Genomic DNA, 115,064 nt, shown 5'->3' with positions numbered 1-115,064 from the left:
CATGGTCAAAACTGCATGAAATTGGAAGTGTAGGATCAGTATGATACCCTCTGAATGCACGCCAAGTTTCGTGGAATTCCGTTCATGGGGGGCCATACAATAAATTAATTTATGTTACTGTACACCAACTGGCCTGTAGGTGGCCGGACACAGTTTTCTGTGAATATCTCGAGAACCGTAGGGTTTAGGAGGACCACCTTTTTTTGTATGTTGGTCTTAAGGGTCATGTCAACCCATCCCATTACCACTCAATTCATGTATAGCGCCACCTAGTTAAAAATGAAAAAAAAAAAATTAGGTGTTGTAATCACAATATCTCTGGCTGACATGGTCAAAACTGCACGAAATTCAAAAGGGTAGGATCATTATGACACCCTCTGAATGCATGCCAAGTTTCGTGGATTTTCGTTCATGGGGGACCATACAATAAATGAATTTATGTGTACATTTAGTGACCATACACCAACAGAGTTTTCTGTGAATATCTTGAGAACCGTAGGGGCTAGGATGACCAATTTTTTGCATATGTTTGCCTCCAGGGGTCATGTTAACCCATTCCATATCCACATATGTGCATAAACAGATGTATTTTACATGTGAAATCTATGAACTAATCATGTTTTGGTTAGTACTTGGATAAGAAACCTCCTTGGAAGAGTAGGTTCCTGCTGGAAGTAGAACATCAATCCCAATGTCCTATTGCAGTGACAGGGACACTGTACTGCAGATGTTTTCCTTTGCATGAATGTTAAATTGAGGTCCTGACTCACCATGGTTGTTAAAGATCCCATGGCACTTACTTAAAGAGTAGGTGGTTCCCTGATTTGCTTTATTTATGTACACATACATAAAGACACACACACATGAAAACGCACACACACACAAAGACACGTTAACACACACACACTACACATGCACACACACACATACATGCACACACACGACACGCACAAACACGCACACAAACACATAAACACACATACACACACACAACACGCACAAACACGCACACAAACACATAAACACACATACACACACACACACACATGCACCCATACAAACACACCTACATACACAAACATACAGTAAGCACACGAACACACACACACACACACACACACAAAAAAACACACACACAAAACACATATACACAAAAACAACCACACACTCTGCACACACTCAATTACAAACACACAAAAAAGGAACAAAGTAGGAAATGAACACAATTTGACAAGCGTGACTTATTTTTGTGTAAAAAAAAATGTGCTGGACTGGGTGGCAGTCATATTTTGTACATCTAGTTGTGTCTCTGTTGTGTCCAACAGGCCACTCACAACAAGTGTTTTGTCGTGACAAATACTAAAGAATACACTTTAATTCACAGTGATTGTGCTAAACCACATCCGATCACTCATCAACTCTTAACCTGTAAATATTCTTTTTTTCAAAATAAACATGTGGAAGTTATTATTGTGTCTCTTTGTACAGTACTCAATCTGACTGATTGACATTTCTTAGTCAGTGGAAAGAGTTTATGTTTGTGCAATATGCCATCTGGCTCAGATGGGTTTAGAATCAACCTCAGTATACACAAAATATAATGGACATACATTAGCATATGTGAAGTAATGGGTGTATTTTTCAAATCACTGTATTATTATATTGATCAATAAAGTTCTCTAAATTATGCTAAAAACTCAAACCATCAGGGGCGGAGCTGAACAGACAGCATCACGGTGAGGTCAGGATAAAGTGTTTGAGAGTAAACAACTGAATCCAAGCAGACCTGCATATCACATGAACTCCACAATGTGCTCTACCATGATGAATGTGGTAACATTGCTAATGTTTTCAACCTTCTTGGGTAAGAACATTTTTATATTTTGCTGTAGTATTAGACAGCAGCCTTTATTAAGAAAATAGAATATAAATGAGTAAGAGCAACAGACAATATGCATACTGATATTTGTGCAAAACTCTCTCATTAAAGGTAAGAGTGTTGGAAACTCTATTACTCCAGTCACTACAGTCAAGCATGCAATAGAAGGAGAACATGTTGAGCTCTCCTGCAAGTACGATGGAACAGACTACAGTCTGCACTGGTATCACCAGTTCTCTTACTCAGTACCACGGTTTCTCATTCTGGAATATCGAGGCTACATAACCAATGCAACTCCTCCTGTTCCTGGGTTATCAATCAAACATGACAAGACAGCAAAGCAAGTTTCTCTGGAGATCTCATCTGCTGAAGTCTCAGACTCTGCTGTATACTACTGTGCCCTGCAGCCCACAGTGTCAGGAAACCCAGCTGCACTCAACAAAAACCCCCACAGCTAAGATCTTGAATAACAGAGTGCAATAACACCTAATTAAATATCATATTAACAATTGTTCTCAGTAAATCACAGTTGTCTGTCATAGAAAGCATACTATAGCTACCTATCGATATGAATGATCAAGTAGATGCTGTTATGTACATGTAGACAGTCAATTTTTGCAATTAATGTGTCAGTCATGGTATGATTTCTGAGGAGGAGCTTCCTTGTCCTGAAATGATCGTTGGTACATGTACACAGATGTCAGTGTGAGTCTGAGTTGGGATCAGCTGCCCAAGCTGCACTCTTTCCTGTGTTGTGAACTTTGCTGAGTTAATCATGCTTCTCTATGCAGTGCTATTCCATACCGGATCAGTGTTTGCATATTTACAGTAACATGTTTCATACACGTGTTTCAACACTGCATTTCGGTTGTTGCTTTTACCTTACCAAAAGCCTATGCCAGTTATATATCCACCAGCTGCCTACATGTACCTACAGCCTACTTCCAAAACTCCAAAGCTGCTGTCAGATTTGGTTCCGAGGACACAAGTTGCCTATTATGTATCAACAACACTCGATAACAGTTTATGTGATGTGTTAATCAATTAAATTCCCAGCAATTTGACAACAGCCCATTGTAATGTATATAACATTAGCATAACATTAGAACAGATTTGTTTGGAATGTCTGTATCCTGTTTTGTTATAGGCCCAATGATAATAGTTATATTTATATATATAAATGGCATGCCTTCTCTTTTGGCAATGGCAAGTCAAGGAGGATAAAATAGACTACAATGCAAAAAGTGCACAGTGCACAGATTAGATGAATTGCGCCGTGACCACCGGTTCACTTTTGATGGGTTGGAGTTTGTTTGGAGTGTTATGTACAACAATACAATACTGAGTCATCGATCTGAGTTTGTTTAGAAGGCTGAAAGAGACCACGTGTGAAAACACCCTGAGTCAAAGTAAAGTGTTTATGTGTTAGTGCACGACTAGCACCATCTGGCTCATATGGACCACAGTATAGTGTTAACATTAGCCCATTCATGTTTACAGAAATTATAACATGCATAGCATGTGTTTATGTATCTGCAGTGCTCTTTTAATACTCAATTATGGTTTCAGTTGAAATATATTATATAATTCAGTTAAATGATTAAGACATACGCTGGTAAAGCCATAAATGAATGATATACCACCTCCAGTGGATGGGGCGGTGTCAGGAAATTTGTGTGTGTAAAGAAGCTGTTGAGATGCTTGCAATCACTCTGTCAGTACAGGCCAGTCATGATGGTACTGGGTGTATTCCTGCTCTTGTCTCTCTTAATAGGTAAGATCTTTGAGTATTACCATTTTTATTTATAACCATAAGGAAGTATATAATCTAGGTGTTACATAATACAGTATGCACAGTTAAGTATATAATCAAATTATCTACAGTAGTTATCTCAAATCATCTAGACTCACAGAAGCATATACAGTATCAGAAATATCCATCTTCACATGCTCTTCATCTCTTTGTTCATCATTCACAGGAGAATCTGTTGGAAATGCCATAACATCATCTCATTCTTCACTTGTCGTCATTAAGGGAGAAACTGTCACTTTCTCTTGTAACTACAGCAGTAGTGATGTCAATAGTTTACAGTGGTATCGGCAGTATCCCAACTCCATCCCACAGTTCCTCTACTACATACTTGAAAGTAAGACCATTTCAGACCCAGTTCCCCGTCTGACTCCCTCCATAAAGACAGAGGAAAAGCGCGTGTTTCTGGAGCTCTCCTCTGCAGAGGCGTCTGACTCTGCTGTGTACTACTGCGCCCTGGTGCCCACAGTGACAGGAACTCAGACTCTGCTGTACAAAAACCTCTCAGATGTGCAGGAGGAGGGAGATTCAACATGTCCCCTTCACAGACAGTACATCCATTTTTACACTCTGGTTATTAATCCAGTCTGTTCTGTATCATGTGAATACTGTATACTGTGAATGAAATTCATTTCATTTTAAATATCTTTAGATGGAATATGCATATAATACATATAATAAAATGAACATAAATTGGTATCTGTCAATGTATCTGCAGTGCTCCTTTTATCCCCAATTATGATTCCAGTTGAAATATATTAGGTAGAATTAATTTTAAATGAGTAAAGCATCAGCCAGTAGTCATTAATTGATATCATTAAAACACTTTTACGCAACAATAACCACCTCCAGTGGATGGGGTGGAGTCAGGAAATGTATGTGTGAGTAAAGAAGGTGTCGAGATGCTTGCAGTCACTCTGTCAGTGCAGGCCAGTCATGATGGTACTACGTGCATTCCTGCTCTTGTCTCTCTTAATAGGTAAGATCTTTGTAGATGTTGTATATAATAGGCGTAATATTATAATGCATGTATAGTTAAGTATATAAACAAGGTATAGTATAGTATATTATAGTATAGTATAGTATAGTATAGTATGGACCCTTTCAAGAGAGTTCCATTATCAGCATCATAGTTGGCCCCACAAGACTTCCTTTTTAACATTCCATATGTTATTTTAATGCAGAGGAAGTAGATTGGGGCCCAAATAGAACGTTCAAGCATTGTTTTTGTTTTTATTGATGAAAGGGTCTATAGTATAGTATACTATAGTATAGTACAGTATAGTGTATTATAAGAATGATATCTACAGTCCATCATACAGTAGCATGTTTCAGTGATGTCCAGATGAATTTGTGTTTGTTTGAATTTTACCTCCATTTAAAAGGACTGGCATCTTCACATGCTCTTCATCTCTTTGTTCATCATTCACAGGAGAATCTGTTGGGGATACCATAACACCGTCGCATTCTTCACTGGTCGTCATAGAGGGAGAAAGTGCCACTTTCTCCTGTAACTACAGTGGTAGTGTCACTAACTTGCAGTGGTATCGGCAGTACCCCAACTCCATCCCAGAGTTCCTCTACCTCATATATGAGCATGGTTCCCCTTCAGGCTCAGTTCCCCGTCTGACTCCCTCTATAAAGACAGAGGAAAAGCGCGTGTTTCTGGAGCTCTCCTCTGCAGAGGCATCTGACTCTGCTGTGTACTACTGCGCCCTGGTGCCCACAGTGACAGGAACTCAGACTCTGCTGTACAAAAACCTCTCAGATGTGCAGGAGGAGGGAGATTCAACATGTCCCCTTCACAGACAGTACATCCATTTATACGCTCTGACTATTAATCCAGTCTGCTGATACAGATTTGAATTCATCAACATTTTACTGATCTGTATTTATCATGTGAATTATAAAACTCTTAAAGAAATGCATTTATTTTTACATAGCTTCAAATAAAGTATGCACATGTAATACATAAATAAAATAATATATATATATATACACAATTAAAAAAAATAATATATATATATACACAATTACAAATATATATATTTTGGAAATTGATTTAGAAAATGAGCTTTAACACATAATTTAATGTGTATGTATATATCAAGTTATATGCATTATATTATATATTTATATACTGTACATATGACACTGTCATTAGAAAGTCACTAGAAAGAAATTCCCACTACACTCCATTATAGACAGAATACCAGATTGTTTTTTTTTACATTAGATTACATTATATGCTTACATAATTGTGCAAGGGTTGTGCAAGGGTTCTCCAATATTTTATCAGCCTTTTAAACTGGTATCAGATTAGTAAACAGAATGTGTCTTTGAAACATTGGATGAATGGTTGCTGATAATTGGCAATGAAGATATTGCATTAAAGATCAACCATTTCTTTCTACAACAGTCATTTACAACATTAATGATGAAAACAAGGACATTTCTAAGTGACTCCAAACTTTTGAATGGTAGTGTATGTATATTTGAAATGCATAGCCAAAAATTTAACTGAATATCACCATTCATGGTTGCCAATCCCTGTAAGCATCCCTTTTCTCATAACAATACTCTAATGATTAGAGTCTAATTTAATGTATGACATGTCATGTCACCCTGATACCAGAAGGAGGCGCTCAATGCTGTAGATTAAGACCATGAAACCCAGAGGAAGTTACACTAGATCCACCCCTCATGCTCCACTGTATGTGTCAGCTGTCAGTCTTTGTCTTGAAGAAACAAATACAGAATGGTTTTCCACTGTGCTATGATAATTTAAATTATGACCGTTATCCTTTACATATATGACTTGATATTTTCCAACTAGTACAGAATGCATGCTTGTTGTGTGTTTAAACTTGTGTGTGTGTGTGTCTCTCTCTCTCTCTCTCTCTCTGGGTGTACTACAGCCCTTATTTGGTGGACGGAGGTGCAAATTCCTTTCTTTAGTTATTGTCCGCGTCCGCGATTCACATTAACTGTAGGCTACTACTGCCAGTGCATTGTAAACTATATTTTCCCCAAGTTCTGTGGCATCGTCACATTTGAGTCTTACGTTTTGCCTGCATGCATGCGCGATTGAGTGCGCGTCTTAATGTAACATGCAAGAACCGTTTATAAAAGGCCTATAAACAGGTTAATTTCTGACATTACTACTACTGTAGCAAATGAATGCATTACTTATGTTGTAAGTACAGTGTACATTTTAGGACATCCTCACCTGTCAGAGTCAGATCAAAAGGCATCAGGTCTCAGGAAAACCGCTGTCAAGTTCACGGAATTACACAGTCATGTCTCAGACATCAGATAAAAAAGGAGTCAGGTCTCAGGAAAACCGCTGTCAGAAAAAGTGGAGTCAGATGAAAAGTTGTCAGATGAAAAGTTATCAGAGTCAGGTTTTAGAAATCAGATTAAAAGGAGTCAGGTCTCAGGAAAAGCGGAGTCAGACTAAAAGGTCTCAGATAAAAAGTTATCAAAGTCAGGTTTCAGACATCAGATAAAAAGGGGTCAGGTTTCAGGAGAACAGCTATTTCTGTTAACTGGTAAAACAAGCAAACTTATTATATATATTATATAGTGATTGTCATCTGCTTCCTGAATTTTTGGTCAACGATACCCGGGACACCGAAACACCGGGGCACAAGAAATGTGGTGGGTATGTAGCCCCACTAGACTTTTACGGAAAAATTTCATTTGGTCCCCGGGGCCACTCCCCCAACCCCCCCGCGCTGGGCCCCCCGAACCCCAAAAAATGCAGTTTTTCCTAAATAACTACCTGAACCGTGGCACCGAGGATGAAGATTTTTTTATGGTATGTTGGTCTCAAGGGCCCACATCAACCTAGCCCACAATCACTCATTTGTAATTTGCACCCCCCGGTAAAAAATTAAAATGCAATATCATTCTGCTTTAATCGCCCCTCTCTTCAGTTAAGATGTTCAGAACTGCACCAAATTTTATGTGTATGATTAACCTGACATTCTCTGGGGGTATGCCAAGTTTTGTAAAATTTCATCCATGGGGGGTCTAAAAAATGAAGTTATGTGTACATTTAGTGACTGTACACTCATTGGCCTGTAGATGGTGGTGCACACATATACACACGCACACACACACAGGCACGCACATACTATCGGTATCGGCAATTAGAACGGCCGATACATAATTACAAATTCAGTAGGATTAAAGGAAAACCAAATATTCATCATTATTATTTGCCTGCTTTTCCAGTATTGGCGTTACGTAGTCGTTTGTCCACCAGATGGCGCATCGTTGCAGTAAGACGTAATTTTGTTGGAAGTTAATATAAAGTGGGTTGGAAAGACAAGCTTCCTACAAGGACAACACTGTAGTTTACTGCAGAGAACGTCTAATAAGGGTAGGATGATTTCACATGAAATGTAATTACCATTTCTTCTTGAAGCCGAAATAAATCTGAGAATGTTTATCAGACATGCTTGGTTTTTACTGCAGGTACGTTAATCTTATACAAGTTACGTATATCAATAGCCTACGACCTAGGTAAAATAATGTTAGGCCTACCGTTAGCATTGGTTGAGTGATGGAGGCCAATTTGATTAGGCTATTGGTGTATTTGTAGAAAACCATAAATGCGTTTACCAAGCAAATTGATATCAGCGCTGTAATTGTATCTTTCGACTGTCATCTCATTCTTTTCTGACACTAGCCTACAGGAGCTAAGTGAGTTAGCCACAACATGTTCGCTAACCTGATGGTTTTCTAATGGAAAATATAGGCCTACCTGAAAGACCTGTCTATGAAGCATCCTAAACAGGCTGGGACATTTCTGCTTGCTAAATTAGACTACATACATTCGTCAAAGTGAATCATTTGTGTCAACTCGTCACAATGTAGATTTATTAACGCACCCGTGATGATCTACATCTCCATTTAAACCAAATGTTTTAGAGCGAGACGTATTGTATGCAGGGCAGGGCTGTACCTGTTGCACGTGCTACAAAAATCATTCTGTGCGATGGATGATTTACCAACGTTACGTCTGATACAGTTTTGCCTATGGCTATATCCATGCGTGAGACTGAGACGCTTGTTTGTTTGTTTGAAGTGCGTGTTTAGGGTGTGAGAGGTGAATCGGTGTGCTTTGATTCCAGCTTGGTAGTCTATGTGATTTAAAAGCACGTATGTGTGTGAAGTATCCAAACAATGATAACACTTTCATTATGGCTGCTTTAGCCACAGACCTTCAGCTAGGCTACTGTACAGTGGGTCCCATTTAGAAGTGGCCACTTCATTCATGCTTTCTTTGATTCACGCAGCTGGGTGAAATGTATTACAACTTTTCGCCAAGAGGTGACAGCCTAAGTCCGCTTGATACTGTAAGCCAGATGTTTTCAACCAGTGGTCCGAGGACATTGCTGGTGGTCCCTGATCATGGATTCAGTAGTTGCAATGTGGAAATCAGTAGTTTTCCCACAAACAATAACTGACGCAGCTCACAACTTAGCCCGTTAAAATGTGAACAGTCTAGCGTCGCATTTCATGAAGGCCCTTTTGGACATGTCAGTTATTTGTACCACTGGTTAGATGTAAAACTGCATTTCGTTTTAGACTATTGGTATTTAATTTGTGCATCGACAATAAAGTTGAATATCATATGAACTAAAGATGACTGAAATCTTGCAAATGTAGAAGAAGAAACATTCACAAAAATCCATGGCATGACCTCTCTTCTTGATAGCTGTTGAAAACTGCATGGGAATGACAGGGATTGTTTTGTTTGTAAATTAATAAATAAATAAATACATGTAAAACTGATACCTTCTGCTTTCCCCAAAAACAATGTAGCCTACAGGTGTACATGACCTTTCATCAGTCCAGTTGCAATGGATGAACTGTGATGAACTGCCCTACTTGTGATTGTTTAGAGATTTTAAAGGTTTTATAACAATGCTACAAATTGTTTGGCTAGTGCTACAAATCTATTCACCTTTGCAGCGCCAGTAGGCTACTTGCTGTGCGGCCAGCACACACACACACACACACACACACACAGGCATGCCAAACAAGCATACACAAAATTTTCAAGAGTGGGGGATGGAGTAGAAGATGGATACAAATTGATTAGGGTGATTTATGTTCGCGGACCGGATGTACAGGACTGAGCGGCAGTCATATTTTGTTTAAGATATGATAGGCTACGAAATAGGCCTAGTTGTTTTCTGCCAGCTAGTTCACTCGTTTAGACTAAAGCAAAACCACGTTGCCATGGATTCTACAAACAAACTCTTTTTAGCTTTAATGTCATTACACCATTACAAACATGGCTTTGAAATGTTTTGTTGGCCGATATCAATGATCTATGTATCTAAAAGGCAAGAAGCGTCTGTGTGTCCTAATGTCTGTGGCACGCATATCTCGCTGACTGTTTGTCAGACTGACCTAAGATTTTGTATGTGGCTCGCGTGTGGCACAAAGGTGTGCAATCTCGATTTTGAAATGCATATTTCAAAATATGCTTATTTACGGTTATTTCAGGGGATCGTTTCAGGGGAGCTCCACCCCATGTCTATTGTGTGGCTAGGTCTCACTTTGATGATAGACAGTCACCGAGAAACACGCTTTGGATTCCGCTTACGCTTTGGTAAATAATATCAATATTGGCAGACGGTAAAAGTAAAATGATGACATCAAAATTTGTCAGTCAACCTTATGAGTGCAGTTATCATTTCAAACTGAGGGGGCATAATTGTACTATAAGACTGCCCGTTTCTCACTCATCAGTGCATCCATGGCAATGTCCCCCCTACCTACTCACCCCACTAAACCCCACTAAACATGGTCCCTCTGTTCTACTCACTCAAAGTGCCTCCACACCCCCAGGACAAGACTTAGAACAAAGAGCCTTCTGTTCTGCTGCCCCTCGTCTGTGGAATGCCCTCTCTGACACTCTGACGGACTGTCACTGCCTATGGACAGTTTCAAACGGAGACTTAAAACATTTATTTTTAGCAAAATATATGACTTTAACCTGGCTAGCTGTTGTTTAATCCTGGTGGCTGTTGCCTCTTATGATACTTAATGTGTTTTTCCTTCTTTCACTGTTTTTAATGTTGCTTTTACCCTGTAACACTTAGATTGGCTGAGAATGTACAGTATAACTGAGTTAATCTGCTCTGCAGGTTGGTCTATAAAAGTGTCCGTTGACGTCTTTGAATATAAGGCTTGTTGTGCTGCACTTTCTGCTGTTCTCATTGTGAACTGTGGGGGGCGCAAATGTAATGTCAAAACCTGCTAAATGAAGCTCCAATGCACCATATGTGTGTGTCAGAATGTTATATAAGAACTGAAGGAGACAGACAGAGTCCAAAGTGAGCTGCATTATCACTGGTAGTAACCACAGTTCAACCATGGAATATTGCATCAGAGTATTCATACTAGTTGCTTATTTCAGTGGTAAGAGATATCTTAAAATGCAATATATACTGTAATGTTTCACACAATTTCTGTATTTGTTTTTAAATATTCTTTTTGTATTTCATGTGGATCTATTGTCTTCACAGTGTGCTCTGCAAAGGGGGACTTCATTACTCAACCTAAAGATGAGACGGGTCTGGAGGGCAGCATGGTGACACTCAGCTGCCAGTATGAGACCACTGCATTAGCATCTCAACAGTATCTTTTCTGGTACCAGCAGAAACCAAACGGATTCCCAAAATATATTCTACAGAAACCAGCTTTAGGACAAGACAATGGCCCAGATTTTAAGAGGAGATTCAATGCTACACTCAACACAGACACAAAAGCTGTTAATCTGACGATCCAGGATCTGCAAGTCTCTGACTCTGCTGTGTACTACTGTGCTCTGCAGCCCACAGTGACAGCTGCAGACTCAGCTCTCATACAAAAACAATCATAGTCAAGAGACACCTGGAAATGGTAATAATACAAATGTGGAAAACATCATTTAATTGATTTTAGTTAAAAAATATTCAGAGAAAATGCACATAATAGTGTTGTGTTTGTAATGTTTTAAAGACAAATATACTTGCCTGATACATTCCCTACTTTCTGATGTGAACACCTACTGTAAAGCGGAGAGGGCAATAAACACTAACCAACCACCAAGATTGTTACATCTGGCACACATAAAAAATATTACTACAAATAATTCTGTGAGTGGCTCAAAGAAATAGCAAACAACATAACAACAACAATGTATTCGTTCCGTGGAGAAAACTGATGACCTAAGTGAGAAATGAATAAATAGAATGTAACTTCTGACAATTCTGAACCATCAATTAAAAGTAAGTGACATTTCTATTGGTCTGACTGACCAGCGGCCACCAGTCACTCCATTTTACTCGTAGCTCTACGCCCACATTGCCCCTTATCCACAGGGAGTGTCAGTGGAGATCGTTTGTGAGCATAATATGCATCCCATCCCTTTTGGACCATGGCCAGCTACCAAGCCACACATTTTATTCTCATTCCTACCATAAATTATAAAGTTGGTTATAGATGGGTGTCCTTTACACAGATACAAACACAGTGCAATGTGTGTCTAACACAAAGCTCATGAAAAACACTATAGGATATACACATCACACTGGGAAATGGTATTTCAACAGTCATAACAGTACAGTGCTGTGCAGATTGATGGCAAGACCTGCTGATGCATGTGTCACGGTCGGGTCTAGAACCCTGGCCGTCGGAGTGGCAAACTGACTTTTAACCCACTAGGCCACTGAAACTAATGACTCAAGTGCAGAGCAGACAAAGTAAGATTAACTGAGTTTATTTCAGGTTTTAGACACAAAAGCTCAGAAGATCCGAAAAAAAGTCAAAAATAGTCCAAAAAGTTAAATCCAAAAACATCAATCCAAGGCGTAATCCAGAAAATCAAAGTCCAAGAGCCAAGCCAGGGTTCAGATAACGGAGTTCAGTCCGAGGGAAGAAAGGCAAACAAATCCAATAGGAGAATCCAAAGGAGATACCTTAAACAGTCTGGGTCAACACAGAGGTAAAGAATCCACAGGGCAAAAACTTCCACAAATTTCCACAAAGGCTTAGAGCTTGAGACACACAGGGTAATCATGAAGACTTAGCAAAGACACAGACAAAGAGCAGGGTTTAAATACACTGACACAATGAGGAAATGAGACATGTGACCAGAGACAATGAGGAACAGGTTAATTGGATAACAAGAGGATTGGGTAACAAGTGACTAGCTAGGGACAGAACAGAAGTTTTTGGCGACATCTAGTGGCCAAAATAGTTAATGCGTGACAGCATGTGTAACTAGATGTACCGCAGCGGTACAAAATATGACTGCCTCCCAGTCCAGCACATTTTTTCCACAAAAATAAATCACGCCTAACTGTCAAACTGTCTCACTAAATTGCACTATGCACACTCAATTATCACTGGTATCTGCTGGACAACAAGTACCAAAACATGAATAGTTCATAGATTTCACATGTAAAATTAATTTTATACAACCCCATCACCATCTTGCCTGTTCATAATTCTGAGAAATTCTTGAATTGTGTGCATGTGTGCGTGTACATGTTTATGTGTGTGTGTGTGTGTGTGTGTGTGTGTGTGTGTGTGCATGCTTGTGGGTGTGCCTGCGTATGTGCCTGTGTGTGTGCATGTGCATGCATGCGTAAATATGTCTACTGTGTGAGTATGTGTCATACGTATGATTACTGTGATGTGTGTGCGTGTGTATCTGTTTATGCACATGTGTGCATTTGGAATGGGTTAACATGACCCCTGGAGGCAAACATACGCAAAAAATTGGTCATCCTAGGCCCTACGGTTCTCAAGATATTCACAGAAAACTCTGTTGGTGTACGGTCACTATAGTCTAGGTCAATTTTTAAAAGAAATTAACCCTGAAGGCAAATCATGTTAATTTTTGGCATACAACATTTTTTTTTTTTTTTTTTAAATATATATTTTTTGGGCTTTTTATGCCTTTAATGACAGGACAGTGAAGAATGACAGGAAGTGAGTGGGAGAGAGAGTCGGGGCGGTTCAGCTCTCTCAGAGCAGTTCATGTGCTGGGGGCCTTGAATGCTGCGGGCAACATCTTATCAAGAGGCGGCCCACATCCCGGAGAGTGAAGGCTCTAGTTAGCTTCTTCCTAGGCTAACTAGCTAACGTTTTTTAGTTTCTTATAATATATTAATTATTCTGTTAGCCTATACATAATCCTCACATAACAATCTTTACATGCTATTACAGATGTATTACATGGTCCTAAACAAATTGTTATGATATGTTATAGTTTACCTGTTACTGCTGAGCATCATGTGAGGGGAGCGACATAATTCACAAGCACCTACTCAGTGTATAGATAGACGGTGTGGCCTCATTCAGGGTATTTGTGTGTGTAGGCGTAAGGGTAGGGAGGGATGGGCAAACATGTCATCATAGCACACTGGACATCAAAACAATAGGCTGAGGTACAATATTTCATTAGTAGGCAAATCTAGTTGTAACAGTTGTATGCCTTTGGCTTAAGAGTTTCAAGCATTTTCTTCAAATACTAAATAAATAGTAAATAAGATAAATAATATAAATATATAGTTAAAATATGGTAATCAACCTTGCTTCTAAACATGTTTCAAGTAAATTCTTCAGAACGCCATCAACCTGTTTCATGGTCCTCTTTTTTCATGAATTATTCATTATCCGAGACAACAATTGTATGTACATTTCAAGCATTTTCTTTAGTCTTGATCTAAAATCTGAGCATGACATTGAATTCCATTTTGGGGCATTATGGGACATTTTTGAGCCTGGCATACAGAAGATTTGAATTCAGCACCCTTCAAAACTCCTAAAAATGTTGTATGCCAAAAATTAACATGATTTGCTTTCGGGACTTTAAATAAGCACATTTTCCAAAATCCTGCCTAGTCTATAAAGTATCTATCTATCTATCTATCTATCTATCTATCTACCTGTGCACACACCTTGGAAACTAGATGATAATGATGATGGTAGTTGTGAATAGCAGCAACCAAAGTCTGAAGTACCATCACAGAGGCTAGCTAGAGTTTCTTACAGCAGCTTCTTCTACTGTGTAATGTAGTTAGCGTTAGCCTTTTCACAACAGCGACACCTCTGTTCAGGAGAATATTGCAACTAGTGTCGCGACCACCACGCGCGAGTATCAAGGGGGCAGGCGAATTCCCGGAAGTGGAAGAATCAGAATGTAAGCTGGAGGGCCCACTTCTCTGCTAACCCCATAGAAGCCCATTCATTTTAGGATTTTTTTGAAATACCATAACTTTATATAACACATATGTACAAATAAATTATTTTATTGTAAGGCCCCCCATGAACAAAAGTTCACGAAACTTGGCATGCATTCGGAGGGTGTCATAATGATCCTACACTTTCAATTTCGTGCAGTTTTGACCATGTCCATGGTCCATGACCATGAAATAAGTGGTAATGGGATGGGTTGACATGCCCCCTTAAGACCAACATACAAAAAAAGATGGACCTCCTAGGCCCTACGGTTCTCAAGATATTCACAGAAAACTGTCTCCGACCACCTACAGGCCAGTTGGTGTATAGTAACATAAATTAATTTATTGTGTGGCCCCCCATGAGCAGAATTTAACGAAACTTGGCATGCATTCAGAGGGTGTCATAATGATCCTACACTTCCAATTTCGTGCAGTTTTGACTATGTTAGGTCACAGATACCTGCGATTAAAACACCTCATTTTTACTTTTTTGTGTTTAACTAGGTGGCGCTATACATGAAAGGAGTGGTTATGGAATGGGTTGACATGGCCCCTTGAGATCAACATACAAAAAAAAATGGTCCTCCTGGTGGTTCCGATGGTTCCATGCTATCCATGTGGGGTTACATGCCCACCAAGTTTTGTGTACCCCTGACTAAAATCTGACTAAACCTATATGACCGCCACTTCGCTGCGTGGCGGTCATAATAATTGATTACATAAAAAGGTTACTCAAGACACGTGATTTTGATATTTTCATGTCTGGGAAAATTTTGGGATTAAGTCATGTTTTGGATTTGTCCCTGCGTGTTACTCTTCTGATGGCGTGGATGTTATGGAGTAATAAGGTATATGGCCACTGGATGGCAGCATTTCTGAATGTATTCTGCAATTCAGTTCCATTCAATTTTATTTACATAGCATCATACCAATGTATATCTCTCATAGCACTTAAAACAACCCAATGTGAGTTTGAGACACTAAGGTGAGAGGAGGAAATCTTGAGTACAACCATGACTAATAAGGGGAACCTATATCTTCTTGGAGACAGCGTGGTAAAGAGACGAGTTGAACTTTTGTATCAGCATAAGTACATTAGCATATGGTGCAGCATTGGTGCAAGAAATGTAGTATGATGTAGTTTGTTATAAAACAATATGCATCATCATCAAATTATATCAGTTCATATTATCACAACATGAGCAAGAGGTCACTTTAGAGGCCAAATAAAAAAATTAAAAAAAAGAGCAACATTCTCATTTATATTCTGAGTACTCATACAACATTTAATATAATATACAGTGTAAAGACTGCGTTGACATGGTAACATTGATCTTTGTAAAAGTGATATTTGAGGTATTGGTATTACAAAATGAACACAGTTGTGATGATGTACAGAGCTTACTCTGTACACATTGTCTGTTAGTCCACTTAAGGTATTCCTGAGTAGCCCCACCTTAGCAGCTCAGCTGATGCTTGATTTGATGCATCAGCCACTTCTGCAGGAGGAGGAGCTGACAGGATGTGTTCTGAAAAACTTTCCCACCCAGATGAGAATGTGAGTTTGAGCTCAATAAGGGCCTATCGTGATCTTCACTGAGTTCACTATGCTTCACTACTTAGTGCTACTCCTCATGACCATAGCAGGTAGAGATAACATTTTTAAATGTAATTTTCACATAACATTTGGTGTAATAATAAATAATAAGCATACAGTATCTGGGATACAAAATTGAATGAATGTCATACCATACGGCAACATTGCTACATGGTTAATATATTTTAGTTCTTAATAAGGAAAATTCTATTTATTTTTCTTCTCATAGGACTCACTCATGGGAATGATATTACTCCAGACAGGACTGAAGTGTCTGATGTGGAGGGATCCGATTTAACCCTTTCATGCAGCTACTCCTATTTAGGTTCACCCAACATGTTTTGGTATCGACAGCATCCAAAATCAGCTCCTCAGCATCTTATGACCTTTGCCTTTGCCGGGCAGAATCAGACATCAGATGTGGACCCTCGTTTGTTTGGGAGAATGACTAAAAACAAACTCTATCTGGATCTCTCCTCTGCTGAACTTTCAGATTCTGCGCTCTACTTTTGTGCCCTGAGGCCCACAGTGAAGACTAACTAGTTAACTGTCACACAAAAACCTAACAGGAAGTTCTGTCTCTACTGTACTCATAATACTACGCTCCTTCCAAAAACACTACAGTCACAGAGTAATACCAAGTGACACATCTTAAATTATGAAATTTTCCAGACTTCTCCTTTTAATTCTGGTTGAGAGAGGATCATACAGCCACTGGTTTAAGTTTCGTTTCCCATCTACTAAATGGATCAAAATAAGTTCCAAAAATACAACTTATAGATAAACAAATGGAAAACCCAGTTATTTTCAACCAAATCTGCTTTAAGGTTGTATAATGTTTAATTTTACCAATCACTCCAGGGATAGAAGTGTCCTCACATTGCAATGCCACTGCAAACCTTGGTGGGGTGAAATCAGTTCATATCACATCACATGGTAAATAATAATGATGTCTTTTGCCTGAAGAAGACCCAGCAGGGTCGAAACGTTGCCTGTTGTGCATTAAATATATGGGAGTCAAAAGCAGTTTTGCGGACATTATATTGTTTTAATTGAGTAGGTAACAACTTTAGTCCTGCACCTGCCAGAAGGTGGGATGTGCACACAATAACTCTTTGCTGAAAATAATAATGATGTGTCATGCATGGCAAAGAAACTGAGTATATAAAATTATACTCCACCTCTCATTCAAAACCTCCCAGGGATCAAGATAAGTCATGTTTATTCTGATCATTTGGAATTGGTGAGATATCTTTTTGATTAATGGGGTTTGTCAGATGGGCACCCTCACCTGTGAATTTAAGTTCCCAATAGCCTTGCCAGTGGTGCTGTCTAGCATCCCATATCCACCCTCCCTAAACTTACACTTGATCAATACCCAACCCAACAACACCTCAGGATACACCTCCAGCATTACTGAGAGACTTCTTCACAACTATGACCGAAGGTCAGTCGAGTCCTTCAGCTATACTTAAAGGCCCATATTTCATAGAATGTGCTCAAGGTCAAATTCACAGCATTCGGTCCCTTAAAACATGAGAATATTAATAGATTATATAACAACATGGTGATAAACTAGAGTGTTAAATGGGTGAGGTGACCCATATATCTGTAAAAGACATGAGAACAGACTTCCCTGATCTGCTTCCCTTCCAAGTCTTCCATCGATAGTTCGGATCTCTTAGCTGTGTGCAGTATTTTTTTTTTTACTGGTGACAGATACATTTCCTGTGTCTTGTTTCATCTCCAGTGAGCAGACAATCTGATAAACACACACAATAGCACATCAGAAAGAGCACATTACTGACTTGCTGCTGCATCAGACTTATGGAGAAAGCACTTCTTCTGATCCTCTTTATGTCTACAGGTAAACTGTAAAACAAACCAAAGAAATAATTATTCAAGAAATCATTTTTATTCTTTCTGTATTGTTACATGGTACTGTTGGGGTTAGTAGCCATAATTCTAATTTGAATTGTTTGATATTATCCATGGATTTTTTTTTTTTCATTTGTTTTTTTTTTTTATTCATTTTCATTTCAGACATAATGGCTGACAGATTGGATCCCGAGAGACAGACAATCTCTCACTCTCTCTCAAGGGGACTCAGTGAAAATGAAATGCACATTTGTAGCCAGCAGCAGTAACATTTGGATTTACTGGTACAGAAAGCATCCAAATGAAGCTCCACAGTATTTACTGTTGAAAGGGGCTCGATCTTTGACATATGAACATAAATCTGACCAACGGTTTCAGGTTACTACAGAGCACTCATCTACTGAACTCATTATTAATGGCGTGACTTTGGCAGACACAGCTCTCTACTACTGTGCCCTGAGGGTTGTTACCCAGTGATACAAAGTCAGCAAGAAGCTGAACAAAAACTAATTTGTCTTTCATGCCAACAGACATCAAAGACATTTCCTGTTAGTGTTCTCATCACAGTTGCCTGTCATCTGATTTTTGGAGTTGAACACTGACTGTGGTCACACCTGTTACCAGAAATAAATGCTATTAGACTGTAGTAACTCATGGCTGTTACCAGAAATAAAAGCTATTAAACTGTACGGTAACTCATGGTTGTTACCAGAAATAAATGCTATTAAACTGTACAGTAACCCATGGCTGTTACCAGAAATAAATGCTATTAAACTGTACAGTAACTCATACAAATACATATCAATACACTTTAGAAATTATGCTAATACAGAGGAAAGGTGTACTGTACATATACATATGTATCAGGGTATTTTCCACGGTGGCCAATCAACATTACACAACATGGCTGTGAGGTTTTTAAACAGGCAAGGTCCTTCATCTGTACTTTGTTGAATTAGGCCCATGATATCTACAGAATTAGGCCCATGACATCTACAAAATGCTCAACACAGAATGCTTTGTGTGCAAAACTGCACAAAGCAAATGTAATCTTTCGGGAATATTAACATCGGCAAACAGTAAAAGTAAAAAGTTAACATCAAAATGTGTTAGTCTACCTTATGATGCACTTATCATTTCAAACTGAGGGGACATAACTGTATTATAAGACTGCTGGTTTCTCACTCACCAGTGCATCCATGGCAATGCACCCCTTACCTACTCACCCCACTAATCTCAAGATGATCCCTCCATTCTACTCACTCAAAGCGTCTCCACACCCCCAGGACAAGACTTAGAACAATGGGTGATCGGGCCTTCTTCTCTGCTGCCCCTTATGGAATGTCCTCTCTTAAAAACGTAAAACATTAATTTTTTAGCAGACTAAAACCTGGCTAGCTGCTTTTTTAACCCTATAATTGCTGCTGCCTATTATAATATCTTAATGTTTTTTTTTTATTTCTTTCAGTGTTTTTAATGTTTAAATGTCTTTTGCCCTGTAGCACATAGAGATTGGCTGAAAATGTATAACTGAATGAATTTTCTCTGCAGGTTGGTCTGGAAAAGAGTCCATTGATGTCTTTGTTAAGGCTTGTCGCTCTGTACTTTGTGCTGTTCTCATTGTGAACTTAGGGGGGCGCAAATGTAATGTCAAAACCTGCAGAATGAAGCTCCAGTGCACCATATGTGTGTGTCAGAATGTGATATAAGAACTGAAGGAGACAGAGAGAGTCCAAAGTGAGCCAGTCACCACAGTTCAACCATGGAATATCGCATAAAGACATTCATTCTAGCTGTTTATTTCAGTGGTAAGAAATATCCTAAAATGCAGTATAGATAGATAGATAGATAGATAGATAGATACTTTATTGATCCCTAAGGGGAAATTCAAGATACAGTATACTGTAATGTTTAATCATATTTTTCAATCTTTTTGGTATTTCATGTGGCTCTGTTGTCTTCACAGTGTGCTCTGTAAAGGGTGACTCTGTTACTCAACCTAAAGATGAGACGGGTCTTGAAGGCAGCATGGTGACCCTCAGCTGTCAGTATGAGACCACAGCGTCCACTGCTAATCAGTACCTCTTCTGGTACCAGCAGAAAACAAACGGATTCCCAAAATATATTCTACAGAAACCAGCTTTAGGACAAGACAATGGCCCAGATTTTAAGGGGAGATTCAATGCTACACTCAACACAGACACAAAAGCTGTTAATCTGACGATCCAGGATCTGCAAGTCTCTGACTCTGCTGTGTACTACTGTGCCCTGCAGCCCACAGTGACAGCTGCAGACTCAGCTCTCATACAAAAACTGTCTTAGTCAAGAGACACCTGAAAATGGTAATGACACAAATGTGGAAAACATCATTTACACTGAATTGATTTTAGTTAAAACATATTCAGAGAAAATGCACAAATGTACTAGATCCTCGTCTGATGGTGAGGCAGAGAGTGACGGAATCTATGCTTATATTAGTGCTGGCAATGAACAAACATATGTACTGGGCAAAAATGTAAGCAAAAGGAATAATAGTTTGCGATAAAAAGGGAAAAGGGAATAACAATATCACTTTCTCCAGCACCTGTTTTATCCAGCAGGTGAACCAACATGTCACACTGACATTGTAAATGCCTGTTGTTAGCTAGCCTATCTCTAAATAGAGACTGTGAATGCCAGGCACCATCTTTCAGGATATCATCTGTCAGGCAATCTCAGGGTATCACCTCTAATGGCACAAAGAATTTTGCTAACACTTTACTTGAAGGTGTCTACATAAGAGTGACATGACACTGTCATAACACTAACCCTAACTTGTCATAACAAAAACTGAATTACACTTGACAGAAGCGAGTGAAAGAAGTGTTATGTCATGAACAATAATAACTTGTTCATAATGTTTATTACACATTCATGACAACCTGTCTTGTTTCCAGGGGATGAGGTTACACAATTATTGCACAGTATTAAAACATGACACTAGAGGCAGTGAAAGACAGTGAAAGAGAGAGAAAATAAAAACAGCATAATAAGCTACATTGTTTGTTGGCTGTCATCACAGTTCAATTATATGACTATAGCAGAACGATGCTGTCTCTCATTTTAGCAACCCATAGGCAAAATAATTTGCTATAAATCCTAAATGCATGTCTACAGATTACTAATTCTTTGTGCCATTAAAACAAGCAAATTAATTTAATGTTTATTGTCTATGGCTATGTCCATAGTATGTCTATGTCTGTATTTAAAGCATGTCTATGTCTGCATGGGAAAGTAAGAAACGAAATTTCAATTCTTTGTATGACCAGTGCATGTAAAGAAATTGACAATAAAAGCCGACTTGACTTGACTTGACTTGACAAATTGTGTCCATCATTGCTACCCACATTAAAGCTGCAGTTGGAAAGTCTGACAGATTGAGGGGACTTGAGGAGCCAAAATATTCAATGTTTACAACTCTCATGCCCCTCCCCCACTACCACTGAGCACCCTCTCATCGAGTTTGTGCTCTTACATAAAATACAAATTACCTGATAGATTTGTCAAACTGTTGACTTTGGTCTGTCATTTTCTTTTCAAATACATTCATTTTTTGTCCAATATTCAATGGTATAACATAGTGTTTTTATTATTGTTGTTTATTTGACACTGGTACATATCCTGATCAGGCACCTCAATGGCTTCTATATAAAGATGTCCTAAAGGTGTCCCTTACCACTGGTTCAGTACTCTTTGTACTTGTCAACATTACCCACCTCTAACATGCGTTTACTGAACTCATAATTGAAGATTTGGCTCTGGCAGAAACAGCTCTCTATCACTCCTCTACTCCTCTCGTGCTCTTGTAGAAAAAAGATACAGAGTCACTCTTACACAACTGCAGCTTATTTTCCAGAGTCTTCTGGGCAGAACCGGCTTCGTGGGGTCCTATGGGGCCCTAAGCATATGGGCCCTATAACATACTTTGATTTGGGAACCCCCCACCACCTTAGCGCCACCAATAATATTGAATATGATCTATGCTTGATCAATTACACCAGTGGCGATCCTTAGACGTTATTGAATTATGACTTCTATGTCAGTGGGCTATAATGAGGTCATCATGTCATTACCGGGCTAGATTTACCCTGCACTGTTCTCATCTAGCATGAAACAGCAAGTTAAACTCGTTTCCTCATTATCTTCCCCAAGGAACAGGCGGAGTGTCGTATTTGGATGAATTTAATGAAGAAAAGGTAAATCAGCAATAAATACAAATTACACAGGTAAGTGCTACAAATTATAATTTTTCTTTCACAGGTTATGGTAATTTTTTAGCCTTTCAGGTAAATATGTTTCTACTTAACCAAATCACATAATCCCATAGTGTAAAATATCTAAGTTTTCCTTTCATTAGCAAATTGGTAATGATGGTTAAAAGTGATTAGGGGAGAGGCGAGAGACACGTATGGAGCACAGCTAAAGACGCACTGTCACAAGATAAGCAACTCTTTGAACTCACTTTGCCAATGAGTTCAAATAATAGAGGAGTGCAAATGCGTGAAGGCTATGCTAGGTTTTAGTAAAGCATGGTTTAGTGCAGTGGTTCTTAAACGTTTTGTCTGGCGGCCCCCCAAAAAACATGGGCCAAGTCTCGTGACACCCTTCTCTCTAACCGACATAATTTGGTTTTGAAATGTTGTGAGATGGGGATTGGAAGCAAAGGCAGAAAATGTCTTCTCACATAGGTATAGGTCAACATCAAAGGCATTATGTCAATGGGAGCCTTTGACTAAAAACCTTTATAAAAAATCAAATGCAAATCATTTCGCGACCGCTCCAATATTTTTGCCGACCTAAGTTTGAGAACCACTGGTTTAGTGGGATGACTATTCCATACGGTCTCGTAAGCAGCCTCCTTCAAATGCGCCGTTGAATGTCAAAATACCGATGAATTTATTTGATATCGTGCTTTGCGCCGTTAAAGGGAATGACAGATGTCATTCTCATTGGTTTAAATGATGTTAGGCCCAAAACACACCCATGACTGATTAAAAAAAAAATGAGAAACACCTTGTTGCGCCATGCGCTCAACGTTTGATAACGAAAACCCTCCCAGTGTGGACTGGACATCCTACTAAATTTGAATAAGCTTTTGACGAGTGACGATGACTGTCATGATAGGGCCCTGATATTCACATGCCATCAGAAGGACCTGGCGAATGGGTGGGCGTGACCTGGTCTGCCCCGCAGCTTGATGGGAACATTTTTTTTTCAGTTTTATCATTATCCTTATCACCAAAGATATTATGAAGTTCACCAACCCTCTACCAGTCAGAGGAGGAGCTGAACAGACAGCATCATGGTGACATCAGATTTAAGTGAAGGTGAAGAACTGATTCCAAGCAGATCTGCATACCACCCTGCCTCATGAACTACACTATGGACATTACCATGAGGATTCATGTAGCACTGCTACTGTTTTTAGCCTTCTTAGGTAAGAGCAGTTCTACATTTGCAATAGTATTACACAGCAAAATTATTATTATTATTATTATTATTATTATTATTATTATTATTATTTTAAAGAATGAGAATGAAAACAGCAGCATATACACTATTATGCATACTGATATATGCACTCTCATTCATAGCTGTTATATTTACCTATTTCAGGTTACATACATTTTTGTTTCTTTTCCTCTGGCAGGGCTCATCAATGCTGATATGATTACTCCAGATAGTACTGAGGTCTCTCATGTGGAGGGATCTGGTTTAACCCTTTCATGCAGCTACTCCTCCTCAAATCCACAGTCTTGACAGTGGTACAGGGGTATCACCAGCATCCAAACTCAGCTCCTCAGCATCTTCTCAGCATGTTCTCTCCTGGGCCAAATCAGACGTCAGATGTGGACCCTCGTCTGTCATATTCCACAACACTCAACATAACTTCAAAAACAGTTCCTTTGACCATCCAGAGTCTGAAAGTGTTGCACTCTGTTGTCTACACTGCTGTGTATTTCTGTTCCCTGAGCTCCACAGTGTCACTCAACCCTCCGACAAAAACTCTCTACTCACACTTACACCTTAAATGCAAATACTGGCATGCAAGTGCTTTAAATGCCATTTCATTTAAAGGGACACCAGGCAAACCTGATGCTTTTTCTCTACGAAACTCCCCCTCGCTCGGTCTGAAGCTCTTTTCCTTTTCTTTGCGTCTTCCATCAAGGGTTTTCGCTGCTTTTATTTTTCTTATCTATTTGTTTATTCATTCAACATTGTGGGGGCTCATCGTTGTTAACAAATCAATTGATTTGAAGTAATTCACAAAAATGGATTACTGAGCACAAGTGTCAGTAATATATACATCAAACATTCTTTTCACAAATACACAAGCAAATGAGAAGTCTTCCAAATTGTCAACATGTAAGTCTATGATAGCTTCAGCAAAAGTTCTACTAGGAAGTCTCGTAGTGTAGCTTACTCCTCCCATGCTTACACGGAGCCAATCTTAGCGTTGCCTACTTTCGGGAAAGCCCCGCAATCTGATCATTCACTCATTCAATCAGCGCTAGCCTATAGGAATTCAGTGGGCTCTTTAAATATGTACCACCTAACACTGCTTCTGCTTCTCAGTTCGCTGACTTTGACGTCCTAGCTTAGGCTAGCTTTGGCTCTCTGCATTTTTACATTCGCCCCTTCTGCCCTCAGTGGCGTTACTTGTTACAATCCTACCGCGCTCGTTTGCTGCGCTGTTCAGACCCGTGCGTCCTTCAGTCAGGGCCACTGCATGTCGCTTCATCGCTAATCTCTGCCTATCGGAGCCAGTCACGCTCACGCTGTTGCAGCCTTCAATTCACGATAGCATACTGCCGGGTCGCCGTCCTCGCGCAACTCTGTTGCAGGCCCATGTTGTTTTCGACAACAATTTCTCAAGCTTCAGCGTCTGGTCGGTAAGGTTATCGTGCTCTCTTCCCAAGCTCCTCGAGCTGGGCTACACTCTACCCACTGTCATGCAACCTGCTTGCCAACGATATTCGTCGGGCAGCAAACAAACTGACTTGTCTGACACGGTTTAACTTTCACTTAAGCCTCCTTACATAATTCCTGCTGATTTTATAATCCTTGCGATTTGTGCTGTAAATTGCTGGCCTGCACCACGCTGCCGTTGAACCCAACCCTGTATTAAGACCTGTTTAATTGATGTTCTACACTCACTGTGGTTATCTCGATGTCTACCTTGGTTGAGCGTCGTCAAACCAGTTGTCTTTTTGTGTAGCCTCTTAATTTGCCTCGCTGCTCGTTGGGCTGCATAGGCTTTAGGCTAGGCTACTCGTCTGCTGGACCTTCTGTTCAGGTATCACTCCTTGTGCATGGCTGCGGGAAGCCAGTTCATCGTTGCATTCGTTTAATCATCCGGGATTGCGTCCCATACCTTCTGGTAGGAAGTCTACACGGCCTTCCTCGGGTGATTCTCTACATGCACTTGCCGTTGCTCAAACTACTCTCAGCTACCGCTGATCTGTGATGTCCCAGGTATGCCGTGATGTCCCCTACGTTCTCAGCTATCTGGGTTCTCAATTTTGGGGGGTCTTACACCAAAGCTCGAACCAAAATGACGGCACGCCGGCCCATGGTCATCAATTGCCAGTCAAACGGAGCGGTCCATCATCACTGGCAGACTCAAGTCTCCTTCAGGCCAACGCCGCGCCCTTCATGCACTCTCTTTAGACACAACGGGTCTCTGCGTATCCACGTGATTTCAGCCCATCTAGTCATGCCATCAGTCACATTGATTGCTGACTCGAATTGCCGTTTTAGCAGGATCCTCTGCAAATGTGTGCTCTAATTTCCATTCTCCTATTTTGCCTTGGCTGTTTTGTTTTTGGCAGATATGCTCACCCGAAGTGATCGCGCCAGGGAGGACGTGCAAGTTCCTTTTACATTCTCCTTCAGTTCGTCGTGCAGTTCGTCAATGGAGAAGCAGTTCCACATATCACACTAACATCTACTTTCTTACAGGGATGGCAGTGCCGGTTCACAGAATCACGCAATCGTGTGGATCATGTTTCCAGTTCATACTGGAGGGGGGTCATCCCTCCGTCTTCACAAATCTCCCGAAGGCCAGCGCTTTCGAGGATATCTCCTCTTGTAGCACGGCTTAAAACTAGCCTTCCTAATCCCAGCACTTATCACCTGTCTAGAACTGACTCTTGACTGTGTAAAACCGGCACTCACTGATGCACTTTTCGTTATTGTGCTCTACCTTGTAAATTGTTTTTAATTGCACTGGCATTGTGGGAGAATTGTTTTAGCTTTAACCTGTTTGCCGTCACGTTGGTCTAGGTTGCCCTAGACGCTGGTTGCCCAGCTCACTGTCCAGGTTGCCTTGGACGCCGGTTGCCCGGCTCATGACGCTCGTCTAGGTTGCCCTAGACGCTGGTTGCCCAGTTTGGTCCAGGTGGCCCTGGATGCCGGTTGCCCGGCCGTCATGTCTGTCTGGGTTGCCCTGGACGCTGGTTGCCCAGCTCGACGCAATTGGATGACACTACATCTGTCATCTGTTTAGATCGCCTCTGGCCCGCTATATCAGCTACACATATATTGGTTCCCCGCGATGCAAGGGGCAAAAGTTACGTGCATCATACTCCTTGCCAGACTCGAGTCTCTCCCTGAGCAAACGCTTCCGTGAGAACTCTGGATTCCCAGGGTACATTGTCAGTCGCTTTGATTAAAAATGTCCTGGCCACATGGAATGTCACGTGAATGCACACCCCTCCACTCACTCAGGGGCCAGTGCTTGGCGCATGACTAATATAATTTCTGCATCCAGTTGGGCGATATGTATTGCTTATTCTCTCCTCATTGCTACCTTTACTCATTGTCTCTCCAGCAGCCAGTTCTAAACTGTACTATCCTGCCACAGTGGTGCAGCTGGTATAGCAAGCTCGCGTTAAGTCATTCTCAGAGCTCCTCTGCACTCTGAGATGCATAAGCACCATGGTGGTACCCCAGCACTCATCTGTTCGTTGTCTCGTCATATTTCAGTAACATATGTTTCTTCCTCCTGTCACATACAGGCATGAATTGTCCTGAAGTCCTTTGTCTACGTCGCAAGGTCATGCTTCCCTTGCATTACTGATGCTGCTCATCTTATTTTGGGGGGCTTTCCAAGAGCAGGTGCTAAGGTGTAGCTCACACGCATCCATCTTGGCCTTGGGTCTGCAGCTCAATGCATTCATCTCACTCTAGCCGCCGCAGGTGAGCTATCGAACCAGAACACACATCTGGCTTCACAAGCACTAGTCTTCTACAAAACTAGTCATAATGCTTATCTATCCTAAATATTAAACCACATGACTTCGATGCGAATATACTCAAGCACCCATATCAACTAACTCATTGCTCTGGTCCCAAGCATCTGCAACCACAAGCTCTATTCCCCTGCATTGATCCTGAGTACATCATGTTTAACCTTTTAACCCTAACCATGTTTTGCTTCCCTGGTCCCCGTTCACTACCTTAAACTACGGCTCACACTTTACCTGATTTTCAGCAGCCATCTAGCTAACGTGCTGCTTAAATGTAACCTCTCTTCAAAGAGGTTCACTTCTCACTCATTCCGCATCGGCGCAGCCAAGACTGCCAGCCAAAAAGGGCTATCCACGTCATCCATCAGGATGCATCAAACTAACTCCTCTTGACATTTTCGATGCTCAGAAGTTGCTCTCCCATGTTAACTCAGGTACCTCTTTTACCTTCACAAATCCTGGTGGCGGTGGTTAAATTCTGGCATTCGCCTTGCACTAATCGCTGAAACATATTGGGGCCCAGCATGCCGGTAGCTTGTGGTGATTTAGTCTCAGCCATGGGCATGCTGCCCTTTTCACTGGTTGCCCAGCTCGTTCGACGCTTATGGTTCAGGTCACTTCTCGCCGGTCGCCCGGCTCGTGATGCACGTCTAGGTTGCCCTAGACACTGGTTGCCCAGTTTGGTCCAGGTTGCCCTGGATGCCGGTCACCCGGCCATCACATCGGTCTAGGTTGCCCTATACGCTGGTTGACCAGCTCATGGTTCAGGTCTCACCGTACGCCGGTTGCCCGGCTCGTGACGCTCGTCTAGGTTGCCCTAGACACTGGTTACCCAGTTCGGTCCAGGTTGCCCTGGATGCCGGTCGCCCGGCCGTCACGTTGGTCTAGGTTGCCCTAGACGCTGGTTGCCCAGCTCACTGTCCAGGTTGCCTTGGACGCCGGTTGCCCGGCTCATGACGCTCGTCTAGGTTGCCCTAGACGCTGGTTGCCCAGTTTGGTCCAGGTGGCCCTGGATGCCGGTTGCCCGGCCGTCATGTCTGTCTAGGTTGCCCTAGACGCTGGTTGCCCAGCTCATGGTTCAGGTCGCGTCGTACGCCGGTTGCCCGGCTCGTGACACTCGTCTAGGTTGCCCTAGACGCTGGTTGCCCAGTTCGGTCCAGGTTGCCCTGGATGCCGGTCGCCCGGCCGTCACGTTGGTCTAGGTTGCCCTAGACGCTGGTTGCCCAGCTAATGGTCCAGGTTGCCTTGGACGCCGGTAGCCCGGCACGTCTCGTGGTCTAGGTTGCCCTAGACGCTGGTTGCCCAGCTCGCATAAGCACTAAAGTCCAGGTTGCTCTGGATGCCGGTGGCCTGGCTCGTCACGATGTACTAGCTTGCTAGTCACTGGGCGCCCAGATCGTGAAGTGCTTATGGTCCAGGTTGCCCTGGACGCCGGTTGCCCGGCCGCCACATTGGTCTAGGTTGCCCTAGACGCTGGTTGCCCAGCTCGTCAAGCTTCTAAATCCCACTAAAGCGAAAGCATGCTGCGGGCCCCACTACAACCCTAGGTTAATGGTTAACACCTAGCTACTTTAAAATTCTGTCGGGGTTGCCTTGGACGCCGGTTGCCCGGCTCATGACGCTCGTCTAGGTTGCCCTAGACGCTGGTTGCCCACGTTGGCACAACGTCTTCACCCCGGCCCAGTCATGCTATTTAATTCATCTTGTATGTATACTAATGTCTCTGCTCCTCTCAGAACCAGATTACTGAGTCACCGCCCTGGCGGGCATCACTCATCCTTTTGGGGGTAGGCTCCCCGCCCCTGCCTTCATCCATCGGCAGGAGACGAGATCCTCTCATCGCTGGACGGATCCGAGACGGGGCCTACGCCAAAGACTGTTACCTATTCAGGACTCTATCATGCTTGCATCCAAGCCGTTCCTTTACTAATTAAATTGTTAACTGATTCTATTCTGTCTACTGAGTCTTTCTGGTAGAAATGATAGCTTCAGCGAAAGTTCTACTAGGAAGTCTCGTAGTGTAGCTTACTCCTCCCATGCTTACACGGAGCCAATCTTAGCGTTGCCTACTTTCGGGAAAGCCCCGCAATCTGATCATTCACTCATTCAATCAGCGCTAGCCTATAGGAATTCAGTGGGCTCTTTAAATATGTACCACCTAACACTGCTTCTGCTTCTCAGTACGCTGACTTTGACGTCCCCTCCACCTCCCCTCCAGCCACCTCTGCCAGCAGTCCACGTCCATCGGGCACGGTATGCCTACCACATCTTCCTTCAGCCACCGCCACCAGTTGGTCCCCGTCTCGTCGAGGGGGGTAGGCTCCCCGCCCCTGCCTTCATCCATCGGCAGGAGACGAGATCCTCTCATCGCTGGACGGATCCGAGACGGGGCCTACGCCAAAGACTGTTACCTATTCAGGACTCTATCATGCTTGCATCCAAGCCGTTCCTTTACTAATTAAATTGTTAACTGATTCTATTCTGTCTACTGAGTCTTTCTGGTAGAACTTTGGATACATTTGTAACACATCAGAGTGCAGAGTGATTGGTTCAATTATGATCACTGTCAGTATAAGAGCTCTCCAATCAGCATCCTCTGCTGCTGACTCTGCTACTGGATGTGGGCATTGACTGGAGGAGGAGCATAGAAGACACATTTTGTCTCCTCAGTCGGGTTGTAGGCCTTGCAACATGTTTGAAGGGTTCAGTTCAAGCTGTATTTGTTTTTTGGAGATGACGTTAACAATGCTACTCTACAGAGTTCTTTGGCTCAACATCCTAACAGGTATCATATAAATGGGCAGATATTGCAGGTGTGAGGGAGTACCGTCACTACAGTTGAGTATGCACTCTGACTACCTTACCAACGGGCCTGGCTCTTTGGCGATGCAATTAAGCTGCAAGTTGAGTGCCTGCATGGAGACTTAGATTCAGGACCGGGTGGTGTCACTGCTCTCTCCATTTGCTACAACAGGGTTCTGCATTCTGATGCATGAAGAATCAACTTATTTAAGAACATTCCATATTATGTTATTGAATAATATTTGAAATTATTTCAAACATTTCAAATATATTTTAAGGTGTTTGCACAGGACAGAAAATTAGTCCAGACAGAACTGAAGTTTCGCCAGAGGAAGGATCTAATGTAACCTTGTCCTGTAGCTACTCTTCAGCATACTCTGCAGGGGTATCGCCAGTATCCCAGATCAGCTCCACAGTTCCTCCTGCTCATGCTACACAGCACTGGAGAACCCCAAATATCAAAAGAAGATCCTCACCTGCTTGTGAAACTAAACCAAATGAAAACTCAAGTGTTTCTGGACATCTCCTGTGTTCAAGTCTCTGACTCTGCACTGTACTACTGTGCTCTGAGGCCCACAGTGACACTAAACCACAGACTGCCGTACAAAAACCTGACTGACAGTGAAGGATTTTGCAGCTCTGTTGTCTGAAATGCAGGGACACAGAACACTAATTGAATACAATTATATAATTATATATAACATATATTATTATACAATACGACATACAATTATATATAACAAATAACATATAACATTTATATAATTAAACAAATCTTCAGGGGTTGAATAGAAATTATTCTCTGGAAAGTAGGTTACAGTTTCAAATATGCCATTTAAATATGTAGCCCACCTGTTCAAAGCATTTGAGTAGGATGCCATCAAGTGGATAACATGTGTTATGGCCTTCAAATCTTATGTTATAGTGTCATCAGAGACTTTCTACTGAGGAGACACAGCACTCAAAGAATCTCCCATACAAAAATGTATGGGATTAGTTTGTTAAGCAAACATGGCAGTCGTATTGACAGTCCTACACATATTCCGCCGCTTCCAGGTGAATACATTTGTGTGTTCACGTGATTCGTGAAGCCTTGCACACAGGCATTTCTGCCTGAAAGAGATGCCTGATAAGTGGCCAAAAAGCATTACAATATGGATGCCGAGTGCAGGGACTTGCCTAAAATGACTTTGGTGTCACCACTGTCAGTATCCAAGCTGCACATATAGTCATATCTACAAATAAAGAATTAACTCTTTGATCAACAACATATGCGTGATCACTTCATTCATTTGTCCATTCATCATGTTCATTATCATGTTCATAATAATAATAACACCAAGGTAACCAAAACCCAATAACCTTTATTATAAACCTACAGTATATAATAATTATTTTTTATGACAGATATACAAAAACAAAAACAAAAAAAGCATGCAGATGAATCAAAATGTAGAATGTTCTTTAATTTCTTTCCAGACGAATTTCTGTTTATTCAGAGTCTGGCATCATTCTAGGAGGAGCACTGAGATCTCTGCTCAAGGGTTGTCTTATTTAATACTACTACTACACCTAGTTTTGGTATCAACAGCATACAAAATCAGCTCCTCAGTATCTTATCAGTATTTGGGGCAAAACCAGACCTCAGCTGTAGATCCTCATCTGTCTGCAAGGTAGCAAACTCACAGATTGTTGATATTAAACGAAAACAATGGCAATGCCTATTGCAAATAAATGCATAAACTATGCCTAGGAAAACAATGACATTGTGCTTGATTCCTAATTTCATGTCTCTGAACCTCACAGTGTCAGATGGTGTTCTTTATGAAATTGAAAAAAATGTATATAATTTAAAAAGACGTACTTTGGAAAATAGATTTTATTTTTGTGCAACTACATTTGTGTATCTACATTGTAGATACCGAATAGCATACATCCAAAGACAGGTTTTCAAACCTTGCCTGCCATGAAGCATGACCTTTTAAGATGTTCAGACCAATAAAGCACTTCATTCAAATTCACAAGCGAACATCTATCATACGTTTATTATTATTTATTGTAAAAACTATCCAATGCATACAGTGTGGAACTGTATCAGTAAGGTTTTCACAAAGTCATTTCTGTTTGTATCGGAGCCAGGAGGGAGGAGCTAGAGAGAGAGATGACGTCACAATGCCTACCCATGGGAAACTTGTCTTCACAGGACTGACATTCAAATTGTGTTACTTTAGCAGACCTCACAGTTGCAAACCTCCAAAATGATTTTCTTTCTAGGCATATTACTTATGGACCTCTCAGGTAAACACAATGTTTTGTGGCATGCTGTTGGTCGTTATGAACTTTCAGAATTTAGCACTTCTGTCAAATAATGGAGAAAGAGACATAACAACAGATAAAAATAAAATATTTTTTTCTTTTTAATTGTCTTATTTTACTTTTTATCATTTGTTAATTTGTTTGTTGTCTGTTTTGTCTTGTGTTTATTATTTTTGAAATATATCTGTCATGTCTTGGTGTCACGGGTACGCTGGTGACTACGTTGCTCCGTCTGGTATCTTTTGTTTTGTGTGTTAATGTATTGTATGCCAGGGGGCCTAGTAACGGGGACGCTGGGCAGATGTGCTGCTCCTTTTGGCCTATTTTTGTTTGATTAATGATTTGTTTGCTGTTTAATTTGTTTGTTCGTCTGTCTGTGCTAGGCTTGGCGAGTGACGCCGTTCCAGTCCAGCACATAATTGTTTTTATTAGATTCTTTGTTTAAACTCAGGGCATTGCTGTAAAAGAGTTTAATGCTCAGTCAATTTACCCTAATTAAACAATGTTTGATGATGATGATGATGATGAAATATGACATACCATCTCTTTTCAGGTAACGCCCATGGGAACAAAATCACTCCAAACAGTGTTGAACTCAACATGATTGAGGGACATAATTTAACCCTCTCCTGCAGCATTAGTTACAGCTCTGGAGACTATCTACAGTGGTATCGACAGTACCCAAGATCAGCACCTCAGTTTCTCTTGTTCATCCTTAGTGATAAGACAGAAACATCAAATGTGGATCCTCGATTCTCTGGGAGAATGAATAAGGAGAAAAGTCAAATGTTCCTGGAGCTCACTGCAGCTGAACTCACAGACTCTGCTCTCTACTACTGTGCCATGAGGCCCACAGTGAAGGAAATGGGCTAACTGTTGTACAAAAACTCACATGGCATGACAAGACATGAAATAAAATGCACCATATCTTCATTCACATTCCAATCAGGAGGTATGGATGAATTGTTTAAGCCTACGGAGATTAAAGTCATCAAATGAATACATACAAGTTTATTTATGTTTATTATGATTACATTCATGTTCATGATCCATCAAATTAATTCTCTAACCCCTGTTTACTGAACCTCTGCAGGAGCCAATGAGTCATTCTAAATCATAACATGTAAAACAATGTTTATTTTGTCCAATTGTAGCTCACATTCAGTGTTTTATATTAAATGTATTTGACTGTATGTCACAGAAAACTCAGCTGCACTTGGACTGCAATATCCGTGGGAACCAGGGTGGGGCGACATTTCAACACTACATGTCGATTAGATGTAGATGTTTATTTGTGTCTCAGAGCTGAAAGACATTAGACAGCTCGTGTCATTGCACAAAATAGTCATGACCCTCTGGAGAAATATATTACACATTCTGATTGTTTCTTACTGTGGTAAGTAAACTTTTCCACCCAGCTTCACCTTAGTGATTGATAGTTTAATTTGTTAAATGTTTAGTACTTAAGTTAATAGCTGCCAATCTGGACATTTTTCTTATCTCGTAAAATGTCTGATGTCTTTTGTTTTTTATTTATTTTTTTTACAGTTGACGGAGGGATTTCAGTGGAAATGCATGGATTCCAGTTTCTTCCAGTAGCAGCAACTGGAATCCATGCATTTCCACGGAATTATTTTTGGAATCTGATCCCTTATCATACCTGTTCATTCTTACTCGTTGCTCGACTTATCGTGACTAAATTCAAGATGGCTGCAAACGCTAAACTTCATGAAGATACTGTCTGTAGAAATCGTCTTGTAAGTAAACTACCAGTGCTTTTTCAAAGTTCTCAATGTCTCATTTTAAATGTCAGGGCCCTCGGAAGTCTACCAATGGAGTGTGGAGATACATTGAGCCTCGTAAATGGGGTGTAAAACAGTGATTTATTTGCATGGCTAGCCTGATGCCGAAGCACCACTATTGGTAGCATCGGCTAACTAGCGCCAGATTTTGGAGTGCAGGGGACAAGCCGAGATGGGCTATGAGACATACGTTCACACTCGGTATCATGTTTCAATACACTTTAGGTCAATATCACACCGGAATTCTCCTTTATAGCTCAACTCAACACCACTGTGAAATCTGTCCCTTTAACAATCCAAAATCTGCAAGTGTCTGACTCTGCTCAGATCTAACTGACTACAGTACAGTAAATCATTGTGTAAAATATCTGGTGTTTGGCTGGTTCAGGGTGAGTGCTACCAGAATGGTGTGTCGATTAGAACACAGGAATGAGTCCAGGAATTACTTCTCAATTTTGATCTTTATTGCCATTTGCTTCTTTCCTTGTTGTTTGCTTTCTCAATGTTGGTTTACAATGGATCCATATCGCTGGTATCTACAATCAAACAAAGCCAGCTTTACTGATACAGATTATAATAATAATACTGTACATTCACATAACCACAAAGGAAATCTTTAACCAAGTGAAACATTTAACAGTTATCAAATTAATGTCAATACAAATGATTAAATAAACTTACAAAGTCATAGACGCAGCAAACGCATGCAGCAGGCAGAGGAGCAAGCAGTCAGCACAAAGAGAGACACTAGTGAGGTTAATTGGTAATTATCCTCAGGTGGAGGAAGCTTCAGGAAGTGGGCGTGTCTCCCAGTAGAGTGACAGGAAAGTGACTGGGATTTCCAACACATTGTCTTCATTAACTATTACATATGTCACATACAGTATAAACTAGGTGGTGGGGAGTATAATCAACTTGCCAGTCAGCCTGTTGAAAGTATATTGGCTGAATTTATGCAGAGACTTGCAGTAGACATGAACAACCTTACCAGAAAATATATCCCCTCCACTGTAAAAATCGGCACACTTAGAACATTATAGAGAAATGCAGAGGCAATATTGAGTATTGTATTGTGATAAAAAATTAAATGTAATGAACAGACCTGGTACAATGTCCCCATATCATCTCTGACCGGAATTTATTGGAAATTAGATGATTGCACATTGAAATGTGTCAAAAATAAAAATCCCTAAAATATGACTGTTATTTCCCAACAGTCACAATTGTGAGCGAACATAAAACACTCTTTTTCACCCACATTTTCTTGAAAAAATAATAATTGATTACTTCAAAAGGTTACTCAAGACACATGATTTTGATATTTTCATGTCTGGGAAAAATTTGGGATTAAGTAATGTTTTGGATTTGTCCCTGCGTGTTACTCTTCTGATGGCGTGGATGTTATAGAATAATAATGTACATGACCACTAGATGGCAGCATTTCTGAATGTATTCTGCAATTCAGTTCCATTCAATTTTATTTACACAGCATCATACCAATGTATATCTCTCACAGCACTTAAAACAACCCAATGTGAGTTTGAGACACTAAGGTGAGAGGAAGATATCTTGAGTACAACCATGACTAATAAGGGGGACCTATATCTTCTTGGAGACAACGTGGTAAAGAGACGAGTTGAACTTTTGTATCAGCATAAGTACATTAGCATATGGTGCAGCATTGGTGCAAGAAATGTAGTATGATGTAGTTTGTTATAAAACAATTTGCATCATCATCAAATTATATCAGTTCATATTATCACAACATGAGTTAGAGGTCACTTTAGAGGCCAAATAAAAGAAAAAAAGAAAAAAAGAGCAACATTCTCATTTATATTCTGAGTACTCATACAACATTTTATATAATGTACAGTGTAAAGACTGCATTGACATGGTACCATTGATCTTTGTAAAAGTGATATTTGTTCAAGGAGAATTCCTGTCCGTTTTTGAGGTATTGGTATTAGAAAAAACGAACACATTTGTGATGATGTACAGAGCTTACTCTGTACACATTGTCTGTTAGTCCACTTAAGGTATTCCTGAGTAGCCCCACCTCAGCAGCTCAGCTGATGCTTGATTTGATGCATCAGCCACTTCTGCAGGAGGAGGAGCTGACAGGATGTGTTCTGAAAAACTTTCCCACCCAGATGAGAATGTGAGTTTGAGCTCAATAAGGGCCTATCGTGATCTTCACTGAGTTCACTATGCTTCACTACTTAGTGCTACTCCTCATGACCATAGCAGGTACAGATAACATTTTTAAATGTAATTTTCACATGACATTTGGTGTAATAATAAGCATATCTGGGATACAAAATTTAATGAATGTCATACGGCAACATTGCTACATGGTTAATATATTTTAGTTCTTAATAAGGAAAATTCTATTTATTTTTCTTCTCATAGGACTCACTCATGGGAATGATATTACTCCAGACAGGACTGAAGTGTCTGATGTGGAGGGATCCGATTTAACCCTTTCATGCAGCTACTCTTATTTAGGTTCACCCAACATGTTTTGGTATCGACAGCATCCAAAATCAGCTCCTCAGCATCTTATGACCTTTGTACGACGGTACGACGTGCAAACCGTTATTTCCATAACCGCGAGACAGCACTTCACGATGACGGCAATGATAGTTAACAGACAAGACGCAATCTATCTGAATATCTGCAATCTATCTGAAATAACACCTATTTGAAGCCCATTTTTCATGTAACATATTGTGTATTAGTGTAGGCTACATCGCTTAAACTGTGTAGGCTATGTTTAAACAGTAGGGCCTATTGCGAGTTTAATGTCAGCATAGTCGACACGTCAAGATTAAAGTCGATATTACATTTCAACTTTATTCTCGAAATGTCGAGTTTAATGTTGACATGGCGACTTTAAAGTCAACATGTCGAGTTTAATCTCGTCATGGCAAAAATATTTTTTTCCTTCATGTGTGGCCCTAATACTCCGTCGTATACTCCTCTGCTGAACTTTCAGATTCTGCGCTCTACTTTTGTGCCCTGAGGCCCACAGTGAAGACTAACTAGCTAACTGTCACACAAAAACCTAACAGTAAGTTCTGTCTCTACTGTACTCATAATACTAACGCTCCTTCCAAAAACACTACATAAGTCACAGAGTAATACCAAGTGACACATCATTAAATTATGAAATTTTCCAGACTTCTACTTTTAATTCTGGTTGAGAGAGGATCATACAGCCACTGGTTTAAGTTTCGGTTCCCATCTACTAAATGGATCAAAATAAGTTCCAAAAATACAACTTATAGATAAACAAATGGAAAACCCAGTTATTTTCAACCAAATCTGCTTTAAGCTTGTATAATGTTTAATTTTACCAATCACTCCAGGGATAGAAGTGTCCTCACATTGCAATGCCACTGCAAACCTTGGTGGGGTGAAATCAGTTCATATCACATCACATGGTAAATAATAATGATGTTTTTTGCCTGAAGAAGACCCAGCAGGGTCAAAACATTGCGTGATGTGCATTAAATATATGGGAGTCAAAAGCAGTGTTGCGGACATTATATTGTTTCAATTGAGTATGTTTTCTTTTGTCCTGCACCTGCCAGAAGGTGGGATGTGCACACAATAACTGTTTGCTGAAAATAATAATGATGTGTCATGCATGGCAAAGAAACTGACAATAAAATTATACTCCACCTCTCATTCATAACCTCCCAGGGATCAAGAGAAGTCATGCTTATTCTGATCATTTGGAATTGGTGAGATACTGTATCTTTTTGATTAATGGGGTTTGTCAGATGGGCACCCTCACCTGTCTGTGAATTTAAGTACCCAATAGCCTTGCCAGTGGTGCTGTCTAGCGTCCCATATCCACCCTCCCTAAACTTACACTTGATTAATGGGACACATGTCAATACCCAACCCAACAACACCTCAGGATACACCTCCAGCATTACTGAGAGACGTCTCCACAACTATGACCGAAGGTCAGTCCAGTCCTTCAGCTATACTTAAAGGCCCATATTTCATAGAATGTGCTCAAGGCCAAATTCACAGCATTCGGTCCCTTAAAACATGAGAATATTAATAGATTATATAACAACATGGTGATAAACTAGAGTGCTAAATGGGTGAGGTGGCCCATATATCTGTAAAAGACATGAGAACAGACTTCCCTGATCTGCTTCCCTTCCAAGTCTTGCATCGATAGTTCGGATCTCTTAGCTGTGTGCAGTATTTTACAGGCTATGATATTTTTTTTTTACTGGTGACAGATACATTTCCTGTGTCTCGTTTCATCTCCAGTGAGCAGACAATCTGATAGACACACACAATAGCACATCAGAAAGAGCACATTACTGACTTGCTGCTGCATCAGACTTATGGAGAAAAGACTTCTTCTGATCCTCTTTATGTCTACAGGTTATAATTAATAATTATTCAAGAAATCATTTTTATTCTTTCTGTATTGTTACATGGTACTGTTGGGGTTAGTAGCCATAATTCTAATTTGAATTGTTTGATATTATCCATACATATGGATTTTTTTGTCATTTGTATTTTTTTATTCATTTTCATTTCAGACATAATGGCTGACAGATTGAATCCCGTGAGACAGACAATCTCTCACCATGAAGGGGACTCAGTGAAAATGAAATGCACATTTGTAGCCAGCAGCAGTAACATTTGGATTTACTGGTACAGAAAGCATCCAAATGAAGCTCCTCAGTATTTACTGTTGAAAGGGGCTCGATCTGAGACATATGAACATAAATCTGACCAACGGTTTCAGGTTACTACAGAGCAGTCATCTACTGAACTCATTATTAATGGCCTGACTTTGGCAGACACAGCTCTCTACTACTGTGCCCTGAGGGTTGTTACCCAGTGATACAAAGTCAGCAAAAGCTGAACAAAAACTAATTTGTATTTCATGCCAACAGACATCAAAGACATTTCCTGTTAGTGTTCTGATAACAGTCGCCTGCCAACAGAGGTTTGGAGATGAACACTGACTGTGGTCACACCTGTTACCAGAAATAAATGCTATTAGACTGTAGTAACTCATGGCTGTTACCAGAAATAAATGCTATTAAACTGTACAGTAACCCATGGCTGTTACCAGAAATAAATGCTATTAAACTGTACAGTAACTCATACAAATACATATCAATACACTTTAGAAATTATGCTAATACAGAGGAAAGGTGTGCTGTACATATACATATGTATCAGGGTATTTTCCACGGTGGCCAATCAACATTACACAACATGGCTGTGAGGTTTTCAAACAGGCAAGGTCCTTCATCTGTACTTTGTTGAATTAGGCCCATGATATCTACAGAATTAGGCCCATGACATCTACAAAATGCTCAACACAGAATGCTTTGTGTGCAAAACTGCACAAAGCAAATGTAATCTTTCGGGAATATTAACATCGGCAAACAGTAAAAGTAAAAAGTTAACATCAAAATGTGTTAGTCTACCTTATGATGCACTTATCATTTCAAACTGAGGGGACATAACTGTATTATAAGACTGCTGGTTTCTCACTCACCAGTGCATCCATGGCAATGCACACCTTACCTACTCACCCCACTAATCTCAAGATGATCCCTCCATTCTACTCACTCAAAGCGCCTCCACACCCCCAGGACAAGACTTAGAACAATGGGTGATCGGGCCTTCTTCTCTGCTGCCCCTTATGGAATGTCCTCTCTTAAAAACGTAAAACATAAATTTTTTAGCAGACTAAAACCTGGCTAGCTGCTTTTTTAACCCTATAATTGCTGCTGCCTATTATAATATCTTAATGTTTTTTTTTATTTCTTTCAGTGTTTTTAATGTTTAAATGTCTTTTGCCCTGTAGCACATAGAGATTGGCTGAACATGTATAACTGAATGAATTTTCTCTGCAGGTTGGTCTGGAAAAGAGTCCATTGATGTATTTGATAAGGCTTGTCGCTCTGTACTTTGTGCTGTTCTCATTGTGAACTGAGGGGGGCGCAAATGTAATGCCAAAACCTGCAGAATGAAGCTCCAGTGCACCATATGTGTGTGTCAGAATGTGATATAAGAACTGAAGGAGACAGAGAGAGTCCAAAGTGAGCCAGTCACCACAGTTCAACCATGGAATATTGCATAAAGACATTCATTCTAGCTGTTTATTTCAGTGGTAAGAAATATCCTAAAATACAGTATAAATAGATAGATAGATACTTTATTGATCCCCCAAGGGGAAATTCAAGATACAGTATATACTGTAATGTTTAATCATATTTTTCAATCTTTTTGGTATTTCATGTGGCTCTGTTGTCTTCACAGTGTGCTCTGCAGTGGGGGACTCTGTTACTCAACCTAAAGATGAGACGGGTCTGGAGGGCAGCATGGTGACACTCAGCTGTCAGTATGAGACCATTGCATTAGCAGGCAGCCAGTATCTCTTCTGGTACCAGCAGAAACCAAACAGATTCCCAAAATATATTCTACTGAAAACATCTCTTAGACAAGACAATGGCCCAGATTTTGAGGGGAGATTCAATGCTACACTCAACACAGACACAAAAGCTGTTAATCTGACCATACAGGATCTGCAAGTCTCTGACTCTGCTGTGTACTACTGTGCTCTGCAGCCCACAGTGACAGCTGCAGACTCAGCTCTCATACAAAAACTGTCTTAGTCAAGAGACACCTGAAAATGGTAATGACACAAATGTGGAAAACATCATTTACACTGAATTGATTTTAGTTAAAACATATTCAGAGAAAATGCACAAATGTACTAGATCCTCGTCTGATGGTGAGGCAGAGAGTGACGGAATCTATGCTTATAATATAAACATAGATTCCGTCACTCACCATTTTACACCACAATATTATTAGTGCTTGCAAGGAACAAACATATGTACTGGGCAAAAATGTAAGCAAAAGGGAAAAGGGGAATAACAATATCACTTTCTCCAGCACCTGTTTTATCCAGCAGGTGAACCAACATGTCACACTGACAATGTAAATGCCTGTTGTTAGCTAGCCTATCTCTAAATAGAGACTGTGGCATCTGTGTGGCACTGAATATCATCTGTTAGGCAATCTCAGGGTATCACCTCTTTCCTTAGTTGTCTAAACGTGTTGGTCAGCGGCACAAAAACTTTTGCTACTTTACTTGAAGGTATCTACATAAGAGGAGCTGACTTGAGGAGCCAACATTTTCGATGTTTACAACTCTCATGCCCCTCCCCCACTACCACCGAGCACCCTCTCATCGAGTTTGTGCTCTTCAGTGCGCACCTGACTGCACCAGACTGTGATTGACCGTCAGATCTCACACAGCCCTGCTCTGATTGGACCCGAAGAACTGGGAGCTGTGGATTTTTGCAAAACAAATAACAGGTGGAGGTAGAAGTGCGTTTTTTTTCTAAAACCGGCTGGTTTATGTTGTTCTATTGGTGCATAGTGTCGGTTTCAGTGAATATGATCAAAAAAAATCTTGCCAATTGCAGCTTTAAGGTCACATCAATCTTTCATGAATCAGTTCACTCACTTCACTGAGTGCACAATTGTGCGAATTGCATTTGCCAAACAGACCGTTTGAGTTTGGGGGAAGGGAGCTTTGGGGAATTTTAGAAGGTATGTATGCCGTTTTGTTTACATACAGTATTTAAAAAATGTGATGTCATCCAGTATTGCTTTACATCACTTCAAGTTACATGACGCCATCCAGCCCCTTTTGCCTAATTGTAATGTTTTAAATGTAGTATTGAAACTTCTCAAGACGGCAATGATTCAACACCAATTTTTAAAAACACCTGTGAAAAAAAGACTGAAAAAACAAGCTTTCACTGAACAGGTGTTTTAAAAACCCTCACTAAATGTACAACATGTTCAGTCATGACCCACTAAATGAAGAGAAATCGTTAATGAGTGTAATAATGCTGTTGTGCTGTGTGACATGAGAGTGTAACTTCCTGATGCATTTCCTTTCTCTTTTAAAAGGTAGCTACAGACACACTTTCAGTCATCCACAGAGCAGCACATCAGACAACAAATTACATACACACACACACACACACACACACACATACCAAGAACAACTGATCTGGAAGGGACATGGGCAAACCACTACTTCTGATTCTCATTATCATCACTGGTAAACTGACTTTTTTCTCTTTTTTTCTCATGTTTTTTTATGATGCACATTTTGATTTTGATTTCTTTAATGTGCTTGTTTGCAGAAATAATAGCTGACAGCATTGATCCTGATCTGGACCGTGTAAGTCACCCGGAAGGAATGAAAACAGTTACCCTGAAATGTTCATATCAGACAAGCAGCCGTTATGTTCACCTTTACTGGTACAGGCAGTATTATGGTCAGGCACCACAATGGCTTCTATTGAAAGGTGCGCGATCATACAGTAGTGATGAGAGCTCAGACCCACGATTTACCTCTAATACCGATGAAACATTTACTGAACTCATCATTAAAGATCTGACGCTGGCAGACACAGCTCTCTACTACTGTGCTCTGTGGGTAGCCCAGTGATACAAAGACTCAGAGAAGCTGTACAAAAACTCACATTTTAAATAGGATACTTTTTATTCAGAGATCAAAGTAATTTTCTCTCAGTGCTCTGATATCAGTTTAACACCATCAGAGGTTTTCCGGTGAATAGCATCTGTGGTCACACCTGTTGTATCATTGAAATGCATGCTGTTGTAATAAACTGTTACACAAAATACAAATTACCTGATATATTTGACTGCATTTGTCAAACTGTTGACTTTGGTGTGTCATTTTCCTTTCAAATACATTCATTTTTTGTCCAATATTCAATGGTATAACATAGTGTTTTTATTATTGTTGTTTATTTGACACTGGTATATATCCTGATCAGGAACCTCAATGGCTTCTATATGTCATATTCCACAACACTCAACATAACTTCAAAAACAGTTCCTTTGACCATCCAGAGTCTGCAAGTGTTGGACTCTGTTGTCTACACTGCTGTGTATTTCTGTTCCCTGAGCTCCACAATGTCACTCAACCCTCCGACAAAAACTCTCTACTCACACTTACACCTTAAATGCAAATACTGGCATGCAGTCTGCAAGTGCTTTAAATGCCATTTCATTTAAAGGGACACCAGGCAAACCTGATGCTTTTTCTCTACGAAACTCCCCCTCGCTCGGTCTGAAGCTCTTTTCCTTTTCTTTGCGTCTTCCATCAAGGGTTTTCACTGCTTTTATTTTTCGCTGCCATTATACATACGTTTGCAACAATCTCTAGCATTTCGTTAGCCTGACTCTGTGCTGTAAACTGATCCTGCTTCAGTCGGCGGGTACGATACACTGAACTTGCAAGCGGGATATTCTTCCTACAGGCAGTAGGGACGGCCGAGAGAGTCTTCATTCGCCCTGTAACGAGTCATTTAACCATATACCGACTTACGAAGATGAGTAATTAACACGAAAACGTTGCCTGGTGTACCTTTAAATGGCATCAAAGTCATGGTCCACACTTTCAAGAACATTTTGAAGAGTCTTTTAATCAGCATTAATCATAATCAAGGAGTTCACATGGTGCCATTTCGCAGCTGTTTTTGGTGATTGACATTATTTGATTATTAAAACAAGCTAAGATATTCATAATCATAACTATATCCGTTTGTATTAATTAGATATTTATCTATCTGTTTGTTTATTCATTCAACATTGTGGGGGCTCATCATTGTTAACAAATCAATTGATTTGAAGTAATTCACAAAAAAGGATTACTGAGCCCACAAGTGTGAGTAATATATACATCAAACATTCTTTTCACAAATACACAGGCAAATGAGAAGTCTTCCAAATTGTCAACATGTAAGTCACTTTGGATAAAAGTGTCTGCTAAATTAATACATGTGTAGGATATGTTGACATGCTCTTGTTCCCATTTAAGCCACTAGGAGGTGTCATGGTGCCAGTGGCATGTCAAACTAAAGTGTGTTCCCTGCAGGTCTCATATTGTCTGCTTCATCACACTGCTGCAGGCAGTGTTTCAACACAGGATGCCTCTCTCAGGCTGCTGGATGAGGATCTTTGTCATTGTAGTGGCAAATTGCATCGGTACAGTAGATCTTCACTTGCAGAGCGTTAAATGTGTAGAAATAGAAATGTGTAAGACAGAAATAATGTGATACATGCCAATGAACATTTCCCTGTTTTCCAGTTCCAGTGTGCAGAGGAGATTCTGTTCATCAAACGGAATCCAATGTGATCAGTACTGAAGGGGAGATGGTGACTCTCGCTTGTGCATATGAGACGGCAGGCAATCCTTATCTTCTCTGGTATAAACAGCAACCAAACAGTGTGCCCACTTACTTACTAGGCAGGGGCAAGTTTGGATCTGGCCATAACGGCACTGAGTTCAGTGAGAGATTCAACTGCACCTTCTCCTCCAGCTCTGTTCCTCTGACAATCAGGAATCTGCAAGTGTCTGACTCTGCTGTCTACTACTGTGCCCTGCAGCCCACAGTGAGAACAACACTGTACACACCCACACAAAAACCTATCTGACCAAACCTATCTCACAGTGCCCTCAGTATAGCTCTACTACAAATTAATGAATAAATTGTGCTATAAACTTCAATCAGCAGTTACTGTAGATATTCAATGTTTTTATACACAGTAAAGCTGAATATTGTAGGTGTTAGGGAATAGTTAGGTAATTCATCCAACTATACTGTGAGAAAGATACTGATTAGAAATAATTATTCCACATGAGAAAAAAGTAATTTTCTTCTCGTAACATGATGTTTTAAACAGTACATATCAGAGTGCAGAGTGATTCGTTCCATTATGATCACTGTCATAAGAGCTCTCCAATCAGCATCCTCTGCTGCTGACTCTGCTACTGTATGAGGGCATTGACTGGAGGAGGAGCATAGAAGACACATTTTGTCTCCTCAGTCACCCTGTAGGCCTTGCAAATATATTTGAAGGGTTCAGTTCAAGCTGTATTTGTTTTCTGGAGATGACGTTAACAATGCTACTCTACAGAGTTCTTTGGCTCAGCATCCTAACAGGTATCATATAAATGGGCAATATTCCAGTAAATATTACAGGGTTCTGCATTTTGACACAGTTATATATAATAACATTACATTATTTATATAACATAATAACAATTAAAATGATCTGACCAAATAATATTTGAAACTATTTGAAACATTTCAAATATATGTTTTCTTTTTGTTTTTTTTAAAGGTGTTTGCACAGGACAGAAAATTACTTCAGACAGAACTGAAGTGTTCCCAGAGGAAGGAGTGAATGTTAGCTTGTCCTGTAGCTACTCCTCTGCAGAGTCTCTCCAGTGGTATGTCCAGTATCCCAGATCAGCTCCACAGTTCCTCCTGCTTGTGCTGCACGCCACTGGGAAAGACCCGAGCCCAGGCAAACATCCTCGCCTGATGGGGAAACTAAACCAAGAGAAAACTCAAGTGTTTCTGCAGATCTCCTCTGTTCAAGTCTCTGACTCTGCACTGTACTACTGTGCTCTGGAGCCCACAGTGACACTAAACCACAGACTGCAATACAAAAACCTGACTGACAGCGAGGGATTGTATTGCTCTGTTGTCTGAAATGCAGGGACAAGGAACTCTAACTAAAAACAATTAATTTCTCCTATAGAATTACAGTAAACAAATCTTAAGGGGCCATATACTGTATCTACAAATGTCTTTTATGCAAACAATAACTCATAACTCTATGATCAACAATGCATGTGTGATCACTCCATTAATTTGTTAATTCATCATGTTCATAATAATAATAACACCAAGGTAACAAAAACCCAATAACATTTTAGAGGCATATAACAATTAAATCTGTATGACAGACAAAATTAAAATTAAAACATGCGGATGAATCAAAATATAAAATGTTCTTTAATCTGTTTCCAGACCACGTTATCCATATACCTACTGTACATGCATTTTATATCATGTGAAATAATATCTCTTTTCATCTTCTAGTGTGAAATGTGGGAATGAAAATCAGCTCCTCGGCATCTCATCAGTACTGTGAGGCAAAAACAGACTTCAGCTGTAGATCCTCGTCTGTCTTCAAAGGTACTGACTACAAGGTAGCCAACTCACCAAACCTTTTTTCTCAGCAAAGTTTCAGTCTATATTTCACATTTCATATTCACATAGAAAACACAGCTGCACTTGGACTGCAATATGACTGGGAACCAGGGCGGGGCGACATTTCAACACTACATGTTGATTAGATGCTGTCAGATTTGGTTCCGAGGACACAAGTTGCCTATTGTCAGGGGGGGTCAGTGTTTGTACCGGATCAGTGTTTGCATATTTAACATGTTTAATACATGTTTCAACACTGCATTTCAGTCGTTGCTTTTACCTTACCAAAAGCCTACGCATGCCAGTTATGTATCCACCAGAAACTGCAGCCTACTTCCAAAACTCCAAAGTTTCTGTCATTTGGTTCCGAGGACACAAGTTGCCTATTGTGTATCAACAACACTCGATAACAGTTTATGTGATGTGTTAATCAATTAAATTCCCAGCAATTTGACAATAGCCAGTTGTAAGGATATATATTAGGTTAACATTAGAACACATTTGTTTGGCTATAGCCAAATTACAAATGTCTGTATCCTGTTTTGTTATAGTACCAATGATAATAGTTTATATATATATTATATAAGGAGGATAAAATAGACTACAATGCAAAAAGTGCACAGTGCACAGACTAGATGAATTGCGCCGGTTGGCTTCTAATGGGTTAGAGTTTGTTTGGAGTGTTATGTACAAAAAATGCTGAGTCATCGATCTGAGTTTGTTTAGAAGGCTGAAAGGGACCAAGTGTGAAAACACCCTGAGTCAGAGGAAAGTAAAAAATCAGCCGGTAAAGTCATTAATTAATGTCATTAAATATTTTTTTTGGCTGGTCCTTTACACAACAATAACCACAGTGGATGGGGCGGAGTCAGGAAATGTGTGTGTGTGTAAAGAAGGTGTCGAGATGCTTGCAGTCACTCTGCCAGTGCTGGCTAATCATGATGGTACTTGGTGCATTCCTGCTCTTATCTCTCTTAATAGGTAAGATCTTTGAGTATTACCATTTATATTTGTCACATAAGGAAGTAAAATCTAGGCGTAATATAATAATGCATGCACAGTTAAGTATATACTCAATACTCAAGTTATCTAGTTATCTCAGATCATCTAGAATCCATCACAGAAGCAGAAATATCCATCTTCACATGCTCTTCATCTCTTTCTTCATCATTCACAGGAGAATCTGTTGGGAATACTATAACACCCTCTCATTCCTCAGTGGTCATCATTGAGGGAGAAAGTGTCACTTTCTCCTGTAACTACAGCAGTAGTGATGTCAGTAACTTGCAGTGGTATCGGCAGTATCCCAACTCTATCCCAGAGTTCCTCTACTACATATATGTGGCTGGTACCACTTCAGGCCCAGTTCCCCGTCTGACTCCCTCCATAAAGACAGAGGAAAAGCGTGTGTTTCTGGAGCTCTCCTCTGCAGAGGCGTCTGACTCTGCTGTGTACTACTGCGCCCTGGTGCCCACAGTGACAGGAACTCAGACTCTGCTGTGCAAAAACCTCTCAGATGTGCAGGAGGAGGGAGATTCAACATGTCCCCTTCACAGACAGTACATCCATTTATACACTCTGACTATTAATCCAGTCTGTTCTGTATTTATCAATTATAATACTGTGAAAGAAATTCATTTAATTTTAAAATATTTAGATGGAATATGCATATAATACATATAATAAAATGAACATAAATTAGTATCTGTGAATGTATCCGCAGTGCTCTTTTTAAACCCAATTATGATTCCAGTTGAAATATATTAGGCAGAATTCGTTTTAAATAAGTAAAGTATCAGCCGGTAAAGTCATTCATTGATATCATTAAACCACTTTTACACAACAATAACCAACTCAAATGGATGGGGCGGAGTCAGGAAATGTATATGTGTGTAAAGAAGGTGTCGAGATGCTTGCAGTCACTCTGTCAGTGCAGGCCAGTCATGATGGTACTACGTGCATTCCTGCTCTTATCTCTCTTAATAGGTAAGATCTTTAGATGTTGTATATAATAGGCGTTTTATCATAATGCATGTATAGTTAAGTATATCAACAAGGTATAGTATATTAGAATGAAATGTACTGTAGAGTCAATCATAGAGGCATGTTTCAGTGATATCCAGATGAATTTGTCTAAATTTTACCTCCATTTAAAAGAACTGGCATCTTCACATGCTCTTCATCTCTTTGTTCATTATTCACAGGAGAATCTGTTGGGAATACTATAACACCCTCGCATTCTTCACTGATCGTCATCGAGGAAGACGCTGTTACTTTCTCCTGTAACTACAGTGATAGTGTCACTAACTTGCAATGGTATCGGCAGTATCCCAACTCCATCCCAGAGTTCCTCTACTACATATATGTGGCTGGTACCACTTCAGACCCAGTTCCCCGTCTGACTCCGTCCATAAAGACAGAGGAAAAGCGCATGTTTCTGGAGCTCTCCTCTGCAGAGGCGTCTGACTCAGCTGTGTACTACTGCGCCCTGGTGCCCACAGTGACAGGAACTCTTACTCTGTTGTACAAAAACCTCTCAGATGTGCAGGAGGAGGGAGATTCAACATGTCCCCTTCACAGACAGTACATTCATTTATACACTCTGACTATTAATCCAGTCTGCTGATACAGATTTGAATTCATCAACATTTTACTGATCTGTATTTATCATGTGAATTATAATACTCTTAAAGAAATGCATTAATTTTTACATAGCTTCAAATAAAATATGCACCTATAATACATAAAAAATTATATTTACACAATTAAAAAAATATGTATTTTGAAAATTGAGTTAAATAATGGGCTTCAACCGTTAATGTATAAAGATAATTTAACGTGTATGTATATACTAAGTTATATGCAATATATTATATATTTATATACTGTACGTATGACACTGCCGTTAGAAAGTCACAATAAATACATTTCCACTCCACTCCTTTATAGACAGAATACCAGATGAGATCAGTTGCATTGCTTTTTTTTTTACATTTTTACATTTAGATTACATTTTGTCCTTACATAAATGTGAACGGGTTCTCCAATGTTTTATCAGTTAGCCTTTTAAACTGGTATCAGATAAGTAAACACAATGTAGCCTACCTTTGAAACATTGGATGAATGAGTGCTGATAATTGGCAATGCAGATATTGCATTAAAGATCCATTTCTTTCTACAAGTCATTTTCAACATTAATGATGAAAACAAGGACATTTCTAAGTGACTCCAAACTTTTGAATGGTAGTGTATGTATATTTGAAATGCATAGCCAAAAATTCAACTGAATATCACCATTATTCGTGGTTGCCAATCCCTGTAAGCATCCCTTTTCTCATAACAATACTCTAGTGATTAGAGTCTAATTTACATGTAATGCATGACATGTCATGTCACCATGACACCAGGAGGAGGCGCTCAATGCTTTAGATTAAGAGCATGAAACCCAGAGGAGGTTACAGCAGATCCACCCCTCATGCTCCACTGTATGTGTGAGCTGTCAGTCTTTGTCTCGAAGAAACAATTACAGAATGGCTTCCCTCTGTGCTACGATAATTTATATTATCACCCGGAAAAAAGAAAGCTGTACAACAAACTTAAACAAACTGGCAACCGGGTGATAAGCGGGATTACGACCATTGCGGGTCTCGGCGGCCGTTATCCCTTACATGTATGACTTAACTGATAGGCCTCTTTTCCAACTAGTACATCATCATCATGCATAACATGCTTGTTGTGTGTTGTTTGTGTGTGTGTTTTGTGGGGGGGGAAATATACAGATTGAGACCATGGGTGTCATCAGGCGATTCTGCCTGGGTTTCAATGCGGAATATTTAACATAAGTAATGCTCTGAATGTAATTTTAAAAGTAGACTGACAAAGCCTATTGTTTTGTGACACAGCTTAACACTGGTCTCTGTCTAAACTCTCTAGAATGTCCATAACATATTGAAGTGCAATCTAATAAATCTACAAACATAAAACACACACTCAGTTTTTATGTGTGCAGGACATAAAAGGAAATCAGATAAAAAGAACTCAAACAAATCTACATCATGCCTTTTTCATGTGCACGGGAGGGAGAGGGTGCACAGTTCTTTTATGATTGTAGTAGCTTCTGATTTCAGCTTGCTAATTCACTGAAAAAAATACTTATTGTTATGGATATAAGGAGCAATCTGAAAAGGAAAGGATTAGGGCAACGAGGAGTAGGACTAACAGTGGAGGACTCTTGTTGCTCTATCAGCAGATGGGAAGGACCTGAGCATGCCATTGACTGTCTTGTCTAGGCTCACATGCTGGTGAGGGAGAACACTTCATCTAGCTAGATAGTTGAGCACAGTGATTCTATTCTCTGGTGAGAAGGCACACCATTTATAAAAGCAATAATTCTCCTGGCAGACTTTTACAAAATGTGACAGCCATGTAATCATAAATAATAATACACACCTGGTACACCAGTGTGTGCTATGGCACAGTTTGAGAACCACTGCCTCCACTCACTGTCGGCTAATATGCTAAGCTGGAAATCGGGTCAGATAGCCTACAGTACATCTCAGATTTTTTAACAGAATGATGTCCACACAAAATAACATTTCTGTTTTTAACACAGCAAAGTGTTTTTTTTTTTTTTTCTAGTTTGTGGATAACCTATGTCCATGACAATTTCAAGCAGATGTCTGGATAACGGGTGAAGTAATGGTCAAGAGTCAAATGACAGGACGTCTTCTAAAGGCTTATTTTGCATGACCTTCAGCGAACCTTTAGAGAACATTCCCAAGATGTTGCATGTTTACTGCCATTACATTACCACACAGTCTGGTTAGGGAGATGAGTGGGTGGCTGTATTGACAATCCTGCATTGGGGCAGGGTGTTGGCTCATTATGCCACTGTCATGATGATAACAAAGAGCTATTCATTTTACATTCACTAATTAATATACAGTATATACCACTGCCCTCTGGGAGAAGATATAGGTCCATCAGGGCCAAAACCAGCAGGCTGGCCAACAGTCTTTACCCCCATGCAGTCAGGCTGCTTAATGGACAGTCTAACCCCCCACTCCCCATCGGACATTCCTCTGAAACATATGTCTCTGTCCATACACCCCCATTACCTGTGACCTGGACTTTGCATTGCTGCAAAAACACTCCAACAACCGTACCTGTATTAGATTTATTAATTATTGCACCAAGCACTTTACTGGACATGGCACTTTATGAGGTTTTCTAGGGGGTATTCATGGGGAGCTAAATTAAGTGCAAAGTAATGGGTGATTCATGAGGATGTAAATTGATATAAGGCAAATGGATGAACAACCTCAAACTATATGCCTGTCTGTTTCTGTTCTAACAACATTTTGTTGTTATCCTGTAACAAAGACAAATAAAAAACTGAACTGAACTGAACTGAACTACATGTATATATTTACTTAATCAATTAGTCATGGTCATATTGTCTATTTTATTAAATTAGTTATTCTCTGAATGAATGAGTGACTTATTAAATAATCAAATTTTCAGAAACAATGAAATAAATTGAAATACAAAATCTAAAACAATGAAATGAAATTGGCCTTCCAGTAGCCAAGGCAAAATGCGAAGATTGAAAGTTTGAGAATGGCAATGGTACTTGCTAGTTGATACTTAATCCTACTACAGAGGAGTAAGCCAATTTGGAGAGCAGCTACACTGGCCTAATATAGAAAATGACCATTTTTTTTTTTTTTTTTTTTTTTTGCATTTAGATACCCTCCACAGTAAATTTTGTGAGACTAAATTAAATTTCAGAGCAGAAACTTGTGTGAGAAATCTCTACCATAAAGCAGAGTGGTTCATCTTCTCATCTGAAGGCAGAGCTTTCAGTACATTAAATGATTCGCTATTAAGGTGACCCGCTATGGACAGACCACCTTAATGCCAATAAGCATGTCAACAAATAATGCTGATTTACAGAGTTACGGAGGTGAGATCGATGATAAAAAAAGAAAGAAAGCCCGACTGAAATTTCTGACAAAAGACCCACCCATTTACATGAGAGGTGTGTCCCTATGTTAGCCCATTTGAACACTAAAGGTGGTACTCTGTACAATACAGCTGAAGCACAGTGTATTCCCACCATAACACAGCCTCCGCAGTAAAGAGAAACTATTATTTTTACTGAAAGTTCATTATGATTATTCTTTATCTGATTCTACATGTAGGTAATGCTCATGTGTGTTACATCTATATATTTAATTGACAACCAAGAGCAGATATAAGTATGTGTGGGCTTTTTTTTAATGGTAGGCTTATGTGCTATACCATGGATCTCCAGGGCCTGACTGACCTGTGTTTCTGTCTATTTCAGCACCAGCTCTGGCCTGTGAGTTTCAATGCAGGAATAGGAGGTGTGAAAGCAGGATGAATATTTGTGATGGTGATAATGATTGCGGGGACAACAGTGACGAAGAAAATTGTTTCTGTAAGTATATAAATACAGAATACCAAAACCCTCCCAAACTAAACCTGTAAAGGAAGGTTTTTTAGCCTCTTTCTGTATTCAGTGGGGTCACCACATCAGTCTGTCATCATTAGGGGATCATTTCTATAGTGTTAATGGTATGACAACACATACCATAGAAGCTGCATATCTGCTGTTCTAAATGTGGAAGTTTATAACCTGGAAGGATATTAACAATAATTAAATATGTAATTTACATTACTTCATTGTCATTGTTTTTTTCTTCCAACAGATATCATCAATCCAGTGGAACAACACATGCTCACTGTTGAAGAGAAATCAGTTACACTGAGATGCTCATATGACACAAATGCTACACGGGTGATTCTTTACTGGTACAGGCAATATCCTGATCAAGCTCCTCAGTTTTTACTGAGGAAAGGGGCAAGACACTACGATGGAGAACACGACTATAACCCTACATCACACACATCAACTGCATCAGAAGCATCAACTGAACTCCATATTAAAAACCCAACTCTGGCACACACAGCTCTCTACTACTGTGCTCTGAGGGTAGCCCAGTGATACAAAGACTCTGACATGCTGTACAAAAACTTGAACAGAAAAACTTACTTTGAAATCAGGGAGATAAAATAAATTCACCACAGTTACATCTGCCAACTTTGTGGTCTGCCAAATTCTGTATTCAAGGGGATGCTGTGGTCATTTGCACCTGTTAGATTATTTTAACTTGTTTATCAGGAAGTGGTTTTGATCATTCTCAAAGCAAAGCCGTTAAGTTAAGATGACAATGTTACAACTATTAACTTGGGGCACAGAGGCTATCAGATCATTTAGCAGGTGGTGTTCAAGATTTACACTAATGGACTTAATTTAGTTTTCATTTCACAAGCCTAGCTTTCAGAGTGTTTTGTATGCACATGTAGTCATTGTGATGGAGGGGGTGGAGTGAGGAGAGCAAAGGGAGTAGCTGAGGGGAAACTGAAGCAGGAAACATTCAACTTTCAACTGTAAGGCTCACATTCTCTCATTCTGCCAGTAGGCTGTACAGTAGCTCAGCTGTCAAGGAACTCAGGATATTCCTTGTCTCGTCACCCTCGCTAGGTAGGTTAACTGGAATATGTATCGTAACATTGTTTCAGCCCATAAACAGTCTTGGCATATTTTGGCTGTGCATTTTCTTTGTCTTCCTTTGTATCGGTGGAAAGTCTGTACACTGTATTCTCTTTGTCCATCACTTTGTCCATCACAAGAGAATGTGTTGGAAATGCCACAACACATCTTGTTCTTCAGTGATAATCAGTGAGAGGGATGCCACTTCCTCCTGTGACTACAGTGGTGCTGTCAATACATTACAGTGATATCGGTAGTTTTCCAACTTTATCTCATATGAGACAATAAAATAATGTAAATGCAAATGTAAATCAGCTTAGGCCTAGTATATTTGTTTCATGGCCATTATAATTGATTTTACCATATACAGTACATAATTAAATTTCTACAATATTGAAAAATTAAAACAGTATATACAGCTTATATATTCATCATGAACAATGTCCTTTTCTCTATAATTATTTTGAATGAAGCTTGAATTTCCCCTTGGGGATCAAAGTATCTATCTATTTAAAAATATATAATATCGTATAATAGGTACCCCAGCCTGAACATTGTCAGCTTGTCAAAAATCTGTCCAGATTGTAATAATCTACAAAAATCAATTTCTATGACATTTAGTTTTCATGTGCTGATCTGAAAACACCTCTACTCTACTCAAGACTGCCATCATGTGGGTTATGAGGGGTTGAGCATTTGCACTACATGACAGATTCATACCACACCAGGCTCTCCAAAGTTGCAGCTTCAGTTAAAGGAACCGTATGTAAGAAAAATATTTCAATGAATCATAAAATGGCCCTGATATGTCACTAGACATTAAGAAATCGTGTTTATTTCAAATACTTATATCACTGACAACAGTAGTTCGGCCAGGATATTGTCATTTAAAAAGTGAAGTTGCAGCCCTCAACTGATGTTGATGTTGTGTTTTGTCATGTCATGTTGTGTTTTGGCCTGATGCGCCACCCTCCACCTATCTACTAATCACAAAGTCAGTAGTGTTTCGCCATCCGGGTTGGCAACCTCGAGTCAGGGGGGAGGGGGAGGGGATACACCGCTCTTCAGTATTTTGAAAGTGATTGCAGTACCAGTTTTGGCCACAATCTTACATATGGTGCCTTTAAGCTCTCCACACCATTTCTTTCTCAAAGCCAACATGGAAGCTCTCTGTGTTGTTTGGCCTTTAATATTTTTCATAGGTATGAATAATATGTCAAGTAATCTATGCTTCTAATGATAACATTATTTTGGAAATACTGTAAAGGTTGTTTTATCTTGTAAACAATATCACATATATTTAATTGCATTGTAATCTAAACATAATGTATTATCTATATTTTAAATTGCAGGATTGATAGCAGGTCAGCATACGAGATTTCTAAAGAGGTGAACCCCATCATGTTCACTGAAGAGGATGAATTTCCGTGCACAGCCTTCCAGGTGCAGATGAGGTGCAGTCATTAATGGATAGACAGGAGAGTGAAGGATCACTGCACACTGGGAACCTGATGAAGCATAGGCGAAACGCGTCGTTCACTAAAAAATAAAATCAGCAAAGAAATCCCACCAGTGTGTGGTGATCCTTCACTCTCCTGTCTACCCATCATGTTCACATTTAATTACCGTGGCACTGACTCTCTGCTGTGGTATTGCCAGTACCCCAGATCAAGGTCAGAGTTCTTGTACCTTCTGACTGAAGAAACTCACACACTAAAAGCAGATCCACCAGTCCATGGATTGTCTGTTACAGTAAGAAGAAACAGGTGTTTATGGTGATCTCATTCGCTCAAGTCTCAGACTCTGCTGTCTGTGCCCTGAAGCCCACAGTGTGAGGAACCCAACAACACTGTATACAAACACAGTTGGGTCAGGAGGCCACATATCACAACTCTTTTGTGGTGACTACAAACAGTTAGAGTCACGAGAGGCTAATTACGGGAGATGACTGTGCGGACTCGTTCCAAAACAGACGCAGATTTCTCAGTGACGTTGATTCCTTTTATTGTCCAAACATCCAGATAAAAACATTCAAGCAGCCTGGCAGGCAAGGCGAGACAATACAAAACAAACACACACACACACAGTTAGTGGCATACGGCCGCTATATCTTTTGTCATGACAATTGTCTATAACTATAAACTGTTTTTAATTGTGCTGCAAATGCTACAATACATGAACATAAAAAATACTAAATCTCTCTCTCTGTATCTGTCTCTCTCAACTGTCATTTTTTAGAATAAACACATTAAATCTCTTATAGTTTCTTTCTCTATTTTAGTAATCCATCTGTCTCCAAAAGTGATGGGAGCATTTTTAAAATCACTTTATCATTATCCTGATCCCCTAAGTTCACCAACCCTCTACAAGTCAGAGGAGGAGCTGAACAGACAGCATCATGGTGAGATCAGATTGAAGTGTCTAAGGGTGAAGAACTGAATCCAAGCAGATCTGCATACCAGCCTCCCTCATGAACTACACTATGGACATTACCATGCTGATTCCTGTAGCACTGCTACTGTTTTCAACCTTCTTGGGTAAGAGCAGTTCTACATTTTGCAATAGTATTATACAGCAGACTTTATTTTCGAGAAAAGAATGAAAATAAAAACAGCAGGACTAAAGACAAACTCTATCTGCACATCTCATCTGCTGAACTCTCAGACTCTGCTCTCTACTACTGTGCCCTGCAGCCCACAGTGACTGACAAACACACGTCCTCATACAAAAACCTGCCTGTCTAAATGTGGCTTTCTTTGTAGAGCTATTACAATTTCTTCATTCATACAACTATTGCAGCTTCATAATGTTATCATATATCTGCAATTTGCACCAATGATATGGATGGCCATGCCTGCAAATTCAAAACACACAAATGCCAATTTTATTTTATTTTGATATTTCACAGAAAAGAGCGAAATGAACAACAGTGATGTTTCTTAACACTTAAAGCTTTCACATTGCCATGGATTTCTTTTCTGTCTGACATATGAAAGCATCTTCCATAGTAACCACAGCTGACCTGAAGAGAGGGACACTCCATACATGTCCATGCACTTCCTACACACAACCTCATATTAAATGACCCATTATGTGACCTAACATTAAAAAAGGACTTGAGGGGCACACAGAGACACTTTAGACTGAACTGATGATTGATCACAAACTTCAGCCATGACACACTGGATTAGGATTTCACTTATTGTAACTTTTGATTGCTAAGATATCTTATACTGGGGCTTTATTATTTCCCACTTAAATACATATTTGCTCTTGCCACAGTGTACACTATGAAGGGAAATGAACAGAAAATATTTCTGCATTCTAGAAGAAAGTATTGGTAGCCAGTATGCAGCGACCCTTACCAGAGAAAGCTGTTGTATGTCATTATGGTGCCATCTAGTGGAATGGTAGTGTAAGGCAGTGTAATCTGTCTTTGGCCTTAAACCAAATCATTAGGTCACACACACACACACACACACACACACACACACACACACACACACACACACACACACACACACACACAAATGTGCACACATAACCTACTACTGTAACACTGCTGAATTTCAAACAGCAGTATTTCAACTGTTGAAAAGATTAGTCTCAGACAGTGGGGGTGTGTACCACTGTACAGAGATGTGAGAAGGAGGAGTCTTACAGTGGCGTTTGGGTACTCATGAAGAACAACTGCAGAGTTGTCATGTGTGGACTCTTTCACAGCTGTGAAATCAATTCTTTTTCACACAATTATGACCATGTGCAGCCTTCTCCTTTTGCTTTTCACACTGATAGGTTGGTTTATTTCAGTTTTGAATATAAAAAAAAAGTCAGACTCAAAAATTAAGAAACACAAGTCTGCATGTTTTAGATATTTTTAAATAGATCAACATTTTTTTTTCTTTTTAGGTGACAGTTTTCAAGATGACATCACTCCAGCCTCTACAGAACTTCTTGTGTCAGAGGGAGAAACAGCTTCTCTCTCGTGCAACTACAATGTTTCTGTGAGTGTGAACAATCTGCAGTGGTATCGCCAGAATCCAGGATCTAAACCAGAATTCATCATCATGTTGTATGAATACAGAGACAATGAATTGGAATCAGCTCCTCTTCATCCTCGAGCCTCTGGTAAAGTGAATAAAGGCTCTAAACAGGTTCATCTGAATATCTCATCTGCTGAAGTATCAGATTCTGCTGTCTACTACTGCGCTCTGGAGCCCACAGTGACAGGAACACTAACTTCACTGTACAAAAACTCAAACAACATTAACTGTATGTGAGTGTAACCTAAGTGTAGCAGGAATGGACTGCTCACATAATTTGTGAACACTATTGTGTCCAACAGGAGGCCACACATACAACTCTTTTGTCATGACAAATACCTATAACAATACACTTCATTTCACAGTGATTGTGCTCAATCACATCCTTTTTAAAAAAAATAAACATGTGTATTGCGCCTTTCTGTAAGTTTGTACTCCATCTGACTGATCATTTCTTAGTTTGTGCACTAGTACGCCATCTGGCTCAGATGGGCCACGGTTTGGAATAGACCTTAGTAATGTGTACACAAAACATAATGGACATAAATTAGCATATGTGAATTATCACTGTATACTGATCAACAAAAGAGGCATCGTCAGCCTATTTTGCCAGGGCTTCAGTCCCAAATGTTTTAAGTGTAGCCCTGAATGCATTTTGCAAAGCTGACTGACAAATATGAAACCATTATTCCGATCGTGCATTGAAACTTTGAGATGAGATGGAGCTATTTATCAAACATAAGCAGGACACTGGTGTCCTCTCACTCTCCTTCATGCATCAGATTTAACTTGAACATTAACTAACTTGCTATAAAAGATAGTTTGGAATGTAGCTACTTAGAGCGTGCATGAGAGAGAGAGAGAGAGAGAGAGAGAGAGAGAGAGAGAGAGAGAGAGAGAGAGAGAGAGAGAGAGAGAGAAAGAGTCAGTTCCAGGGTTGAGCATGTCATTCCCCGAATGTTATTAACTGCTAGTGATGCCCCTGATCAACAAAGTTCTCTAAATTCGCTAATACTCAAACCATCAGGGGAGGAGCTGAACAGACAGCATCACGGTGAGGTCAGGATAAAGTGTTTGAGAGTAAACAACTGAATCCAAGCAGACCTGCACATCACATGAACTCCACAATGTGCTCTACCATGATGAATGTGGTAACATTGCTAATGTTTTCAACCTTATTTTGCTGTAGTATTAGACAGCAGCCTTTATTATTAAGAAAATATAATATAAATGAGTAAGAGCAACAGACAATATGCATACTGATATTTGTGCAAAACTCTCTCATTAAAGGTAAGAGTGTTGGAAACTATATTACTCCAGTCACTACAGTCAAGCATGCAATAGAAGGAGAACATGTTGAGCTCTCCTGCAAGTACGATGGAACAGACTACAGTCTGCACTGGTATCCCCAGTTCTCTTACTCAGTACCACGGTTTCTCATTCTGGAATATCGAGGCTACATAACCAATGCAACTCCTCCTGTTCCTGGGTTATCAATCAAACATGACAAGACAGCAAAGCAAGTTTCTCTGGAGATCTCATCTGCTGAAGTCTCAGACTCTGCTGTCTACTACTGTGCCCTGCAGCCCACAGTGTCAGGAAACCCAGCTGCACTCAACAAAAACCCTCACAGCTAAAATCTTGAATGACAGAATGCAATAACACCTAATTAGATATCATACTAACAATTGTTCTCAGTAAAACCCAGTTTGTCATAGAAAGCATATTACACTATCGATATGGATGATCAAATAGATACTGTTTTGCACACAGAGACAGTAGCTATCATTAAATGTCAGTCATGGTATCTGAGGAGGAGCTTCCTTCTCCTGAATTGATCTGTGGTGCACAGATGTCAGTTTGAGTCTGAGTTGGGATCAGCTGCTCAAGCTGCACCTTGTCCTGTGTTGTGAACTTTGTCGAGCTTATTATGCTACTCTATTCAGTTCTGATCATTCTACCTAAACATTACAAGTTAACATACATTTCTATTTCTTTGCCATGCTGATATGATTAATCCAGATAGTACTGAGGTCTCTCATATGGAGGGGTCTGGTTTAACCCTTTCATTCAGCTACTCCTCCTCAAATCTACAGTCTTTACAGTGGTATCACCAGCATCCAAACTCAGCTCCTTAGCATCTTCTCAGCATTTACGGTGTTGGGAAGAATCAGACATCAGAGGGCAATTCCATGGCAAATTACATTTTTTGTAACATCCATAACGCCAATAAAATGTGATGGTATGGTATGATCTGAATGATTACATGAAATTTGAGCATTTGCTATTTTTGGCTGAAGAATGTAAATGAGAAAAAATGCACAAAAAAAATGAATGTTATCATTCACATCATACAAATGCCAAGGCATTTCACTGGCGTTATGGATGTGACAAAAAGTCCATTTTCTGTGGAATTGCCCATGATGTAGACCCTCATCTGTCATATTCCACAACACTCAACATAACTTCAAAAACAGTTCCCTTGACCATCCAGAGTCTGCAAGTGTTGGACTCTGTTGTCTACACTGCTGTGTATTTCTGTTCCCTGAGCTCCACAGTGACAGGGTCATACTCAACCCTCCGACAAAAACTCTCTTTTCAAGAAACTTACACCTTAAATGTAAATAATGGCATGCAGTCTGCAAGTGCTTTAAATGCCATTTCATTTAAATGGCATGAAAGTCTTGGCCCACACTTTCAAAAACATTATGAAGAGTCTTTTAATCAGCATTAATCATAATCAAGGAGTTCACATGGTGTAATTTCTCAGGTCAGGACAACAGATGTACACCCTCATAAATGAATGTTATGAAACACATTTTATTGGCTGATCCTTTACGCAACAATAACTAACTCCAGTGGATGGGGCGGAGTCAAGAAAAATGTATGTGTGTGTAAAGAAGGTGTCGAGATGCTTGCAGTCACTCTGTCAGTGCAGGCCAATCATGATGGTACTGGGTGTATTCCTGCTCTTGTCTCTCGTAATAGGTAAGATCTTTGAGTATTACCATTTATATTTATCACCATAAGTATATTATCTAGGTGTTACATGATAATGCATGTACAGTTAAGTATATAATCAAATTATCTAGTTATCTCAAATAATCTAGACTCACAGAAGCATATATCAGAAATATCCATCTTCACATGCTCTTCATCTCTTTGTTCATCATTCACAGGGGAATCTGTTGGAAATGCCATAACATCATCTCATTCTTCACTGGTCGTCATTGAGGAAGAAGCTGTTACTTTCTCCTGTAACTACAGTGGTAGTGATGTCACTAACTTGCAATGGTATCGGCAGTATCCCAACTCCATCCCAGAGTTCCTCTACTTCATATATGAGCATGGTTCCTCTTCAGGCTCAGTTCCCCGTCTGACTCCGTCCATAAAGAAAGAGGAAAAGCGCGTGTTTCTGGAGCTCTCCTCTGCAGAGGCGTCTGACTCTGCTGTGTACTACTGCGCCCTGGTGCCCACAGTGACAGGAACTCAGACTCTGCTGTGCAAAAACCTCTCAGATGTGCAGGAGGAGGGAGATTCAACATGTCCCCTTCACAGACAGTACATTCATTTATACACTCTGACTATTAATCCAGTCTGTTCTGTATTTATCAATTATAATACTGTGAAAGAAATTCATTTAATTTTAAATATATTTAGATGGAATATGCATATAATACATATAATAAAATGAACATAAATTAGTATCTGTGAATGTATCCGCAGTGCTCTTTTTAAACCCAATTATGATTCCAGTTGAAATATATTAGGCAGAATTCGTTTTAAATGAGTAAAGTATCAGCCGGTAAAGTCATTCATTGATATCATTAAAACACTTTTACACAACAATAACCAACTCAAATGGATGGGGCGGAGTCAGGAAATGTATGTGTGTAAAGAAGGTGTCGAGATGCTTGCAGTCACTCTGTCAGTGCTGGCCAGTCATGATGGTACTACGTGCATTCCTGCTCTTGTCTCTCTTAATAGGTAAGATCTTTGTAGATGTTGTATATAATAGGCGTAATATCATAATGCATGTATAGTTAAGTATATAAACAAGGTATAGTATAGTATAGTATAGTATACTATACTATAGTATAGTACAGTATAGTGTATTATAAGAATGATTTCTACAGTCCATCATACAGTAGCATGTTTCAGTGATGTCCAGATGAATTTGTGTTTGTTTGAATTTTACCTCCATTTAAAAGGACTGGCATCTTCACATGCTCTTCATCTCTTTGTTCATCATTCACAGGAGAATCTGTTGGGAATGCCATAACACCGTCGCATTCTTCACTGGTCGTCATAGAGGGAGAAAGTGCCACTTTCTCCTGTAACTACAGTGGTAATGTCAATAGTTTACAGTGGTATCGTCAGTATCCCAACTCTATCCCAGAGTTCCTCTACTACATATATGAGGCTGGTACCACTTCAGACTCAGTTCCCCGTCTGACTCCCTCCATAAAGACAGAGGAAAAGCGTGTGTTTCTGGATCTCTCCTCTGCAGAGGCGTCTGACTCTGCTGTGTACTACTGCGCCCTGGTGCCCACAGTGACAGGAACTCTGACTCTGCTGTACAAAAACCTCTCAGATGTGCAGGAGGAGGGAGATTCAACATGTCCCCTTCACAGACAGTACATCCATTTATACGCTCTGACTATTATTCCAGTCTGCTGATACAGATTTGAATTCATCAACATTTTACTGATCTGTATTTATCATGTGAATTATAAAACTCTTAAAGAAATGCATTTATTTTTTACATAGCTTCAAATGAAGTATGCACATATAATACATAAATAAAATAATACATATATACACATAATTAAAAATATATATATTTTGGAAATTGAGTTAGAAAATGAGCTTTAACACATAATTTAATGTGTATGTATATATCAAGTTATATGCATTATATTATATATTTATATACTGTACATATGACACTGTCATTAGAAAGTCACTAGAAAGAAATTCCCACTACACTCCATTATAGACAGAATACCAGATTGTTTTTTTTTTACATTAGATTACATTATATGCTTACATAATTGTGCAAGGGTTGTGCAAGGGTTCTCCAATATTTTATCAGCCTTTTAAACTGGTATCAGATTAGTAAACAGAATGTGCCTTTGAAACATTGGATGAATGGTTGCTGATAATTGGCAATGAAGATATTGCATTAAAGATCAACCATTTCTTTCTACAACAGTCATTTACAACATTAATGATGAAAACAAGGACATTTCTAAGTGACTCCAAACTTTTGAATGGTAGTGTATGTATATTTGAAATGCATAGCCAAAAATTTAACTGAATATCACCATTATTCGTGGTTGCCAATCCCTGTAAGCATCCCTTTTCTCATAACAATACTCTAATGATTAGAGTCTAATTTAATGTATGACATGTCATGTCACCCTGATACCAGAAGGAGGCGCTCAATGCTGTAGATTAAGACCATGAAACCCAGAGGAAGTTACACCAGATCCACCCCTCATGCTCCACTGTATGTGTCAGCTGTCAGTCTTTGTCTTGAAGAAACAAATACAGAATGGTTTTCCACTGTGCTACGATAATTTAAATTATGACCGTTATCCTTTACATATATGACTTGATATTTTCCAACTAGTACAGAATGCATGCTTGTTGTGTGTTTAAACTTGTGTGTGTGTGTGTGTCTCTCTCTCTCTCTCTCTGGGTGTACTACAGCCCTTATTTTGTGGATGGAGGTGCAAATGCCTTTCTTTAGTTATTGTCCGCGTCCGCGATTCACATTAACTGCAGGCTACTACTGCCAGTGCATTGTAAACTATATTTTTCCCAAGTTCTGTGGCATCGTCACATTTGAGTCTTACGTTTTGCCTGCATGCATGCGCGATTGAGTGCGCGTCTTAATGTAACATGCAAGATGCAACAAAAAAGGCCTATAAACAGGACATTACTACTACTGTAGCAAATGAATGCATTACTTATGTTGTAAGTACGGTGTACATTTTAGGACATCCTCACCTGTCAGAGTCAGATCAAAAGGCATCAGGTCTCAGGAAAACCGCTGTCAAGTTCACGGAATTACACAGTCATGTCTCAGACATCAGATGAAAAGGAGTCAGGTCTCAGGAAAACCGCTGTCAGAAAAAGTGGAGTCAGACGAAAAGTTGTCAGATGAAAAGTTATCAGAGTCAGGTTTTAGACATCAGATTAAAAGGAGTCAGGTCTCAGGAAAAGCGGAGTCAGACTAAAAGGTCTCAGATAAAAAGTTATCAAAGTCAGGTTTCAGACATCAGATAAACAGATCAGGAAAACAGCTATTTCTGTTAACTGGTAAAACAAGCAAACTTATTATATATATATTATATAGTGATTGTCATATGTTTTTTTTTTCCCCCGTCATCTACTTCCTGAATTTTTGGTCAACGATACCCGGGACACCGAAACACCGGGGCACATGACATTTGATGGGTATGTAGCCCCACTAGACTTTTACGGAAAAATTTTGTTTGGTCCCCATTTCGTTTGGTCCCCGGGGGCCACTCCCCCCCCCCCCGCGCTGGGCCCCCCGAACCCCAAAAATTGCCGTTTTTCCTAAATAACTACCTGAACCGTGGCACCGAGGATGAAGATTTTTTTATGGTATGTTGGTCTCAAGGGCCCACATCAACCTAGCCCACAATCACTCATTTGTGATTTGCACCCCCCGGTAAAAAATGAAAATGCAATATCATTCTGCTTTAATCGCCCCTCTCTTCAGTTAAGATGTTCAGAACTGCACCAAATTGTATGTGTATGATTAACCTGACATTCTCTGGGGTATGCCAAGTTTCATAGAATTTCAATTAGAACGGCCGATACATAATTACAAATTCAGTAGGATTAAAGGAAAACCAAATATTCATATATTATTATTTGCCTGCTTTTCCAGTATTGGCGTTACGTAGTCGTTTGTCCACCAGATGGCGCATCGTTGCAGTGAGACATAATTTTGTTGGAAGTTAATATAAAGTGGGTTGGAAAGACAAGCTTCCTACAAGGACAACACTGTAGTTTACTGCAGAGAACGTCTAATAAGCGTAGGATGATTTCACATGAAATGTAATTCCCATTTCTTCTTGAAGCCAAAATAAATCTGAGAATGTTTATCAGACATGCTTGGTTTTTACTGCAGGTACGTTAATCTTATACAAGTTACGTATATCAATAGCCTACGACCTAGGTAAAATAATGTTAGGCCTACCGTTAGCATTGGATGAGTGATGCCAGCAGCCAGACCAATGGATACCTTGTCTTAGCTGAATTACTGAAGCTAAGCAGGTGTGGGCCTGGTTAGTACTTGGATGGGAGACCTCCTTGGAAAACTAGGTTGCTGCTGGAAGTGGTGTTGGTGGGTGGCCAGTAGGTGGCACTCTTCCCTCTGGCCAAAAAAAAAAAACAACGACTGCCCCAGTGCCGTGACGGGGACACTGCACTGTAGGAGATGCCGTCCTTCGGATAAGACGTTAAACCGAGGTCCTGACTCACTGTGGTCATTAAAGATCCCATGGCACTTATTGCAAAGAGTAGGGGGTTCCCCGGTGTCCTGGCTAAATTCCCAACCTGGCTCATTCAATCTGGCCCCCTAATCAACAGGCTCGACAACCAACTAAACTTCTCAGATCATGTTGCCTCAGTCGCCCGGTCATGCCGTTTCGCACTCTACAACATACGGAAAATCAGGACTTACTTGACTCAAGATGCTACCCAACTTCTGGTTCAGGCAATAGTCATCTCACGACTCGACTACTGTAATGCCCTCCTGACAGGTCTCCCAGCCTGCGCAGTGAAACCACTTCAGATGATCCAGAACGCGGCGGCGCGCCTGGTCTACAACCCAGTGCCGGCCCGAGCCTTTTGGGGGCCCTAAGCAGAATTTGATTTGGGGGCCCCCTCCCACAACGCAGAGTCACCTGTGCTTGGCGATAATTGACAACTTCACACTATAATGTCATATTATAAATTAATACAGTGAGGTTATGTATTAATACAGTGACTGATTATGAACTACTGTCCCCCTGGACACAGATGCATAAGGACTCGGTAGGCTCATTCAGTAATCCATCCTTGCTCTCATGCCAAAAATGTTTTGGGGCTCCGCTCTAGACTTCTGGCCCCATGTGCTTGGTAAACCAATGTATTAGTTGTTATTTACACCAACCCTGTCACCTTTTAATCTTAGAGGGTACTAATTTATTTATTATTTACAGATTTATTTAAAACATTCATATTCAAAGTGAAGCACTAAGGGTGGTTTACTGAAGTTGAATTGACAAATAACGAAATACAACAGCATTTGTATTTGTTGTAAACAAGTACATCCGTTTAATGACTTGTTTTTCAACAGATTTGCAGAACAGATCCGCAAATGTGCATTAAATGAGCAATCTTCAACTACAAAATAAAACCAAAATAGACAAACATTAATAATCAAAAATAAAATGTCCCAAAAAATAGATACTTATTCCTACTTCGTTCCTGGCTTTCAGGTATCTGCAACTCTGCAGTGGACGAACCTGCAATGATTAAATAAATACATAAATAAATAAAACAAAAACTATGTTAAATGTGTCATGTCATATTAACAGGCTACAGTATGTAACCATTTGCCATCAAGAAAACCTCACCTTCTGTGTCATCAGCCATGGAGGCAGACACTTGATGAGGTAGAGTTAGGTAGAGATAGAGATGTGCTCCAAAGTATTTCAACAGTGTCTCTGAAAAAAAATATATATATTGCATAAGTGCATATTTGATCGAGCAGAATGAGTTTATTTTGCTATCATTACTTACACTCATAATCATGTAACAATTCATATTCTATTGGCAAATGAGGCATAATCAAAAGTATACTTAATTGCAGTATGGTGAACGCTTAACATGGTGATCTACTGCAGCCTAAATATTAGGGTAGCACCGCTACATCACTTGCCACTATCTTAATCAAATGTAAGTCTATTTTCATCACAGAAGTCTCCCCACCCAATATGGTATATTTTCTCAAACACTACCATCTCTCTCCAAAGATCTTAGAGCAGAGCGCACATACTGTTCCATCTTTGCCTATGAAGCTGGAACGTTACCGATGGCCAGTCACGCTAGTCAGTGGGTTGGGACTGGGAGCCTGGGCTTAGCCTGCTGTTGCTATCAGATTTACCACTATGTCACATATTATAGAACAGTAATAAACTATCAACACTTTCAGGTGCGAAATCAGAAACAATCCCTCTGTGGTAAATTTGCCTTCAGCTACAGTACGTTTTCATGTAGCTACTGTAGTGCTAATGTCCACTTCAGTCAGCTATCGATAGCTAACTTTAATTTACAACATAAGCCCACCTATGGCTAGGGTACATGCTTGATTAAACATCCAAAACAATCCCAATATCCTTGACATCTGAAATACACCTAGATAAATATATATTAATGGGAGACATTTCTCTGTTGATGGCGGGGATTTAGCTCTGGTGATGGCTTATATTAGATCATGACAGCTAGCTAGCTGCCTCAAGTACAAAACATACTGTAAATAATATCATGCAAACATACCTGTATCTTGCTCGTTTTTCTCCTCCTCTGTCATTTTCTTCTTACTGTTTTCGGGACCAGAGGGATACGTCCTTTTTTGTGACTTTTCTTAACATTACCGTCTCTTCCGATTTTTTAACTTGATGCAGTGTCTGCACGAATTGTCTATGCACCCGAGGTGTCGAGTTTATGCGCGTGACTCAAAGGCTGGCAGACACAGTAGAGGTAGGCAGGCATATTGATCATGAAATCAGAATTTTTTATTAATTGTTTCATTTATTCATTCATTGATGTCACTTGTTTACGTTATTTAGTATGTAAAAAAAAAAGAAAGAAACTCGATTGGGGGCCCCCTGGTGGCCAGGGGGCCCCAAGCAGCCGCTTAGTTTGCTTATGCCTCGGGCCGGCCCTGCTACAACCAACCCAAAAGGGCACATGTTACCCCGCTGCTCATCCAGCTACACTGGCTACCTATGGCGGCCCGTATCAAATTCAAGTCTCTAACGCTTGCCTACAAAGTAGTCTCCGGTTCTGCTCCCACCTACTTGAATGCCCTCATACAGACTTACACTACCTCCAGACCGCTGCGCTCCTCAGACGAACGACGTCTAGCTCTACCACCGGTACGCTCAAGCCAATCCAAACTTTTCTCATCTGTTGTTCCTCGTTGGTGGAACACACTGCCAGTTCCTACAAGGGCAGGGACATCCTTTTCCACGTTCAAAAAACTCCTGAAGACCCAGCTCTTTAGAGAACATCTACTCTCATAGCAACACTTACAACAAGTTTTACTGATCCTAGCACTCACCAGCCGTTAAACTGACAAGTAACTGTTAAAATACAGCACTCACCGACGCACTTATTCTTACTGTACTCTAATGTGTTTTTTTTTAAACTGTCCTAAAATTGTGAGAATTGTTCTAAAACTTACTGTTTACCATGTTGTTAGTCGCTTTGGTTAAAAAAGCGTCAGCCAAATGTAATGTAATGTAATGTAATGTAATGTAATCATCCTCCACTGTAATTGGCTCATTCACTCCCTCACTCTCCACCTCAAGCTGGTGTGTGGTGAGCGTTCTGGCGCATAATGGCTGCCGTGCATCACCCAGGTGGGTGCTACACATTGGTGGTGGTTACTAGTGAGGTCTCATTCTTTTCTGACACTAGCCTACAGGAGCTAAGTGAGTTAGCCACAACGCGTTCGCTAACCTGATTTTTTTTCTAATGGAAAATATAGGCCTACCTGAAAGACCTGTCTATGAAGCATCCTAAACATTTCTGCTTGCTAAATAGGTTTTTCTGCTGTTGATTCACTCACAGTTGGTGGCCCTGTCAGTGCTTTGTAAAGTGCTGCATTAAGACCACAAAAAGTCTCAAAATGCATCTGAGCTGACGTTCATTCCCAAACACCGCTACTTCAAACCTCTATTTTCAAAGGTGTTTCAAGTAATGTTAAGGAAAAGCATGGCTCAAAGTTAAGTAACTAGGGCTGAGACGACGTAATTGACTAGACTACATAAATTCGTCAAAGTGAATCATTTGTGTCAACTCGTCACAATGTAGATTTATTAACGCACCCGTGATGATCTACATCTTAAACCAAATGTTTTAGAGCGCACTTTGAGAGACGTATGCAGGGCAGGGCTGTACCTGTTGCACGTGCTACAAAAATCATTCTGTGCGATGGATGATTTACCAACGTTACGTCTGATACAGTTTTGCCTATGGCTATCCATGCGTGAGACTGAGACGCTTGTATGTTTGTTTGAAGTGCGTGTTTAGGGTGTGAGAGGTGAATAGGTGTGCTTTGATTCCAGCTTGGTAGTTGTAGTCTATGTGATTTAAAAGCACGTATGTGTGTGAAGTATCCAAACAATGATAACACTTTCATTATGGCTGCTTTAGCCACAGACCTTCAGCTAGGCTACTGTACAGTGGGTCCCATTTAGAAGTGGCCACTTTATTCACGCTTTCTGTGATTCACGCAGCTGGGTGAAATGTATTACAACTTTTCGCCAAGAGGTGGCAGCTTAAGTCCGCTTGATACTGTAAGCCAGATGTTTTCAACCAGTGGTCCGAGGACATTGCTGGTGGTCCCTGACCATGGATTCAGTATGCAATGTGGAAATCAGTAGTTTTCCCACAAACAATAACTGACGCAGCTCACAACTTGGCCCGTTAAAATGTGAACAGTCTAGCGTCGCATTTCATGAAGGCCTTTTTGGACATGTCAGTTATTTGTACCACTGGTTAGATGTAAAACTGCATTTCGTTTTAGACTATTGGTATTTAATTTGTGCATTGACAATAAAGTTGAATATCATATGAACTAAACATGACTGAAATCTTGCAAATGTAGAAGAAGAAACATTCACAAAAATCCATGGCATGACCTCTTTTTGATAGCTGTTGAAAACTGCATGGAAATGACAGGGATTGTTTTGTTTGTAAATAAATAAATAAATAAATAAATAAATAAATGTAAAACTGATACCTTCCGCTTTCCCCAAATACAATGTAGCCTACAGGTGTACATGACCTTTCATCAGTACAGTTGCAATGGATGAACTGTGATGAACTGCCCTACTTGTGATTGTTTAGAGATTTTAAAGGTTTTATAACAATGCTACAATTTTTTTGGCTAGTGCTACAAATCTATTCACCTTTGCAGCGCCAGTAGGCTACTTGCTGTGCGGCCGGCACACACACACACACACAGGCATGCCAAGCAAGCATAGCCTACAAAAAATTTTCAAGAGTGGGGGATGGAGTAGAAGATGGATACAAATTGATTGAGGCTACGAAATAGTTGTTTTCTGCAAGCTAGTTCACTCGTGTAGACCAGCGGTTCCCAAACTTTCCCCCCCCGCGTACGACCGCCTACATTCCGACTCGGCACGCGTACCCGCACCAGCCGACACATAAACACATAAAAACGTAACGCATTCTATAACCCCCCCAGTTATGAAAAGTAGCCTGCATAGTAGCCTAACTACATCCACGTAAAATATCTTATTATAGGCGTACAACAACGCCTGGCAAGGATGTATTCGTTTGGACAACATTAGGCTATACAGCCTAGCAAGGCTAAACTTAGGCTACCTTTAGTTTGTTAAATGTAAAGCCTAGCTTACCTTTCTTGCCCATCTGAAATAACTCCTAGCTTTGCTCCTTCCCTCCTTTCTGTTTTTGTTGTTTTCAAAAACCTGTTATATCCGCGAAACTTTCCCCCCACGGACCATCATCGGTATGTCTAATTGTGTCTGAGTCTTCCTGTTCCAATAAATGGCCGTCCTGGCCAAAGGTGAATCTTGTTTGAGGAGGGTGAGATCGTCATATCCGTTAAATACATGTTTCCATATCATTATGACCTGATTCGAAATTATGTATGTATTCATGAATTAATTACAAAAATATTTAAAGTGTTCATTTTACACTTGTCTGCCATAGCCCTGCATTTCGCGTATCCATTAGAAGCAGGTCGCGTACCACAGTTTGGGAATCCCTGGTGTAGACTAAAGCAAAACCACGTTGCCATGGATTCTACAAACAAACTCTATTTAGCTTTAATGTCATTACACCATTACAAACATGGCTTTGAAATGTTTTGTTGGCTGATATCAATGATCTATGTATCTAAAAGGCAAGAAGTGTCTGTGTGTCCTAATGTCTGTGGCACGCATATCTCGCTGACCGTTTGTCAGACTGACCTAAGATTTCGTATGTGGCTCGCGTGTGGCACAAAGGTGTGCAATCTCGAAAATATGCTTATTTACGCTTTTTCCCAAGGGGACCAGTTTCAGGGGAGCTCAGGGGCGCAGGAGGCACGGGGGACGTGGGGGATGTGTCCCACGCAGTGCTGAGGAGACAGCCGTCGTCCCCCTCACTTTTGATAAGGAAAAAAAACCTTATATACGCTAAATAAATAATAACCTATAGGGTTTGTGCTAACTATGTAAAACTCCCCATTAACAGCATCACATCACTAACCACAGCCATCTACAGTACTGTAAGACTGCACAATCTCATATTCACTCTGTTGGATATCTGAAGCCAGTTTGTCTACTAACAACCATCATTAGAGATGCTTTTCGTTTGGAGCGGCATACTGGTAGGCCATCAAAAGCATAACATTTTCGGTTTGGTTTGGGATCTGATTTACTTTTGGACTGTTTGATTATATTGCTAAATGTTGGGACTGATGGGCACTGAACTCTGGGAGATATTTGATGGTTCACTGTTATGTTTCATGCAGTTGAAAAAGTGTCGGGATTTCCACCGCTGTTTATTGCGAGACAAGGTAGCCATTCATTGAATAGGGGTTGTGCTGTAATAGAAACCTTTTTGCGTAGCCAAGTAGCCTAAATTGAGTTATTGTTTAATTATGCATGATTTAGTAGGCTACTTTTTATTAAATTCGTAGGCTGGAATGCCTTGAGTCACGCAACAATTAAATTTAGTAGGCTTCAGCCTCTGGCAATTAGCTCGAAAGGGGTGGCAAGACAATGAGCTTGAGAACGTGTGTTGGAGACCCATGGTAGGAAAACGACTTTATTAATCCAACCAACAATATAATAAAATATTAAGAAGAGGTGTTATTTCATTGACTTAAATCGTATCGATTTGACAGCACTCGAAAATCTGAAGAAGTCACCCTGCTTTGATGTGAGTGTTTTGTCTATTTGCATAGGCGTTCATTGGGTTAGCCGGTTTGATACGTGCTGAAAAGTCCTGTTTGCTGTTGAACTTGCGCTTTACCTATTCTATGTTTACCTAATCAATGTTGATTGACAAAGCCATACATTATGGCCCATAATGCAGCCTACAATGATTGTGTTGTCTGATGATCTAGCTATCCTCTGCCATTCAGAGCTCCGGAAAGTTCCCAGCTATTTTGAAACACCTGTTAGCAATCTCTGATGTCGGAATATTCAATGGCTACCCGACAATATCTCAGTGCAAACTCCAAAATTGTTCGTCTATTAATTTTCCACGGTTCAACACATTAGCCTACTAGAACATAGTTTGGCTGGCTTTATTCATTTCTGCCAGTTAGTGCTTTTTCCCCTGTGTATAAGTTACACTACATGCATTATTGTGTTTGACACTGAGGATAGCCTATCTGAGACGGTGGTCTGGTTTAAATGAGTTACGTTGTGAAATTGAGAATGGCACAGACTAAATCGTTTAGTCTATTTCTTTGTATTGTGAAATTGAATTGAGATATGGACTATTATAATCAATAATATGTTGAAATTAATTAAAAGTAATCATTTTCTATGAAAAATCTGTCTGTTGTATGCTTGTGTCAAGGTAAAGCCTAGGCCTACCGTGCGCATATACTGTACTGCGCAAAAGCGCCACTTGCGCCTAGGCTATTTTATTGTATCGCCTTGTTAGGCTATGCGCACAGCTGCGCTGGCTGGCTGATGCGCGGGGTGTGTCAACTTTTTATGAGATAGAGAGACCCCCTTAAAGACAAAAAGATAATTCGAGCCCTGTGTCCGGCTATAAATAGAATCAATCCCGGGCGGATTTATGGTAGCCTATCTCCTGCTCAACATGACATTAGCTGTTATGTTTATTGATAACAAACTCAACTAGCCTACTGATTAACTCGTTTTCACTAGCCTAACTATAAAATACAAGTATATAGGCCTACCCAAAGTTTTTGTTCTAAGACATTTATTTCAAACATAATTTCAAGGCACAAATTGGATACTTCAGTTACCTTGGTGCATAAATCCCAGAGAGTAGGCGACCACACCCCAGAGTGATGGGCCTTTCTTACGTGTTCAGTGTGGGGTATAAACAAGCTGAGAATTTAGCGGTGTCACGTCTGGCTGTCACAGACATGGGGAGCTCTTTGAAGCTTGGGATAATGTGGTACAGTTACTACAGTAACAGTATTTTATTTTACTTCTTATGTAATATATATATTTTTTTTTTTTCAATTTTATAAATGCTTTGTTTAAATGATGTTGGAACAAATAGTTGATTATAAAGGCAACTTTCTGTTGCAATTTTCTGTGTGTTCTAGACTGGTAACTTGTTAAGCCAACATGTTCTAACATTGCATAAATATTAACTGCAGACACATAGTGGAGAGTTGATTTGGTTTATACCAGACAATTTAGGTACTGTAGGCCTAACTAGGCTATTTGATCATGTAGCCTATGTTTGGATCATAGGCATGATGATTCATTCATGGCTTCATAAAATATCAACATCATGTTGCTTTTAGAGTATTCTACCATTGGCCCAAGTAGTGTAAAATAAATCTAAAAAAATTAGTAGAATTGCACATAGCACATAGCAAGAAGCTGGTCTGAGGGCAGATCTGGCATTGTGCTCATCTCACAGTTTTGACAATTTTAATCAAACAATATTTTGAAGACAATCAATGGTATTATCTTAATATTCTGGCAAGTTTAAAATATGATGGTCGAAAGTGGGCCAGAGGTGGCGATCCGATATCTGGAAATCTGATTTCACTATGGGTTTGTGTTCACAATTTGGTCCCCCTCACTTTCAAAATATCTCCTGCGCCCCTGGGGGAGCTCCACCCCATGTCTATTGTGTGGCTAGGTCTCACTTTGATGATAGACAGTCACCGAGAAACACGCTTTGGATTCCGCTTACGCTTTGGTAAATAATATCAATATTGGCAGACAGTAAAAGTAAAATGATGACATCAAAATTTGTCAGTCAACCTTATGAGTGCAGTTATCATTTCAAACTGAGGGGGCATAATTGTACTATAAGACTGTCCATTTCTCACTCATCAGTGCATCCATGGCAATGTCCCCCCTACCTACTCACCCCACTAAACCCCACTAAACATGGTCCCTCTGTTCTACTCACTCAAAGTGCCTCCACACCCCCAGGACAAGACTTAGAACAAGGAGCCTTCTGTTCTGCTGCCCCTCGTCTGTGGAATGCCCAGAGCCGGACAGTAACGGAGTACATTTACTTGAGTACAGTACTTGAGTACAATTTTGAGGGATCTGTACTTTACTCGAGTATCATTTTTGGGGAGTACTCATGACTTTACTCAAGTACATTTGATAGGCAAATATTGTACTATTTACTCCACTACATTTCTATCTATAACCGTGAGTACCCGTTACTACTTCTAAAAAAAAAGGAAAAAAGAAAAATCTCAGAAACCCTCAATTTGTTGTTTCCCTCTCAAACGTGAATGGATTGTGCAGGCGCCACTGATTGGGACAGCCTATCAGCAATCACCTTCAGCTTTCCGCCAAAGTCAACTCCATGGTCAGATTTAGATAAGAGATGAAACCATGGACGAAACAATGCATGGATGAAGACGCAGCGGGTCCATCCTGGGAATGTGCCAACCTGTGGCCTCACCTCACCAGACTATTTCAATTTTCTGAACAAGTTAATGATAGTTTTCACTTCAAGTGTTTCAATTACAAAATAGTATTTTGTATTTGAAATACGTATTTTAAATACATGTATTAGAAATACTGCCCATCCCTGGCAACATGGTAAAAAGATGAAAATGACTTGATTTTACTTCCAATTCATTTTACATTCTCCAAGGTATAAACATAAACATTTTTCATAACTCCATGTCGGACGTTTCTGTACATAAATGTAAGCACTGTGGCAGTTGTAATGCAATATTTAGAAAATGTAGGCTACTCTTGTACTCTTGATACTGAAGTACTTTTAAAAACAAGTACTTCAGTACTTTTACTTAAGTAGACATCTGACTGTTGTACTTTTACTTGTACTTGAGTAAAATTTAGCAAAGGGTATCTGTACTTTTACTCAAGTAATGAAGCTGTGTACTCTGTCCGCCTCTGGGAATGCCCTCTCTGACACTCTGACGGACTGTCACTGTCTACGGACAGTTTTAAACGGAGACTTAAAACATTTATTTTTAGCAAAATATATGACTTTAACCTGGCTAGCTGTTGTTTTAACCCTGATGGCTGTTGCCTCTTATGATTAATTTGTTTTTCCTTCTTTCCTGAGAATGTAGCCTACAGTATAACTGAATTAATCTGCTCTGCAGGTTGGTCTATAAAAGTGTCTGTTGACGTCTTTGAATATAAGGCTTGTTGTGCTGCACTTTGTGCTGTTCTCATTGTGAACTGAGGGGGGCGCAAATGTAATGTCAAAACCTGCAGAATGAAGCTCCAATACACCATATGTGTGTGTAAGAATGTGATATAAGAACTGAAGGAGACAGACAGAGTCCAAAGTGAGCTGCATTATCACTGGTAGTAACCACAGTTCAACCATGGAATATTGCATCAGAGTATTCATACTAGTTGCTTATTTCAGTGGTAAGAGATATCTTATAATGCAATATATACTGTAATGTTTCACACAATTTCTGTATTTGTTTTTAAATATTTTTTTTCTATTTCATGTGGATCTATTGTCTTCACAGTGTGCTCTGCAAAGGGGGGCTCTGTTACTCAACCTAAAGATGAGACGGGTCTGAAGGGCAGCATGGTGACACTCAGCTGCCAGTATGAGACCACTGCATTAGCATCTCAACAGTATCTCTTCTGGTACCAGCAGAAAACAAACGGATTCCCAAAATATATTCTACTGAAAACATCTCTTAGACAAGACAATGGCCCAGATTTTAAGGGGAGATTCAATGCTACACTCAACACAGACACAAAAGCTGTTAATCTGACCATACAGGATCTGCAAGTGTCTGACTCTGCTGTGTACTACTGTGCTCTGCAGCCCACAGTGACAGCTGCAGACTCAGCTCTCATACAAAAACTGTCTTAGTCAAGAGACACCTGGAAATGGTAATGACTCAAATGTGGAAAACATCATTTACGCTGAATTGATTTTAGTTAAAACATATTCAGAGAAAATGCACATATAATAGTGTTTGTAATGTTTTAAAGACAAATACGTGCCTGATACAGTCCCTACTTTCTGATGTGAACACTTAAAACAGACAGGGCAATAAGCACTAAACAACCACCAAGATTGTTTCATCTCGCACACACAAAAACTATATATGTATTCGTTCAGTGGTGAAAATTGATGACCTAAATGAGAAATGAATAAATAGAATGTAACTTTAACAATTCTGAACTGTCAATTAAAAGTAAGTGACATTTCTATTGGTCTGACTGACCAGCGGCCACCAGTCACTCCATTTTACTCATAACTATACTCCCACATTGCCCCTTATCCATAGGGGGTGTCAGTGGAGATCGTTTGTGAGCATAATATGCATCCCATCCCTTTTGGACCATGGCCAGCTACCAAGCCACTCATTTTATTCTCATTCCTACCATAAATTATAAAGTAGGTTATTGATGGGTGTCCTTTACACAGATACAAACACAGTGCAATGTGTGTCTAACACAAAGCTCATGGAAAACACTATAGGATATACATATCACACTGGGAAATGGTATTTCAACAGTCATAACAGTACAGTGCTGTGCAGATTGATCCTAGCACACTATGATGGCAATGTTAAGGGTAAGTGTGTCGAGGCGGGTTGAGCAAAAGGTGGAACACTCTCAGGAAGGACTCAAGGTGGATTTTGTGGAAGATGGGAATTTTATTTTTCTCAAAATAAGGCCCGTAGGCAATTAATTAATCATTAAATAATAACAAAGCAAAAAATAAAAATAAAAATAAGAAAAACAAAAAACTTTTTCAATAAAGAAAATAAACTGACATGATAGTCAAAAGATGACTAGACAATAATAACAATGACTTTGCACCAGTAAGCATTACCTTAGGTTAGAGAGCTACAAGACACACGTCTGTCCATGACTTGCTCTCCCTACCAACTCACTAGGGAGGCTTAAATTAGGCCCAAGTGCCTCTCTAAATTGGATCATGACAATGAGTGGAAATGTATGATTTTAAACTGTAAAGAGTTGTAATGGATAAAAGTAGCCTAGGCAAATTCACCGTTGTGTAGAATGTTTAAGACGTCTAAATAACAGCAACGGGAATTACTGAAATTGTATGATGAATGACATGGTTAACCCTTTAGGCGCCAGAGGTTTTTTTCCGAAACGATCAATTTTGACATCTTCATTTCAAAAGGCTATATCTTAAAAGTGATAAGAGATAGAGGCTTTCTGTAAATTAGAGAAATATTAAGGATGACCCAAAGTGTATGTAGAGATTAAATGTTTATATCTAATTTGCATATTATGACGTCATATGGTGGCGGCCATCTTGGATTATAGAATTTTCATGAAAAGTTGCATGTTTGAATGATAAATGCACCACTTCTTTCCCCCCAAAATGTCCCTCACCTTCTGAATGCTATATTGCACAATACTGAATGCTCAGGTAAATAGTAAGTAGTGAACAAACTGTGTAAATCATTACTAATAAATGGCAGAAACAAACCAAATGCATGTAGCGGTAGACTGGCCTTTTGCTGTAGAGATTTTCCATTTACTACATACAGTAGGCACTCTGATTCCATGTATGGGGCACATATATATTATTCAGATGACACACAAACACAAGTAGACAAGACCTGTCTAGTTCAAAAGCTCATTTGCCACGGCAAGGCACAGATCAGGAGTGAGATGACGAGACAAGACAAGAGACAATGTTAGTATTTTTTTTCTTTTTGTTGATGTTTTTTTGTTTTTTTTCTTAGCTGACAAAGACACACACATCACAAGGACATGAACACACAAAAAGGAACACATAGTGTACTGTATGTCCTAAATGATCAGGGAAGTAGATAGCAAATCAACAGTGTAAATCATTACTAAATGGCTGACTTTTTTTTTTTTATGTAGCAGGCCTTTTGCTGTAGAGATAATGACTCCCTATCCCTATCCATACAGGGCCGGCATTCCCATCATCTTGTGATAGACTATGCATGACCTAATGTGTGTGTGTGTGTGGGAGAGGGAGAGAGCGTGTCACCACCTCCACCATGCGAGCAGCATGGCCAGATCTACCTCGCGCGCGCCGAGTGGAGAGAATTTGCGCAGCTCGGACTAGGCCTACTGTCATTCTCATTGCGACTCCCCACACTGCCACTACGTTCCCCCCTAACTGTCCTATGAGCACTTCGACCTCGTCTAACATACCCAGTGGCATTAGACAAAGGCTCCACCACGTTACTGTCGCCGCGATTGTGGAGAGGCACACGTTCAGAAGACAGAAGCTAGCGCTATGGATATTAGGCTACCTCCAGCCTCGTTCGCCACACCACTAACACCCTGCTAACTTCCCGATGAACACTCCGAACCTGTGAAACATTATTCCCACCAGTGACATTGGGCAAACGATTCAACGTTTGTGCTTGGTGTAAGCTAGACTATGGAGTAAACTCTCACTTTGTCCAGCTGCATCATTGCAAGGCAGGGACGCATCTGAAGCCTCACTAAACGAATCACCGTCATTTTCTGAAGGCAGATATTCCCCTTCAGAATCAGGGTCCGCGAATAGAAGACCCAACACTTCATTTCAGGTAAACTTTTTTGATGCCATTAGACGATAATCTAATGCAAATACTCGCTGACGTTGACAATATCGCTCTGACAAAGAGGCTCACACGCACACTAGCTCCGGTATTTCATACACTGATTCAATGCGCTGTAGCTAGAAAGTTTTGTTTAAAGCGTGTCCTTTTTTCGACTCGGGGATGACGTATGACATGTCTGCCATCTAGTGGAGTGGAAGTCGAACGAAATATGACACCCTATTTGACTAAATCGGCCGTTTTATTCAGTACCGCATCTTGTCGACTATAGTCGCCTGTGGCGCCTAGAGGGTTAACAGATATGAAACACATCAGCAGATGAATGGCATGGAAGACAGACATAACAAACACGTAAGCTGACGTTCGCGCTCAGTCTCTGTTAATGTAAGCAGCGTGTCGCAGCGGTGGCGGTAGCTATGCGCCCCGTCACCCCCCCCCTTAAGAGGGAGCGTCCATATCATGACGCGAGAGAAAGTCCGCAATAACATTGTCCTTGCCAGCCTTATATCTCACAGTGAACCTGTAAGGCTGCAGCGATAGGTTCCAACGGGTAATCCGTGAATTAAAGTCTCTCATCTGATGAAGCCACTGCAGGGCCCTGTGGTCAGTCTCAAGGACAAAGTCTTTGCCCACAAGATAGTACTTCATTGTGTCCAGAGCCCACTTAATAGCGAGACACTCTTTCTCAATGGTCGAGTAGCGTGTCTCACGAGGGAACAACTTACGGCTCACATATTGGACAGGTCTTTTATCCTCTCCCTCACCCTGCAGCAACACCGCCCCCAAGCCTAGGCCTGAGGCGTCTGTCTGCACAGTAAAGGGCAGGGAGAAATCGGGGCTCTGGAGCACCGGTTCAAAACACATACACTCCTTCAAGTCCTGGAATGCGGCCCCACACTCAACAGTCCAGACCACCTTGTTGGGGCTGTTCTTACGAGTGAGGTCTGTGAGGGGAGCAGCTCGGCTGGAGAAATTGGGGATAAACCGTCTGTACCAACCGACCAACCCCAGGAACGATCTCACCCCCTTCTTGGTAGAGGGAGGCTGGGCGTTGCGGATGGACTCCACCTTGCTAATCTGGGGTCGGATGGTGCCACCACCCAGGATATAGCCCAGGTAGCACACCTCCGAGCTAGCGAGAAGGCATTTGCTGCTGTTCACCACCAGGCCAGCTCAGTGGATCCTTTGGAAGATGTCCCGTAGATGGCGGAGATGCTCCGCCCAAGTGGAGCTATGAATAATTACGTCGTCAATATAGGCCGCGGCGTAGTCCTCAGCACCCCTCAACACCTCGTCCATGAGACGCTGAAAGGTGGCTGCAGCGCCATGGAGGCCAAATGGCATGACCCGAAACTGGTAGAGGCCTGATGGAGCTCGGAAAGCGGTCAGTTCCTGTGCACGTGGAGTGAGTGGCACCTGCCAATACCCCTTGCACAAGTCCAAGGTGCTGAGGAATTTTGCCTTCTCTAGGCGCTCCACCATCTCGTCCACGCGGGGCATGGGATATGGGTCGAATGCCGAGATGCTGTTCAGTCTGGAAAAGTCAACACAAAAGCGGAGTCCTCCCTCCTTCTTCGGAACAAGAACGACGGAACTGCACCACTCACTGTGTGACGGTTCTATCACCCCCATCTCCAACATGGCCTGCACCTCTTGCTTCAGTGCGTTGATCAGGCGCGCTGGAACTCTGGTACTGGTATGCCGGATGGGGCCTGGAGACGTGAGCTGGATGTCATGGGTGAGTATGTTTGTCCGCCCTGGCTGGTCTCTGAACAGGCCTCTGGGGATGATGCTTAACAGGTCCTCCTGCTGTTGCGATGTCAAGTGGGAGACGGATGGGTAGAGGGAGTCGCCGCCAGCATTTGGAAAGTACTGCTCAACCAGCTCCTCTTCCTGCTCCACAGTCCGTGCCCACAACTGGTTCTGGACGGAAGGTGGACGGTCCGTCCACTGCTTCAACAGGTTGACGTGAAAGAGTTGTTTCAGGCGTCGTCTGTCTGGCATGGCTATTTCGTAGGTCACTTCGCTGGCCTTGCGAAGCACCTCGTAAGGACCTTGCCATTTTGCCAACAGACTACTTTCCGATGATGGTAGCAGCAGCAACACCTTCTGCCCTGGGGTGAAGGAGCGGCTGCGTGCAGACTTGTCGTACCACGACTTCTGCCGTGTCTGTGCGTTGGCCAGATGGTCGTGGGCCATGGAGCTCAGCTGGTCCAGCTTCCCCCGCATCCTGAGAACATAACTCGCAATGTTCACCCGTTGGCGAGGAGATTCCCCCTCCCAGCTCTCACGGAGGATGTCCAGCGGGCCTCTCACCTCCCGCCCGTACAAGAGCTCGAAGGGGGAGAACCCAGTGGATGCCTGCGGAACCTCTCTGTAGGCAAAGAGCAGAAAGGGGAGCCACTGGTCCCAGTCGGCTCCAGAGTCAGACACAAATTTCCGTAGCATGGTCTTCAAGGTTTGATTAAACCTTTCCACCATGCCATCTGTCTGTGGGTGGTAGGGTGTGGTCTTAATGCCCCTGATCCCTAACAGGGAGTAGACTTGTTTGAGCGTCTTGCTCGTGAAATTAGCTCCCTGATCTGTCAGGACCTCCTTGGGGATGCCCACCCGTGAAAATAACTGAATCAAACAGTTAGCAATTTGTCTAGCCTTAACCCTTAGAACCCGATTGACGCAAAGTGCGTCAAAAAACACACCCTTTCTTCTCTGTTACATTGCTCCATGACTGTTCATCACAACGAGATAAAACCTTTATTTTATGACAGAGAAGAAGTGGGGCTTTCCAAAGAGACTACGCACGTGTCTGTACGATCAAGTATGAAAATTTAAAAAAAATCATGAAATTAAATTAAAATTGCATCATATTTACAGTCTATACTTCTCTGCGTTCACCTGCGCACCCATTACTCTTGTTCGAATTACTCGCGAACCCGTGATCGCATAGATATGGCAAGCATATCAGATGAAAGAGGAGAAACAGGGCTATCCATTGGTACCATGGATATCGATCTTTCTGGCTTATAAAAACAGACGAAGTGACTGCAAAATATTAACGTCATGTACACAAACCAACGCTGCACACCCATTACTCTCGGAGTAATTACTCGCGGACCCGTGATCGGATATATATGCCACGTATGTTAGATGAAAGAGGAGACACAGAGCTATCATTTGATACCAAATACATCCTTCTGGGTTATAAAACAGACGAAGTGACAGCAAAATAATAACTTCATATAGCTGGACTTACCCCACGTTTTTGTCTGTTTTTGTGGCAAAGCATGTTTATAATCCAACGCTATCGTGTGTTTCTTTATGGCAAAACATGTTCATAATCCGGTTTTGAGATCCTAGCAAATTCCTGCATGGCATCCAATTCAAGGCTCACATTGCATCCCAATTTGTTCAACAAAGAAACACCTTTTTTGCCTTTACTTTGTTCATGGCAATGCAGTAAAAAGTTGAGAATCATCATGTGTGCATACACCATAGTCACACATGCTAACAGGCAAACTTGGGTCAAGTCAGGTCAGATCAGTTCGTGTCACAGATATGGAGTGCAGAATGATCATTTTTCATCACTAAATAAAAAATGGCATTTATTTCCGTAAATCACACACCACATATTTCTGTAAATTGCTCAGCCCCAGAGTATCCCTCCAACATGGCAATTATATTGCCCGTTTCAGGACAGTCTGCCCTACACACCAGACATGTGGACTCGAGTCACATGACTTGGACTCGAGTCAGACTCGAGTCATGATTTTAATGACTTCAGACTTGACTTGATAAAATTCGGCATGACTTGCGACTCGACTTAGACTTGAATACTATTCACTCGAGACTTGACTCGGACTTTGCCTCTTTGACTTGTGACGACTTGACATGTCTCGAGTCTAAAACTAAATTTCCTGATCGTGGACCAGTCACCCCAGAGATGCTTTCCGCGACTAAAATAAATAAATAAAAAATTAGCGGAGACAAGCGGCCAGTCCAGAGCACAGTTCAGTGCTGCCGCTACCCCCACATGCGTTACGCACTGTGTGTAGGGCACCAAGAGACAGAGAAACGACCAAAATTTAGCCAATAACTAGTAGTTTTACTGCAAACTGATTTGCACTCTTGTTAGAGAACGTTTACAATGTCAAAATGCACCAACAGCATGTTACATAAAGATGATACTTTTCGAGTCCTCTCCATTAAGATTCAACTTGAACTTACGCTAGCCTACTGCATTTAATTGAGAACCCCATCTAAGCACGCACGAGAGGGAGAGAAAACGAGTGGCAGGTTCCAGCTGGCTTGTCATTGTTGATGATGATTGATATTTTCTTTTAAATATAAGAAACGTATAAAAGGAAATCATGAAGGCAACAAATACGAGATTAGGGGAAATTGCGGATTTATCCGGTTCTCACTACTGTTATAAACTATGAGATCCAGGTCACTATGACATAGGCTGCACTCACTGTGATTTGGAAAGTGGACAAGAATATCAAGAGTTGTCTTTGCCTTTGTGTAATGGAAATGGTGAGTCTTGAAGTAGGCCTATTCAATAATTTGTTTACATGAAGCACATTGATATGCCGATTGAAACGCATTCCACTCAGCTAGCTAGGTGGCTACTGTCTACCAGGCTCATAATTCACATTTAATTGCAAACAGAAAATGTCAAGCAAGCATCATGTCATACATGCATCTATTTCCAAAGGAATGAAAGCTGTTTGTGCCAACTTAATATCATGCTTATCATTCATTTTAATATTGTGCTATACATGTGGCACAAGCAATGTTTGCGTTTGTGGACTAGCCATAGGAATGGAGCTGGTAAAAAAAAGATCATTATGAGAATGTGTGGACAGTGGCACACAATGAGCTTAAAGTGACAGTGCACCATTTACAAATGAGATAAACAGCATCAAATGTGTAGTATTTCTTAAGAAATGAATACTTTAAAACAAAATTACTGTGTCATTATTATCTTTTAAATAATATAAAAGTGTTGACCTTGGCTTCCCTTATGAGTCGCCACTGGCAGACAGCCTAATAAATTGTTTGCAGGCAAATCTGTGGCCTAGCGCAGTGAAATGCCATCAGTCAAATCATTACTCATACTTACAGTGGGCTCCGCAATTTGGAAAAACAATATATATATTTGTCATGTAGCTATCCGTTTTGTACAGATTACTCAGGTATGCACATGTGTATATTGTATGCGCATGCATATATCGTAAAAGATTTCAAGACAGAAACATTGAACATATTTTAATCTGTATTTATAAAATAAAATTCTGTGGATTAGATGGAAGTGTTAAAATTATGATCGATAGTCTAATAATGCCATTATTAAGTGAAGAGTACCTGATGACTTGTTCAGGACTTGAAAAAGATTTGGACTTGGACTTGGACTCGACTTAGCTTTGATGAGACTTGGACTTGGACTCGACTTGCCCTTCTCTGTATTTACTTGGGACTTGACTTGGACTTGAGTGCTAAGACTTGGGACTTACTTGTGACTTGCCAAACAGTGACTTGGTCCCACCTCTGCTACACACACATGAAATGCATGTAGAGCTATGAGCTTGCTGTGGTGAGATACAGGTCAAAATATAAGAATTTTTATAATATGATTTTTATATTTTAATTCTTTAAAAATCAAAATAAAATCAATGCTAGTACTAATACATGAAATGAATCTGCATAGCCTAGACTCTGCTGAAAAAAACAATATATAATATGTGTGTGTGGCACTTACAATGACCAGAATAAATCCTTATGAATAAAGGTAGTGAAAATGCCCTAAAAACAGCTTAGGGTTCTAAGGGTTAAAATCTCTGAGGGGGAAAGCCTCGGGGTATCTTGTTGCGTAGTCGCCAATGACCAGAATAGCGGTGACCAGCCCTACTCCTTTCTAGGGGCCCAACTACATCCATGGCGATGCGACTGAATGGAATGTCAATAATGGGGAGGCTGATGAGAGGAGCCTTCAAGCCCCTACTAGAGCGAGCGGACAGTTGACATTCTGGACAGGATTTACAATATTCTGCAATATCGCTATGAAACCCTGGCCAATAAAACCTTCTCACAATTCTGCTTCATGGTCTTCTCCTTTCCTAAGTGACCTGACCAAGGAATACTATGCCCGAGATGCAAGACTTTTGCTCGGAGGGCTTCTGGAACCACCAACTGCTCTCTTTCTGCACTCACCCTATAGAGCTTCCCATTACAGAGGACAAAACATACCTCTCCCTCCTTTATGGCTTCCTCTGCCTCATCTGGAGACTTAATATTAGAAAAACAAGAGCTAATGGTGGGGTCTTCCTGCTGCAGGTTGACAAAATTGGCTGCAATGTCTTCACTGCCCTCTAGAGATGGAAAATGGAGATTCTCCTGCACTGCCGTACCCGCTACTTTAGCTCTGCGTCGTTCTGCTCTGGACTTTCTGGGTTTGCCACCCTGACAACTAAAAGCTAGCTCTGACAAGTAATCAGGGTCTGCTTTCTCTCTGGCCTGTGCTCTAGTTAAAACGTAACCAGTAGCTGTGTTAGCACTCTGTAGCAACTCAGTAAGAATGGGCACATCCTGGCCTAGAACCACTGGATACAGGCATTTATCTAAAAGGCCAACAGTCAACAAGTACTTCTGACCATTTATCTCAATGGGGACCCCGCTAGTCTGGTGCTCAGACTCGTCACCATGGATGCATCGGACCCTAACTCTACCCACAGGCTGAAAACTGGGAGGCAAACACGACTGAAGAATGAAAGATTGACTGCTACCAGAGTCAACTAGCGCTTGCACAGTGGAACAGTTACATCAGCAGGGGTGAACGATGAGTGGTTACTAGGGCCAGGGAGTTAACACAGTCTATTGTTAACAGTTTTAACAGGGCAATTAGGCTTGATGTGGCCGGACTGACCACAGCCGTGACATATAGGGACCTTGTACGTACTAGCTGGAGGTGTACTAACAGACTGCTCACTGGGGCTAGGTCTATTGGGGCTATTGGAGGGCCTGAACACACGACTAGTACCACCCACAGACTTACTGGCTGAAGTCCTCTGTGGTTCCTGCTGGACTGGGTATTGAGGACTTCTGATCGTGTCGTGTGGACCCAACTGGTACCACCGTCTGGACGGTCTGGCGGCCACAAAAGTCTCCACCAGGTCTGCAGCTTCGGCTGAGGAGCATGGGGTGTGCTCCCTCACCCATACCTGCAGGTCGTGGTTGAGCATCCCCAGGAACTGCTCCAGGATGATCTGGTCACAGATCTGGTCCTTCGTCCTCATCTCAGGTTCGAGCCACTTCTCCAGGAGATCTTTGAGCCTATCGTGAAGCTCCCTCGCCGTCTCACCATCCCGGATGGTCTTGGAGTGGAACCTCAGGCGATACGTCTCCGGTCTGATCTCAAATTTACGAAGAATGGCCTGCTTCACCTTGACGTAGTCCCGTGTGTCTTCTGAATTCATGGCAACAAAAGCTGCTCTGGCCTTCCCTCTGAGCAAGGGCATGAGAGACAAAGCCCAGGCATCAAAAGGCCACTGACAGGCTGTTGCAAGTCTTTCAAATGTGGTAAGATAATGTTCAATATCTTCATCTTCTTCATACGCCGCCATTCTTGGAGGTTTCCACCCTGGCGGGTGATTGGTGGGTAGGCCCAGGCCGAAAGATGTGGAGTCCAGGGAACTGTGAAGTCTGGGCGCCGGAACTGTACCTTGTCCATAGTGGGGCTGTGGCGTCGGTATATCCAAAGAGGGACCATGGAGAAGCAGGCCCTGAGCTGAAGAGAGGCGGGAGTTGAGCCTGCTGTAGGTTGGCCATTGGCTGTCGTGCTGCCTGCGCGGGAGCCGGTCCATCTCTCACCACTCTCTGAAGCTGCTGGAACTGATGCTCCATTGCCTTCCACCTCTGGTCTTGTCGCTGCGCCTCGGCGTTCAACTGGTCCTGCTGGCGCCGCTGCGACTTTGCCACAGCCTTCATGAGGCGTTCAACACGGTCCATGCGGTCTTCCACCACTGGAGTAGGGGCTCTGGATGCAGCGGACCTTGGCCTCGTCCCTAGATCTTTCGACGGGCCTCCTCCAGGGGGCACTGAACCCCCTCTCAGATCCATACTCACTGAGAGCTGCTCGTGGCCACTGGTTTCCCTTATGCGCTGCCACCAAATGTTAAGGGTAAGTGTGTCGAGGCGGGTTGAGCAAAAGGTGGAACACTCTCAGGAAGGACTCAAGGTGTATTTTGTGGAAGATGGGAATTTTATTTTTCCCAAAATAAGGCCCGTAGGCAATTAATTAATCATTAAATAATAACAAGGCAAAAAATAAAAATAAAAATAAGAAAAACAAAAACTTTTTCAATAAAGAAAATAAACTGACATGATAGTCAAAAGATGTCTAGACAATAATAACAATGACTTTGCACCAGTCAGCATTACCTTAGGTTAGAGAGCTACAAGACACACGTCTGTCCATGACCTGCTCTCCCTACCAACTCACTGGGGAGGCTTAAATTAGGCCCAAGTGCCTCTCTAAATTGGATCATACCAACACGGTCAAAAGTACAGGGGGTATCACTGGTGAGCTAACAACAAATGAGCTAAAACTGCTAGAAAACACTCCAAATATCTGGACAATTATATGTGACATATTTTAAACATCTTACTTCAAGTTGGCATAGTCAACATTCTTTTAACAGCCTATACAAATTAATTTATTAAAACACGCATCAATAAACGCATTAATAAACCCGGAACTTGGCACGGGGAATCTCTTACTCAAACAAACAGAAGACGAGTCGCTGAACGCTGGTGAGACAAACATTTTGCAAGGTGACTTTTCTGCCGTATGATTTTAACTTAAAATAAACACAATATTGGTGTGACAAGACAAGTTTGACGAGTGCTTATTTTAACGTAAATGACAATGAGTGGAAATGTATGATTTTAAACTGTAAAGATTTGTAATGGATAAAAGTAGCCTAGGCGAATTCACCGTTGTGTAGAATGTTTAAGACGTCTAAATAACAGCAACGGGAATTACTGAAATTGTATGATGAATGACATGGTTAACAGATATGAAACACATCAGCAGATGAATGGCATGGAAGACAGACATAACAAACACGTAAGCTGACGTTCGCGCTCAGTCTCTGTTAACGTAAGCAGCGTGTCGCTGCGGTGGCGGTAGCTATGCGCTCCGTCACAGGCAAGACCTGCTGATGCATGTGTAATAAGGTGAAGGGGTGAAGGTGAAGCAGCTTCCACCATGTGTTTGTCATACTATCACGCAACATGCTTATATTAGTGCTTGCAATAAACAAACATATGTACTGGGCAAAAATGTAAGCAAAAGTAATAACAGTTTGCGATAAAAAGGGAAAAGGGAATAACAATATCATTTTCTCCAGCACATGTTTTATCCAGCAGGTGAACCAACATGTCACACTGACATTGTAAATGCCTGGTGTTAGCTAGCCTATCTCTAAATAGAGACTGTGAATGCCAGGCACCATCTTTCAGGATATCATCTTTCAGGCAATCTCAGGGTATCAACTCTTTCCTTAGTGGTCTAAACGTGTTGGTCAAGACTTTTGCTAACACTTTACTTGAAGGTATCTACAGTACATAAGAGTTGCATAACACTGTCATAACACTATCCCTAACTTGTCATAACAAAAACTGAATTACACTTGACAGAAGGGAGTGAAAGAAGCGTTATGTCATGAATAATAACTTGTTCATAATGTTTATTACACGTTCATGACAGTGGCATGTCACTCTAATGTAGATACCTTCAAGTAAAGTGTAATCAGACTTAACTCAACCTATCTTGTTTCCAGGGGATGAGGTTACACAATTATTGCACAGTATTAAAACATGACACTAGCAAGAGAGAGGCAGTGAAAGACAGTGAAAGAGAGAGAAAATAAAAACGCCATAATAAGCTGCATTGTTTGTTGGCTGTCATCACAGTTCAATTATATGACTATAGCAGAACGATGCTGTCTCTCATTTTAGCAACCCGTAGGCAAAATAATTTGCTATAAATTCTAAATGCATATCTACAGATTACTAATTTTTTGTGCCATTAAAACAAACAAATTGTGTCCATTATTGGTACAGTACCCACATTAAAGCTGCAGTTGGGAAGTCGATTGAGGGGACTTGAGGAGCCAAAATTTTCGATGTTTACAACTCTCATGCCCCTCCCCCACTACCACCGAGCACCCTCTCATCGAGTTTGTGCTCTTCAGTGCGCACCTGACTGCACCAGACTGTGATTGACCGTCAGATCTCACACAGCCCTGCTCTGATTGGACTCGAAGAACTGGGAACTGAGGATTTTTGCAAAACAAATAACAGGTGGAGGTAGAAGTGCGTTTTTTTTCTAAAACCGGCTGGTTTATGTTGTTCTATTGGTGCATAGTGTCGGTTTCAGTGAATATGATCAAAAAAATCTTGCCAATTGCAGCTTTAAGGTCACATCAATCTTTCATGAATCAGTTCACTCACTTCACTGAGTGCACAATTGTGCGAATTGCATTTGCCAACCAGACCGTTTGAGTTTGGGGGAAGGGAGCTTTGGGGAATTTTAGAAGGTATGTATGCCGTTTTGTTTACATACAGTATTTCAAAAATGTGATGTCATCCAGTATTGCTTTACATCACTTCAAGTTACATGACGCCATCCAGCCCCTTTTGCCTAATTGTAATGTTTTAAATGTAGTATTGAAACTTCTCAAGACGGCAATGATTCAACACCAATTTTTAAAAACACCTGTGAAAAAAAGACTGAAAAAACAAGCTTTCACTGAACAGGTGTTTTAAAAACCCTCACTAAATGTACAACATGTTCAGTCATGACCCACTAAATGAAGAGAAATCGTTAATGAGTGTAATAATGCTGTTGTGCTGTGTGACATGAGAGTGTAACTTCCTGATGCATTTCCTTTCTCTTTTAAAAGGTAGCTACAGACACACTTTCAGTCATCCACAGAGCAGCACATCAGACAACAAATTACACACACACACACACACACACACATACCAAGAACAACTGATCTGGAAGGGACATGGGCAAACCACTACTTCTGATTCTCATTATCATCACTGGTAAACTGACTTTTTTCTCTTTTTTTCTCATGTTTTTTTATGATGCACATTTTGATTTTGATTTCTTTAATGTGCTTGTTTGCAGAAATAATAGCTGACAGCATTGATCCTGATCTGGACCGTGTAAGTCACCCGGAAGGAATGAAAACAGTTACCCTGAAATGTTCATATCAGACAAGCAGCCGTTATGTTTACCTTTACTGGTACAGGCAGTATTATGGTCAGGCACCACAATGGCTTCTATTGAAAGGTGCGCGATCATACAGTAGTGATGAGAGCTCAGACCCACGATTTACCTCTAATACCGATGAAACATTTACTGAACTCATCATTAAAGATCTGACGCTGGCAGACACAGCTCTCTACTACTGTGCTCTGTGGGTAGCCCAGTGATACAAAGACTCAGAGAAGCTGTACAAAAACTCACATTTTAAATAGGATACTTTTTATTCAGAGATCAAAGTAATTTTCTCTCAGTGCTCTGATATCAGTTTAACACCATCAGAGGTTTTCCGGTGAATAGCATCTGTGGTCACACCTGTTGTATCATTGAAATGCATGCTGTTGTAATAAACTGTTACACAAAATACAAATTACCTGATATATTTGACTGCATTTGTCAAACTGTTGACTTTGGTGTGTCATTTTCCTTTCAAATACATTCATTTTTTGTCCAATATTCAATGGTATAACATAGTGTTTTTATTATTGTTGTTTATTTGACACTGGTATATATCCTGATCAGGAACCTCAATGGCTTCTATATGTCATATTCCACAACACTCAACATAACTTCAAAAACAGTTCCTTTGACCATCCAGAGTCTGCAAGTGTTGGACTCTGTTGTCTACACTGCTGTGTATTTCTGTTCCCTGAGCTCCACAATGTCACTCAACCCTCCGACAAAAACTCTCTACTCACACTTACACCTTAAATGCAAATACTGGCATGCAGTCTGCAAGTGCTTTAAATGCCATTTCATTTAAAGGGACACCAGGCAAACCTGATGCTTTTTCTCTACGAAACTCCCCCTCGCTCGGTCTGAAGCTCTGTTCCTTTTCTTTGCGTCTTCCATCAAGGGTTTTCGCTGCTTTTATTTTTCGCTGCCATTATACATACGTTTGCAACAATCTCTAGCATTTCGTTAGCCTGACTCTGTGCTGTAAACTGATCCTGCTTCAGTCGGCGGGTACGATACACTGAACTTGCAAGCGGGATATTCTTCCTACAGGCAGTAGGGACGGCCGAGAGAGTCTTCATTCGCCCTGTAACGAGTCATTTAACCATATACCGACTTACGAAGATGAGTAATTAACACGAAAACGTTGCCTGGTGTACCTTTAAATGGCATCAAAGTCATGGTCCACACTTTCAAGAACATTTTGAAGAGTCTTTTAATCAGCATTAATCATAATCAAGGAGTTCACATGGTGCCATTTCGCAGCTGTTTTTGGTGATTGACATTATTTGATTATTAAAACAAGCTAAGATATTCATAATCATAACTATATCCGTTTGTATTAATTAGATATTTATCTATCTGTTTGTTTATTCATTCAACATTGTGGGGGCTCATCATTGTTAACAAATCAATTGATTTGAAGTAATTCACAAAAAAGGATTACTGAGCCCACAAGTGTGAGTAATATATACATCAAACATTCTTTTCACAAATACACAGGCAAATGAGAAGTCTTCCAAATTGTCAACATGTAAGTCACTTTGGATAAAAGTGTCTGCTAAATTAATACATGTGTAGGATATGTTGACATGCTCTTGTTCCCATTTAAGCCACTAGGAGGTGTCATGGTGCCAGTGGCATGTCAAACTAAAGTGTGTTCCCTGCAGGTCTCATATTGTCTGCTTCATCACACTGCTGCAGGCAGTGTTTCAACACAGGATGCCTCTCTCAGGTTGCTGGATGAGGATCTTTGTCATTGTAGTGGCAAATTGCATCGGTACAGTAGATCTTCACTTGCAGAGCGTTAAATGTGTAGAAATAGAAATGTGTAAGACAGAAATAATGTGATACATGCCAATGAACATTTCCCTGTTTTCCAGTTCCAGTGTGCAGAGGAGATTCTGTTCATCAAACGGAATCCAATGTGATCAGTACTGAAGGGGAGATGGTGACTCTCGCTTGTGCATATGAGACGGCAGGCAATCCTTATCTTCTCTGGTATAAACAGCAACCAAACAGTGTGCCCACTTACTTACTAGGCAGGGGCAAGTTTGGATCTGGCCATAACGGCACTGAGTTCAGTGAGAGATTCAACTGCACCTTCTCCTCCAGCTCTGTTCCTCTGACAATCAGGAATCTGCAAGTGTCTGACTCTGCTGTCTACTACTGTGCCCTGCAGCCCACAGTGAGAACAACACTGTACACACCCACACAAAAACCTATCTGACCAAACCTATCTCACAGTGCCCTCAGTATAGCTCTACTACAAATTAATGAATAAATTGTGCTATAAACTTCAATCAGCAGTTACTGTAGATATTCAATGTTTTTATACACAGTAAAGCTGAATATTGTAGGTGTTAGGGAATAGTTAGGTAATTCATCCAACTATACTGTGAGAAAGATACTGATTAGAAATAATTATTCCACATGAGAAAAAAGTAATTTTCTTCTCGTAACATGATGTTTTAAACAGTACATATCAGAGTGCAGAGTGATTCGTTCCATTATGATCACTGTCATAAGAGCTCTCCAATCAGCATCCTCTGCTGCTGACTCTGCTACTGTATGAGGGCATTGACTGGAGGAGGAGCATAGAAGACACATTTTGTCTCCTCAGTCACCCTGTAGGCCTTGCAAATATATTTGAAGGGTTCAGTTCAAGCTGTATTTGTTTTCTGGAGATGACGTTAACAATGCTACTCTACAGAGTTCTTTGGCTCAGCATCCTAACAGGTATCATATAAATGGGCAATATTCCAGTAAATATTACAGGGTTCTGCATTTTGACACAGTTATATATAATAACATTACATTATTTATATAACATAATAACAATTAAAATGATCTGACCAAATAATATTTGAAACTATTTGAAACATTTCAAATATATGTTTTCTTTTTGTTTTTTTTAAAGGTGTTTGCACAGGACAGAAAATTACTTCAGACAGAACTGAAGTGTTCCCAGAGGAAGGAGTGAATGTTAGCTTGTCCTGTAGCTACTCCTCTGCAGATTCTCTCCAGTGGTATGTCCAGTATCCCAGATCAGCTCCACAGTTCCTCCTGCTTGTGCTGCACTCCACTGGGAAAGACCCGAGCCCAGGCAAACATCCTCGCCTGATGGGGAAACTAAACCAAGAGAAAACTCAAGTGTTTCTGCAGATCTCCTCTGTTCAAGTCTCTGACTCTGCACTGTACTACTGTGCTCTGACGCCCACGGTGACACGAAACCACAGACTGCAATACAAAAACCTGACTGACAGCGAGGGATTGTATTGCTCTGTTGTCTGAAATGCAGGGACAAGGAACTCTAACTAAAAACAATTAATTTCTCCTATAGAATTACAGTAAACAAATCTTAAGGGGCCATATACTGTATCTACAAATGTCTTTTATGCAAACAATAACTCATAACTCTATGATCAACAATGCATGTGTGATCACTCCATTAATTTGTTAATTCATCATGTTCATAATAATAATAACACCAAGGTAACAAAAACCCAATAACATTTTAGAGGCATATAACAATTAAATCTGTATGACAGACTAAATTAAAATTAAAACATGCGGATGAATCAAAATATAAAATGTTCTTTAATCTGTTTCCAGACCACGTTATCCATATACCTACTGTACATGCATTTTATATCATGTGAAATAATATCTCTTTTCATCTTCTAGTGTGAAATGTGGGAATGAAAATCAGCTCCTCGGCATCTCATCAGTACTGTGAGTCAAAAACAGACTTCAGCTGTAGATCCTCGTCTGTCTTCAAAGGTACTGACTACAAGGTAGCCAACTCACCAAACCTTTTTTCTCAGCAAAGTTTCAGTCTATATTTCACATTTCATATTCACATAGAAAACACAGCTGCACTTGGACTGCAATATGACTGGGAACCAGGGTGGGGCGACATTTCAACACTACATGTTGATTAGATGCTGTCAGATTTGGTTCCGAGGACACAAGTTGCCTATTGTCAGGGGGGGTCAGTGTTTGTACCAGATCAGTGTTTGCATATTTAACATGTTTAACACTGCATTTCAGTCGTTGCTTTTACCTTACCAAAAGCCTACGCATGCCAGTTATGTATCCACCAGAAACTGCAGCCTACTTCCAAAACTCCAAAGCTTCTGTCATTTGGTTCCGAGGACACAAGTTGCCTATTGTGTATCAACAACACTCGATAACAGTTTATGTGATGTGTTAATCAATTAAATTCCCAGCAATTTGACAACAGCCAGTTGTAAGGATATATATTAGCTTAACATTAGAACACATTTGTTTGGCTATAGCCAAATTACAAATGTCTGTATCCTGTTTTGTTATAGTACCAATGATAATAGTTTATATATATATATATATATTAAGGAGGATAAAATAGACTACAATGCAAAAAGTGCACAGTGCACAGATTAGATGAATTGCGCCGGTTGGCTTCTAATGGGTTAGAGTTTGTTTGGAGTGTTATGTACAAAAAATGCTGAGTCATCGATCTGAGTTTGTTTAGAAGGCTGAAAGGGACCAAGTGTGAAAACACCCTGAGTCAGAGGAAAGTAAAAAATCAGCCGGTAAAGTCATTAATTAATGTCATTAAATATTTTTTTTTGGCTGGTCCTTTACACAACAATAACCACAGTGGATGGGGCGGAGTCAGGAAATGTGTGTGTGTAAAGAAGGTGTGGAGATGCTTGCAGTCACTCTGTCAGTGCTGGCTAATCATGATGGTACTTGGTGCATTCCTGCTCTTATCTCTCTTAATAAGTAAGATCTTTGAGTATTACCATTTATATTTGTCACATAAGGAAGTAAAATCTAGGCGTAATATAATAATGCATGCACAGTTAAGTATATACTCAAGTTATCTAGTTATCTCAAATCATCTAGAATCCATCACAGAAGCAGAAATATCCATCTTCACATGCTCTTCATCTCTTTCTTCATCATTCACAGGAGAATCTGTTGGGAATACTATAACACTCTCTCATTCCTCAGTGGTCATCAATGAGGGAGAAAGTGTCACTTTCTCCTGTAACTACAGCAGTAGTGATGTCAGTAACTTGCAGTGGTATCGGCAATATCCCAACTCTATCCCAGAGTTCCTCTACTACATATATGAGGCTGGTACCACTTCAGACCCAGTTCCCCGTCTGACTCCCTCCATAAAGACAGAGGAAAAGCGTGTGTTTCTGGAGCTCTCCTCTGCAGAGGCGTCTGACTCTGCTGTGTACTACTGCGCCCTGGTGCCCACAGTGACAGGAACTCAGACTCTGCTGTACAAAAACCTCTCAGATGTGCAGGAGGAGGGAGATTCAACATGTCCCCTTCACAGACAGTACATCCATTTATACACTCTGACTATTAATCCAGTCTGTTCTGTATTTATCAATTATAATACTGTGAAAGAAATTCATTTAATTTTAAATATATTTAGATGGAATATGCATATAATACATATAATAAAATGAACATAAATTAGTATCTGTGAATGTATCCGCAGTGCTCTTTTTATACCCAAAAATGATTCCAGTTGAAATATATTAGGCAGAATTCGTTTTAAATGAGAAAAGTATCAGCCGGTAAAGTCATTCATTGATATCATTAAAACACTTTTACACAACAATAACCACAGTGGATGGGGCGGAGTCAGGAAATGTATGTGTGTAAAGAAGGTGTCGAGATGCTTGCAGTCACTCTGTCAGTGCTGGCCAGTCATGATGGTACTACGTGCATTCCTGCTCTTGTCTCTCTTAATAGGTAAGATCTTTAGATGTTGTATATAATAGGCGTTTTATCATAATGCATGTATAGTTAAGTATATCAACAAGGTATAGTATATTAGAATGAAATGTACTGTAGAGTCCATCATAGAGGCATGTTTCAGTGATATCCAGATGAATTTGTGCTTGTCTAAATTTTACCTCCATTTAAAAGAACTGGCATCTTCACATGTTCTTCATCTCTTTGTTCATTATTCACAGGAGAATCTGTTGGGAATACTATAACACCCTCGCATTCTTCACTGATCGTCATCGAGGAAGAAGCTGTTACTTTCTCCTGTAACTACAGTGGTAGTGTCACTAACTTGCAATGGTATCGGCAGTATCCCAACTCCATCCCAGAGTTCCTCTACTACATATATGTGGCTGGTACCACTTCAGACCCAGTTCCCCGCCTGACTCCCTCCATAAAGACAGAGGAAAAGCGTGTGTTTCTGGAGCTCTCCTCTGCAGAGGCGTCTGACTCTGCTGTGTACTACTGCGCCCTGAGGCCCACAGTGACAGGAACTCTGACTCTGCTGTACAAAATCCTCTCAGATGTGCAGGAGGAGGGAGATTCAACATGTCCCCTTCACAGACAGTACATTCATTTATACACTCTGACTATTAATCCAGTCTGCTGATACAGATTTGAATTCATCATCATTTTACTGATCTGTATTTATCATGTGAATTATAATACTCTTAAAGAAATGCATTAATTTGTACATAGCTTCAAATAAAATATGCACCTATAATACATAAAAAAATTATATTTACACAATTAAAAAAATATGTATTTTGAAAATTGAGTTAAATAATGGGCTTCAACCGTTAATGTATAAAGATAATTTAACGTGTATGTATATACTAAGTTATATGCAATATATTATATATTTATATACGTATGACACTGCCGTTAGAAAGTCACAATAAATAAATTTCCACTCCACTCCTTTATAGACAGAATACCAGATGAGATCAGTTGCATTGCTTTTTTTTTTACATTTTTACATTTAGATTACATTTTGTCCTTACATAAATGTGAACGGGTTCTCCAATGTTTTATCAGTTAGCCTTTTAAACTGGTATCAGATAAGTAAACAGAATGTAGCCTACCTTTGAAACATTGGATGAATGGGTGCTGATAATTGGCAATGCAGATATTGCATTAAAGATCCATTTCTTTCTACAAGTAATTTTCAACATTAATGATGAAAACAAGGACATTTCTAAGTGACTCCAAACGTTTGAATGGTAGTGTATGTATATTTGAAATGCATAGCCAAAAATTCAACTGAATATCACCATTATTCATGGTTGCCAATCCCTGTAAGCATCCCTTTTCTCATAACAATACTCTAGTGATTAGAGTCTAATTTACATGTAATGCATGACATGTCATGTCACCATGACACCAGGAGGAGGCGCTCAATGCTTTAGATTAAGACCATGAAACCCAGAGGAGGTTACAGCAGATCCACCCCTCATGCGCCACTGTATGTGTGAGCTGTCAGTCTTTGTCTCGAAGAAACAATTACAGAATGGCTTCCCTCTGTGCTACGATAATTTATATTATCACCTGGAAAAAAGAAAGCTGTACAACAAACTTAAACAAACTGGCAACCGGGTGATAAGCGGGATAACGACCTTTGCGGGTCTCGGCGGCCGTTATCCCTTACATGTATGACTTAACTGATAGGCCTCTTTTCCAACTAGTACATGCATGCTTGTTGTGTGTTGTTTGTGTGTGTGTTTTGTGGGGGGGGAAATATACATATTGAGACCATGGGTGTCATCAGGCCATTCTGCCTGGGTTTCAATGCGGAATATTTAACATAAGTAATGCTCTGAATGTAATTTTAAAAGTAGACTGAAAAAGCCTATTGTTTTGTGACACAGCTTAACACTGGTCTCTGTCTAAACTGTTTAGAATGTCCATAACATATTGAAGTGCAATCTAATAAATCTACAAACATAAAACACATACTCAGTTTTCATGCGTGCAGGACATAAAAGAAAATCAGATAAAAAGAACTCTAACAAATCTACATCATACCTTTTTCATGTGCACGGGAGAGAGAGGGTGCACAGTTCTTTTATGATTGTTACAGTAGCTTCTGATTTCAGCTTGCTAATTCACTGAAAAAAATACTTATTGTTATGGATATAAGGAGCAATCTGAAGGAAAGGATTAGGGCAACGAAGAGCAGGACTAACAGTGGAGGACTCTCTTGTTGCTCTATCAGCAGATGGGAAGGACCTGAGCATGCCTTTGACTGTCTTTTCTAGGCTCACATGCTGGTGAGGGAGAACACTTCATCTAGCTAGATAGTTGAGCACAGTGATTCTATTCTCTGGTGAGAAGGCACACCATTTATAAAAGCAATAATTCTCCTGGCAGAGTTTTACAAAATGTGACAGCCATGTAATCATAAATAATAATACACACCTGGTACACCAGTGTGTGCTATGGCACAGTTTGAGAACCACTGCCTCCACTCACTGTTGGCTAATATGCTAAGCTGGAAATCAGGTCAGTATTAACAGTATGATGTCCACACAAAATAACATTTCTGTTTTTAACACAGCAAAGTGGTTTTTTTTCTAGTTTGTGGATAAACTATAGGCTATCCATGACAATTTCAAGCAGATGTCTGGATAATGGGTGAAGTAATGGTCAAGAGTCAAATGACAGGATGTCTTCTAAAGGCTTATTTTGCATGACCTTCAGCGAACCTTTAGAGAACATTCCCAAGATGTCGCATGTTTACTGCCATTACATTACCACACAGTCTGGTTAGGGAGATGAGTGGGTGGCTGTATTGACAATCCTGCATTGGGGCAGGGTGTTGGCTCAATATGCCACTGTCATGATGATAACAAAGAGCTATTCATTTTACATTCACTAATTAATATACAGTATATACCACTGCCCTCTGGGAGAAGATATAGGTCCATCAGGGCCAAAACCAGCAGGCTGGCCAACAGTCTTTACCCCCATGCAGGCAGGCTGCTTAATGGACAGTCTAACCCCCCACTCCCCATCGGACATTCCTCTGAAACATATGTCTCTGTCCATACACCCCCATTACCTGTGACCTGGACTTTGCATTGCTGCAAAAACACTCCAACAACCTTACCTGTATTAGATTTATTAATTATTGCACCAAGCACTTTACTGGACATAGCACTTTATGGGGTTTTCTAGGGGGTATTTATGGGGAGCTAAATTAAGTGCAAAGTAATGGGTGATTCATGAGGATGTAAATTGATATAAGGCAAATGGATGAACAACCTCAAACTATATGCCTGTCTGTTTTTGTTCTAACAACATTTCGTTGTTATCCTGTAACAAAGACAAATAAAAAACTGAACTGAACTGAACTGAACTACATGTATATATTTAGTTAATCAATTAGTCATGGTCATATTGTCTATGTTATTAAATTACTTATTCTCTGAATGAATGAGTGACTTATTAAATAATCAAATTTTCAGAAACAATGAAATAAATTGAAATACAAAATCTAAAACAATTAAATGAAATTGGCCTTCCAGTCCACGGCAAAATGTGAAGATTGAAAGGTTGAGAATGGCAATGGTATTTGCTAGTTGATACTTAATCCTACTACAGAGGAGTAAGCCAATTTTGAGAGCAGCTACACTGGCCTAATATAGAAAATGATCCATCACCATTTTGTTTTGTTTTTTTTGCATTTAGATACCCTCCACAGTGAATTGATTGAGTCTAAATTAAATTTCAGAGCAGAAACTTGTGTGAGAAATCTCTACCATAAAGCAGAGTGGTTCATCTTCTCATCTGAAGGCAGAGCTTTCAGTACATTAAATGATTCGCTATTAAGGTGACCTGCTATGGACAGACCACCTTAATGTCAATAAGCATGTCAACAAATAATGCTGATTTACAGAGTTACGGAGGTGAGATCGATGATAAAAAAAGAAAGAAAGCCCGACTGAAATTTCTGACAAAGGCCCACCCATTTACATGAGAGGTGTGTCCCTATGTTAGCCCATTTGAACACTAAAGGTGGTACTCTGTACAATATAGCTGAAGCACAGTGTATTCCCACCATAACACAGCCTCCGCAGTAAAGAGAAACTATTATTTTTACTGAAAGTTCATTATGATTATTCTTTATCTGCTTCTACACGTAGGTAATGCTCATGTGTGTTACATCTATATATTTAATTGACAACCAAGAGCAGATATGAGTATATGTGGGCTTTTTTTTAACGGTAGGCTTATGTCCTATACCATGGATCTCCAGGGACTGACTGACCTGTGTTTCTGTTTATTTTGGCACCAGCTCTGGCCTGTGAGTTTCAATGCAGGAATGGAGTGTGTAAAATGAGGAGTGATGTTTGTGATGGTTATGATGATTGCGGGGACAACAGTGACGAAGAAAATTGTTTCTGTAAGTATATAAATATAGAATACCACAACCCTCCCAAACTAAACCTGTAAAGGAAGGTTTTTTTAGCCTCCTTGTGTATTCACTGGGATCACCCCATCAGTCTGTCATCATTGGGGGATCATTTCTATAGTGTTAATGGTATGACAACACATACCATAGAAGCTGCATATCTGCTGTTCTAAATGTGGAAGTTTATAACCTGGAAGGATATTAACAATAATTAAATATGTAATTTACATTACTGGCCATTGTTTTTTTTTTTTTTCAACAGATATCATCAATCCAGTGGAACAACACATTCTCACTGATGAAGAGAAATCAGTTACACTGAGATGCTCATATGACACAAATGCTACACGGGTGATTCTTTACTGGTACAGGCAATATCCTGATCAAGCTCCTCAGTTTTTACTGAGGAAAGGGGCAAGACACTACGATGGAGAATACGACTATAACCCTACATCACACACATCAACTGCATCAGAAGCATCAACTGAACTCCATATTAAAAACCCAACTCTGGCACACACAGCTGTCTACTACTGTGCTCTGAGGGTAGCCCAGTGATACAAAGACTCTGACATGCTGTACAAAAACTTGAACAGAAAAACTTACTTTGAAATCAGGGAGATAAAATAAATTCACCACAGTTACATCTGCCAACTTTGTGGTCTGCCAAATTCTGTATTCAAGGGGATGCTGTGGTCATTTGCACCTGTTAGATTATTTTAAGTTGTTTATCAGGAAGTGGTTTTAATCATTCTCAAAGCAAAGTCGTTAAGTTAAGATGACAATGTTACAACTATTAACTTGGGGCACAGAGGCTATCAGATCATTTAGCAGGTGGTGTTCAAGATTTACACTAATGGACTTAATTTAGTTTTCATTTCACAAGCCTAGCTTTCAGAGTGTTTTGTATGCACATGTAGTCATTGTGATGGAGGGGGTGGAGTGAGGAGAGCAAAGGGAGTAGCTGAAGGGAAACTGAAGCAGGAAACATTCAACTTTCCACTGTAAGGCTCACATTCTCTCATTCTGCCAGTAGGCTGTACAGTAGCTCAGCTGTCAAGGAACTCAGGATATTCCTTGTCTCGTCACCCTCGCTAGGTAGGTTAACTGGAATATGTATCGTAACATTGTTTCAGCCCATAAACAGTCTTGGCATATTTTGGCTGTGCATTTTCTTTGTCTTCCTTTGTATCAGTGGAAAGTCTGTACACTGTATTCTCTTTGTCCATCACTTTGTCCATAAGAAGAGAACCTGTTGGAAATGCCACAACACATCTTGTTCTTCAGTGATAATCAGTGAGAGAGATGCCACTTCCTCCTGTGACTACAGTGGTGCTGTCAATACATTACAGTGATATCGGTAGATTTCCAACTTTATCTCATATGAGACAATAATATAATGTAAATGCAAATGTAAATCAGGTTAGGCCAAGTATATTTGTTTCATGGCCATTATAATTGATTTTATCATATACAGTACATAATTGAATTTCTACAATATTGAAAAATGAAAACCGTAAATACAGCTTATATATTCATCATCATCATGAACAATTTCCTTTTCTCTATAATTATTTCAAAATATAATATCGTATAATATGTACCCCAGTTTGAGCATTGTCAGCTTGTCAAAAATCTACCCAGATTAAAATAATCTGCAAAAATCAATTTCTATGACATTTAGTTTTCATGTGCTGATCTGAAAACACCTCTACTCTACTCAAGACTGCCATCATGTGGGTTATGAGGGGTTAAGCATTTGCACTACATGACAGATTCATACCACACCATGGCTCTCCAAGGTTGCAGCTTCAGTTAACCCTTTCATGCAGCTACTCAAATCCACAGTCTTTACAGTGGTATCGCCAGCATCCAAACTCAGCTCCTCAGCATCTTCTCAGCATTTACGCTGTTGGGAAGAATCAGACATTGATGTGGACCCACATCTGTCTGCAAGAATGACTAAAGACAAACTCTATCTGCACATCTCGTCTGCTGAACTCTCAGACTCTGCTCTCTACTACTGTGCCCTGAGGCCCACAGCGACTGACAAACACACATCCTCATACAAAAACCTGCCCGTTCTAAATGTGACCTTAAAGGAGAATTCCGGTGTGATATTGACCTAAAGTGTATCGAAACATGATACCGAGTGTGAACGTATGTCTCATAGCCCATCTCGGCTTGTCCCCTGCACTCCAAAATCTGGCGCTAGTTAGCCGATGCTACCAACATCTTTTTCAATAGTGGTGCTTCGGCATCGGGCTAGCCATGCAAATAAATCACTGTTTTACACCCATTTACGAGGCTCAATGTATCTCCACACTTCATTGGTAGACTTCCGAGGGCCCTGACATTTAAAACGAGACATTGAGAACTTTGAAAAAGCACTGGTAGTTTACTTACAAGACGATTTATACAGACAGTATCTTCACGAAGTTTAGCGTTTGCAGCCATCTTGAATTTAGTCACGATAAGTCGAGCAACGAGTAAGAATGAACAGCTATGATAAGGGATCAGATTCCAAAAATAATTCAGTGGAAATGCATGGATTCCAGTTGCTGCTACTGGAAGAAACTGGAATCCATGCATTTCCACTGAATTATTTTTGGAATCTGATCCCTTATCATACCTGTTCATTCTTACTAGTTGCTCGACTTATCGTGACTAAATTCAAGATGGCTGCAAACGTTAAACTTCGTGAAGATACTGTCTGTATAAATCGTCTTGTAAGTAAACTACCAGTGCTTTTTCAAAGTTCTCAATGTCTCGTTTTAAATGTCAGGGCCCTAGGAAGTCTACCAATGAAGTGTGGAGATACATTGAGCCTCGTAAATGGGTGTAAAACAGTGATTTATTTGCATGGCTAGCCCGATGCCGAAGCACCACTACTGAAAAAGTTGTTGGTAGCATCGGCTAACTAGCGCCAGATTTTGGAGTGCAGGGGACAAGTCGAGATGGGCTATGAGACATACGTTCACACTCGGTATCATGTTTCAATACACTTTAGGTCAATATCACACCGGAATTCTCCTTTAAGTTTTATTTATAGAGCTTATTACAATTTCCTCAATCATACACAATTATTGTGGTTTCCTAATGGTATCACATATCTGCAATTTGTATCAATGATATGGATGGCCATGCATGCAAATGCAAAACATACAAATGTTCATTTTATTTTATTTTGAGATTTCACAGAAAAAATCATACTTAATGTTAATTAACACCTAAAGCTGTCTCATTGGAATGTGGTTCTTCAACCTGAATCTTTCTTAATCTCGTTTATAATTAGTTACTCTATTGACAGACTAAAACATTGTTTTTCTTTCTGACATATGAAAGCATCTTTCATAGTAACCACAGCTGACCAAAAAAAGAGGGACACTCCATACACTCTATGCATGTCCATGCACTTCCTACAAACAACCTCATATTAAATGACCCATTATGTGACCTAACATTACAAAAGGACTTGAGGGGCACACAGAGACACTTTAGACTGAACTGATGATTAATCACAAACTTCAGCCATGACACACTGGATTAGGATTTCACTTGAGATTGTACTCTTGCCACAGTATACATTATGAAGAGAAATGAACAGAACATATTTCTGCATTCTGGCAGAAAGTATTGGTAGACACTCTTCAGTGAATCTCACCAGAGAAAGCTGTTTTATGTCATCATGGTGCCATCTAGTGGAATGGTGGTGTATGGCAGATATTCTTTACTGAATATCTGTCTGTGGCCTTAAACCAAATCATTAGGTCTCACACACACATACACACACACACACACACACAGGTGCACACATCACCTTATTCTGCTGAAAGTGTACAAAAACAGCAGTATTTCAACTGTTGAAAAGATTAGTCTCAATGGGGGTGTGTACAACTGTACAGACATGTGAGAAGGAGGAGTCTTACAGCTGTGTTTGGGTACTCATGAAGAACAACTGAAGAGTTGTCATGTGTGGACTCTGTTACTGATTCTATTACACACAATTATGACCATGTGCAGCCTTCTCATTCTGCTTTTCACACTGATAGGTTGGTTTATTTCAGTTTTGAAAATAAAAAATAAGTCAGACTCAAAAATTATGAAACACAAGTCTGTATGTTTTAAGTATTTTTAAAAAGATCTTTTTTTTTTCTTTTTAGGTGACAGTTTTCAAGCTGACATCACTTCAACCTCTACAGAACTTCTTGTCTCAGAGGGTGAAACAGCTTCTCTCTCCTGCACATACAGTGTTGCTGTGAACAATCTGCAATGGTATCGCCAGAATCCAGGATCTAAACCAGAATTCATCATCATGTTGTTTGAATCCAACAGTGATCCAGTGAAATCAACTCCTCCTCATCCTCGTGCCTCTGGTAAAGTGGACAAAGGCTCTAAACAGGTTCATCTGAATATCTCATCTGCTGAAGTCTCAGACTCTGCTGTCTACTACTGCGCTCTGAGGCCCACAGTGACAGGAAACCCTACAACACTGTACAAAAACTAAATTACATGAATTCTATGTGAGCGTACTGTAAGCAAAGTGTAGCCGGAATGGACTGCTCACATAATTATGACCGCCGCGCAGCGAAGCATGGCCAAATTTCCGTCAAGGATTCCCGGGACACTGAAAGACCGGGTTGCACAAAACTTGGTGGTCATGTAGCCCCACAAGGATAGCATGGAACCATTGTTTTTCGTTTTGATCTGTGTACCCCCCCCTCGCTGGACTGGACCCCCCGAAAGGAGGGTAGGGCGGACACAGTTTTCTGTGAATATCTCGAGAACCGTAGGGTTTAGGAGGACCACCTTTTTTTTGTATGTTGATCTTAAGGGGCCATGTAGCCATTCCATAACCACTCATTTCATGTATAGCTCCACCTAGTTAAAAACGAAAAAGTAAAAATGAGGTGTTGTAATCGCAGGTATCTGTGACCTAACATGGTCAAAACTGCATGAAATTGGAAGTGTAGGATCAGTATGATACCCTCTGAATGCACGCCAAGTTTCGTGGAATTCCGTTCATGGGGGGCCATACAATAAATTAATTTATGTTACTGTACACCAACTGGCCTGTAGGTGGCCGGACACAGTTTTCTGTGAATATCTCGAGAACCGTAGGGTTTAGGAGGACCACCTTTTTTTGTATGTTGGTCTTAAGGGTCATGTCAACCCATCCCATTACCACTCAATTCATGTATAGCGCCACCTAGTTAAAAATGAAAAAAAAAAAATTAGGTGTTGTAATCACAATATCTCTGGCTGACATGGTCAAAACTGCACGAAATTCAAAAGGGTAGGATCATTATGACACCCTCTGAATGCATGCCAAGTTTCGTGGATTTTCGTTCATGGGGGACCATACAATAAATGAATTTATGTGTACATTTAGTGACCATACACCAACAGAGTTTTCTGTGAATATCTTGAGAACCGTAGGGGCTAGGATGACCAATTTTTTGCATATGTTTGCCTCCAGGGGTCATGTTAACCCATTCCATATCCACATATGTGCATAAACAGATGTATTTTACATGTGAAATCTATGAACTAATCATGTTTTGGTTAGTACTTGGATAAGAAACCTCCTTGGAAGAGTAGGTTCCTGCTGGAAGTAGAACATCAATCCCAATGTCCTATTGCAGTGACAGGGACACTGTACTGCAGATGTTTTCCTTTGCATGAATGTTAAATTGAGGTCCTGACTCACCATGGTTGTTAAAGATCCCATGGCACTTACTTAAAGAGTAGGTGGTTCCCTGATTTGCTTTATTTATGTACACATACATAAAGACACACACACATGAAAACGCACACACACACAAAGACACGTTAACACACACACACTACACATGCACACACACACATACATGCACACACACGACACGCACAAACATGCACACAAACACATAAACACACATACACACACACAACACGCACAAACACGCACACAAACACATAAACACACATACACACACACACACACATGCACCCATACAAACACACCTACATACACAAACATACAGTAAGCACACGAACACACACACACACACACACACACAAAAAAACACACACACAAAACACATATACACAAAAACAACCACACACTCTGCACACACTCAATTACAAACACACAAAAAAGGAACAAAGTAGGAAATGAACACAATTTGACAAGCGTGACTTATTTTTGTGTAAAAAAAAATGTGCTGGACTGGGTGGCAGTCATATTTTGTACATCTAGTTGTGTCTCTGTTGTGTCCAACAGGCCACTCACAACAAGTGTTTTGTCGTGACAAATACTAAAGAATACACTTTAATTCACAGTGATTGTGCTAAACCACATCCGATCACTCATCAACTCTTAACCTGTAAATATTCTTTTTTTCAAAATAAACATGTGGAAGTTATTATTGTGTCTCTTTGTACAGTACTCCATCTGACTGATTGACATTTCTTAGTCAGTGGAAAGAGTTTATGTTTGTGCAATATGCCATCTGGCTCAGATGGGTTTAGAATCAACCTCAGTATACACAAAATATAATGGACATACATTAGCATATGTGAAGTAATGGGTGTATTTTTCAAATCACTGTATTATTATATTGATCAATAAAGTTCTCTAAATTATGCTAAATACTCAAACCATCAGGGGCGGAGCTGAACAGACAGCATCACGGTGAGGTCAGGATAAAGTGTTTGAGAGTAAACAACTGAATCCAAGCAGACCTGCATATCACATGAACTCCACAATGTGCTCTACCATGATGAATGTGGTAACATTGCTAATGTTTTCAACCTTCTTGGGTAAGAACATTTTTATATTTTGCTGTAGTATTAGACAGCAGCCTTTATTAAGAAAATAGAATATAAATGAGTAAGAGCAACAGACAATATGCATACTGATATTTGTGCAAAACTCTCTCATTAAAGGTAAGAGTGTTGGAAACTCTATTACTCCAGTCACTACAGTCAAGCATGCAATAGAAGGAGAACATGTTGAGCTCTCCTGCAAGTACGATGGAACAGACTACAGTCTGCACTGGTATCACCAGTTCTCTTACTCAGTACCACGGTTTCTCATTCTGGAATATCGAGGCTACATAACCAATGCAACTCCTCCTGTTCCTGGGTTATCAATCAAACATGACAAGACAGCAAAGCAAGTTTCTCTGGAGATCTCATCTGCTGAAGTCTCAGACTCTGCTGTATACTACTGTGCCCTGCAGCCCACGGTGTCAGGAAACCCAGCTGCACTCAACAAAAACCCCCACAGCTAAGATCTTGAATAACAGAGTGCAATAACACCTAATTAAATATCATATTAACAATTGTTCTCAGTAAATCACAGTTGTCTGTCATAGAAAGCATACTATAGCTACCTATCGATATGAATGATCAAGTAGATGCTGTTATGTACATGTAGACAGTCAATTTTTGCAATTAATGTGTCAGTCATGGTATGATTTCTGAGGAGGAGCTTCCTTGTCCTGAAATGATCGTTGGTACATGTACACAGATGTCAGTGTGAGTCTGAGTTGGGATCAGCTGCCCAAGCTGCACTCTTTCCTGTGTTGTGAACTTTGCTGAGTTAATCATGCTTCTCTATGCAGTGCTATTCCATACCGGATCAGTGTTTGCATATTTACAGTAACATGTTTCATACACGTGTTTCAACACTGCATTTCGGTTGTTGCTTTTACCTTACCAAAAGCCTATGCCAGTTATATATCCACCAGCTGCCTACATGTACCTACAGCCTACTTCCAAAACTCCAAAGCTGCTGTCAGATTTGGTTCCGAGGACACAAGTTGCCTATTATGTATCAACAACACTCGATAACAGTTTATGTGATGTGTTAATCAATTAAATTCCCAGCAATTTGACAACAGCCCATTGTAATGTATATAACATTAGCATAACATTAGAACAGATTTGTTTGGAATGTCTGTATCCTGTTTTGTTATAGGCCCAATGATAATAGTTATATTTATATATATAAATGGCATGCCTTCTCTTTTGGCAATGGCAAGTCAAGGAGGATAAAATAGACTACAATGCAAAAAGTGCACAGTGCACAGATTAGATGAATTGCGCCGTGACCACCGGTTCACTTTTGATGGGTTGGAGTTTGTTTGGAGTGTTATGTACAACAATACAATACTGAGTCATCGATCTGAGTTTGTTTAGAAGGCTGAAAGAGACCACGTGTGAAAACACCCTGAGTCAAAGTAAAGTGTTTATGTGTTAGTGCACGACTAGCACCATCTGGCTCATATGGACCACAGTATAGTGTTAACATTAGCCCATTCATGTTTACAGAAATTATAACATGCATAGCATGTGTTTATGTATCTGCAGTGCTCTTTTAATACTCAATTATGGTTTCAGTTGAAATATATTATATAATTCAGTTAAATGATTAAGACATACGCTGGTAAAGCCATAAATGAATGATATACCACCTCCAGTGGATGGGGCGGTGTCAGGAAATTTGTGTGTGTAAAGAAGCTGTTGAGATGCTTGCAATCACTCTGTCAGTACAGGCCAGTCATGATGGTACTGGGTGTATTCCTGCTCTTGTCTCTCTTAATAGGTAAGATCTTTGAGTATTACCATTTTTATTTATAACCATAAGGAAGTATATAATCTAGGTGTTACATAATACAGTATGCACAGTTAAGTATATAATCAAATTATCTACAGTAGTTATCTCAAATCATCTAGACTCACAGAAGCATATACAGTATCAGAAATATCCATCTTCACATGCTCTTCATCTCTTTGTTCATCATTCACAGGAGAATCTGTTGGAAATGCCATAACATCATCTCATTCTTCACTTGTCGTCATTAAGGGAGAAACTGTCACTTTCTCTTGTAACTACAGCAGTAGTAATGTCAATAGTTTACAGTGGTATCGGCAGTATCCCAACTCCATCCCACAGTTCCTCTACTACATACTTGAAAGTAAGACCATTTCAGACCCAGTTCCCCGTCTGACTCCCTCCATAAAGACAGAGGAAAAGCGCGTGTTTCTGGAGCTCTCCTCTGCAGAGGCGTCTGACTCTGCTGTGTACTACTGCGCCCTGGTGCCCACAGTGACAGGAACTCAGACTCTGCTGTACAAAAACCTCTCAGATGTGCAGGAGGAGGGAGATTCAACATGTCCCCTTCACAGACAGTACATCCATTTTTACACTCTGGTTATTAATCCAGTCTGTTCTGTATCATGTGAATACTGTATACTGTGAATGAAATTCATTTCATTTTAAATATCTTTAGATGGAATATGCATATAATACATATAATAAAATGAACATAAATTGGTATCTGTCAATGTATCTGCAGTGCTCCTTTTATCCCCAATTATGATTCCAGTTGAAATATATTAGGTAGAATTAATTTTAAATGAGTAAAGCATCAGCCAGTAGTCATTAATTGATATCATTAAAACACTTTTACGCAACAATAACCACCTCCAGTGGATGGGGTGGAGTCAGGAAATGTATGTGTGAGTAAAGAAGGTGTCGAGATGCTTGCAGTCACTCTGTCAGTGCAGGCCAGTCATGATGGTACTACGTGCATTCCTGCTCTTGTCTCTCTTAATAGGTAAGATCTTTGTAGATGTTGTATATAATAGGCGTAATATTATAATGCATGTATAGTTAAGTATATAAACAAGGTATAGTATAGTATATTATAGTATAGTATAGTATAGTATAGTATGGACCCTTTCAAGAGAGTTCCATTATCAGCATCATAGTTGGCCCCACAAGACTTCCTTTTTAACATTCCATATGTTATTTTAATGCAGAGGAAGTAGATTGGGGCCCAAATAGAACGTTCAAGCATTGTTTTTGTTTTTATTGATGAAAGGGTCTATAGTATAGTATACTATAGTATAGTACAGTATAGTGTATTATAAGAATGATATCTACAGTCCATCATACAGTAGCATGTTTCAGTGATGTCCAGATGAATTTGTGTTTGTTTGAATTTTACCTCCATTTAAAAGGACTGGCATCTTCACATGCTCTTCATCTCTTTGTTCATCATTCACAGGAGAATCTGTTGGGGATACCATAACACCGTCGCATTCTTCACTGGTCGTCATAGAGGGAGAAAGTGCCACTTTCTCCTGTAACTACAGTGGTAGTGTCACTAACTTGCAGTGGTATCGGCAGTACCCCAACTCCATCCCAGAGTTCCTCTACCTCATATATGAGCATGGTTCCCCTTCAGGCTCAGTTCCCCGTCTGACTCCCTCTATAAAGACAGAGGAAAAGCGCGTGTTTCTGGAGCTCTCCTCTGCAGAGGCATCTGACTCTGCTGTGTACTACTGCGCCCTGGTGCCCACAGTGACAGGAACTCAGACTCTGCTGTACAAAAACCTCTCAGATGTGCAGGAGGAGGGAGATTCAACATGTCCCCTTCACAGACAGTACATCCATTTATACGCTCTGACTATTAATCCAGTCTGCTGATACAGATTTGAATTCATCAACATTTTACTGATCTGTATTTATCATGTGAATTATAAAACTCTTAAAGAAATGCATTTATTTTTACATAGCTTCAAATAAAGTATGCACATGTAATACATAAATAAAATAATATATATATATATACACAATTAAAAAAAATAATATATATATATATACACAATTACAAATATATATATTTTGGAAATTGATTTAGAAAATGAGCTTTAACACATAATTTAATGTGTATGTATATATCAAGTTATATGCATTATATTATATATTTATATACTGTACATATGACACTGTCATTAGAAAGTCACTAGAAAGAAATTCCCACTACACTCCATTATAGACAGAATACCAGATTGTTTTTTTTTACATTAGATTACATTATATGCTTACATAATTGTGCAAGGGTTGTGCAAGGGTTCTCCAATATTTTATCAGCCTTTTAAACTGGTATCAGATTAGTAAACAGAATGTGTCTTTGAAACATTGGATGAATGGTTGCTGATAATTGGCAATGAAGATATTGCATTAAAGATCAACCATTTCTTTCTACAACAGTCATTTACAACATTAATGATGAAAACAAGGACATTTCTAAGTGACTCCAAACTTTTGAATGGTAGTGTATGTATATTTGAAATGCATAGCCAAAAATTTAACTGAATATCACCATTCATGGTTGCCAATCCCTGTAAGCATCCCTTTTCTCATAACAATACTCTAATGATTAGAGTCTAATTTAATGTATGACATGTCATGTCACCCTGATACCAGAAGGAGGCGCTCAATGCTGTAGATTAAGACCATGAAACCCAGAGGAAGTTACACTAGATCCACCCCTCATGCTCCACTGTATGTGTCAGCTGTCAGTCTTTGTCTTGAAGAAACAAATACAGAATGGTTTTCCACTGTGCTATGATAATTTAAATTATGACCGTTATCCTTTACATATATGACTTGATATTTTCCAACTAGTACAGAATGCATGCTTGTTGTGTGTTTAAACTTGTGTGTGTGTGTGTCTCTCTCTCTCTCTCTCTCTCTGGGTGTACTACAGCCCTTATTTGGTGGACGGAGGTGCAAATTCCTTTCTTTAGTTATTGTCCGCGTCCGCGATTCACATTAACTGTAGGCTACTACTGCCAGTGCATTGTAAACTATATTTTCCCCAAGTTCTGTGGCATCGTCACATTTGAGTCTTACGTTTTGCCTGCATGCATGCGCGATTGAGTGCGCGTCTTAATGTAACATGCAAGAACCGTTTATAAAAGGCCTATAAACAGGTTAATTTCTGACATTACTACTACTGTAGCAAATGAATGCATTACTTATGTTGTAAGTACAGTGTACATTTTAGGACATCCTCACCTGTCAGAGTCAGATCAAAAGGCATCAGGTCTCAGGAAAACCGCTGTCAAGTTCACGGAATTACACAGTCATGTCTCAGACATCAGATAAAAAAGGAGTCAGGTCTCAGGAAAACCGCTGTCAGAAAAAGTGGAGTCAGATGAAAAGTTGTCAGATGAAAAGTTATCAGAGTCAGGTTTTAGAAATCAGATTAAAAGGAGTCAGGTCTCAGGAAAAGCGGAGTCAGACTAAAAGGTCTCAGATAAAAAGTTATCAAAGTCAGGTTTCAGACATCAGATAAAAAGGGGTCAGGTTTCAGGAGAACAGCTATTTCTGTTAACTGGTAAAACAAGCAAACTTATTATATATATTATATAGTGATTGTCATCTGCTTCCTGAATTTTTGGTCAACGATACCCGGGACACCGAAACACCGGGGCACAAGAAATGTGGTGGGTATGTAGCCCCACTAGACTTTTACGGAAAAATTTCATTTGGTCCCCGGGGCCACTCCCCCAACCCCCCCGCGCTGGGCCCCCCGAACCCCAAAAAATGCAGTTTTTCCTAAATAACTACCTGAACCGTGGCACCGAGGATGAAGATTTTTTTATGGTATGTTGGTCTCAAGGGCCCACATCAACCTAGCCCACAATCACTCATTTGTAATTTGCACCCCCCGGTAAAAAATTAAAATGCAATATCATTCTGCTTTAATCGCCCCTCTCTTCAGTTAAGATGTTCAGAACTGCACCAAATTTTATGTGTATGATTAACCTGACATTCTCTGGGGGTATGCCAAGTTTTGTAAAATTTCATCCATGGGGGGTCTAAAAAATGAAGTTATGTGTACATTTAGTGACTGTACACTCATTGGCCTGTAGATGGTGGTGCACACATATACACACGCACACACACACAGGCACGCACATACTATCGGTATCGGCAATTAGAACGGCCGATACATAATTACAAATTCAGTAGGATTAAAGGAAAACCAAATATTCATCATTATTATTTGCCTGCTTTTCCAGTATTGGCGTTACGTAGTCGTTTGTCCACCAGATGGCGCATCGTTGCAGTAAGACGTAATTTTGTTGGAAGTTAATATAAAGTGGGTTGGAAAGACAAGCTTCCTACAAGGACAACACTGTAGTTTACTGCAGAGAACGTCTAATAAGGGTAGGATGATTTCACATGAAATGTAATTACCATTTCTTCTTGAAGCCGAAATAAATCTGAGAATGTTTATCAGACATGCTTGGTTTTTACTGCAGGTACGTTAATCTTATACAAGTTACGTATATCAATAGCCTACGACCTAGGTAAAATAATGTTAGGCCTACCGTTAGCATTGGTTGAGTGATGGAGGCCAATTTGATTAGGCTATTGGTGTATTTGTAGAAAACCATAAATGCGTTTACCAAGCAAATTGATATCAGCGCTGTAATTGTATCTTTCGACTGTCATCTCATTCTTTTCTGACACTAGCCTACAGGAGCTAAGTGAGTTAGCCACAACATGTTCGCTAACCTGATGGTTTTCTAATGGAAAATATAGGCCTACCTGAAAGACCTGTCTATGAAGCATCCTAAACAGGCTGGGACATTTCTGCTTGCTAAATTAGACTACATACATTCGTCAAAGTGAATCATTTGTGTCAACTCGTCACAATGTAGATTTATTAACGCACCCGTGATGATCTACATCTCCATTTAAACCAAATGTTTTAGAGCGAGACGTATTGTATGCAGGGCAGGGCTGTACCTGTTGCACGTGCTACAAAAATCATTCTGTGCGATGGATGATTTACCAACGTTACGTCTGATACAGTTTTGCCTATGGCTATATCCATGTGTGAGACTGAGACGCTTGTTTGTTTGTTTGAAGTGCGTGTTTAGGGTGTGAGAGGTGAATCGGTGTGCTTTGATTCCAGCTTGGTAGTCTATGTGATTTAAAAGCACGTATGTGTGTGAAGTATCCAAACAATGATAACACTTTCATTATGGCTGCTTTAGCCACAGACCTTCAGCTAGGCTACTGTACAGTGGGTCCCATTTAGAAGTGGCCACTTCATTCATGCTTTCTTTGATTCACGCAGCTGGGTGAAATGTATTACAACTTTTCGCCAAGAGGTGACAGCCTAAGTCCGCTTGATACTGTAAGCCAGATGTTTTCAACCAGTGGTCCGAGGACATTGCTGGTGGTCCCTGATCATGGATTCAGTAGTTGCAATGTGGAAATCAGTAGTTTTCCCACAAACAATAACTGACGCAGCTCACAACTTAGCCCGTTAAAATGTGAACAGTCTAGCGTCGCAT

General features: G+C 40.2%; 1 protein-coding gene, 1 long non-coding RNA gene and 14 gene segments (V, D, J or C); 15 read left to right on the top strand and 1 right to left on the bottom strand.

Moving 5' to 3' along the window:
* Nucleotides 1-11,000: 11,000 nt before the first annotated feature.
* LOC121723974 lies at nucleotides 11,001-13,947 on the top strand. The segment is given in 4 exon segments: nucleotides 11,001-11,132; nucleotides 11,240-11,553; nucleotides 13,681-13,685; nucleotides 13,929-13,947. Coding segments are annotated over 4 exon segments (384 nt in total).
* Nucleotides 13,948-20,181: 6,234 nt separating this feature from the next.
* Nucleotides 20,182-20,741, top strand: LOC121723879. The segment is given in 2 exon segments: nucleotides 20,182-20,227; nucleotides 20,386-20,741. Coding segments are annotated over 2 exon segments (402 nt in total).
* Nucleotides 20,742-32,692: 11,951 nt separating this feature from the next.
* LOC121718820 lies at nucleotides 32,693-33,975 on the top strand. The segment is given in 2 exon segments: nucleotides 32,693-32,809; nucleotides 33,381-33,975. Coding segments are annotated over 2 exon segments (360 nt in total).
* Nucleotides 33,976-35,071: 1,096 nt separating this feature from the next.
* Nucleotides 35,072-35,447, bottom strand: LOC121720145. The gene is made up of 2 exons (XR_006034470.1): nucleotides 35,311-35,447; nucleotides 35,072-35,165 (listed from the first exon to the last, which is right to left on the bottom strand). It is a non-coding gene; the product is annotated as an uncharacterized LOC121720145 (long non-coding RNA).
* A 7,017-nt stretch (nucleotides 35,448-42,464) lies between these two features.
* Nucleotides 42,465-43,197, top strand: LOC121719398. The segment is given in 2 exon segments: nucleotides 42,465-42,763; nucleotides 42,849-43,197. Coding segments are annotated over 2 exon segments (348 nt in total).
* A 987-nt stretch (nucleotides 43,198-44,184) lies between these two features.
* Nucleotides 44,185-45,171, top strand: LOC121723868. The segment is given in 2 exon segments: nucleotides 44,185-44,726; nucleotides 44,831-45,171. Coding segments are annotated over 2 exon segments (534 nt in total).
* A 2,445-nt stretch (nucleotides 45,172-47,616) lies between these two features.
* On the top strand, nucleotides 47,617-49,040 carry LOC121715388. The segment is given in 3 exon segments: nucleotides 47,617-47,720; nucleotides 47,917-48,298; nucleotides 48,944-49,040. Coding segments are annotated over 3 exon segments (507 nt in total).
* An 8,754-nt stretch (nucleotides 49,041-57,794) lies between these two features.
* On the top strand, nucleotides 57,795-59,998 carry LOC121723859. Its single transcript, XM_042110018.1, has 3 exons — nucleotides 57,795-58,113; nucleotides 58,228-58,590; nucleotides 59,652-59,998. Exons 1-3 carry the CDS (start codon nucleotides 58,071-58,073, stop codon nucleotides 59,996-59,998), a joined length of 753 nt encoding a protein of 250 aa, XP_041965952.1. The 5' UTR covers nucleotides 57,795-58,070.
* Nucleotides 59,999-61,270: 1,272 nt separating this feature from the next.
* On the top strand, nucleotides 61,271-63,041 carry LOC121723850. The segment is given in 2 exon segments: nucleotides 61,271-61,349; nucleotides 62,620-63,041. Coding segments are annotated over 2 exon segments (465 nt in total).
* A 13,156-nt stretch (nucleotides 63,042-76,197) lies between these two features.
* Nucleotides 76,198-76,706, top strand: LOC121723429. The segment is given in 2 exon segments: nucleotides 76,198-76,243; nucleotides 76,351-76,706. Coding segments are annotated over 2 exon segments (402 nt in total).
* Nucleotides 76,707-90,223: 13,517 nt separating this feature from the next.
* On the top strand, nucleotides 90,224-90,950 carry LOC121719345. The segment is given in 2 exon segments: nucleotides 90,224-90,516; nucleotides 90,602-90,950. Coding segments are annotated over 2 exon segments (348 nt in total).
* Nucleotides 90,951-92,416: 1,466 nt separating this feature from the next.
* On the top strand, nucleotides 92,417-92,924 carry LOC121723283. The segment is given in 2 exon segments: nucleotides 92,417-92,474; nucleotides 92,578-92,924. Coding segments are annotated over 2 exon segments (405 nt in total).
* Nucleotides 92,925-93,224: 300 nt separating this feature from the next.
* On the top strand, nucleotides 93,225-93,988 carry LOC121723266. The segment is given in 2 exon segments: nucleotides 93,225-93,433; nucleotides 93,615-93,988. Coding segments are annotated over 2 exon segments (426 nt in total).
* A 1,431-nt stretch (nucleotides 93,989-95,419) lies between these two features.
* On the top strand, nucleotides 95,420-96,865 carry LOC121715805. The segment is given in 3 exon segments: nucleotides 95,420-95,464; nucleotides 95,654-96,035; nucleotides 96,682-96,865. Coding segments are annotated over 3 exon segments (507 nt in total).
* Nucleotides 96,866-104,868: 8,003 nt separating this feature from the next.
* LOC121718208 lies at nucleotides 104,869-105,464 on the top strand. The segment is given in 2 exon segments: nucleotides 104,869-104,959; nucleotides 105,071-105,464. Coding segments are annotated over 2 exon segments (387 nt in total).
* A 3,968-nt stretch (nucleotides 105,465-109,432) lies between these two features.
* Nucleotides 109,433-111,245, top strand: LOC121715732. The segment is given in 3 exon segments: nucleotides 109,433-109,500; nucleotides 109,706-110,087; nucleotides 110,969-111,245. Coding segments are annotated over 3 exon segments (507 nt in total).
* Nucleotides 111,246-115,064: the final 3,819 nt, after the last annotated feature.

The sequence above is a fragment of the Alosa sapidissima genome, chromosome 1 (assembly GCF_018492685.1).
Source record: "Alosa sapidissima isolate fAloSap1 chromosome 1, fAloSap1.pri, whole genome shotgun sequence".
NCBI classification, from domain to species: Eukaryota; Metazoa; Chordata; class Actinopteri; order Clupeiformes; family Clupeidae; genus Alosa; species Alosa sapidissima.
Note: the sequence above shows the minus strand (reverse complement) of the source record. Positions and strands in the feature narration are given on the sequence as shown.

What these genes read in the sequence shown, in the direction of transcription:
- LOC121723859 (XM_042110018.1), top strand. Translation starts at nt 58,071, where the DNA reads ATGACCATGTGCAGCCTTCTCCTTTTGCTTTTCACACTGATAG. An exon ending in TTTGCTTTTCACACTGATAG is followed by an intron (nt 58,114 to 58,227) that starts GTTGGTTTATTT and finishes TTTTCTTTTTAG; the next exon opens with GTGACAGTTTTCAAGATGAC. An exon ending in AAACTCAAACAACATTAACT is followed by an intron (nt 58,591 to 59,651) that starts GTATGTGAGTGT and finishes CTCTCATTAAAG; the next exon opens with GTAAGAGTGTTGGAAACTAT.